General features: G+C 41.9%; 1 protein-coding gene across 1 annotated transcript; it reads right to left on the reverse strand.

The window, feature by feature from the left end:
- Nucleotides 1-20,188: 20,188 nt before the first annotated feature.
- Nucleotides 20,189-103,087, reverse strand: OSR1 (odd-skipped related transcription factor 1). The gene is made up of 5 exons (XM_055123560.1): nucleotides 103,063-103,087; nucleotides 40,794-40,878; nucleotides 37,339-40,133; nucleotides 21,352-22,047; nucleotides 20,189-20,613 (listed from the first exon to the last, which is right to left on the reverse strand). The coding sequence occupies exons 4-5, from the start codon at nucleotides 22,017-22,019 to the stop codon at nucleotides 20,478-20,480; spliced, it is 804 nt and encodes a 267-aa protein (XP_054979535.1). The 5' UTR covers nucleotides 22,020-22,047; nucleotides 37,339-40,133; nucleotides 40,794-40,878; nucleotides 103,063-103,087; the 3' UTR covers nucleotides 20,189-20,477.
- Nucleotides 103,088-144,179: the final 41,092 nt, after the last annotated feature.

Consider the following 144,179-nt stretch of genomic DNA (forward strand, 5'->3'; position numbering starts at 1 on the left):
GATGCATTAGATTTAATACAAAAATATCACTGAACACTCTTCATAATGAAGCCAGGGGATTCAACCATCATACTCTACTGACCTTATACAGTCAGTTATCTCAGTCAGCTAAATGGAGTGACTAGTTCAAAAGTCCCCTGCTACAGTCTAATAGCACTTACATAGTACAAGGGAAAATTTGAATAGCAGAAGTATTATCAGTAGTCCTCTGGTCTAAAGAGCTGAACATATCAGTTCTTAAGTGTGAACCTAAACCTCCAACATTAATCCACATAAAACTCAGAGAACAGTGGGGAAACTAAGGAGCCTAATTGCTGTATCAGACAGAGATAGAATCTCCAGCAAATGCTAAAGCCCATTAAAACTTTTAAGCCCAGTCAATGAGGACTTGATATCAACACTTACTACACTGGGCAATCAAAACTAAGCAATCATTATTCAATAAAATTAAGCAATCACTAGACGAGAAATTTGACCAACTCAAAGAATCACTGATTCAGAGGATGACAGATTCCATACAAAATGAATTGAAGGAACTAAAGAACACAAGAGCAAGGCGTAATAGCAGATTTATACAGATAGAGAACTATAAAGATGAACTTGAAATACAAGCCAGCATTGACAGGGACCTGGCAAAATAGAAGAGAAGAACTAAAACAGAAGAGAATACAAGGTACTTAATAGCAGCAAGAGGAACAATCTCTGAATTATAGGACAATAGAGAGAAGAAGATGGAAAGATTATAGCTGAAAACTACCTCACTTTCTGGAGGCAGGCTAATAAACAGATTCAAGAGGTTCAAAGAGTACCAAGAAAAATCAACCCAAGCAGAACAATGCCAAGACATGTAGCACTGTAGCACTGTCGTCGCATTGTTCATCAATTTGCTCGAGTGGGCACCAGTAACGTCTCCAATGTGAGACTTGTTACTATTTTAGTTTGCAATTTTTAATTTTTATTTTATTTTTATAAGGTATATCACAATATTTGATTACATTTAATATTAAAGCACCAATCCCACCGCCATTACACCTTCCCACCACCATATTTCAGATGTTACCATCCCGAACCCCAACCCCTGCCCCAAAGCAGAACCAGAAGGATTTATTTTGTATTTTTTATTATGAATAAACCTCTGAAGAGGATTCAAAAATGTTTCCTTGGAGGAAATTGTGTGATGAATGTTGTGTTATACTCAGGGGCCATTAAGATCTTCTATAAGAGATTACTAATAAGTTATTAAAGGTTGAGACCTGTGTGCTTAATATATATATCTATACATATATATGTATAGATATATATGTTTGTAAAATTATATTTCCCTCTAAGATTGGTTGTGTTGTAGCATTGTAGCACTGTTGTCCTGTTATTCATCGATTTGCTGGAGCAGGCACCAGTAACGTCTCCATTGTGAGACTTATTACTATTTTTGGCATATAGAATACGCCATGAGGAGCGTATTTGCCATGGAGTACCTGCCATGAGAGCGAGATACTCTCGGTAGCTTGCCGGGCTCTCAGAGAGGGACGGAGTAATCTAACCCCAGTCGGTCACATGCAAGGCAAACACCCTACCCGCTGTGCTATTCTATTGCTTGATAGCATTGTAATTTATTTTTCTTAATTTATTTTTTTATTAGTGAATTACCATGAGATATGGTTACAGACTTGCAAACTTCTGCACTCGCATTTCAGTCAAATAATGGTCAAGTATTTATCCCTCCACCAGTGCCCATTTTCCACCACCAATGGTCCCAGCATCCCTCCCACGATCCCCACCATGTACTCCCTCCCTTCACCCTGCCTCTGTGGCAGGGCGTTCCTTTTTGCTCGCTCTCTCTCCTTTTGGGTGTTGTGGATTGCAATAGAGGTATTAGGTGGCCATCATGTTTGGTCTATAGTCTGCTTTTAGAGTGCGTCTCCCATTCCAAGCGGATCCTCCTAGCACCATTTACTTGGTGATCCCTTCTCTAACTGAACTGTCTTTTACCCAGTATATGAGGCCAGCTGCTAAGCTGTGGAGTAATCCTCCCAGTACTTATCTTTAATAATATTGGGTGTTAGTCTCCCATTCTGTTACTTTATATTCCACAAATGAGTGTAATTTTTCTATGTAGGTCCCTCTCTTTCTGATTCATTTTGCTTAACATGATACTTTCCATGTTGATCCATCTATATTCAAATTTCATGACTTCATCTTTTCTAACAGCTGCATAGTATTCTACTGTGTAGATGTACCAAAGTTTCTTTAGCCAGTCATCTGTTCTCAGACACTTGGGTTTTTTCCAGATTGGTAGATGTACCAAAGTTTCTTTAGCCAGTCATCTGTTCTCAGGCACTTGGGTTTTTTCCAGATTCTGGCTTGTTTTTGGCATATTGAATACACCATGGCTAGCTTGCTGGGCTCTCCCAGAGGAGACGAAGGAATCAAACCCAGGTTGGCCACATGCGAGGCAAATTCCCTACCTGCTGTGCTATCACTTCAGTCCATGCTAAGACATGTAGTAATCAAACTGGCAAAATCCAAATACAGAGACAGACTTCTTAAAGCTTCTCAAGAGAAGGGAAACCTTAAAGATAAGGTAAGATAAGAATCACAACATCTCTCATATAAAAGTACAGGAAAGAAGAGTGGAATGACATATTCAAATTATTCACTGAAAAAACTTTCAACCTGGATCTCAGTGCCCTGAAAAGCTCTCATTTATATGGGAAGAAAGGATAAAAACGTTTTCAGACAAAGAAGAGCTGACAGCCTTTGCTATTACTAAACTGGCTCTAAACGAAATATTGAAAGACCACTTACATAAACCAAACAGCCAATTACAGAAGTAATAACTCCGCACAGTAAAATGGCAACACAGTCCTTTATATCATTAATTTCTCTGAATATCAATGGACTGAATTTTCCCATAAAAAGATCTGAATCAGAAAATAAAATCCATCCATTTGCTGCTTAAAGAGACACATCTGAGATGACAGAATAGACATAGACTCAGAGTGAAAGGATGGAAAACAGTCTAAATAGCAAATGATAAACAGAAAAAATCTGGGACAGCCATATTTTTATCAGATCAAACAGGAAATTAATTAGACATAAACATGGATATCACATATAATTTAAGGAAATTAATTAGACACAAAGATGGATATCATATATAATTAAGGAAAGAATAGATCAAGAAGTACTAACTATAATTATCCTATATGCACCAAATGTGATCAACAGTTATAAGGCTTTTGCACACAAGCCTGAAGAAACATATGGATAGAAACACAATAGTAGTGAGGAACTTCAACACTCCAGTGTCACCACTAGGCAGATCAACTAGACAAGATATCGGTAAAGGGATAAGAGTACTAAACTAAGAACTAGAAGAGCTGGGATTAGTGGGTATATACCAGGCTCAAATAGCTGAATACACATTCTTCTCTATTGCACATGGGACATTCTCCAAGATAGATCGCATATGAGACCACAGATAAACGTATATAAAATCACAAGTATAAAAATCACACCACATATCCATTTAGACCATAATGCCATAGGGATAGACATAAAAAGAAGATATGAAGAAACTCTACCATTTGGAGACTGAACAACAGGGTATTAAAAATAACAGCTGGATCAAAGAGGACAAAAAGAAATAGATAAAAATAATTCCATGAGACTAATGATAATAAAGGAACAAGTTATCAAAATTTATGGGACATAGTAAAAGCCACACTGGAGAGAAACTCATAGCAAAACAGGCCTACATTATAAAAGAAGAGAAAGATAAAATCAGTAACCTAAATGCACATTTCAATCATCTGAAGAATCAACAACAAATGAATGCAAAGACCAGAGGAAGGAAGGAAATAATAAAAATTTAGAGTAGAAATCAGTGATATAGAAACTAAGGAAGCAACATAGAAAATCAATGAAACCAGAAGCTTATTCTTAAAAATAAATAAGATAGACACATGTCTAGTTAGATTCATGAGGAAAAATAAAGTACCAAATAAATGGGATCAGAAATGAAAGGGCAGAAATTATAAGAGAATCCTCAGAAATCCAAGGCATCACAAGAGCTTACTATAAACAACACAGTTCAGTTAAATTGGAGAACCTAAAAGAATGGGCAGATTAGGGCTGGAGTGATATTACAGCAGGTAGGGTGTTTGCCTTGCATACGGCTGACCCGAGTTCGATTCCCAGCATCCCATGTGGTCCCCTGAGCATCGCCAAGAGTAATTCCTCAGTGCAAAGCCAGAAGTAACTCCTGTGCATTGCCAGGTGTAACCCAAAAAGAAAATTTAAAAAGGAAGGAAGGAAGGAAGGAAGGAAGGAAGGAAGGAAGGAAGGAAGGAAGGAAGGAAGGAAGGAAGGAAGGAAGGAAGGAAGGAAAGAAGGAAGGAAAAAAAGAAGGGAGGAAGGAAGGAAGGAAGGAAGGAAGGAAGGAAGGAAGGAAGGAAGGAAGGAAGGAAGGAAGGAAGGAAGGAAGGAAGGAAGGAAGGAAGGAAGGAAGGAAGGAAGGAAGGAAAAAGGAAGGAAGGGAGGAAGGAAGGAAGGGAGGAAGGAAGGGAGGAAGGAAGGGAGGAAGGAAGGAAGGGAGGAAAAAAGGAAGGAAGGGAGGAAAAAAGGAAGGAAGGGAGGAAGGGAGAGAGAGAGGGAGGAAGGAAGGAAGAAAGGAAGGAAGGAAGGAAGGAAGGAAGGAAGGAAGGAAGGAAGGAAGGAAGGAAGGAAGGAAGGAAGGAAGGAAGGAGGGAAGAAAGGAAAAAGAAAGAGAGAGACAAATTGTTAGAAACATGTGATCTCCCAAAACTGAAAGAAAAAAAATAGAAAGCCTGAACAGGCATATCACAAGAAAGGAAACTGAAACAGTAATCAAGAATCTCCCCCAAAACAAAACTCCTCATTCAGATGGGTGTACTGGTGATTTTTCTTTTTTTTTTTTTAAATTTGGGTCACACCCGGCGATGCACAGGGGTTATCCCTGGCTCATGCATTCAGGAATTACTCCTGGTGGTGGTCAGAGGACCATATGGGATGCTGGGAATAGAGCTCAGTTTGGTGTCATGCAAGGCAAATGAGCTAACCACTGTGCAATCACTCCAGCCACGATTTTTAATTCTTAACCTTATCCATAACATCAAAGAAACAGGAATCCTTCCTAATAGCACCTACATTCACTGATACGAAAAGCAAACTGAGAAATTACTTAAAAAAAAAAGAAAAATTCAGAACAATTTCTTTGATGAACACCAATGCGATAATCCTAAACAAAATGTTAGAAAACCAAATCCAACAGCATATTAAAAAAAAAGTCACACTATGACCAAGTGGGATTTATTTCAGTTACACAAGGATTGTTCAATATATTAAAATCAATTAACATAATACATCACATCAGTAAAAGAAAAGATAAAATTCATATGATCTTTTCAATAGATGCAGAGAAGGCTTTTGACAAGATTCAACATCCATTTAGGATTTAAAAAGTCCTCAACAAAATAGGAGTGGAAGGAACCTTCGTAAAGTCTCTGTAACAAGCCAATAGTACATATTATTCATTTTTTGGGGGGAGGTCACACCTGGTGATGCACAGAAGTCATTCCTGGGCTCTGCACTCAGGAATTACCCTTGGCAGTGCTCAGGGGACCATGGGATGTTGGGAATCAAACCTGGGTCAGCCGTATGCAAGGCAAACACCCTACCCGCTGTGCTATCATTTCAGCCCCAGACATATTATTATTAATAGTGAAAAATTGAAGAATTCCCACTGAGATCAGGCTCTATGCGAAGATGCCCACTATTTTATCTCATGTTCAACATTATATTAGAGTAGTTGCAATAGCAATCGTACAAGAAAAAGAAATCAAAGGGATCAAAATTGGAAAAGAAGAAGTCAAATTATCTCTATTTGCAGATGACATGATGTTACAAATAGAATACCCAAAAGACTTGACTAAAAACATGAAACAATAAACCAATACAGCAAAGTGGCCAGCTACATATTCAATACACAAAAATCAGTCATATTCTTATCACTGTCATCACTGTCCGGTTGCTCATCAATTTGCTCAGGCAGGTACCAGTAATATATTCATTGTGAGACTTGTTGTTACTGTTTTTGGCATATCAAATAGGCCACGGGGAGCTTGCCAGGCTCTGCCCTGAAGGCAAGATACTCTCGGTAGCTTGCTGGACTCTTTGTAAGGGGCAGAGGAATCGAACGCTCTTCCCGATGTGCTATCACTCCAGCCCAGTCATATTCTTATATTCAAATAATTAATCACAGGAGAGAGAGCAAATAATAATATTCTATTCTCTCTATTTCATGCAAAAGAGTCCAAGACTATCAAGTATCTAAGAATCAGCCTAACAACAAAAGAGGTGGGAGATCTATACCATGAAAATTTCAAAACACTTAAGAAATAGAATACCTTAGAAAATGAAAAAAATATTCCATGTTCTTGGTTTGGAAGAATTAATATTGTCAAAATCTGACTGAAACTACTATACAGATTCAATACATGGGCTGGAGAGATAGCACAGTGGGTAAGGCATTTGCCTTGCACGTGGCCAACCCGGGTTCAATTCACAGTATCCCATACAGTTCCCTGAGAACCCCAGGAATAATTCCTGAGTGAAGAGCCAGGAGTAACCCCTGTACATTGCTGGGTGTGACCCAAAAAGTAAAAAAAAAAAGATTCAATACAATTCCTATCCAAATTCAGACGACATTCTTCAAGGACTTTGAACAGTCCCTAATAAAGTTCATATGGAATCATAAAATAACCCAAATAGCCAAAATTATACTGAAAAATAAGTAACTGGGGAATGGGGAGTGGGGAACCTCAGAGGTTGTCTCAGTACTTAACTCTAAACTATGATCAAAACAGCATAGTATTAGAATTAGGCTAGACTAACCAGTGGGTTAGAATAGAATAGCCAAGAACAAACCCCCACATACATGGTAAGTTAATTTTTTAAAGATGCCGAAAGCATGAAATGGAGTAAAGACAGCCTCTTCAATAAATGGTGCTGGCAAAACTGGACAACCACATGCAAAAACTTAAAACCGTATCTCACACATTATGCAAAAGTCCATTCAAAGTGAATCAAAGACCTTGAGATCAGACTAGAATCTATAAAACATCAAGGAAAATATAAGCAGAACATTCCAAGGTCTGGGCCTCAAATCCAGATCTTGGATCTTGATATAGTGATACAATGCCACTGGCAAAGTGACAGAATCAAAAATGAGCAAATGATACTACATCAAATTAAAGAGTTTCTGCATGGCAAAAGAAGCACAAGCTACGACTATAAAAGAGCAAATTGAATGGGAGAAAATATTTGTGGTCAACACATCAGATAAAGGGTTGATATCCAGGATATATATAAAGTACTCACACAGCTAAGCAACAACAAAATCAAAAAATGGGGAGAGGAAATAAACAGGGACTTATCTGCGGAAGACAAACAGATGGTCAGTAGACATATGAAAATATGCTCATGATCACTTATTAGGGAAATATAAATGAAGACAACAAGGAGATATCATCTCACACCAGTAAGAATTGCACATTATCAAAAATAATGGGAACACTCTGTGTTGGAGAAGATGTGGTGTAAAAGGAACTCTCCTCAATTGTTCGTGAGAACATTGGTTAATCCCATGGAAAACAATATGGAGAATTCTCAGTAAACTTAAAATTGAGCTATCCTATGACCCAGCAATTCCAATTTTGGGTATCTACTGCCAGGACAGAAAAAAAATTCCTTCAAAAGGACATATGCACACCACTATTCACTGCAGCACTCAGTACAATAGCAAAGATTTGGAATCAATCTAGATGTCTAAAATCAGATCAGTGGATCATGAAGGTGTGGAATGGAATACTACAGAGCTGTAGGTAATGATGAAATCTGCTGCAACATGGATGGAGCTGTAAGATGTCATGTTAAATGAAATAAGCCAGAAGAAGGACAAACACGGGATGGTATCACTTATATGTGGTATTTAGCGTAACCAGATGAAGAAGTGCAATGGTTTAAAGAGAGGGTGCATAAATCATCCCTTGGCCTCAAACTATAGGGAGAAGAAGAAAAAAATAGAGTGAAGGGGAAACAGAGAAGAGATAGATGAGAAGCAGCAGAAGTAGGGATCAAGGGACTCAGCTACAATGGCTGGTGTTAAGGAATGACTGAGCTGAATATCCAAACCACAAAGGCAACAACACTGAAATCATGAGACCCAAACTTTAATAACCAGATTTAAAAGGTGCCTGTCAAGACGGCAGGCTGGGGAGGTGGGGGATGGAGGGTAGGAGAGGGAATGTGGGAAAATGGAGGGAAGTTGACCCTGGTGGTGAGATTGTGATAGAATATTGTATGTCAAAAAGCCAACTATGAATAACTTTTTAATTTACGGTGCTTTAATAAAATTTTGGCAAAAAATAATGTATAAAAATTTTTGAAAAATAATTTGAATTATCAAATTAGGAGCCATGTAATAAAATTGTCTTACTATACAGTGTCTTATATAAGGTGAGGATTTACTGAATGAAACTACAGCTATCTCCTCCTCATGTTCTTCATTCTAACTACCGCTCATAAAGGAAAGAGAGGTTCAGGAAAAAGTGACACTGGTAGATGTGTGCTGAAAGTAAACTATGGACCAAACATGATAGCCTCTTAGGACAGGTATTGCAAACTATAACACTCAGAAGGAGAGAGAGAGTGTAAGAGGGAATGTGCCTGCCAGAGAGGCAGGGCGCGGTGGCGGCGGGGAGAGATACTGGAAACGTTGGTGATGGAGTATGGCCATGATGGAGGAATGGGTATTTGAACATTGTACGACGGAAAGGTAATCGTGCAAGTTTGTAAGTCTGTAACTGTATCTCACAGTGTTTCATTAAAATAAATAATAAATAATTTTAAAAATTCTTTTTTTAAAGTGAGGCTGGACCTTAGGGGAATAAGTTAACAGAGTAGATGTTTGTTTCTCAAAAGAGATCATCTTATTGGTATCTCGGAAATCATCCTGTCAATAGGAACCGTTTCAAAAAAGGCAGCTTCTAGAAGCAAGCCTGTCAGTCAGAGGGAGACATGACCCCAGGGCAACGAGAGGCAAAGTCTGCAATGCCTCTGTCTTTCTGGCTACATATTTACACAGGGTTTTTCCAAACACCTCAAAGGACCTGATGCCAAACAAGCACCCATTGTGGAAAACAATGAAACCTACATTGTAAAGGGTACCTGGCTTCCTCAGAGGCTGCACTGCTGGCCTATGGCTAATGGGCTGTTCAGAGAGATTTATAGGACAAGGAAGTAAACTAATATGAGGGACACAGACAACACTATAAACACTGCTTCACTTTTTCTTCCCCTGCTTCAGAAGTTGACTTGCCAACCAATTGTGAAATGACAGTCACATCCACATCTTCAATCTTGTCAGACCTAGCTTTGGCTCATTCCCTAATTTAAGATTATTTTAAGATTTCAAACAAAAGATTTTTAAAAATCTACAAAAATTCTTTGCTAGCTTTTTGCCACACAGAAGAACTCTAAATCAACGCTGGCATGAAGGGAGACGTCTGGTCCACCAAGTATAGAGGTGGGAATCCTTGTCACCTACAGATGGTCTTTGAGAAATTTTCATCTTAATACCACATAGTTGAGGAGACCTACCTACTTCTAAAGGTAGTAGTTAGAGGCCGTCTAAAATATTCCCTCTAAAATTCTGACTGAATATGTGTTGTTTCTCTAGAAACCCCAATTTACAAACCTGTGTGCATTATTCCAATTTTTTTGGTTTTTTTAATTGTTTTTATTCTGAGCAGTTTGTTTGCTTGGATTATGCTTCTAGGAGAAGTCAAGGAATTCAACAGGCTTCAGTCTACTTTCTAAATATGAGATTAATTTTCTAATTGTATTTATTTCAAGGCACTATGTCTGCTAGTCAATTCTGTATGCCATGTGCAAGGTTTCTGTATGAATTTGCATGTATGACATATATATATATATATATATAACCACTGACACTAACCACTGACAAATCAGAGAAACTAGAAGAGGAAAATTAATTTTATTTTCACACAGAACCAAAGTCAATCCTGCTAATAAAGCACAAAAATTATATATCTATCTCATGCTTATTAGAAAATCCAGGTGCCCTTTACAATATAGGTTTCATTTTGTTTGTTATGGGCCTGCTGGCATCTGGAACAGATACATCTGGCACTGCTCAGTGCTTACTCCTGGTTCTGCACTCAGGGACCACTCCTGGCAGGCTAGGGGGACCATAGAGGTTGCCAGGGATCAAGATGACTTTGATCTTTGATAGTATAGTAGGCATGAGCAAGGCAGATGTTCTACCCACTGTACTATCTCTCTAGTCCCTATCTCATGCAGTTTTAAGATTTTCTTTATTTTAAGACATTTTTAGAAAAAAAGAAATTTTAAAAATCCACAAATTTGCAAATTTTTAATAGACTACATAAAAAAATCTTCAGCAACAAGATCTGTATTTATGACACAAATTTCAATTTTCTCTGAGAACATGTAGAAAATTAGGAAAAAAAAACATTTTAGGTAAGAAAATTGAGGTCCAGAGATGCAGTGGAATTTAACTTAGATAACTCATCAAAGTTCAGCAAGAAAACTTGCTTAAAATCAAAGATCTCCTGATCTTTTCTTCCTCCCATCCACATCATCTACTGCACTGTCCAGATTTACTCAAAAAATGCTGTATCGGGGCTGGAGTGATAGCATAGCGGGTAGGGCGTTTGCCTTGCACGCGGCCGACCCGGGTTCAAATCCCAGCATCCCATATGGTCCCCTGAGCACCGCCGGGGGTGATTCCTGAGTGCAGAGCCAGGAGTAACCCCTGTGCATCGCCAGGTGTGACCCAAAAACCAAAAAAAAAAAAAAAAAAAAAAAAAAATGCTGTATCACAACATCATTTATATGGGAAAGACAGCTACTGACTGTCTCAGTTATGTCCACATTTAACCTAAACTCTGGCATAAGTCAGATATCTTCAACAATCAAAAGTATTAACTGAGGATAAGTTTTTGCTTTGATAATTATGTCTTTCTAACCAAGACACCATTAAGAAATCTTTGAGGCACTATTTTTAAAACAAAACAAAGTACTATCCCTTTTAAAATAAACTTTGACAATGAAGGAAATTAACCTAACATTTTATAAAAATTTGGATAGATTCCTAAAATTTCATTGCCAAAAATTTAATGAGGCTTAAAATTCTATGGACAAATCTGGATTAAAAATTATGATCTGAAAACCAGACAAGCTCATAGCAGAATGGAATGAATCTATGTTCCCAGACACTACTTATACTAAGATTTTTTATTACCATAAACAAACTAATACAAAGTCTCAATATTACTGGGTCAAAACTCAAAAGGTTTCAGCTAATGTATAAGTATCAATTGTTCATTTCATTCACAGAACCCCTACCTACCATCAGTTGAATACAGTTAAAAGTTTTATGGTCTTCTAATAAAAGACCATTCCAGAGGATTTTATGTCAAAATATGAGGCAATAATCTTGTAATATGAAATTTAAAATGGAACAATATGTTAGGGTGGCAATCTAGATTCATCTTAGAAAAATAAGAGACCCATCCTCAGATGTGAACATTTTGTGAGGACATGTATTCATCTCTTAGTGTACAGTTCTATAAGGTTGACACAGGTTCATTTACACAACAAAATAGAGCTTCAAGATGTAAAGACTGAGAAGGGAACTTAGACTTTTATTTTTTTCCAGCTGTTAAAGAGTGATACTTCCTCCATCATCACCTCCCTGCCATCCCCCACACACATCTGCAACTGTATCTGAGAAGACAGAGTGGACAGCTAAACTTATTCAGTCATCCAGGAGGAATAAGGACTATCACCACCATCGTCCTTACAAGGCATGTGGGAACAGCAACAAAAAATAAAATCTTTCCTCTCCCAATATAGAAGGCCCCAAAGGAGGCTAGGACATGAGGGAGACAGGGGTGTCACCTCCAACAAATGATTAATATGGTATCCCTCTAGGACAAGAGTGTCAAGGGAGACCAAGCGGCAAGCTTGTACCTTTACCCCCTCAGCAGAGGGTATCTGTTGAAACAGACTTAAACACAATCAACTCTTACAATGGCAAAACTTTTAATCAAAAAATCTTATCAGAACTCTAATATCAGACCAAGAACCAGGAATGTTTTGTTTTTTGGGTTTTTTGGTTTTTTTATTTTTGCTTTTTGGGTCACACCCAGCAATGCTCAGGGGTTACTCCTGGCTTAGCACTCATGAATTATTCCTGGCAGTGCTTGGGGGACCATATGGGATGCCGGGGATTGAACCCAGGTTGGCCGCGTGCAAGGCACATGTCCTACCTACTGTGCTATTGCGCCGGCCTAAAACCAGGAAAGTCTTAACTTGAAAGAGAAAAAATCACCAACAGCTATCAGTTCCCTGATAGTACAAATATGGTTTTCTCAACCATATTTACTCCTTCAGTGAGTAATTAGAAGTCCTGAAAATAACCATAAAATAGAAAATCACAGCAGAAAATAAATAAAAGAATGTAATATGGAAATTTTGTATTTAAAAGGGTAATTTTTTTTAACTTAAAAAGTGAAATCTCAATGGTGGAATAGAGGGACAGAACCTGGAAGAGTGAAGATAGGAATTACCTGATCAAGCTCTTAACTTATAGTTAAGCATTAGGCACTTTGGCCAGGCCCATCTCGATGCCAGGGTAGCACACAACTCACAGCTTGCCCTGGGTTCGTCTCTTCCCTCGTCAGGACCCTGCTTTGGGGATGCTAGGAAGTAAGGGCTGCTGAGGCTTAGGTCAAGAGAACAGATGCCCTGGAGGAAAACATCATGTAGAGTCAAATGACTCCCAGGTTACAAAAGCATAACATTTGTTAAGTCTTCCTGTGTCCATACAAAAAGGACTTGCTCTGAATAAACTATGCAAAGGACTCAAGGAGAAGAGAAAAACATTATTTACAAGTCAACAGAACACTAAGAAAGAAACTACAAATAAACAAAGAGGAATAGGAGCACTGTAACGGGAGTAACCCAATAAACCTAAACTACCTGAGGCTATGTTATCCTACAATTACCCAAACTAAATACGAGAGAGAAAATACACTGAATCAAATTTTCTATTAAAATTTTGTAGTGCTAGGGCTGGAGTGATAGCACAGTTGGTAGGGCGTTTGCCTTGCACGCCGAGTTCGATTCCTCTGCCCCTCTTGGGGAGCCTGACAAGCTACTGAGAGTATCTCATCCGCATGGCAGAGCCTGGCAAACTACCTGTGGCGTATTTGATATGCCAAAAACAGGAACAACAAGTCTCACAATGGAGACCTTACTGGTGCCCGCTTGAGCAAATCGATGAGACAGTGATACCTAAAACCTTTTCTTTCCAATTAATTAAAAAAATCTGAGTAAACTCCACAAATGAAAAACCCAGAGAAATCCACAACAATAGTCATCATTTTGCTTGTCTGTTTGTTTGTCTTGGGACCATACTCATTGTGCTCATGGAGTACTCCTGCTTCTATGCTTAGGGGTTATTTTTGGCTGTGCTTGGGGGACCAAATGTGATACTGGGGTTTGAACCAGTCTGCCACGTGTGAGGTAAGAACCTTACTCCCATATTATCTTTCTGACCTCTCCAAGAATGATCTTAACCAAAATTCTAAAAATTAAAGAATCCAAGAAATGAAAATATCTTGAAAGCAGCAAGAGAGAAATACCTTATAACAGTTTTTAAGTGCTAAAAAGAAAGACCTGCCAACTCAAAATTATGTACCTCGTGAAACTATCATTCAGGAATCAAAGAGGGAAAAAAGTAATTCTGGGTTAAAGAAAATTACGGGAATGTTTACAGCATATACCTACCTTAAAATAATCACTAAACTATTCTCAAAACAGAAAGGGTAAAATAATAAATAAGAAAACCCAGTGGAAAAGAAAAAAGATTAAGAAAAAAAATGGCTAAGTGTGATAAATTTTCCCTCTCTTGGGTTGTCTAAATCTATCTGTACAGTTGTCTGGTCTAAGCAAAAGATGTTGACACCAATAGGTGTCTGTAGTGATAACGTGTTTCGGAATATTGATTATAGTTGTGACTACAGGACTCTGCCTTTGCTGTTGCATTCCCCAATCTACTTCATCCCCGACACACACACACACACACACACACACACACACACACACACACCACCAGCATAGAGTATATAGAGTATATACACATTAAACCAAATATCAATTTCTGATTATGATGCTGCATTATCATTATGGAAGATGTAACCATGGACAGAAACAGGGTGAAGGGTGCATGGCACGTCTCTGTCTTTGCAAATTTCAAGTCTGTAGTACTTTTTTACAAAATAAAATGTCAATAAGAACTGTTCTAGGTAAAAAATGCAACTGGAATGGGAAGTTTTACAATGAGTTTTAAAATTTCAAGCTTGTAAACTTGAATGTAGGTGGGCATTTGATATTAAATTATTAATTTTACTTGGATATTAGTTATGTGGCTCTACAGAATAATATTCTTATTTCTAATGGATGTGTGCTTCAGGGATGAAATATATGAAGACATAATAAAATCTGGAGCTAAATTGTGAATGGTTCAGGGAGGACATTGAGAGAAACAACAGTGTCAGTTGTGGACTCTGATGACCATATGAGAGCAGTGTTCTACTATCCTTTCAATTATGTTGTATAAAAATTTTCATCTTTGGGGCTAAGCAATAGCACAGCGGGTAGGGCGTTTGCCTTGCACGAGGCCAACACAGGTTCCATCCCCAGCATCCCATATGATCCCCGAGCACCGCCAGGAGTAATTCCTGAGTGCAATGCCAGTAGTAACCCCTGTGCATCGCAGGGTGTGACCCCCCCAAAAAAATTTTGTCTTAGAGGTCTGAGAGACAGTAAACAAGATGCTTGCCTTGTATGTGACAATTCTGAGTCCAGAACCCCAAATGCGCACCCTTAGCCCCCAGCCCTACCAGGACAGATCTAGGCTGAAAAACAAATTAAAAAAATTTGGTTTTATTTATTTATTTATTTATTTATTTATTTATTTGTTTGTTTGTTTGTTTGTTTTTGGTTTGGGGCCCACAACCAGTGGAGCTCGGGACTTATTCATGGCTCTGTGCTCGGGAGTAACACCTACAAGTTCTCAGGAGAAATTTCTTATGCATTCAAGAGCTATGTAGGGTCGTCTGGGGGTTCAAGTCGTGAAGAAAAGTTCAAGAAAACAGCTATGACTTGACCTTTACGACAGTTTAACGGGATCGGTGAGGAGAGCAGAAGAGTCTCTCTCCTGTACTTAGAAGAAACGCTGATTTGGGGCAGGAATCGGAAAAGCAGGGTACTGGGATGTCACAGGTGAGTCTTTCTGCCTTTTCCCACTAAAATGCAATGCACCTCCTAATTCTTCTTTGGCTGCTGCTTCGTGGGCTGACCTGCTACTTCTGTTGTCGCGTCCTTAGGGGGAAATTAACTCCTACAGTGGTTGGGACCTTCAGTTTAGCTCTACGTGAGACCAGAGTGCAGAACTGCGGGGCAGAGAGGGAGGTCAAGCCTGGGTTGCACCTAACCATGAAAAGGGTTCGAGACCGCGCAACCGACTCCAGGGAGCTCCAGATCACATGAACCCGGAGCTGCTCTCCTGCACGGGGCTCCTCTCTCTCTGTGTCTCTCTCCGGCTACATGCTGGTGGCTGGATGCGCCCGCGATGTCACGCAGCGTTTAGTGAAGCGTGGAGACGTGGCGAGCGACCGCCCCAGGACGCTGGCGCTTCCGTGCGCCGCCGCGCTCGGCTCCCCGCGGCGCCGATTTTCTGCGCCTGTGCGCTAATCCGGCGCGGGAGGAGGGCGGGACGGCGAGTGCGAGGGGCGGTGCTAAGACTGGGAGAGGAGAGGTGATTGGGTGGAACAATGAGAGAGGTGGGGCTAAGTGGGCGGAGTCATGTGGGGCGGGGCGGGGCGGGGCTAACTGGGCGAAGGCTGCGGCCGCTCCAGCTGGGAAAGTGGCCAGGGAGCGTGCACACCTTTCCCAGCCCTGAGATTCCAGGAGCCGGACGCTGCCGATCACGCTCCCTCTCTCAAAGCACCTGCCAGCATTTGGGATCTGCGGATTCTGGTGGTTCGAATGAGCCGATACTTGGCGCCAGGAATGGTCAGGATTTGCAGGACGGGGCCCGGCAATGTTGGAAGCCTTTGGTGTCACTGCTCCCGGCAGGGCCCATCAGCGTCACAGAACCGTGTAAATGAGATATCGCTGTGCCAGTCGCAGATCCCTTGCGCTGTGGCCAGACGCCTGTGTGACGTCAGCAGCGAAAGCGCGCTGCTGTCACAGAACTGATATCCTATTGCTCTGGGAAGGGGGGGGGCGGTTATGCAAACTTTAGAGAGAAATCTTCGGAGCAGATTCGCCCAGAGGGGCGGGGATAGAGGATATGATTCCACACATCCCACGGTGGTGGAGCTGAGATAATGTCAAAGGTTCTTAGACCACCCCACCGAGTTTCTCATCCTCTCCCACCCCGGAGGAGCCCTGGATTCCATGGCAAGGAAGTTCCCTGGGAAAGGGTGTTCTCAAGCGCCCCAAACTCTTAGCAAACATTTCTAAAGGAAGTGGAACTTGACCCTCTTCCTCCTAGGACTGAAGCCCCCAGACATTTTTTCCCCTCTGGTGGCTCCTGATCTTTTCCCAGAGCCTAGCAACTGTGTTCTCCATGCAGGATGTCTTGAGCCTTTGGTCCTTCCTAACAGGATCCAGCCAGTTAGCTGACCCCCTAACACACATGACCAGGGAGTCTAGCAATGAAGGGTCCCAGCTGAACCCTGGAAGGCAGCGCCACCCTTCTTTACCCCACAAAATTTGCCCGAGATGGAAGGTTAACTCCTGAGAGAAGCGTGGAAGGACAGCGGCAGCAAATGGGACTTTCAGGGTGAAGCAGGCAAAAGCTGCCCTAGCAGGATGGATACTCAAGGAAACCCTGCGAGTATTTGATTTTCATGGGGCCCACACTGCCCTGAGCACTGATGGGAAACTGCCTCAACTACATCTCTGAGGAATTGCCCCGCTTACAACAGTGGGGACTGGTAGTTGAAGATTTAACCATTCCTTTCATTTGCTGCTGCTGCCGCTGCTGCTGCTTCTGCACAATCTATGAGATGATTGTCACTAGTATAGACTGTCACTCTGTCACTACCACACAGCACTGAGAAGTGGTTTTGAGGTCCACCAACTTTAAGAGCAGTTAGTGGGTAGGCAAACTAAGGCAGGAGTATTATGATTGGCCTGAATACTGGAAGAGCAATGCCTGACCCCACTCCTTAATCCCACCCTGGAGAAGTGGGGTGAGGGTGGGGGGATGACTGCTGGAAATACTCTCTTGCTACTGTAAATCTCCTAGTAGCAAAGCCTAGGCATGGAGAAGAGGGGTGGAAGGCAAAGAATGGGGGGAGGTGAACTCTGACAGTCCCTGGGAAGAACGGAACCTCAGAACATGGAATAGTTGGAGTGCGTGCTCTCTCGCTCTCTCTCTCTCTCCCTCCCTCTCTCTCTCCCTCTCTCTTTCTCTCTCTCTCTCTCTGTCTGTCTCTCTGTCTCTCTCTGTTCTCTCTCTCTCCTGTTTTGTGTGTGTGTGTGAGTGTGTGTGTGTGTGCTCACACTGACTTAGAAGAATAACATTCCCCAACCTCATGAGGCCTGTAAAAGAACATGTGTGCTGCTCTGGGTGCAACACAAGTCATAATCAAGAGCTCGGGCCATACCAAGGCCCAAACTGCCATTTCCCCTCACTCATCCCAACCCCAATAAAGCAGCAGTTCTCAAGGGGGGGGGCGGATTGTGGTGTGCACAGAAGCCTGTGCTGCTCTCCAAAATACAAGCCACCAAAGAACCCCTCTCACCCAATCCTGCTGTGTGTGGGGGGGGGGAGGTGTACACACACACACACACACACACACACACACACACACACACACACACACACCTCGCAGGGAGAAAAAAGAATCACTAAGCCCTCCAGTGCAGCGAGAGGTCCGGCTTCTGAACTCTAGACTCCCATTCTCTCCCTGCGCACAGCTTTATGGACCGGAGTGGGAAGAGGAACTGAGTCCTTGTCCCGCTGGTGGAGGTCAGTGTCGCCTCAGCCTCGGCAGCGCCCTGCCCGTCGTTCGCAGCAGCAAGCACGGAGACCAGCCAAAGTATGAGGGCAAGACCAGACATCCCGGCGAGTGGCGTGTCCGGGCTGCGACGGAGAATTGCGCAGGGTTTGGGGCAGGACACCCGGAGGTAGCCGGGTGCCGGCCGCCTCCTCCGGGCCTGTCCAGCAGGGGGAGCGCGGTCCCAAACGCCACGGGCGGACCTCTGCACGGACCCAGCTCCAGCACCGCGACCCTCCATCCGGGTCCCAGGCCCAGGGAAGTTTAGCACCCACCGGGCCAGGAGACATTCCTAGGGATGGTTGGGGTGACGACGCAGTGACCGGCCCGAAAAGTTTTAACTCCTACAATCCCGACCGGCTTTCTTGGGCCGAGAAACCGTCATGAAGGGACCCCAGTTTCTGGGAATTTCACCCCCGTGGCCTCGGCGCGCCTGATAGACAAGCCCGGGGCGACCGGGCTCGGCTGGGGCAAGGCCGACCACAGCCTGCACCTCCGGATTATCATGGGGGTCTGGGATTGGGGGTAACCCGGCCCCGAGTCTCAGAGCGCCCTCCTCCTCCCCCCCACACCCCCCCCCCCCGCCTCCCTTCCCACCCCCACCTTCCACCCGGGCATCTAATAGTGGGAGAACTAGACGCTCCCGGGAAAGATTCAGCTGCTGGATTCAGATTTCTCCTCCCAAACTTCCCGCCCCCGCCCCCCCGCCCTCCCCCCCCTCCCCAAACAAGGATTTAAACCGGCTGGGAATTTTCGTGGGTGTGGAACCATGATCCCTGCAGGGGATAAGCTCTGGCCTGGAGAATTGTAGGGGTAGGTGGGGGCGGTCCTGATACAAGGAGGAGGAATTGCGTGGAAGACACATCGGAATCTTAACCAGTTAGTGGCGACCACACGTGCCACGCCAGACCCGGCAGTGCCCCAGTTCGGGGATTTGGGGCAAACTGAGGTTTCTGCAGTGGGGTGGAGGGGCCAGGAGTCCCGACACTGCCCTGGTCCCAGATAGGCGGTGAGGGCGGGCTCTTGTGCACCCCTAAGCAGGAGTCCGGTAGGAAGGACGTCGGCTGGGGAGGCGGGTGACTTTCTGTTCTTTTTGTGGACCCTAATCGACCCCAACACTGGGAGCTGTTGGAATTTCTCACGTCCGATGTTCTGGCCGGTTTCTGGTTTTTTGTTTGTTTTGTTTTCGTGAACTCAAAGTCCTTCAGTAAGGGGCGGGGGTAGGGAGAAGGGCGGTGGGGAGAGACTGAGATCCTAAGACCCAAGACGAAAAGCAAGAAAATTAATAAAGTGTAGGGCCCAAGGTAGATGAGAACCGGAAAGTTTCCTTTCCCACACCAACCCTATGCTCCCAACAGTTACGAGGTTCTGAGGGTAAGCTACGGGGGCTCTCAAAGGAGGAAGCCGCCCGATTTCTTGCTTGGGGGGAGGGAAATCACCCATCCTGCAAGGCCTGTAAAATAACCGTTTATTTAATACTTAAAAAAAAAAAACTCCAGTGATAAATGTCCGTTACCGATGGTCAGCATAAAGTGCCAATCGCAATACAACGCCCTGCTCCTAGCCGGCTGCTCGCGCGCGGTGACTGGGCAGCGGAGCGGGAGAGCTGGGGACCCGCCGCCTCCAGTCCCAGGGCGGCGGCCCGGGATGCTTCTTCGGATTCGGAGAGCCCGGGGCGGGCCGCGCGGCGGGCTGCGGGCAGGGGCGCTCCCCCGCCGGTTGAAGCAGATACACGGATTACACTTTTGCAGGCTCCCGGGGGGAGGGAAAGGAGGGGTAGGCGCGAAGGAGGGGGTCTCTTCCTCTTCCCTCGCTCTGGCAGTCTGTTACAAGCTTATATGGTAAATGGGGGTGGGGGTGGGGTGGGGGGATTTTAAAGAAAAACGTATAAAATAACAATAGAAAAAGTAATACTTCTGGGAGAGCGCCGCTGCAGCTCCGCGAAGCTTTCGTTGTTGGTGGTGTTTTTTTTTTTCCTTCCTTCCTTCCTTTCTTCTTTTTTTTTTTATAAATGCAGTTTCCCTTCCGCCACGTGAGTACCGCCTTTTGGCCAAGAGTTTAGCCGCGTCCTGGGGGAGCCATCCGGGCGGCCGGGGTCGTGGCCCGGGGCGTGGCTCTGGAGTTCTCCGCGTGCGCCGGGGACTCGGGGGACATGGTTTGGGGTAAGGTCCCAGGAGCCCCTCCCGCTGCCCGCCAAAGTCGCCTTGGCTTCTGGTCCCTCTGGAGGAGGGGGCGGCATGACCCAGCGTCCTCGCGACCCGGAGGCTGCTTTTAGCATTTGATCTTGGCGGTTTTGAGCTCCTTCACCTGTGAGTGTAGCGTCTTGTGGACAGCCAGAGTCCTGGACTGGCAAAATCCTTTCCCGCACTCTTGACATTTGAAAGGTTTCTCTTTGGAATGAATGTATCTGAGAGCAAAAACAGAGAATTAGTCCTTGCAAAGTGATGCAATGTTATAAACAATTGCCCCAGATCCCCTCCCACGGAAACGGAGGTCCTACAGAGAAAACAGCGGGGAGAGGTAAGGAAGGAGGAGCCCAGGAAAAGCTGAGTTTGTGGTTGAAAAGGAAGGTGAAAAAGATTTGGGGCATCCAAGTTCTCGACCCTAAATAGGTCCAGCCAGGCAACCCTCTCTGCCCTCTGGAGTTGAACAAGTACCACCTCTTTATCTTGTTGGGGTTAACACTGTAGGAGAGAGAAGGGGACTGACCCCTGCAGGCTGGTTGCTAGAGCTGTGCCTCTAACAGGGTAGACTCTAATGTATCGTTATTAAAATTAAAAGTAATTAAAACTAAGAAGCAAATGACTGGATCTCACTAGCGATATATTTCAATTGCCTTGTGTGGCATATGGCCATCTCCATCATTTGTAGGAACTTTTGACACACAGTGTAAGGAATTGCAGAGGGGAGAGGAGGCTGGGAGGGCTAGAATGCAGGGAGACCTGATCTGAGGTTCTGTCCAACCCCATTTTCTTTCCTAGGACCTATGTCTAAGACTAGTTCATTTCCTTTTTCTTTTACAGAATTCCCTACCAGAAGCTAGGGGAAGTTGGGGGGGAGGTCTCCTTAGAATCTCTTCATTATCGAGGAGGGAGAGGAGATGAGAGAAGCCAAGTGCTCTACTCGGCCACCCGCAGTGCCGCACCTGTGGTCCCGTAGGTGGTCTTGCCTCCGGAAGGCTTTGTGGCAGATGTCGCAGGTGTAGGGTCGTTCATCCGTGTGCGTCCGCTCGTGGATAAGTAGGTTGTAAGACTTAGTGAAGTGGCGACCACAGAACTTGCAGACGAACTCCTTCTTGGTCTTGGAGGGCAGGCGTCCTCTGGTGGGCTTCTTTTCTGGGGAGAGCTTGGTCACATCCAGGAGAGCACCCAGCCCAGCAGTGGGGGAGCCAGGACCATCCCCCCTGCCAAGCTTGGAGGGATCTTCTTGTGTGGCGGCCAAGGCCAGGTTGGCAAAATCAAAGCGTGGCTTGGTCTTGAGCACCGCGGGGCCGCTGCCTCCTGCGGTGATCTCGGGCTTGGGCTGGATAACGTGAGGGAACCAGGGAAAGGCTGGCAGCTGGAAGCGTGCATCCACCAAGCTGGACACGGCGCCTGGCACTTTGGAGAAAGAGGAGCGGGGCAAATGCATGGCGGGGTAGCCCAGCGTCCACTGGTGCAGGTGCACCGCGTGCAGCGCACTAAACCCATACAAGTTGGGCAGATGGTCCGAGGGCACCGCGGGCAGTCCGTTCACTGCCTGAAGGAAGGAGTAGTTGGTGAGCTGCAGGGATGGATGGATGGGCACCGGTGCTGGCAAGGTTTTGCTGCCCATGGTGGTCGTTGCAGTGGTTACTTTCTATCTGTGGTGAAATAAAGGGAGGGGAAAGAGAAAGAGAGAAGTTCAGGGTAGGTGAGCCTTCTTAGGAATTAGAATTCAATTACACCAAACTCTGCCCTCACAGAGAAAAGTGGCCTCTGGCTAAGACACAACATGATTTTCAGAAGGAAAAAGAAACCCTTTACATTTTCACCACCTTGAGTTCCTAGAATGTAAGGGACCCAGGAAGGTTGAAGCACCGAGAGACACTGACAAGGAGAAACTTATGTCCATGCAAACCAGAGTCCAACAGAGAATTGCTCTCCTGCAAAGATAACAGAAACTTGGAAGCACACATACACATTGATGTGCTGATAAACAAACACAGAAGTGCATACTGACAGATAAACACGAATTCACACATTCTGAAGCAAAGTCCACAAAGTGCAAAGATAAACTGGGATGGCCACCACAATGAAACACAGTTCCACCCGTGAGCACATACAGAGGATCCAATAGCACCTGGGGGACCAGAGACACAGCACCACATCGCCGGCTCCTGTGCCTTCAGGTCCTCTCGCTGACTTTCACTATGGCTTCTGGATGCCATGACATCTTTTTCCCCAACCTCTCAACTTTGACCTCATATTTGCTCTTCTGCCTCACCATTATTGAGCCCTGTTGACAAAAGCCATGCTCCGTGCCGCTGTCTGTAAACGGACTCCTCCGTACCATAGCTCCAGGAGATACCTTCAGCTCAAGGACAACACGGACAGCCAAGGGACAGCCAAGTGGACTACCACACATACTCCCTCACTCAACCACCTGCAGTCACATCCAGAGGACCTCGATGTTCTCCCTAGCCATGGGAGAGAGTGGCAGGGTCTTTCGGCTTTCAGGATGTTTGGGTGTGGCATGATCTTGGGGGCAGGTGGTATGCTCAGGACAGGGGAATTGTTGGATTTTACTGCTGGGTCTGTCTTCCCAACTGCAAGGTCCAAAGGAAGACATGCTGGAGGGTTCTGCGACGTAGCATCTGCTGGTCTCTTTAGCCAGGACCTCCAACAGATCTAAGCTCCACTGAGAGACCTCTTCTCTCTGCTTCTCCCAGACACCCCTAAATCAAGTCTGCTTAGGGGAGGAGTAAAGGGGAGAAAGGAAGCCAAAAGTATATGGGGGTGAGGGATAGAGGAAGCTGAAATATTGAACTCCCCCTTGTATCTGAACTGAGATCATTAAGGGGGTCATTGTGGGAACTTATTTGGGAAGTTTCTCTTTCAGATATCTTCTTTCTGCTACCCACATCTTCCATCCGTATTCCTTCTATCCTGTTCCTCAGTACTGTCCTGCAACCTGCAGTCAATTCCGTGCCTGGGATCTGCAAACTACCCACCTCTTGGCTTCCTCCTGAGAAGGGCTCACAGACACCTACCCAGGCCGCTGATGCCTAACTGATGCTCGGCCCAGGCAGGCTTTACCTACAAAAGACGCTTTTATTGAGAGGTAACTGACCCTCAACCCTCCTGGAGTCTGAGGATAATCTTGATCCAGAAATCCTTTTCCCCTAGAAGTGGCAGGAAAGTGTGGTGGGTTGCATTAAGAAGGTAGGTAGAAAACTCCCAGAGCTAACTTTTGGTTGCACTGCTTAAATTCACAAACAGAAAGCAAGTGGGACTGGCAAATCAATCCAGCCTCAGCACTTAGAAAACCTGCAAATCTGCAGTCATCTTGTCTCTACAAGGCGGTGAGGGGTGAAGGGGGGGGGGGACTGAGGACTTGTCCCTCACCTCTCATTCACTCCTCTTCTGTACCAGTCAAGAGAGTCACAAACCTAGACCATTCTAGAGTTTAGAGACACAGAAGCAAATCCTAACTTGGACCAGAGAAAGAGCTGAAACTGGCTTGGGTTAGGGAGGAAGGAGCTGAATAAGAGATTTGCGGACTTCAAAGGTCGGTGCTCACTTGGGTGAGGTGGATGCTCTTTGATTGCTGTCACCTCTTCTTCCCCTCCAGGAGCTGGAAATCAGATCCTTATCTCCCCCAGGCTCCCCAGGGCAGCCGGGCGCCACCAAGGCCTCCGCCTGCTGGTCGCAGGATTTGATCTGGCCTCTGCACTATCGAACAAGCTGCGTGACCTCCCCGGCTGCTGATGCCCGGTGGAGTGGTAGAGCCAGCTGGGATGGAGGCACCCTGCAACCTTGGAGACTAATCTGGACTTTCCTGCTGGGCCCCAAGAAGACCAAGGGCTGCATCTCAGGAGGGGGGCACTTAGCTATGGTCTCGGGATGCAAACTTTCCAGGCTATTTGCCTAATCTTGTTGCCCCAACCAATGCTCAAATTTAATTTTGCTCAACGGCGCTGTCAGTTTCTTATTTGCTGCCGCTGCTTGCCCAGGTTCTGGCCAAGGACCTACGCGGAGACGAAATTCGTTGGAAACGACACTAATACCGAGAATGATCCAAATGCACGATCCTGCATCAGACAATCAGCTAAGAAAAAAAAATTTAAAAATACGGTCTCACACTAGTTCCACAAGCCTAAGCGGAATAGAAGTTCCAGGTCCCAAAAACTCACTCCTCACCTCCCAACTCTTAGTGGGTTCACTTTAAATCTCGAAGTTTCCTACCCCTTGAGAAAACATCAGTCCTAGGGCCCGGGGTCCTACGCATTTGAAGTGCGGATCAGGGTGCGTTCTAGGCAGGACAAATGCAATTGTAGCCTCGAATTCCCAATCCCCCGCGCTGTACCCGCACCGGTTAATAAATCGGTGTAGAGACCCAATCCCGTATCTGCCGCCAGCCCTGTGCCGGGCATTAATGAAGTGTGCAGAGTCTATTAAAGTGGTTTATTCGGGGCTAATTGAGCGTGAGCGAGTTAACTGCTTGCATTAATGAAGACGGAGAGAACTCCACGAGCTGGCGCCTGGAGGAGGCCAGCAGCAGCAGCAGCCCCAGAAAATCCTCCTTGACATCTGAATCCCCAGCGCGAGTCGTGGCAAGGTCTGGACTCCCGGCGGGAAGATGGACCAGCGGCGGCTGCTTCGGCCGAACTGTCTCGGCGAAACGAGATCGAAAGAACCTTTCAGCGAGGCGGGTCAGCCCGCGGCTCTTCCCAGCCCCAGCGCCCGTGGCGATCTGCTCCCGGATCTTAATTCAAGCACAGAAACTTCCAAGAGCCTCTCAAGAGGACCTTCTCCCCGCTCCTCCCCTCCCGGTCCCCGCCAGCCCTGCCGTGAACCTGAGACACTCGCCCTAGGTCCTACTCCTGGTGGTTTCTGCTCCCAAGAGCCGGCGCGCACCTCTTAGCCCCGGTGAAATTTGCCACACTGAAGTCACAAAGACAGCTTGCTCGCCCCCACTCGCAGCGCTTACCTCGCCACTTCCCACGCTGCGGAAAAAAAGAACTGCGTGTGGATTTTTGTCCTTCTCATCAAATATATTCAGGGGCGCGCCGGGGGGCGGGTGGAATTACGCATCAGGCAGCCCCTCACCTCGTTCCCTCTCCCATCTGGCTCCCATCTTCTCTCCCCAAAGCTGGGGTTGTGGACAGTCCCCAGGAGCCTGCGGATCCTTCCCTCCCGATCCCTAAACCATAGTCTCTCGCTCGATCCCGCTCCCGCGCAGGAAACCGTGCGCGCATCCCCCCCGCATCGGATTCCCTAAGCCAGACAGTCGTGGTCTCGCGCTCCAGACCTTGACCACGGAGCAAGCACCTGGTTGCGAGCACCCGCAAGTCAGAGCGCAAGTGCTAGCGCGGGGTCAGGCCAACGGCCGCCGCTCGCTCCCGGCACCAGCCGGCCTCAGAGACCCGAGCGCCACTGGGCCACAACGACCAACGGGCAGCGCAGCGCGACCTGCACGGATGGGGCATGCACCTGTCCCCGGCGCGGCGAGAGCCGGGCATCCGCTCCTGCTTCCTCCTGCAGTCACTAAGGTAGGTCAGGCGAAGCCCAGGCGCGCGTCTCCAGAAAGTTAGCGCCCACTGAAGTTGCCTGGGATATATTTTTTTTTCCTGGAGACTTAGGCTGACTTCCGAAGTCCGTGGGCACCTCACCCGGGGTTGCGCGGAGCCCGGCTGCGCGGCGGGGAGTTAGACGCGGCCCGCCCCCCTCATCCCGCGGGGGTCGGAGACCCGGCCGCAGCAGCTCCGGCCTCTCCGGGCTGCATCTTCTCTCTCTTCCACAAAGATCCTGCAGTCTTCATGGGGCAAAAAGAGCTTCCTTCTGGGACCCAGAGAAGGAGGGAGGGAGAGGGAGAGAGAAAGAATGAAAGAGAGAGGGAAGAGAAGAGAGAGACCAAGAGAGAAGAGAGAGCGGAGAGAAAAGAGAGGGAGGGAGAGGAGAGAGAGAGAGAGAAGAGAGAGAGAGAGAGAGAGAGAGAGAGAGAGAGAGAGAGAGAGAGAGAGAGAGAGAGAGAGAGAGAGAGAGAAGAGGCGCCCGCCGGGCTGGAATCAGGAACCCCCCAGTTCACCCCACACTCCCCCTTCAACAGGCTGGGGCTCCCGGGGCTGCAGTTACCTGGGTCCTTGGCGGTTCTGGGGGTGCTGAGCTCCTCTGAGGGACTCGCTGCGGGGGACCCGGGAAACCAGAGGCGCTGGGTTACACAGGCACCCCCGGGAGCTTTCGGGTCCCGGCCCCTCTCCGGCGGCGCGGACTCGAGCGCCCGACGCGCGGGAGCGCTCAGCGGCCGGGGACGTCCAGGCGGCCGGGGGATGGAGAGCCTCGCTCGCCGCCGCTCCCTCGTCGGGGCTGGACCCGGAGCGCTGGAGAGCGTGCCGGGGAGAGGCCGAGCTCCGACTCACTCATCCCTGAGCCCCGAGCCGCCTACTTATTTTAATCCACCCTCCCTCCTCCCTCTCTCCCCTCCTCCCTAGCCTCGGGATTCCTCCCCTCCTTCCTTACCCCCCCCCCCACCCCGGCCCCCCCTTCCAGCCTTGCCCTGCGCCTGCGCACAGAAAGACAAAGTTTTGCTGACCCGGGCAGCCGACTTTGGCAGCTGCGCTAGCTGGCTTGGCTGCGACCTCCCAGGACCCGCGCCCCCTCCCCCAGACTTTCAGTCCGGCGCGACCCTTTCTGGTTGCGCCACCAGGGCACGCCTGGCGAGCTTGGGAAAACAGCCCCAAGCAGAGAGCAGGCTGAAGCGGCGCGTTTCCACTTCTGTCCCGGGGCATCCCGGGCTCAGCCTCCGCGGGCTGGGGTTCGCACCGGCTTGCCCTCCCCGCGCGGCGGCGAGGCTGGGACTGCAGGGCACTTCGGTCCTCGCTCTTCTCCCCGAGTTTCTTCTTCGCAGAGGAGGCGGACCCCGGCCATGAAGCGGCACCCTGTGCTCTGCGCCTGGGGCTCGTCTAGACCCCACCACAACCTTGGGGGCGGGCTGACATCAGAGGGGAGGGTGGGGACAAAATGTCAGTTATTTTTCGGGGAAACGGAGCTTTCTGGGATTCCATCTTAAAGCACAGCCGCGCCCTCGGATCACGGGCTAGTTCGCGCGGAAGACGGATGGAAGCTTGGACGGTGCCCAGGCACGGGGGGCGGGTCCCCGAGGTCATCCACTCCGGTACCCCTGACTTCCTGGTGCTGGTTCCTTAAGGTGGAGCCTGAGATCCAAGAGGGGGACCTGATTTTTGTTTTCCCTGCTTATGTCATTGGGACAGTCCCAATCCCTTCTTGACTACCCAGGTTATGGGAACTGACCTCTAGTTAACCCCTTTGTGCCACTTCTCCAGCCCGAGGGTTGGAAGGAAGGCTGGTTTCCCCAGATACACTCCACTACACCTGGGCTTTCCCAAAGTTGCTAGTGGGATTTCTCTGCGCCCAGCGGGGCGTGAGTCTTGGCCCTGTGGGTATTCAGCACATTGGTACTAAATCTCTAAGGATGACAAGCTCCTATTTCCACTTCAGGCAACAAGGCTGGACACTGTTTTGTTTTCTGCTTGGGTGACATCCCTGGCAGTGTTCAAGGGTCACTCCTGGCTCAATCCTTGGGGGTCACTCCCAGTGGTGCTCTGAGGACCATGTGGTGCCAGGAATAGAACTCAGAACATAAGTATGCAAAGCATGTACTCCAGCCCCTTTGGGCTATCTCCCCCCATCCAAATAACACTTCTTGGGGTACAGTTCCTTGGCACAGAAATTGCTAGTGAATATCTTCAAAGGTCTAGTGAGAGAAGAGATTAAGCATCTGATGGGCATTGTCAGAGAATACCAGGACTTAACCCCAGGCCTGAGAGCAGAATCTGCGCTCCAGCCTTTAGATCGCTTCTGGCAAAAAAAAAAAAAAGGAGAAAGATGGGGTGACTCTTTGCCCACAAGGGACTGTATTCACATCCTGTCGGAGTTAATGCTGGTGTACGGAACCCATATAAGTTTGCCTGGCCAGCGGGCATTCTAGCAGCTGCCAGGATGGGGGTTATTTGCGGGCTAAGGTATGGCCCCTTGGGAGAATGAACCTCTGAGATCACTCCCTCTTCTGAGACTCCAAAGGAAATAAGTTCCAAGAGCAGGAGAAGGCCTGAGGGAAGGTTCTGCAGGGGACCCCCAGTTTTCACTGGCTACACCTTGCATCAGGAAACTTGTGTCCCAGCCTCTTCTGGCTCTCCTAGGGGACCAAGTTAGGGCAACCTCCATTCCCAGCAGTGAAAGAATTCAGATGAGACCCCCATTCTAGGACATGTGGCTGTTCATATCACTGAGGAGAGTCCCCAGGAAATGGATACTCAGGAAGAAGGACGGTTTCTAGGGGTGTTCAGATCCCACCTTCTGCTCTGGCCTCCACAGGCTACAGCTGCTTTTCTAGGAGGGGGGAGGGGGAAAACTCTTTCCTCCTGGTGCTCTCTTCCTGCTAAAGCAGGACCCTTGGCCAAGATATCTCAACAACTTCCAGAAACTCAAAGTAGCAGGATCCTGAAAAGCTTTTGGAGAGTTTGGGGTCCTTAGAAAAGGACCTGGTCATTTATTTCCTCTTTTGCCAGGTTTTTTTTTCTGGGGGGGGGTGTCACATCCAGCGATGCTCAGGGGTTACTCCTGTCTCTGCACTCAGGAATTACTCCTGGCGTTGCTAGGTTTGCCATATGGGATGCTGGGGGCAGAACTCAGGTGGCCACGTGCAAGGCAAATGCTCAAATCTCCTGTATTATTGCTCTGGCCCCTCTTTTGCAGGTTATTTTATTTATTTATTTATGCCTGCATGTATGTATGTATGTATGTATGTATTATCTGATCCTAACTTAGATCAGACCCTGGTTCTCAGCAATGTGGGGCAAGAGGCAGAAACAAGGCTGAGTGGCCTCACATCTCAGGCCTGGGCGGGGGTCTCCATTGTACTTCGGTGCCCAAGTTGGATCAGGGCAAGGTTTGAGAGACACAGCCTGGACCCCACAGCATGTAGTTCAGACTTTGGCTTCCAGAGGGTCTTCTTTCACTGAGAATGCACAATTCGGGAAATGAAACTCAGGAGTTAGGAGTCACTGAAGCGCCCTTGATCCCATTCCAAACTTCCAGGAGCCGTGACCCCTAACTGTGGCCATGGCCCTCCATGGGAAGTCACTCAGTGTCTTGGTCCTTGGGCTGACAGGAGGAAGCCTGGCAGCTAAGATCTCTGCTTCTAAGCCAGAGAGCAACACCCTCTGGGCACCCCAACATATTAAAGAGAAATTGTTTAGTCGAAGCGTCTTTTTGGACTTTCACTTGGATGCCTTGAGACCCAGGGCACTTCAGAGCTACAGGGACACATTTTAGTGAAGCCAGGAGTCCGCTCTCTCTTCCCTTGGTCCTGGAGTCCAGAGAAGAGGAGAAAGCTTCTGCCTCCAGTCCCACCCCTTCGGCGGCGGCCGCGACGGGCCACTCGCCGCACTCTGTAGCAACAGCCTCTGGGGGTTTTGAGGCCGCGGCAGCCAGAGACCAGACCCAGGCAAATCCTGCAACCGCTCCCGCTCTTGCGTGCAGCCCCGGCAGGGAACCGCGCGCACTCCCCCTACCCCACCCCCACCAGGGGCCCAGAACCCAGAGGCATCCGGGAGGGTCCTGGGAGTAAATACCAAACTTCCCGGTCCTGGTTAAATCTGGTCGAAAATAGTAAGGGTATAGCAGTGAAAGATTCCCTCCTCCGCCCCAGTTCAGGGCCGGGGGACAACCGCCGCGTCACCGTCGCCTTGAGCCCAGGAGAATCCGGGCCGCTGGCGGGTCCTGGGAGCTCTAGCGGTGGCGAGAACCTCTGCTCTCCCTCTCCAACTCATCGTCTTTCCTAACTCCTGCTCCAGCGTGGAGGAAATATCCCGCAATGAAAATTAAGCAGCTTCCAGAAAATTAACGGGAAGTGGTTCATGTTCCTTTGGAGGGTGTTTTCGATAAAAATGAACCCCACCGCTCCCCCAATTTCCTACCTCTCTCTCTCTCTCTCTCTCTCTCTCTCTCTCAAAATCACATTTTCAAAAAAAAAAAGTAGTATTTACTTAACTCCTTAAGAGCGTTTGCTTCCAAGCAAACTTTCCCGCGCTTCTTTGCCAACCGTAGGGGCCATGCTCATCAGAAACACCCCAACACCCCCTCCCTCCCCTCTTTAACGCAGCACAGAGCTCTCAAAGAGCCCAAATAACGGAGAGATTTAGGTATCCCTCTGTATTCATTTAGATGATGGATTGTAATGGCTCAATAGTTCCTCTGGAACCATTACGATCAATCAGGTCAAAATCCAGCTCTGTGGGGAAGCTGTAAGCAAGGAACGTGGGTAACAGGGCACCAACACCACACCCGGGTTTGTGCAGAGCGCTCGCTAGTAACATGCTCGCAGCTCCAGGGTTTTCGGAGCAGCGACCCCGGGTGAGCACCGGAATCGGATCGGTTACAGTATCAGAACTGCAAGGCAAAGCGAACTTGCCCGCGGCGTTCCCGCGTGCTGAGTTCTCTCCGCGCACAAAAGCATCTTCTAACTGTGCGTCATCTTCGTTAAGTTTAGGAGCGCACGCATCCCCCTGCCCGCGCCGGGTTTATGCAAAGAACATGTAAGAAGCAGAAATATGGTTTGGAATGATTGTCTCGACTGGGCAGTAAAATCTCATCGGTAAAAATGGGATGATTAGATTTTGTGGAATCAAGATCATCCCTTTTGGAATGTGTGGCAAGGGCGTGGTGAGTTTGTACGTTGGGTACAAACAGGAGGGGTTCGGAAGTGTTCCCCCCACCCCCTTCCTTAACAGACCCACATCCTGAGAGGACCGGACTTTCTCCTAATCCAAAGGGGGCAGATAAATATGATTAGAAACGACGCTACAGCTGAGAACCGCGGGAAGTTTAAATTCTTTGAGCTGGAGGGTCGGGCTGGAAGCCCGCGGAGAGGCCCCTTACCAGGGCGCTGCGTGTTTGAAGGGCTGCATCGGCGGCAGGCGGCGCAGGGGGGGAAGAGTGTTCGCGGTAATTAAACATTTCCAGACACCGGAGGGTTATTATCTGCGAAGATTTCCGGCGCGGGGACGCGAGCGTCTGGCCGCGTTTGCTCGAGCCTCGCAGACACAAACCTAAAGAAAACGCGCCACCTGCTGGCGAGCCATTGACATCTCCACGCGCCCCCCGAAGGCGCCGTCTCAAAGCGGTCATCATCCCTAGGTGAGCACGTCTAGGAGCGTTCCTTTCTTCCTGACCTTTTGTTCTCGAAATCCTGAAATGTGCCCCAACTCATTTCAAGCCACGCACAATCTCGTCCTTACAAAGAGCAGACAAAACAGAGATTCCCTTGCGCCACATTTTTTTTTTCCAGTTCCAAAATAGATTTGCAACCAGAGTTCGGTTTTTCTTTTGAATAATAACACCAAGTGCTGGGCAACTGTCGGCTACTGTTCTTTTATGATCCTGGAAAAAGCCATGGGCTGGGATTCCTGTGAGACTCGAAGCCTCATTGCCGCTAGATGATGAGGTAAAGAGTCTCTGAAGACCATTTTCTCCCTCCCCATCTCCTTGCCTGCCTGGCTGGCCACTGCCCTGGGTAGGATGGAGCGCCAGCTTCCTGAAGAACCCAAGGAGTGGGAAGACGGGGAGTCTATTAGCATGCTTTCCCTGAAATGTAGGTGCTTCCTGCCCTGCCCTCTTGGGGTTAGATATCAGGGCATTGTGTGTCCTTCTTTCCCTTGAATTCCTGCAGAGTATTTTGCTGAGTCACCACTTTCCCTAGCCATCAGCAATGTCTCTTTTAACCATTAAAAGCAAGCACCTGGGCCATGAACAATAATACAGTGGCTAGGGCGCTTGCTTTGCACGCGGTCAACCTGGGTTCAATCCCCGGCATCCCATATGGTCCCCCAAGCACGCCAGGAGTAATTCCTGACTGCAAAGCCCTGAGCATCACTGGGTGTGACCGAAAAAAAAAGCAAAAAAAAAAAAAAAACCAACATACACTGCGACCAGATGAGCGGGCTGATGAGCACCTCGTCGTGTACTAACTTCTCTATGGCGTCATTCTCATCTCTCTTGGGCAGTGAGAAGGCATCAAGATTCACGGTCTCTAACTCAGCATTGTTGAGCATGCTCCCTCTGCTGTGTCAGGTCTCCCGAACTCATTCATTTTCAGGGGTGCAGTTTGGACACTTCTACTCAATCTCCCCGTGCTCACACTACCCAGCACCCAATGACCACTAGTCAGACCCTATTTGAGTCTTGGATGCTCACTTTTCCTGGCCATCAAAGCTTCAGGGTTCACAGAAGGGACAGGAAGGATGTATCCTGGGAATATTCCTGCCCACGTGTATCGGTCTGCTCTCGGCCTGAGAGCTTGTCCAGAGCAAAGCGTCAGTTAGATCATCCTCAGGCTTTCATTGGCTGATTTTGTTCCTCACCACTCCTGAGAGGTGCAGCGAGAGAACATGGGCAGAAAGAAATGAAGTTGGAATAAGGTCAAGGAGAGATGCCCAACTGCTGCCCCTTGCCTCCTATTAGTGACTGTTTCAGTAAGGGTAGGGTCCCTCAGAAGCTCAAGGAGTGAACCGAGAAGGGACTCAAGGGCTGGGGAGGTCTCGTGATCTGGAGCACTTGCTTTGCATGCAGGAGGCTCGGGTATGAGCCCTGCATGGTCCCCTGAGCACGGACACCAGCAGTGATTGAGCACAGCTGGGAGGAGTAGCCTCTGAGTACTGCTGGTGTGGTCCAAAGTGAACAATAAAGCATTGAGAGGGGGTGGGGGGAGAGAGAGGGAGGAGAGAGAGAGGAGAGAGAGAGAGAAGGAAGGAAGGAAGGAAGGAAGGAAGGAAGGAAGGAAGGAAGGAAGGAAGGAAGGAAGGAAGGAAGGAAGGAAGGAAGGAAGGAAGGAGGAATGAGGGAAGGAGAAGGAAAGGAGGGAAGGAAGAAGGGGAGAAATAGAGGAAATGGAAGGAAGGGAGAGACGGAAGCTTAAAGGGATGGAAGGGAAAGGACACAACTTAGACATTCCAAAAGAATTCTAAGTTTCCTACTCTTTCTTAGTAATGTGGAGCTGTGTAGTGCCTGCCTCACCTCAAGGTATGAGTGATGATATTGCCAGACTGGATGGGGACTGAGCCTTATCCTCATTAGTGTGAAGTGTTGAGTTGTCCAGGATCCCTGGAGGTGTGCAAGACCAGCCCCGCCAGGAAGTGAGGGTCCCTGGAAGTGTACCCCGCCCCCTGGCAGCTCTGCTAGGTGCACTAGCAGAGTGAAACCCACACTTTGGGGAGATGGCAGGCGGGGTGAGGACTTTCACTTGAGAATGCCCCCATCGTATTTGCCCTGGAGTGGCAGAATGGCAGAGTGAGCCGCGAGCAAGAGAACCTCTCCCAAGTGTCACTGGAAGATTCCCAGACTCTCTGACTTCTATAAGGTTAGATGGAAGGGAGGAAACATGAGGTTTGTGCCACACCCCAGTGTAGGGGAGCATACCAAGATCAGGAGCCCACAGTAACCCCTGCAGCCAATTACAGGGCCACGGGCCCTTCCCCCGGGTCACAGCTGGAAGTGGTATAGTCACTTCATGTAAGCTCACTCCCACCAGAATCCCTTCATTCCCAGGCAACGCCAGGTCAATCCGTCATTCACAGTGTCTCTAGTCGCACAGGAAAACCTGGGCTAGACAAGAACCAAGTGCCAATCATTTGCATATGATTGTTCACTTCAGGACAGATGATGGAGGGGCTTGGTGCCTTCTGTCACATATCCACGAGAAGGAATTAGAGAAAAATAATACAAAAATCAGCTGGTGTTATCCAATCCAGATCAGGAATCTCGGAACTATGACCTGGAGTACCCCAAACTCAGCTGGCTACTAACATTCCAGCCCGTTTCTCCAGAAGAGAGAACTGAGGTGGGACTCATACTGTATAAATTATCCGAGAAGATAGCTGACGGGAGTTTGCAAAAGACCCGGTGGCTGACGTGGTGGGGGTGGGGAAGCTGTTCTTACGGTGGTGGGGAAGCATCCTCTGACGCGCCACCCTCAGTGGGAGCTTGGAGAGTCAGCAGTCCAACACGGGGCAATAATACAGGATCTGCCAGCCAAGTCAAGGCTGGATGTGAGAGGAGACATCCCCCGCTCAGCTTGGGAATTGCCACTTAGATTGTTCCTGCAGGGTGACTACTGACAGCTCACATCACCCTTGCTTAAGATGCAGTTGCTTCTCGAGATGAAATCTTGCTTTAGTTATTTTCTTAAGGGGTCACCCCAAGCTCAGGGACCCCTGGGGCCTCTCAGCTCAGCTCTGCGCACCTCAGAGTTCAGTGATACCAAAGTGGTACTGCAGGGTGCCTTTGTGCTGGGGGCCACCATGGTGAAACCCAGCAGTTTGTGGGGGGCCATGCAGGCCCAGGAATTGAACTCAGGATCTAGGGCACGCAGACTAGAGCTCCGGTGCTTTGCATTATCTACCCAGCACCAAGTTTCACTTTTTGCTACAAAATGGATGTAACTGAAGGGCGTCATGCTGAGTGAAGGCAGTAAGAAAGTGAAAGGCATGTACCACGTGACCTCATGCATATGTATATTAAGAAAGAAAATAAGATCATAGACCATGGCCAATGAAGACTAATTCTTAGATTCTACTAAAGAATCGAAGTTACCAACTGAGGGTTGGGGATAGTGGAACAGTCCTGTGAACAGTGGTGGAAGAGCTCAAGCACCTGGGTAATGGGTATGTGTGATAAGATGTTTCCCTGAAACAGATGAAGAGTGGCACTCTTGTAAACCCGTGTTACCTCATAAATCAAAATAGAAAGAAAATAGTCTACCTTCCTTCCTTGTCCCCATCTTTCCCCCTTCCTTCCTTCCTTCCTTCCTTCCTTCCTTCCTTCCTTCCTTCCTTCCTTCCTTCCTTCCTTCCTTCCTTCCTTTTTCCTCTCTCTTATTTCTTTCCTTCCTTCTTTCTTTCTTTCTTTCTTTCTTTCTTTCTTTCTTTCTTTCTTTCTTTCTTTCTTTCTTTCTTTCTTTCTTTCTTTCTTTCTTTCTTTCTTTCTTTCTTTTCTTCCCAGATATAAGGTGTATAATTTTATATCTCTATATGTGTGCCTTTTGACTATTTTAAAATCTATATTTAAAAATGTTTTATTTTAGTCACTATGATTTACAATACTGTTAGTGGTAGGGTTTCACACATAAAACACTCCAATACCACACCCTTTCCTGGAGCATCAGTCCTGCAGAACATCCCTCCTTTCTCTCTCTCCTTCTCCCTCTCCCTCCCCCCCCCCTCTCTCTCTCACACACACACTGTCTCACAGTCCCATCCACCCCTCCTCCCTCCCCCCGCCCCTCCCTACATGGTAAGCTCAGTTCCTGTAGACCAGTTCTCAGCTTCTGATGCCTATGCCTTTCTTCATTTGCTATCAACCACTGTGCTGGACAGGAGCTGCCGCTCAGAGGACACAGCCCTATAGGGTATACCTCAAGGACTCTCCTGAGACTTGGCTGGGCCTCAGACTCATAGCCGAGTACTCTGCCTGGGCCCTCGCAGCAAACTGAAGAGGTCAGTGCTTTGATTCTTCCCAGTGAAGAAACATAGTATGAGAAATGGCTTAGACATCTCCCACCACTGTGCTACAGTCTCGTAGCTCAGGGAGCCTGGTCAGGACTTAGAAACCCAGGTATATTTGATGGCACAGACCAAGTCCGTATACTGAAGGCACCCCCAGGAATCCATGTGGGCCTGATGTGGCATCAGCCACTTCTAGGAACTGTTGAGAAGAGCCAAAGCTCGGTGCTGACTCAGGCCTGCTGATGGGGACACAGAGCAGCAGCAAGATCCTTGCCCTGGGTAAATGCATTGGAATGTTCCAGAACATATTTGTTGGTCACAACTCCACTCAAGGACCTTTGCCTAAACAGAGGGTTTAATCTCAGCTCCTGGAGAACAGAGAAAAGCCACTGGATGTACAATCAAATCAACTGCTAGAAAACTGAGCCCACACCATCCAGATCACACATCCTTCTCTTCCGGAAGGGAGCAACATGACGCTCGCCATAACCCCATGCCAGGCTGTTTCACTGGGGGCGCCCCAGAGGGGAGCAGGTGCCATAACCCCGCCCTACCCCGTGATCCACCCCGCCCCCAGCAGCCAAAACCCTCCAGAACTCAAATGCCGCCCTGCTCACTGCCACTCTCCACACGCTTGGGCCGAGCCTCACCCACGAGTGAATCTTTCCACATTTGATGGGATTGAAAGTAGGAGGCAACCAATCTTAGAGGGAAATATATTATTTCAGTTCTGCTTTGTGGCAGGGATTGGGGTTCGGGATAGAAACACCAGAAAAATGGTGGTGGGAAGGTGTAATGGTTGTGTTATTGGTATTTGAATATTAAATGTATTCAAATGTTGTGAACTACTTTATAAAATCTCCAAGCTGCTCAGATCTGGACTGAGAATAAAATCTCCTCCACCCAGATCCCCCCTTTTCTAGTAGCTAGGCAGTCACACCCACAAACTGCTCCCTGCACTGTGTAATCCCATCAACGGCCAACATCCAGAGACTATAAAACCAAGCTCCTGGAGGTGCACAGCCACATTTGTGGCCACATGACCTCTTATTTTCTAGTTCTCCCTCTCAGAGAACCTGGCAAGCTACCAAGAGTATCCTGCCCACACAGCAGAGTCTGGCAAGCTCCCTGTGGCGTATTCAATATGCCAACTATAGTAACAATGATGGGTCTCAATCCCCTGACCCTGAAGGAGCCTCTACTGCGGCACCATTGGGAAGGATGAGTAAGGAGAGGCTGCTAAAATCTCAGACCTAGGATAAATGGAGACGTTATTGGCACATGCTCGAGCAAATCAATGAACAATGGGATGACAGTGATACAGTGATACTTTATAAAATAATTAAAAGAAAAAACAAAGAAAATTGAGCCCACCAAACTATAGATCCATAATCTTCAAGTCTGCTGCTCTTCTGCTTTGGATCAAGTATGTAGTCTGGACAGGTCAGTGTCCTGCCTTTCACCTGTTCCTCTCTTCTCCAGACCTCATGGGTTACAAAGCTTGAGCAGAGAATACAGAGAGAAGGGCTTGGCCAGGCATAGTTTTCCATGAGCAAGGGTTGATTTCCTCTTGCTTACGTTGTTGGGCAGTGAGGGAGAAGGGGAGCTGAATGGGTTTTTTTTCTCTTTTGGGTCACATCCAGCAATGTTCATGGGTTACTCCTGGCTCCGCACTCAGGAATCACTCCTGGCGGTGTTTGGGGGACCATATGGGATGCTGGAATCGAATCTGGGTTTGCTGCGTGCAAGACAAACACCCTACCTGTGCAAGGCAAATAAATGCTCTACCTTCTGTGCTATCGCTCCAGCCCCAGCTGAATGGTATTTGAGGAAACTGGTACCCTATCTCTCGCTCCCTCTTCCTAGTTGAAGAGAATATAAGAAAATAAGAAAAGGTTCACAGGTTCTTGTCTGGTAAGACAAAACCTTATGCAGTTGCCTATATGCTATGGATGGTATTTGCACATTAATAATGCATCATTATGTGCAATCATGTGCAACTTTGGCACAGCTAACACTCTCAAATTCAAAAGGCACCCATAATTAGTGATAGAATGTTAAATTTATGCAGAGAGTGGATCTCACTCAAAGCACAGAGTTTGTAACTATGTGTTCTTATTTGATTATCTGAATCTCTGCCAAGCTCCCTGAAGTCTTTATATCATCTTCTCCCAACGCTGCCAGCAAAGTGGAGACCAGCCTCAGCAAATGAGCATCATCTATTCCACTTCACTTTTGGAAACAGAACCTGGAAGATGAGAAAATGGAGGCACCAATGCTCTGTGTCCATCTTGGCAAGGGCATCAGGCTTGGGAGCAGAGTGTGCCCAGCCACCTCCATCTCTAGGCTTCAGCTTTTTCTATACATCCCTTTGATGTACAGAATTCCTGACCCTGTTGAATTCCTTCCCTTCATCTAAATCTGGAGTTGTTGCAAGTATTGCCACAGTAAGTGAGATGCAGTGTTCTAAGAGCTGGAAGATCTTGTTTAACCAGGAAGATTAGCAGAGAAAGGACAGCATTGCCTCTTTTCCAGAAAGCACAGAAGGGAAACTCACGGGGGACCCCTAAGTCTATCATCTTTGAACTCTCCCTCTTGCAAAGAAACTTGAACATTGGAATATGATTTACCCAGGAACAGGTCTGTCGCTTAGCCCTATCTTTCCAGATCCCTGTTTCCTAAAACATTGGGTTTCTTGCTCTCCATGTTTTGTGAGTTACATCGCTTTTGTTTGGCAGAGGACAAAGTCTACATGTGGGCGATGATTTGGGGTAAGAGACCCTCCCCCAAACCTTCCAGGCATGCCCGGGCACACAGAGCCGCTGATGAGAGCGCCCTAGTTTGAGATGATTACTGCTCGGTGTAACAACGTTCTGAAAACATTAAATGTCATTACTTATTTCTGCATGTCCAAAATGTAGACTTCAACATTTTTCCTCTGTAGACAAGTGTCACTTTTACTGCAATCCTCAGGCCAGATGTTCCTGGTATAAGTGGTAACAGCTGCCACGCTGGCAAAAGCATGGCTCTAGCTAAGTCACTTTCCAGAGGAGCCCTGAAGCCCGTGCTCTGCACAAACACTGGCATGACAGGGGAAAGCCATACCTGGCCCTCCCTCCGTGCTTGGGAAACCACGATCAAGTCTGGCCCCGAGGGCAGGGGCGGGTGGCGGGGGAAGAGGGGTGGGCAGGTTGCCAAACCACGGCTAAGTCTCCCTCTTCCTCTAAGATGAGCTGAAGGTCCAGGGTTGGAAGAGCCCGCCCTGCCGCCTTCTCTTTGGGCGTCCTTTCAAAGCAGCGTTTGGAGTGCCATCCCCCATTATCCACGTCCTCATTTGTCTGGGGACCGAGCTGTTGCCCTGGCTCTCTGTCACCCTTGCCACAGCCTCCTATGATCTCACATTGACATTCTATTGTTTCTGAATTTTGCTCAAGTTGCAGCCGGCTGGTAGCATTTATCTTCTCCCTTCCCCTGGGCCATGGTGAATTCCTCAATAAGGTCCCATCTCCACACGTCAGCATTTCCAGAAAACACAGGCACAGTTTGCTTCCCTCTTCAGCTAAGATGGGAGACTTGCCGCAGCCAAAAAAATAACTCGTGCCTCTGCAGTTTCTGGCTTCCTGGCTGAAAAATCTATTATCCAAGAATTCATCCCGTGGAGCAAGACTGGAGTTTTTTAGAAGACACACAAATACACGAGCAGGCACCCAGGCACACACTCTCCATCCACCTAACACTATGTAGTCAGAAGTGACTTGCAGAAGGAAGATTCTTCCAAGAGGTGGCAAGCTCATGCAGAGTCGGGGCTCTTTCTGTGGGGAGTGAGGCCAGCCTTAGGCAGAAGTACATCACTTTGGTGTGGCTGAGGTCCATCTCCCTAGGAAGTCAGAGGGAGGAAGATGCCCTGGGTCTGAGCCTTTGAGAGGCCAGCGGTCAGCAGACATCTTCTGTCCAGGGTCTTGAGGAGAGATTGTAGGGTGGGGACATGGTTTCTCCCAGGATCATGGCTCTCAGTCCATGGAGAAGCCAGATCTCCTTTAGAAAAGATTAAGAAGGAACAGAAAGATCTTGAATAGGCTTCGGGATCACATGGAACTGGGCTCTGGTCCTGACCTTGGATCCTTTGAATTTCTTGGTCCTGATAAGCTGCTCAACTCCTGCACCTACATCTGTAAAATGAGAGAAATATCTGTTCTGTGGTATCATTGTGATGATGAAGAAGCAGATTTTTTTGCAAAGCTCCTAGCACTAAGTGGACAACGGCTGAAGGCTATTTCCTCTTCCTGTCGGGATCAGAGTTTGTTCTCCGAATTTATTGAGCTAAGTGATTTTTTAGAAGACTTGTTTTAAAATCAGCACAGCTTCCCCACCCGAGGCTACCGTGGAATCATGGGAGCTGCCTGCTATTGCGCCAACACTGCCCAGTTCCAAACCCACCTTTCTGGGCTCTACTTGGTGACTCAGGTTGTTCACTTATTCTCTCTCCTCTGTCCCACTGTTAGAAAGTGAACAGGGGCTACAGTGGAAAGGCTACAACGCAGATATATATATATATATATATATATATATATATATATATATATATATACTGAATGGAGGATACCCTTTACTCAGCATAAGCAGGTCCTAGATTCTGTCAACATCCCTGGAACCCACCTCCTCTGCCATCACTAGCTGGGCAGTTCCCCCCCCGCCCCCGCCTTAGAAGGCTGAATTATCCAAACTACAGGGTGGCAGACATGCACTAAAGCACTGGACTCAGCTCTGCATGGCCTGGTCTCCCAGCTCCTGGATTCTGATAACTCAGTCTTTGTTTCTTCATCCCTTACCTGTGTGCTTTACACACTCTTCATATTTCAGACTTCCTCACCCATGTAACACACTACTAAATGGAAAGATGAAAGTGGAAAGGTGCTGAAATAGAAAATGATGAGTGAGTGAGTGGCAAAATAAATGAAGTATGCACACTCAAAAAAAAAAGTGAAAAGTTGAGCACGATTTAGCTTGGTGGTTCAGAGAAATTTTCATATTATACTGAGTTTACTTGTGAATGGTTTCAATTCTTTCTAATGAGAAAATTATTTAACTCTTTTCTAATGAGAAAGAACTCATGTATCAGATAGCATATAAATTGATGCAAAATAATATAAATACACCTAAGACATTCTAAGTATGTTATAAATACAAGAAGTGAAAATTATCTGAGAGAAAGAAGTGGAGGGGGAGAGAGAAAAAGAGAGAACAAAAGAGAGAGAAGGAGATTGAATGAAAAAATGCTGACCCAAATAGACCCAGATTAGGACAGGGACCATGTGTTACATACAGGCTGTTCTGACTCTCCTGATTTCTCTGATTCCCTGGCATCATGTCTCGTTTTGCATCAGAACCAAAAACAGTTGTCTTGGTTCCCATGACAAATTGCAAAGACACTTAAGATACAGTGGCCCCTCTTGCTGGGCCAGGGAGGAATAGTGCTGATTTGCATGAACAGGATTTCCATCATTTCTCTCGGATCCTGAGTCATATTTGTAATCTCTACTGTGGAACAGGGTGTTCTTCATGATTGTGTTGACTTGAACACAGTTTAGAGTCAGATTACAAAAGAGCTGTCCACATCATGCATAGGGCCAAATGGCAATTTGATCTCAACACCAAATGGTCCCCTAGGAATATGTAGATGTGGCCTGTAAGGCTTCCACCATGGTAGCCCAGAAATCCCAGGCACCACAGGACTCAAGAAGCACTGAATCCTCAGGTCCTCACATCGAACGACTAGCTCAGTAAAGAGGGAATCACCTGGAGGGAACTCTGAGTCTCCTGAGCTCTACCTGAGAGCTTGCATCAAAGAAGATAATTTCTCACACCATCCCTTCTTATAATTCTACCAATTAACCCTGGAGTGATAATCTCCCCAGCTTAGTCTGATAGGAAAACAATATTCAATTTAGAATACTTTAGCTAAAAGACCAGTTTGTTTTTTCACCTTGAATATTCTTTTTCCAACACCTTAGTTTCCTTTCAATGCCCAACCTAAATATCAGTGGGATCAATAGTACCTCTATATTTTGATCAAAACAGTCCCATTTCTAAAATTAGGAATGCTCCTTTTTTCAATGGCCTTATCCATTCTCCTCTATCTGCTCACTATCACTATTACTGAACCATTTCCCTTTATACGGTCTTCTCCGTTCTATGCCATTCTAACTCTTGGCACTTACCACATATTACAGGGCTTCGAGTCTTTTATGATGGGGCCTTGTGCAACAACAACTTGAAATGCCTCTTTAACTTGTCAACTTGGTCACTTGGTAATTTCCATGGCAGAACTCATCTCTGAATCTCACATCACTTAATCTTATATTGACTCTTTTGACATAAAAATTCTGTTTAGTCACTTAAAACCCATCTTCTGTCTTTCCCCTTTCCAGCTAACCTGTGTACCATTTACTTTCCTGTACTCTAACTCATGTTTCTTCCTCTACTTGCTGTTCTTCTCTCACAATCACTCATCCCTGCAGACTCCTACTACAGAAGCTTCCTCTGATAGCCCAGGCCTCACCAAGTACCCTTCCTCTATACTGTATTGTACCCTGTTTCACCCACATCATGGTTCTGAAATCTCCTCTCATATGTCTGTCTTTTCTGATGATCTTATCCACAAGCAGCAAGGACAAATGATGTGTCTTGTATAGAGTGCTCCTGTACTCTAAGGATGTAACTCAATGCCTGTCTACATAGGAGACACTTGATAAATGCATGTAGACCTAAATTTAATACACTTTTGGTGAATGATTGAATGACACTGAAGCAGCAAATCCATGAGCTGCCATTTTCTCCCCTGGACACATATTTATCTCCTTCTTTCCTTGCCAAAACCCCAACGATTGCTTCACTATGCTGTATAATCTTCCTGTCAGGTCTCTGACATACAAAACACATGTAATCATTCCATTATGAGGGCTGGCACTAAGTTTAAGCTGAGTGTGCAGATTTATTAGATCTTGTACCAGGAAACCTACGAGGCAGAGTGTTTAGGGGGATTCCAAAAGGGATGTAAAATGTCCACAAGCCCTTATACTTCAAGGCAATTCTATTCTTCTGTGGGGGCCCCAACTCTCTTTGCAGATTGGGTTTCTCTATCTTCTTTTGAGATACACCAGCAAGGCTACTGCTCTGGATTGACAGAGATAGGGAAGGTAGGGTCGACTGCCGCGAGCACCATTGTGTTCTCCCACCTTTATCCTCCATCACAGCCCTACTTAATACTTTGACTGCACTATTGATGCACTATTGACTCACCATTGCTGTGGAAAAGAAGGAGGCACACATTTTTGATATCCAATTGCTTCAAAGTTCATTTTGCACAACTGGCTAATTTACTCTGTGGCTGTGGCTGTGTGTTCCTCTTCTTGGAAAGCAAAGGTAAGACTGGGTGCAGTTGACATGATACACTTGCCAGAGGTTTTCCTAAATCTTAAAAATTAATAGTGTTGCCAAAAGTAAGTAATAAACCATCCATCACTATCTCCAGTATCTGTGGGGACATGTTCCAAGACATCAATGGAAACCTAAGTGTAAACACTGGTTAACTATATCTAAACTGTGTATATATATTTTTGGGGCCACATCAGCAGTGCTCATGTCGTTCTCTGACTCTGCACTCAGGAACTGCTCCTGGCAAGCACTAAGAACCAAATGGGATGTCAGGGATAGAACTTGGTTGGCTTCATTCAAGGCAAGCTGCTTACCTGCTGTACTATTGCTCTGGCCTCTAGACTGTGTGAATGTCTTGTACAAACACACATATGATAAAGTTTGATTTGCAAAAAAAATGATTTGCATCACTGCTAATCTCACAGTATGAGATTAGCAGTGATGAATATATAATAGAACAATTATAGTAATATATCATAAAGATCAGGGCACAGAAGGAAACTTGGAAATATTGGCAGAGGGAAGTTGATACTAGTGGTGGAATTAATTATCTGCCTAAAACTCAACTATCAATAACATTTAAAATTACAATTATTTAGTACAATAAAAATTGGAAAGTAAAAAAAAAGACATTTTGGTGACTTTTTTTTCATTTTAAGCAAAATATTCATGTTTGTATCTAATGTTGCTTGATGACTGAGTGCTTTTTCTTAAAGAAGGCCTCCCAAATTAGAGACAAGGAGCTTCTAAGCTACCCTGGTGCATCAAGAGAGTTGTCAGTGGAACTCATTTTGGTGACAGATTCACCAGAAATTATTATACTTGGCTGAGTGTGCAGACCAGTGCAGAAGCCATGTGTCTTGTGACCGCAGGCCCCTGGCTGGAAACCACTGGCTTCCTGACCCAGGAGCTGATCCTTGAGGGTTGGAAGAGTCTCAGGAATGGTGCTGTCTACCAAAATGGGTTGTGGCCAAAGGTCTGAGCCTGATGCTAAGCTGAAGTACTGTGGAGTGCTTGTACCGGCAGGACACTTCACCTTAGTGAAGTTTTGGCACAACTGGCCTCAATTAAAATGGGGGAAGAGAGGGGAGACCCAGGATAAAAATGGGTATGGTATAGGACCTCTCACAAGCAGAAGAGCAGTGCTTGTCAAAGGCAGGCAGAATATGCCGAAGAACATTTCAGACCACTCCCAAGTAAAAAAGAAGTGAAGTTTGACTAATACTTGGCAAGGCTGTAGACAACACCTCCAACCTGTGGTACCTGTGGCAAGAAGGGTCCTGTTCTGGAGTTATCTAATATGCAGACCAAGCACCAGGAAAAAATGGGGGAGCCGTAAGAGAGAAGCAGAAGAAGCTATCAAGTGTCTGTTCATACTAGGAATGGTGGACTGTGCAAAGAATGAGTTTTATTCTGTTTACTTTTTTAGTAAATGCATAAAATGTACTCTGGACATTGATAGACTAGAATAAGACTTTTGTGTTAGTCAGTGTTCACCAGAGAATAAGAACAAATGAACTCTCACTCTCTCTCTCTCTCTCTCTCTCAAAGTAATTGACTCCTCAGATTACAGAGGCTAAGAAGGTCTGTGATCTGAAAATTTCAAGATATTGGTCCAGGCAAGCTGATGAGTGTTTAATCTGAGTACCAAGTCCTGGGAACCAGGAGCCTGGAAGGAACAAGTCCCAGCAGAAAAACTGACAAGCTGACAGACGGAAGATCCAAGAAGAAATGACATTTCAGCTTAAGTCCAATGGCAGGAAGTTATGAATGTTCCAGCTCAAATGAGCAGGGTTCCCCCCGCTCAGCATTTCTGATCCATTCAGATCTTTTTCACCTGATTGGATGATTATTGTACTAGGGAGGGTAATTTGCTTTATTTGGCCAATGGACACAAATTCTAGTCTTTCCTGGAAAATCCTCAAGACACACTCCACATCATATTTGAACAAATATCTGGACACCAAATTTAAGCATAAAACTAAGCATCCCTGGTTTGTCTAGTCTTTCTGATATCGAGCACTGTGACTGGCGTGAACTGATATCACATTGTCACTTTTATTTGCAGTTTTCTGATAACAAGTGATAATGAACATTTGAAAAAATATACGTCTACCGACCATTCATATGTTCTCTCAGGAATGTATCTTTTCATCTCTTCTCCCGATTTTTTAAATGTGTTTGTTGACAGACATGTGGTGTCAACACATCTCTGAAAAGGACCCTTCATTCTTCATCTATAGGAATGCTCTCTGGATTAACTTTTATGTGAAACAGTATAGAGATTGCTCCAAGAAGTCAATTCCACTTGGTAATCTACCACCCCCACAAAAAGCCCAAAAATTAATTAAAAAGATATAATCATGGGAGGGACCCTGGGACCATCAGTGGAGGAGAATGGGCACTGGTGGAGAGATGGGTATTTGAGTATTGTATAACTGTGACACAGGCATGAACCTCTGTAACTGCACCCTCACAGTGACTCATTAATTAAAAAAATAAATAAATAAAATTTAAAAAAGTAAAAAGTAAAAAGCAATGCAAATAAAGTAAGTTGAAAACTAAAAAAAAAGATATAATCACATCAACCATCATTCCAATGCTTCTAAAATGCCCACTATAGGGGGCTGGAGCGATAGCACAGCGGGTAGGGAGTTTGCCTTGCATGCGGCCGACCCGGGTTCTAATCCCAGCATCCCATATGGTCCCCTGAGCACCGCCAGGGGTAATTCCTGAGTGAAGAGCCAGGAGTAACTCCTGTGCATTGCCGGGTGTGACCCCCAAAAAAAACCAAAAATAAATAAATAAATAAAATGCCCACTATAGGAAATTACTCAAATTTTTTTCTTTTTCAAAAAATATTTTATTGAATCTCTGAGCTACAGTTACAAAGCTTTCATGTTTGAGTTTCAGTCATACAATGATCGAACACCCATGCCTCCACTAGTGCACATTTTCTATCACCAGTGTCCCCAGTATCCCTCGTCCACCCTTGTCCCACCCCGCACCCTTGCCTCTATGACAGACAATTTCCCTCTTACTCTCTTTCTACTTATGGTCCTAATGGTTTGCAATACAGATAATGGAGGCCATGGTGCTTTGTCCTTTATCTACTTTCAGCACACATCTCCCATCCTGAGCGGTCCTTCCAACCATCGTTGACTTAGTGATCCCTTCTCTGTCCCAGCTGCCTTCTCCCCCAGCTCATGAGGCAGGCTTCCAACCATGACGCAATATTCCTGGCTCTTGTTTCTACTGTCTTTGGGTGTTAGTCTCATAAGATATATATATATATATATATATATATATATATGTACATATTTTGGCTTTTTGGGTCACACCCAGTGATTCACAGGGGTTACTCCTAGCTTTGCACTCAGGAATTACTTTTGGCGGTGCTCAGGGGACCATATGGGATGCTGGAAATCAAACCCAGGTCAGCCGCATGCAAGGCAAATGCCCTACCCACTGTGTTATCGCTCCAGCCCCTCATATTATATTTTATATTCCACAAATGAGTGCAGTCATTCTATGTCTGTCCCTCTCTTTCTGAATCATTTCACTTGGTATGATACTCTCCACGTCAATCCACTTATAAGCAAATTTCATGATTTCATCTTTCCTAACAGCTGAATAGTACTCCATTGTGTAGATGTACCAAAGTTTCTTTAACCAGTCCTCTGTTCTTGGGCACTTGGATTGTTTCCAGATTCTGGCTATTATGAACAGTGTCGCAATGAAAATACATATGTAGAGGTCATTTCTATTGTGCTTTTATGCACTCTCGGAATATATTCCTAGAAGTTACCCAAATTTTCATTGATAAAGGAATTACTAAAGAAATTGTGGTGTATATACACACATGGAATACTATTCAGCCATAAGAAAAGACTATTACTGAAGGGCATTATGCTAAGCAGAGTTAGTCATAGAGAGGACAAAAACAAAATGATCTCATGCATCTGTGCTAGACAGAGAATGAAGATGAGGAAATAATACTGCATAATAACAAATGCTTGGTTTTTACTTATAAAACATATTGCTAATCATTAGGTGAGATAATAAAGAGGTGGGCTAAAGGTAACACAAAAAAGGGAGTAGTAGAGGATCTTGTGCAATTTGGTGGTGGTGAAGAACAGTAACTTTGTACTTCAAAACCATAAGTTGACACTATTGCAACCACATGATCTAAACTATAGTGATGATGATGATGTGATGATAATAATAATAATAATAATAATAATAAATTCTTAACATTATAGCCACTTATTGCTTTTGTCATATCTTCTAGAAAGTAACAATAGAGAAAGAAAATGAGAAAAGTTGCAAAAATGGTCCTTTTGGTAATGAAGAAACAGTTTATTCTGCCCTTTTCTTTTTGCACAAATATCAGCTACCAAGGGGCTGGAGCGATAGCACAGCAGGTAGGGCATTTGCCTTGCACACGGCCGACCCAGGTTCGATTCCTCCATCTTCTCGGAGAGCTCGTCAAGCTACCGAGAGTATTCTGCCTACACGGCAGAGCCTGGCAAGCTACCTATGACATATTCGATATGCCAAAAATAGTAACAACAGGTCTCACAATGGAGTCATTACTGGTGCCCGCTTGAACAAATCCGTGAACAATGGCACGACAGTGCAACAGTGCTATCAATTACCAAAGATGGAAATTGGGCATAAATAGGGATTACTTCCAGGATATTTTGTATCCAAGATATAAGATTGGCTATACTCTCTAAGATAAAATGGTCTCTCCTTCTAGAATAGCCTAGAACTCAGTCTGCAGAGGATGTATAAAATATAAAAGGAATCTAAAACAGCTAGATCCCCCCTTTTTTTTTAGTTCTGGGTCACACCTGGCAGTGGTCAAATGCTCAGGGCTTGTTCCGAAATCTGTGCTCAGAGAAGCAGGAGTTGGGTATCAGTGAACTGTCTTCAAGGCCACATGTGATCACTTACACTTTTAATAGCACTCAAAAAAATTATGTAGCAGTTCTTCCAAATGGAATAAATCTCTCCCCTCTCTCTCTTTCTTTCTTTCTCTGTCTCTCTTTATCTGTCTCTGTCTCTGTCTCTGTCTCTGTCTCTGTCTCTCTCTCTGGTATTTGGGCCACTCCTGGTGGTGCTCAGAGTTTACTCCTGGCTTACTCCTCAGTTTAGGGATCAGTTCTGGCAGACTAGGAGGACTATTTGAGGTGTTGAGGATTGAAGCCAGGCCAACTGTTTGCAAGGCAAGCACTCTACGCACTATACTATCACTCCAGCCCCACAACTGCTGACATTACTAAAGTTGGGGCACTAGAGGTTTACTAAGCAGGTATTAGCATTCTGATTTGGGTCATCCCTGCCCAAATGCTGAGTAAGCCCCAGAGAATCACAGGACTTCAGTTAGCTTTGCTATATGATTTACTGCACTTTCTAATAGACATATTCTTTTTCTTCTAAAATAGCCTTGAACTCATTTACAGAGGGTTTATAAAATACAAAAAGATCCTAAAACATAATTTATTCAAGGAAAGAATTAAACAAACCCATAAGTCCATCACAAATGTAATAATTTTGTATTTTCCTTTTTTTAAAAAAATTGGTTTTGGAGCCACATTTGGCTGCACTCAGGTATAACTTCCGGTGGGCTCAAGAGACCATTTGGGGTGCGGTGCCCAAATCCAGGTAGACCACAGGCAAGGCAAGTGCCCCTACATGCTCTGTTATCTATCCAGCTCTGTAAATCATTCTGAACTTAAAGTAAGGCCTGGTATTCACACAGAATAGTGTTGTCTAGGCCTGGATCCCAGCACCAGGAACAGAAACACAAAGAATCTGTCCTAGAGAAATATTATCAAACTACTGTGAATACACATTCTTGGTTCTGCCTAAAATGTCACTTTTTCCAAGAATTTGAGTACTGTCTTGTGATCTCTCCACTGGGTAATTTGCCCAGTGTAAGTTTCTGTCATGCAACAGGTGGAGAGGCGGGTGACTGACGCCCAGCCTAGGGAACAGGCACTTAGGGACATTACTCATGAAAAACCACAAGAGGTAGAAACCTCTAGCTTGTTTTTTAACCCCCTTTCTTTTAATAACGATATTTATATTTCTAATATGTGAAACGGTTAACTCTGTAGGAGAGTCAGAGACGGTACCTAATCCCAGCTTGAGGCAATTACTTTAACATGAATTTAAAATAAAATTAAAGTTAACAGTTTAAACTGATGTTTGAGGGTTTTAAAAAGATTTAGTTTCCTTTGGAACCACTGTGTTATTTGATCCAGTACAATCTTTTTGAGCTCCATGCATAACATCTTTACCCAAGTACCATTACTACTAGATTAGGTCCATAGGTTGAGTTACAAATGTCTAAAAATCTTAAAATTATTAAGCTCAGATTATAGCGTTCAAAGACGATGGTGTTATTTTAGTCTCCTGCCATATCCTCCATTTACTATAAACTTGTTATATTGGCATTCAAATAGAATGTCATAAAGCAAGTATGTAAGGAGGTGTTTGGGGTTTGTTTCAGGCTGCTGTGAGCCAAGTTTGCATGGCAACCAAGATGTATAACAGAAACACTCAAATGATCTTTATAAAAAAAAAGGCTGAGCAGAACTCAAGAGCAAGACAACTTCTGAGTTGAGTCAGGCCTGCAGAGCTAGTAAGCAGTCACAGAGCATCTCGATAGAGACAGCTTGTCACAGGACATTGCCTCAGTGATGTTCCAAGTCCCCTTTGCTACAGCTGCTCAGCGCTAACATATCAGAGGCCAAGCCCTGAGAGATGTAACTTCATGGAATTTGCAGATGTTATAGTTGGAAGGACTCTCTGCCACCATCTTAACCAAATCCCTTGTTTTATAGGTGAGAAAATGGGAAAACAAAGACAGAGCTATGATTTGTCTACATTCTCCAAGGTCTGCTTATATACTCAGTGGAAAGCACATGGATACACTCTTACCACGTTCTATAGTATAGTGAATTCTCTTGTTTTCCCACAGGGACACCAATCACAACTGTTCTGAATTAGAATTTAAAGAAGCAAGTGTGGGTGCAAAGGCCTAGGTTTGGATGTTGTCAAAACATGGCTTGTAGGAAAAGGCTTCCTGGACTTAGGCTGGAGACAGAGCTGCAGGGGCTCTAGTGTATGCCTGGGATGCAGGGGCCCCGGGTTCAGTTCACCTCCCAAGCACTGAAGCCTATAGTACTTGTCCTCCAAAGCACTGTCACTCCCAAGCACTGGTGGCCTTTATCATGACTGGGGAGGGCCCCCTAAACAAATAAAAACAAACAAACAAAAAACTCATTCTGTAGCAGTGTATAATACCAGGAGGTTGGCTCCATGGCTTGGAAGCTGGCCTCACACACTGGGGGAAAGGCAGCCCAGATAGAGAAGGGAACACCAAGTAAAATGTGGTTGGGGACCCCGCGCGAGAAGAGAGAAGCGTCCTGAAAGTAGACTAGAGACTGAACACGATGGCCGCTCAATACTTTTATCGCAAACCACAACACCCAAAAGGAGAGAGAACAAAATGGAATGCCCTGCCACAGAGGCAGGGTGGGGTGAGGGGTGGGGACGGGAGTGGAGGGTGGGAGGGATACTGGGTTCATTGGTGGTGGAGAATGTACACTGGTGGAGGGGTGGGTTGTCAAACATTGTATGAGGGAAACACAAGGACGAAGATGGGTAAATGTGTAACTGTACCCTCACGGTGTCTCACTTATTAAAACATAAATTAAAAAAAAACTCATTCTGGGATTCTCAGATCTACCTGCTCAGATCTTTCTCTAGAAAGCTCATCTTAGGAAGTCAGGTTAGTGTTGACCTGCTGAGAAGAGTTTTGAGCTGAATTAGCAAAGCTGCTGCAAAGAAGAGAGGAGAAGAGAGACAAAATTTGATGTTTCTGTGCTCTCTGGAGCTTAGAGGCAGGTGAAAGACAGAGAGTGTCTCTGAAACATCACTGCCTCAAAGCAGGGTGAAGAAGTAATACAAACACTGGGATCTTATCCTACAAGAGGATGCAACCCTTGTGAATAGCATAGAACTGTATCTACTTCTCAATATTCTGACAGCTCCAAGGCTACACCTGGCACCACTAAGGGATGAACTAGTAATAACCTCTGCTAAAAATCACCCACATTCACCAGGACCTCTGGGCCCATACAATGGAGTATGAAGAGAAACATATTCTCTTGGAGAACATCTTGGAGATGGCTATTTGGCAGTATTAGTAAATGATGCTTCATTATATAAGAATCTACTAGGTAGCCTACTAAAAAGTAATCCATATATAAGGGCCCGATACAGTACAGGAGGGGATGTGTTTGCCTTGCACATGGATGACCCCAGTTTTATTTCCCAGCATTGCATATCCTGGAGCACAGCCAGCAGTTATTCCTGAGTGCAGAGACAGGAGTAAGTCCTGAACACAGCTGGGTGTGTCCCCACCCACAAAGGAACAAACAAAATAAAAGGAAACCCATACTTATATCCGTTCAGCTTAAAAGACATAGTTTATCATAACCTTCCTGCTGTTTTTAAAACTTTCACTTAAAACTGAGCACTCCCATTATCCTCCCCATAGTTTCCAGAAGCCTAGAAATGGTGAGATTCTTTTAATTTCCAAATTTTATGTACTTTCCCCTGCGTACAGAAATAAGCTTCTACTCCATATTTTTTTCCAGGTTTACTTGACCTCATACGTCATTAGAGTTAAATGAGAATCTCTGTTTCCCAGTTGTATGCATTTACAGGAAACAGTTCCCTCAGAGTAATACTCTGGGCCACTGCACGTTCCTTACTCATCCCTTCTCATCCATGAGAACTCAGTTATCTGATTGGTGAGTTTGGGAGAAGTAGTCCTTATCTCTCAATTTTGAGTGCTAGTTTTTCTGCAGGATACATACTCTAGTATCAACTCTAATCAACTCTAGTATCCAGCCTATGCCAGGGGTCTGCCCTTTGCAAAGAAGATGGATGACTGTGCCAACAAACTATGTAAGATTGTATCATTTAGGGAAAACCTATGGGAGAGCACTTAGGTAACTGATGTAAATCATTCTTTCAATAAGCTCCGTGAGTGATACATGTGCTATTTTATCTGTGATGAATACATGTCTTTTTGTTGATTCTGAGTTTGGAACCTAACTTCAATTCCTTTCATATTTGAAATACACAGTTCTAGCACAATTCTTATGGACGACTTTATGCTGATAAAGAAAATGCTCCAAAATCATTCTTTTAGTCTAGATAAGGATTTCAGGAGCTTGGGGGAGAAAGAAAATTCAGAGTGGCATTTGAAGTGACTAAGAACTCTGTATCTCTAAGGAAGGAGGTGCTGGGAGCAGTGCTGGGTGATCCTGAGAATAGAGAGAACCATTATCTCCTATCGACTCATCTTTTTGGATGAATTTGGCAAAGGAGCAAGATTTAGAGGGCAATTGTTGGTGAGTCTAGACAGTTGGATCTGAGCTAAAATTTGGAGGTTTCATATCTGACCAGAGTGGTGCAATAAAATTAACCTATTCAGTGTCTTATTACCAAATCCAGCATAAATTTGGCAGAGAATCAGCAGACTGGAGCACATTGACTGAGGAAAACTAGCATAAGTCTATATGGGTGTGCATGGGTGGTAAGAGTGCCTTGGGAGATGCCAATGTGAACGACAGACCCATCTGGACAGTAGTACCTCATATTCCTTGTGTCTTGTCCTGTGAGAGCCCCCCAAACTTTAGTGAAGTCCAGGGGAAAGAAAGAGGGACAGTGAAAAACTTGAACTGTTTCTATCCCCCAAGCAAATGGGTTTCATCAAAGAAGTGAATAGTTAGTAAAATAATTTAAGAAAGTTGTGTTTTTGGCTTAGCTGACTTGATGAACTTATATTCGTCTCATCTGGAATTTCTGAAAATTCAAATGTGGTCTCCCCCACAGATTGATCTAGATCCGAGACTAGAAGAAAAATCAAGTAATCTCCAATTGTAGCTATGCTTTGATGGGAAAACTGACAAGTAGAGTTCTTAGAAGCCTTGGTCAGTTCGGTAAGAGTGCTGGGCTGTGATGAGATTCTGAAAACATCTACAAAGCAATTTTCCTGGATGGATTCAATGCTATTCACAGCAGAGGATAGTTGGAAGACAGCTTTATTGAATTGTAAATGAGACTATTCTAAGACCCTGAATCGCTAAGCTAAAGCTTTTCCTGGAAAGAGAAGGATGACTTGGGCTACATAGTCCACAGGACATGTTTAAACCACAGATCTATTTAACCCCTTCATTACTTACATATGTTGATGCTACCAATGATGAACTACTGATGAACATCATAATAGCACTGTAGCACTGCCTTCCCGTTGTTCATCAATTTGCTCGAGTGGGCACCAGTAATGTCTCCATTGTGAGACTTGTTACTATTTTTGGCATATCCAATACGCCACAGGGAGCTTGCCAGGCTCTGCTGTGTGGGTAGGCTACTCTCGGTAGCTTGCCGGGTTCTCTGAGAGGGATGGAGAAATCGAACCTGGGTTGGCCGCGTGCAAGGCAAAAGCCCTACCTGCTATGCTAGAACATCATAATACTGCTATGATTGCAGGAATACAGATTATCTCTGAGATCCTGATTTCATTTTTTATTTTCAGATGTGGAAAGGATGCATCATCTGCAGATCTTTTTTTTAAATTGAGGAATCTTTAAAACATTTCTCATGGTTGCTGCGCAAATTAGACATTTTTTTTTAATTGAATCACTGTGAGATAGACTTTTGAGTGTTAAAAGTGAGTAAGGGATATACACGACAACCTTTTAGTACCAATAGACATTCTTATCAAAATGATAAGAGTTCCCCTTTTCTCTACATCCTCACTAACACTTATCTTTTGGATAATAAGCATTATAATGAATTGGGAGGTGGAGAGGAAGGTGCTGTTACATTTATACATTAACTGAGAAAACAACAAAATTTTTGAATTGTATTAAGGTCTTCCAATTTAGGAATAAGTTATGATTTTCAATTTTGGATGGGTACCAAATGGTGTTCTGGAAGACTAGAGGTTGCTACTGAGGGTGACACCAGACCGAAGAGTTCAATAAATGCTCAGGCCCTGTGTTGCCAAGGACCACGAAGGGCATAGCTGGAGATCCTTGAGGGTTAGTCATGCAAAGCATGTAATGCCAAATCCTATGCTGTCACCTCCCTCTCTCCACATTTTAATTTTTAAATCTATCCTTTGTATCTTTATGGATTATATATAATCTCTTAGCTGTTTTGAGAAATTCTGGTCAGGCTAATGCAAAGAAATTAGGGGATTTTACTCAGTGATGTTTCTATTTTTGCATATAATTTATTTAAGTGATATTTCTTCATATAACTTAAAATTTACAAATTTTTAAATGTATTTTTCTATTTGGAAAATTTGGCAAATTACCATATATTTGGAATACTTTTTCTGTATATCTATTCTTTCAGGCTTTCCACACAAACCTATCCTCTACAGAGTCTGCTTAACTTTTTATCCAAAGACTATTATTTGGTTTTGGGGCCATACACAGCAGGGATCAGTGATCAGGGCTTATTCCTAGCTCTGAACTCCAGGGTCACTCCTAGCCAGGATGCAGAGACTATGTGGATTAAACTGGGTAAGCTACATGCAAGGCAAGCACCTTACCTACCATACTAGCTTTCAGACCCCATTTTCTTTTTACCCAATTCTTAGACCTCTAACTGTTATCTGTTGACATCTTAGACTGTTCCATCCAACAAATTCTAAATAAGAGCAGAGGTGAAGGCATATTTGTTTTGTTCCCAACTAAGGTAGGAACGTAATGTTTTCACATTCATAAAGGTATTGGTTTTTGCTTGTGAAATGCATCAATGTGTACATATGTGTTTATATCTGCATCTATTACATCTATTTATATCAAATTAGGTATTTAACACAAATGTCCATTCAGTTGAGCATTTTAGCCCATCCATTCTTTCTTTAGACATGTTGACTGATGTCCAGAACAAGCTCAATCCTTGGGGACCTCTAACCACATTGAAATTTTGCTTCTACCATGTGAACCTTAAGTCTGACAAGTTTCAGGTGTATTTGTTCCCAATATAAGTCACTCTTTTTTTTTTTTTTGCTTTTTGGGTCACACCTGGCGATGCACAGGGGTTACTCCTGGCTCTGCACTCAGGAATTACCCCTGGCCATGCTCAGGGGACCATATGGGATGCTGGGATTTGAACCCGGGTCGGCCGCGTGCAAGGCAAACATCCTACCCGCTGTGCTATCTCTCCAGCCCCTATAAAAGTCACTCTTGCTCTTGCCATTCTATTATTAATTTTATAAGTTAATAAAACACTGCCCTACATATAAAATATTTTTGAATTATATAAATTATCTATATAGACACATTCTATCTACATAGACAAACAATTCCTTTACCATAGAGAAATAATTAAAAACATTGTCATATAGTTGGGATGGCTTAAAACTGAGTTACCGGCATGTAGGGAAGATTTAAAATAATATTAATGAATAGGAGGGAGGAAATAGATTATTATATGAAAGGAACAAGAAAAGGACCGTTGCAGATGAACCTCAAGTTGACTGAAATCTCTGAAGTAACAAATCTAGACAATAAAATAATATATATTGGTGCTGGAGAGAGTGCAGTGGCAAGCACAGTAGTGGGGTGCTTGCCTTGTGCACAGCTGACCTAGGTTCCATCCTTAACACCACATATGGTCCTCCGAGCCCTGCTAGGAGTGATTCTTGATCACAGAGACAGAAGTAAGTTTTGAGCTCTGCTGGGTATGGCCCCCAAAGAAAAACAAAGAACAACAACAACTATGTGTGTGTGTATATGTATGTGTGTGTGTGTCCTAAGAGAAGACAAAAACTCAAGAATTAAGGAAATGTGACTTTATTGATCAAAAGTCGTATTTGTAAATAAAACTTTATATGGAGCAATTGCTACCATAACCATACATGTCAAGAAAGAACAAAAACATGTTCAAAACTGAACATAGTGGATAGAAATAAGATATGTATCTATAGATGTAATGTCAAGAATAAAAATAGAATAAAAATAAAAAATAGAATAAGCTTATGAAAGATTTTTTAAAATTTTTTATTAGAGAATCACTGTGATGTACAGTTACAAACTTATAAACTTTTGTGTTTGCATTTCACTCATACAGTGATTGTTTCCCCATCCCTCCACCAGTGCCCATTCTCCTCCACCAATGATCCCAGTATCCCTCTCACCACCCCCACCCCATCCCCCACCACCCCACCCTGCCTCTGCGGCAGGGCATTCCCCTTTGTTCTCTCTCCTTTGGGGTGTTGTAGTTTGCAATAGAGGTATTGAGTGGCCTGCATGTTCGGTCTATAGTCTACTTTCAGTTCGCATCTTTAACATTTCTAAAAAATTTCTTTAAAATCTTTTTAAAAATCTCTTCGTAGGTTATTTTCTTGTTTTTCTAATCTAAAAACAAATTCATTTTTGCATCATTATTCACAGCCACCATTGTCTTGGCCTCTATCATTGTTACTCAACGTTTTGCCAACCATGGCTCCTTTCCAACTTGTGTCCTTGGGTCCCCTCTGTTGTCCTACAAATTGACCCCCTAATCTTATGCTATTGCTTTCATTTGCATAATTCTTATCTGTGGGTTTATTGGAAGCCACATAGATTTGAGCTAAGAAGAACTGTTCTAGAATACCTTACGTTACTCCATCTCCCTCTATACTTTCCATTCTTGCCATTGGTATTTTTGTCAATTCAACACCTTACCTTACTGTTTTAATGATCAAGATTTTATAGCATGTTTAGATTTCTGGAAAACTAGTATCTTCAAATAACTTCTTTTCTAGAGTTTTCCTAGTTATATTTGCATGTTTATTTTTCGATGGTACTGGAGCAATAGCACATGGGTAGGGCGTTTGCCTTGCATGCAGCCAACCCAGGTTCAATTCCTCTGCCCCTCTCGGAGAGCCTGGCAAGCTACCGAGAGTATCCTGCCCGCACAGCAGAGCCTGGCAAGCTATCTGTGGCGTATTAGATATGCCAAAAACAGTAACAACAAGTCTCACAATGTTGACGTTACTGGTGCCCAACTCAAGCAAATCCATGAGCAGCAGGATGACAGTCACAGTGATTTTTCTATGAGAATTTCAATAAAAGTTTTTCCAATTATAGAGAAAAATAATAAGAGCACATCAATTTTATAAATTAATTACAAAAAAACTGACATCCTGATGGTGTTAGATGTCCTAAGTAAAACAAGCACTTTGTTTCCATTTATTCAAATCTACTTTTGTGTGTCAAGTGAAGTATTAATAACACTTTTTTCATAGAGCATTTGAACATTAATTGTTATGCTGATCCCTAAATATGTCATATTTTGTGACTATTATAATTTGATTTTCTATTTCATTTTGTCTACTAGCTGGTTATTATTTGCAAATTTGAAGCCTGTTGATGGCTTCTATTAACAAGGAAGTGTGCTAAGATCTACCTTTCTCCTTTCTCTTTATATCAAGGGTTAATAATGAACATTTCTAAGTCCATGTGAAAAGAGGACTTGACTGAGCTAGAGACCCAAGTCAGAACCTTTCTGTTTGCATTGGGCTTACCCAGACAATGAGACAATGAAGTCAGCAGTGTCATAGCCTGCTTAATAACTTACAATCCAGCGGAAGTCATATACTGTAATGGTAAGATATGATCTCTTTAGGTTATATGCTATCTGACCTGCTTCTCATGGAATGTACAATCCAATAATATGTCCTCTATCCATTGCTGTTAAAAGATCATTAGAATAAATTTAACCTGAAGTTTTTCCAAAATAACTCATATTTTAATTGAGTGAATTCTCCTGTACTAGCTTTCTATTTATGGTGTAACTACCCCAATATGAATCAAAAGATTCACTTTTTCAAAAAATTTTTGGGTCACACCCAGCAGTGCACAGGGGTTACTCCTGGCTCATGCACTCAGGAATTACTCCTGGCAGTGCTTGGGAGACCATATGGGATGCTGGGAATCAAACCTGGGTTGGCCGCATGCAAGGCAAAGGCTCTACCCACTGTGCTATCGCTCCAGCCCCAAAAGATTCACATTTTTTTATAAAATTAAGAGAAATTAAGTAGCTTAAAATGTGAACTATTTAATTCAATACTTGGTACAAAGATTAAATACCCTTATAGAATAACAGAGTGGGAGACTAACATCCAAGAACTGTAGAAATAAGTACCAGGAGGTTGACTCCATGGCTTCGAGGCTGGCCTCACGTTCCGGGGAAAGGTCAACTCAGAGAAGCTATCACCAACTACATTGTAGTCGAAGGCCATGTGGGGGAAGGGAGTTGCGGGCTGAATGAGGGCTAGAGACTGAGCACAGTGGCCACTCAACACCTTTATTGCAAACCACAACAGCTAATTAGAGAGAGAAAACAGAAGGGAATGCCTTGCCACAGTGGCAGGGTGGGGTGGGGGGGAGATGGGATTGGGGAGGGTGGGAGGGACACTGGGTTTACGGGTGGTGGAGAATGGGCACTGGTGAAGGGATGGGTTCCCAAACTTTGTATGAGGGAAGTATAAGCACAAAAGTGTATAAATCTGTAACTGTACCCTCACGGTGATTCTCTAATTAAAAATAAATAAATTAAAATAAAAAAAATTAAATACCCTTTATCTGTGGTCTATTGGCCCATTAATTCAATACATAAAAGAACTTTTTATATTATTTTTTATTTTTATAAATATACTTTAGTCACTATGATTGACAATACTATGAATAGTAAAATTCCATCCATAAGATGTTCCAACACCACCCCTTTCACTAATGTCTGCTCTCACAGGATCCCTTCGGCAATCCCTTCCCCTACTTCCTGCCTTGGTAATTTCAGTCCTGTAGATCTGTTCTCAGGTTCTATTGCCTTGGTCTTTTGTTATTTCTACAGTGTGTTTCTTTATATCCCACAGTTGATAGAGATCTTTCTGTCTCTGTCCCTCTCTTTTGTCTGACTTCGCTTAGAATAATATCCTCCAGTTCCACCTCTGCAGTGTTACATTATATGATTTTCATCTTTGCATAATGTTAGCCAATAGATAATATAAATTAGTTTCTCTACCAGGTTGAGTAGATTGGTATGAGTCTACTCAACCCAAAATGACTTCTTAGTAGTGTTGAGTAAACATCTTATTTAACTGGTTCAGCATTCTTACATTTGAAATGAATAACAGAAACTTTGTGGAAACAAGCTGGTCGCTGCCTTTACCAGTCCTAAAAGGGCACACTCCCCAGGAAGGCATTTATCAACACAGGAACACACATAACTGCCTTCACTCTGCTCCACCCTCAGCCATCCTCTGCTTGGCTTCATGCTGGATTCCACTTGGCAGTTTTGGAGGTGTGTTATTTTTCTACCTTGGAGGTGGACTGTTTTTCTAACAATTTAGTTTTGAACGTTTATTTTATGATGGATGATCGTAAATGGCCTAAAATTAGCATTTCATCACTGCTCCGTAAAACAAAAAATGGCGGTCATATGCAAAAGAAAATGCATGTGCGTTTTAAAGCAAACTAGTTTCTAATTATATTTGGGTGTCATAAATTATTTCAGCGAAGGGATAGAGACAGTGGTGAGTTCTGTTCTCTAACACAATACGGAAGGCGAAGGCTGCTGGGTACTGACTTACTGATATCGCTCTACCTGGTATTTTAAAGATTTACCGTGTACTTCTTTAACTATACGAGGAACTATTTAATCATATCCAATCATATTCTAGTCCCTTATAGTCTCTTTTCACCTCTCAATAACTATCCTCCTGGGGCAGTATGCTATCAAAGAAATATTCTTTTCATGGTGTGGTCCGAGCTTTTGTTACTCCGTTTTGAAAATTGAGCTTGGCAAGTCTGTCTGCCAATGTACTTGTTCCTCCGTCTGCAATTATAATTAAATCCACACAGTGAGATTAAATCATAGAACCTCATATAATACGTTGGTTGTCATAGTTTTCTGCTACTTTAAGCATATTTAGTTTACAAGCTACTGTATTTCTAGTGACTACTTTTGAAGTTTTTTTTCTTTAATTTTTCTAGTGACTTTGGCAAAAAATTTTATTGGTATCTACTACATTGTCTTCCTTTCATTTTGATCTACTTGAAGTGGATTCATGTATAAAAATGCAAGCACAAGAGGTAAATTACAGTTGATTACCTTCATAGTATTTAATACTTTATTGATTCAATATTTTTATCCAATAATAGACTGAAGGTATTGTCAAAGCCTAATATCTTCTTGAGTGAAAAAAAAACAAAGTTGTATGTTAGTCAACTCTTAGTAGATTCATAATTTAAAATATTTAAACTCTAGAACACAGATTATATATTAGTAGATCTTCTATATCTATATGCCATGAAGTTGAATTATTCTGAGACATTTATCTGATCATCATTTTTATCTTGATCACCATTTGCTTAGGATATTCTATTTGGTTAGGACTTAGTTCTTTCAGGTTTTAGTGATAGACAAAGGTCCCAACATATTTGGCTTACTGCCCCCTTTTCAGAATGAAAAAAAAAATCACTTGGTCTTCATCTGGAAATAGATTTTCTTTAAGAAAACAAACAAAAAGTACCATCCAATTGCTCCCCTCTGGGAAATGCAGTAGTAGAGTAAAACTTAAATTTTCCATGGTACCAGCATCCATAATTTGCTTATTTCCTACAAAAAGATCCTGATGATTTTCCCATTGTGTGTGGTACTCCTATAGCAAAGATTCTAGCTTAGTATGATGAACTCAATTAGGCAGAAGTCCCTGTTGCTATAGTAGCAAAAGGAATTCTAGTCTGCCTCACTCACAATCCTGAGACACTCAACCCTCACTTTATGTTATATCTCCCTTTATGTTTCCCAGAAGCTCTTATGTTTAGAATTCTGTTCTCTGGGTGTCCCCCATTTCTTCAGTTCTCTCCTCTCCATTGTGGAATTGTCAAGTCAGGACTTTTTCCTCAGTGGAACTGGCACAGGAACTGCGAGCTCAGTGTTACTATCTGTTCCTTTTCCTTCTCCAGTTTATTTTTGCATGCCATCAGTCAGCAAGCTGGACAGTGGCATTTATTTTGATGTCTCCAGAAGCCCAATAAAACTCAGGGAACATCCTGTGTAGGTTGCAATCTCAGACCCTGTTTTAATTGAAGATTTATCAACTCTGGAGGGAATCTTTTAAGTATTAGGGGTTTCAAAATAACCTCAGAGCCACCAAAAAATTCAATACAGGCCTTTAGAATCTTTATTTTTGTTTTTTTTCTATATTATGCATATCCACTTTTAGGCAGGAAGATCAAATATATCCCCTTAATAGAATTAAAAATATTTACTTATAGAACCAGAAGGGGAGGTTGGAGGGAGGGAAAGAGAGAGAAAGAAGAGAGAGAAGGAAAGAGAGAGAAGAGACAGAGACAGACAGAGAGCACAGGAGTTAAGAAGCATGACTTGCAGGCAGCCAAGTCTGGTTTAAGCCTTAACATTGCACCTGTTTCTCTGAGCACTGCCATAAGTGATCCCTGAGCACAGAGCCAGGAGTAATCACAAACCACTGTGTGACCCAAACCACTCCTATTCCAAATGGATTCACCTCTTGAAGTGACTCAATAAAAGGAAATAAAGTATTTATGTTAAGGTAGCACTGTAGCACTGTTATCCTATTGTTCATCGATTTGCTCGAGTGGACACCAGTGACGTCTCCATTGTGAGACTTTTTGTTACTGTTTTTGGCATATCAAATACACCATGGCTCTGCCGTGTGGGTGGGATACTCTTGGTAGTTTGCTGGGCTCTCTGAGAGAGGAGGAGGAACCAAACCCAGGTCGGCCGCATGCAAGGCCAATGCCCTACCCACTGTACTATCGCTCCAGTCCTATGTTAAGGTATTAATTTCAAAGTACAACAAACAAAATGAAGGTTATATTTATATTTGATTTTTATTATTAATGAGAAGTATCAGTTACTTGATATGCTACTTATAAAAAATAGACCAGGATAAAACCATACAAAATGCATAATATTGAAATATGGAAACCATAATTCAAATGTAATAGCAAATATAATTAGGAAAATACTTTAGAAGGAAAAGAAAGTCATAGGGCTAGAGAGACTGTATAGTGGGTAGAGCACTTGCCTTGCATATAGCCGACTGGATTTTATTCCCATGTACCCATGAGGTCCCCTGAGCCAACCAGAAGTGATCCCTGAATACAGAACCAGGAGCAAATACTGAGAACTTCCAGGTGTGACCCTAAAGCAAGCAAAAAGGTTGTTCATTATATTGAAAACTCGCAACAAAATTCTGTTCTTTGTATGATATACAATTAAAATCCTACAGATTTTGCAATGAATGAGTGGTATAAATTTAAAGATCAGCTATGACTGTGCATGAAAATGACATCAGTTCAGTAAACCAGGAAGTAAATAGAATCACACACAAACATCTGCCTCTTCATATAAAGAGAAAAGTAAATGGTTTTCTCTGGGATTGAGAAAAGTCTACCCAAAATTCATCTAGAAACAGGACAAAAGACATGGTATAAACATGTAGGCTGTGTGTTTCCCCCTTCCTGCGTAGAAGAAAAGAAACTGAAGAGGACCCTGATGACTAAGGTGCCCTGATGTGTGTTGATAGGCAGGAGTGACGCACATTCACTACAAACTATCATCCTAATCTAAGCACTTCTTCAGGATGACATCTGTGACATGAAGCAGAGACCTGCCAGTAACTTTCCAGCGTTTCAGACTCCAGAATTCTGTCATAGAAAGAGATATCTGGTGATCCGTGTATATTTACCATGCAAAGACACATAGGCTTGTCCAAGAAGTCTCTGAGAGCTGGGTATGCCCATTAGAAAACTTCCCTAAGTTGCCAATAATCAGTACTTTAAAGATTTCACAGAAAAGACTATAAGTTCGCTAACTTCTGTAACACACTGTCAAAAAATGGGGTGATTGTTTTTTCACTAAGTGATAAATCACCCCCCAAATGATAAAACTTTACTGTTTAAAAATTCATTTTAGTCTGACAAAACAATTAACATTCTTTCTGAAGTTGAGATCAGCATGTGAAAATGTTGTCTGATTCTGTAAACCCAGATGACAGATTGAATATACTACGCATACCTTACACAATACTAAAAGTGAGAGAGGGCACATCACATGGAGTTGTTCAGGGTTTGTTTAGAATTGCCTGCCAGCTTCTATTGTAGTTGTAGGTGGAGATTCTGTTACAAAGGAATTTAAAGGACGGTATGCTGACATGGCTATCTTCTTCAATATGTTTAATTGAAGACCCTTTCTTATAGGTCTAGACATATAACTGTGTCTCCATTATCTACTAAGCCCAGTTTTGCCTTAGAACATCTAGGACATTGATGGGGCCTCTTTGAATCAATAAAAGTGTCTAAAAATAAGAATGGGGAAAAGGAAACCATTTTCACCAGTTAACAAAAATACTTTATCCAACTGCCAACCTCTCACTTAGCATTAAGCACTTGTACCACAAAGGCTTTGCCCATTGTTTCCTTTTCCGGCATTTTCACCAGAGTTTTTTTTTGTCTTTTACCAGCTCTGCCTGCCTGTACAGGTCCCATGATAAGCTATCATGAAACATTGGGGGTTTGGGCACAAAGTGAACAAGTTCCACATGATCATGAGTTTAGTGATCTTCGTAATTTTCAAACATGTTGAACTTAAACAGCATTTGTGGCAGCTAAGGAAACCTCGTACCTGTGCAACTGTAATATCTGAGCAATTCCATAATGAAATTCACATGGAATCTCCCAACCCAGCCAGATTTGTGTCAGCGTTCTTAACATGTTCCAGTTGCATGAAATGCTAATTAAAGGCACTCATTGTTAACTGATATAAATAGTCCCCACTTAGCCCATTATAGGTATGGGCTGTAAAACAAACAATTACGTGACAGATGATACATAGGAACATAGAGAAATTCTGTAATGACATTTCTGTAACACTGTAACCTCTTCAACCACCATATGTTCCATATTAGAAGCTAAAAGGGGTGCTGATTGCGAAGGTGACGCACCCTCCAGCTTGTGACTGTTCTTCTAAGAACAGAAAGCACCTCTGAAAGATTGGCATTACCAATGGAGTTGAAGCAATGAAATCATTAATGGGAGCTGGGTTTGAACCATTCCATGTGTTTGGAATTCTGCACCATGGTGCCAAGCAATGGCATCAAGCTACCTATAGGATTCATGGACCGGAGAACAAGACAATCAAAGGAAGACATTTTCTACGTAGGGTATGTCTCTCTTCCAAAGTCCCCGGTTTGTCCCTGTGCACCCAAATCTCAAAGAGAGAACCTAAGCGTATGTTATTTTCTTCCAAGAGGTAAATCAGCCGCCAAAATAATCATTCCAATCATGGATGGGTTGTGATAAGTACAAAACTCTTGGGAATCAAATAAATATACAAATTAGTTAAATTTATGAAGTTGCAAGCTATCTCCTATTTTCTTTTGTCTATCTTATTCTCATAACATAAACTACAGGTAGTATTCAGAAACACTGAATAAATCAAGACAGCTGAGCCTATCAAATAAGAAAGAGACTTTGAGGAACACATTATGTATGAATACATCCTTGTTTTTGAGATTACACTCACTTACAATTATAAATTGTATGTTCACAAATGAGAAATTACATATACATAGAAAAATTTTTATTAAATATGAAAAATCACATTTTAGGCTTACTAAATCTAGTAATTATGAATTTCCATTCTTTGCCTCTATTTATCAGTGCTATGTTAAAGACTTAATTGAAGTTACCTTGTTGGATGCTCAAAAGCCTATAAGATGAATATTATAATTGCTATTATTTCTATTTGCAAATAAAGTAACAAAGGTTTAGAAAGAGTAAACTGCCCAAATATTTGATTAGCTACTACATAAAGGCACAGTGATGAGTGTTGGGAAGGTTTTTTTCCTTCTATAAGTCAGTCTATTAAACAGACATGAAATCATAATAAGACAATAAAATTTAAATTTAAATACTATGGAGGGAAAGTTCTGAGTTCTCTGAGAATGGATGAAAGGGGAAGTGTATCTCAAGTCAGGAAAATGAAGAATTTGTCTAAAGAAGTAATATTTAATTTAAGTACTTAAGTCTGAGTTGGAACCAATCAGGCAGAGTAGTGGTAATGGAGTTTTATAGAGCAGAGAAACTATGTGAGGTGCCAAGAGGAGGAAAGGAGATAAGTATTGAGGGAAAAAGAGGAGGCAGAGGACTTGGAAAACTACTAGAAGAGAGCAGAGCAAGAGGAGGAGTTAGAGGAAAAGGTAGGAGGGACAAAGCACTTGAGCTCTGCAGAGGTGACCAAGTTTTGAGAACTTTCTCTTAAAAGTCATTGGAATCCATTGCTGTCGTTAAGCAGAAGGATTGCAAATAACATTTATACCTAAAAAAAAAAAGAATGCCCTACTCTACTGGGAAACAGGCAAATCTAGAATGTGGAAATAATACTATACAGCAGGCTTATTTTCTCTACACATTTCAGTCACCAAGAGATTATGGGACAGGAAGGTTGGTATTATTCTAGGCTTTTAAAAATGCTTGGGCACTATCATTCAAATGCAAGTCTGATCCTTTATGTATTTCCCCCCAGCTATAAATGACATTTTAGGGACAAAGTAGTAGTAGACATACTATTTTAGAAAAGTTACTAAATTAGTTAGAAAATTTTAATTTTCTTAGATAATTTTCTGCATGGTTATGTGAATACGCCCTTGTTTTTGAGGTTACAAAGGAGGTAATTATGGAACATGTCCTTGTATTTTGGAGAGGTGTGCTAAAATATTGATTAAAATTACATAATTGAATTTTTTTCTTTTTGAGCTACCCCCTGGTGGTTCTCAGGGATTGTTCCTGGCTCTGCACTCAAGGATCATTCCTGATGGAGTCAAGGAAACCATATGCAGTGCCAGGGTTCAAACACAGAGACATTTGTGTGCAAGGCAGGTGACCTACCCATTGAGCTATTGCTTTGGCATGAAAAATTATGTACTTGTAATTTATCTCAACAAATTTGAAGTTACACCACACACATATACCTGAATATTATGTATAAGATATGTAATAAGCATATAAATATGCTTTTAATTCAATTTTATTGTTCTGTATTACTTTTACAGTTTTAATAAGAAGTTTTAAAAAATCAACAAGCTCTGAACAAATATTATTCTGTGCTTGGGTGGGTAGAGTAAACAAAGGGAGATCTGTTAGTAGTCTACAGCATAAACATGAACAGATGATGAGTAAATTTTTGAGTAAATCAAATTGATTAGTTTTGTAGGAAAAAGAAAGTGTCAAGGAAACTCCAAATTTCTATTGGTTGGATCGCATTGAAAAAAAGAGCAGAGGAGTAAATTTGCATGATAAATATTTCAAATTCAATTTGGAGCACTGTCTATTAATTATCTGGAGACATCAAAGTGGTGATGCTAAGATGATCTGTAGACATGTACACATACACACACTTCATTCTTTTGAACTATGTTTTTGCTTGTCCTATGTTTTGAAGTCCCAAATATAATAGAGAAGTTTAGATTCAGCAACAATGGAGCTTTGACAGCAGAAATAAAAAGAATAAATTTTAGAAGTAGGATATTGCTTCCTACTTCTTAGCGACTATTAATAAGTTTTTAATGTATTAGCTAGTATGTACAGAAAAAAAAACGTACATGGGAAAACATGCTTTTATTTGATTGGAGTCACATTTCCATTACCTACTAGGAAATTAGTATGCATGGAAGATACAAAATTAACGCTATGAGATGGTACATAGTGAGGAAAATTGTCAAGAGAGTTCAAACTGGAGATGGCAATTTTAAGAATAGAACTTCAGAGCCACTGATTTAGGGTTTAGACTAGGAAACTACTGTATAGTTTGAATTATCTTTGGTTGTTCAACACAGCATATCCTACAATGTTCAAGTGAGTTAAGTGATTTCTCTTTCTTTTAAAAGAATCAATAATTAGGCAATGTAAGGAATACTGTTATCAGGGTCCTGGGCTCCTATCTGATGGCAAAAGATCCCTCCTTCATGCCTTAATAAATAACCAAAAACAGTGTCAAAACACAAATATTATCTAGTATATAGAATTTATGAAATTTCTATACATTTTAAATCCAATATAGCTTCAAGAGATTTTTTTTGGTTATTGATCTATTTTGCTTTGTTTTGAAAATGCAGGACTGTGCTCTTTTCAAAAGACTCAAGGACATAATTTCTTTTCCTTTTCCAGATTCCGGAGCCCACAGCATTTTATTGGTTCATGGTTCTTTTCCTTATCATTTATCACTGTGACCTCCATGTCTGCTCCCCTTTCCCATATTTAAGAATACTTCTGATTAAACAAAGTCCTGGCAGCCAAAAATTTCCACACTCCACAATCACTGTCAGGTGTAGGATAACACTAGGTTTGCCCTTTCAGCCTTGCTGCAGGGAACTTAGTTTACCTTAAAGCAATGTCCTTTCTGTATGGACACAGAAAGATAGTTAATATTATGCTTTGTAACTTGGGAGTTGATTGACTCCAATAATATTTACTCTTGGACATCTCAGCTCAGTTGCCCTCAGTTCCTGGAACCCCCAAAACAGGGTCCCTATGAGGGACAAAATGGACCCAGGGCAAGCTGTGAGCTACCCTGGCATCAAAATGGGCCAGGCCAAAGCGCCACAATACTCAACTATAAGTTGAGAGCATGGTTGTAGACAAATGTCATGATCCAAAGGTAACAATGAGACTAGGAACCTGCTGGGGTTAGGAAGACTAACCTGGCCTGAGGACTGTGGTCTGGAATATAGAGTGAGATGTCCTCAGGAAGAACCAAACTTTAAGTTTGATATATCTCTTACTGTGCTCATACAGAATGACATTGCTATAAATATTTGCAGTATATTTACTACAACTATTTAAGTGGATTACTAGCTGAGGAAGGAAGAAAGTGACACACCCTTGTTTGGATCCCACCCTTAAGCAGATCTCCTAGTAATCTGGAGTAATCTCCTTAGATGAGATTTTGTTACTCTTCTGGAGGAGTGGTCTTACGCCTCTTTGTTCATTTGTTAATGTTCAACCCACGTTTGAGTTACTGCCCTATGTGATTTCTATATAAACTAAGATTGTAGGAGAAAGAGTAAAAGACACAGAAGCGAGGGAGGAGACACAAGAGGGAAGACACAGAAGCAGGGGAGAAGACACATTGGAAGAAGACACAGGAGAGAAGACACAGGAGAGAAGACACAGAAGCGGAGGAAAGACACCGAAGCAGGGAGAAGACACAAAAGCAGAGCACAGAGAGAAAGAGAATCATCGGAGACATAAACGGGAAAGAAAGAGCACAACGTGAGTGAGAATCAGAGTCAGCGTCAGAGTCAGAAGTGGAAGTGAGTGAGAATCCAGAGACTGTAGCAGAAGGGCTCTGGAGAGAGAGAGATTGGAGAAAAAAGAGAGAAGTCAGAAAAGACCAGAGGGGAGACAACAGAGACAGAGATAGAGAGATAGAAGAGAGCACAGTGACACACACAGAAGCAGAGCACAAAAAAGGAGCCATCTCGATCCGGCCCATACACAGGGGTTCGAAAGCACCGAACACGAGCATCAAGAGAGAGAGAGAGAGAGCACTGCCTCAAGAGCCTGAAAACAACACACATCATATCACCCCCTCGCTCGCACGTGCGTGTGTTTGTATTTTTTGCAATCATGTTCACTATGAGTCTCCACTGTTCATCCAGAAATTGATCTGTTGAAATACTCAGGTATGTGGGTTTTGTGACTGAAATCTCCAGGCTCTCACAGAGTTGGTGATGGGCTCCCTCCTCCCATCTCCCTGTTCTTTTGGGAGTCTGGCAGTCATGGACTTCCTCAGGCACCAAATAAGATCATCAAATGGCCATACTCCACAGACTCATAAGTAAATCTTGAAAGAGATAAACAAGTTGCAGAGATATTTCTGGACCTCATACCACGTTGAGTCACTCCGGTTACCCAAATCCCCATCCAGTTAAGTATTTAACTCTGGCTCTATCACCCTACTCAAAACTTTTGAATTCCTGGAGCACGTGGCTGTGAACTCTATATCATTGATAAACCAAGAATAGTGTTTCACATTGGATGGGATGTAGAGTAGAAAGAAACCAGCCTTGATTAAGAAAATATCAAGAACACACAAGGTTTAACCTGTAACAAGGAGTTAATAATCTCTTCTGCAAGGGCTTAATGGCTCCATGATGAGATATAATATTCACACATTTTCTTCTAAGAAATATTTCTTATTATTTTAGCTAATTATAACAAGCATGTAAAACAAATTATCCAGGAAATATTTTTTGATTATTTTAGCTAATTATAACAAGCATATAAAACAAATTATTTAAACCTACTATAGGGGCAGGCTTGAAGGGTGGTTGGGAAAATTGGAAATAATAGTGGTGTAAAAGTGCAATGGTGGTGGGATTATTGCTGGAATATTGAATGTAATAAATCATGAACAATTTTTTTTTAAATCCTTCTGATTACATTGGACTGATAATCTAGGATTACTTTTAGATACTGCTAGCTGCTAAATTCATTCTTCCATGTAAGGTAATATATACATAAGTTCTGGTAATATATACATAAGTACATTGTTGGGAAGGCATCTTTTTCTTTTTTGCCTACTTCATGTAGTTTTCCCACTTTCATCTATAATTTCCATTCTCAAAGGCACTTAAACTGTAAGATAGCGACTAACATTTTTGTTTTATCACCATCATCATCATCATCATCATCCCATTGATTGCCAAATTTCTCGAGTGGTCTCAGTAACATCTCCATTCGTCCAAGTCCTGAGAGTTTAGAAGCCTCTCTCTACTCGTCCTTCCAATGATGCCATACTGGCGGCTCTTTCAGGGTCAGGGGAATGAGACTCAGTTAGTTACTGGTGTTGGCATATTAATACACCATGGGGACCTTGCCAGGCTCTCCCATGTGGGCAGGAAACTCCCAATAGTTTGCCAGTTTCTCCCAGAGGGAGAAGTAGGCTATAAGATATTGCGCGGCCACTTTGCGCTTCCGGGAGCTTGCTTTTAAGTCTCTGGATGCTGGCCATGGACAGGATTACACGGCGCTGGGGGTAGTCCCTGGGTGTGACCGCCTAGCTACTGGAAAACGGGGAATCTGGGCGGAGTAGGCCCAGTTCCGATCCGATCCGAGAAGCCTTTGAGGTCTCAGCTCCAGGTCCCACACACCTGGGTTCCTCTGCCGGTTCCTTCATGCATGAGGCTTGTCCAAATGTGTGGAGAGGGGCCTTGAGCATGGCTGTGGCTGGGCTCCAGAAGTCTTCAGCCGCATTTTTGTTTAGGATGTGAAAACTAGCAGCAGATCATTGTGTACATTATTAAAAAAACAACAGAAAAAACAAAACCTAACTTTTTGTGAAACAAACAAAAAGTTAGGGCAGCAACGGAATGGGGGTGGTAGTGGCGCTGCTCTCAGCCAAGAAGTGACCTGAGTGGCTGCACGTGTACGGCCTCTCCGTTGCTGGATGACCATGATCCTGGAGGCCAGCTAAACTACTTTTGGTACCAGAAACTTCTTGCAGAAATTTTTTTAGACTGTTAACTAAGCCATGGTCCCATGCCGCCCAAGGAGGGGAAAGGTTTTTCTCTCTTGGCTTTTTCTTTCTGGGGGGGAGGGGGGGAGGCGTGGCGACCGCCATATTATAAGGACCACTAAAGAGAGGTTGCAATGATGCAATTTCTGGCAGAAATTTCCGTAGACTTAGTTACTAAAATACTAAAATACAGAAATCGAGATCGCGCAGCTGCGACCTCATATCTCTCCATTCTCAGCAATGGAAAACAAATTATCAAATGGTTCCTTTTCAGTAGGTCTGATTTTGAAGCAGAAACTCCCAACAATAACAGTAAGGTTTTTGTGGAAATATTGAATGTAATCAAAGTAAAGAGAAAGTAAAGTGAAAATTATCAGCTACACAGGCGGTGGTGTGAGAGTGGGAGGGGAGGTATACTGGCGTTCTTGGTGGTGGAATATGTGCACTGGTGAAGGGATGGGTGTTCTATCATTGTATAGCTGAGACTTAAGCCTGAATGCTTTGTAACTTTTCACATGGTGATTCAATAAAAAAAAGTTGGGTATATTACAAACATAGTATTCTTAAATTATACAAAAGTGTCATGAATGCAGAGGTGTACAAAAATTCAATTCTCTTGAGATTTTCCTAGGTGGAGACTGGGATGTTTTCTTCCTTGGTTGATTTGAGTGATTCTGAGCTCAGGGTAAAGAATATGCTTGAGAGGGGGAAAAATCAGCTAGATTAAAAAGGCAGCCAAAGTTTCTCATGTCTGTATAAGCTTGAAGAATGAATTAGAATTTGGAGGAGTTTTAGAGTACATAAATATATATATACATATATATATTTCTTTTTGGGTCACGCCCAGCAATGCTCAGGGGTTACTCCTGGCTCTGCTCTCAGGAATTACTCCTGGTAGTGCTGAGAGGACCATATGGGATGCTGGAAATCAAACCCGGGTCAGCCGCATGCAAGGCAAATGCCCTACCTGCTCTACTATCGTTCCAGCCCTATAGTACATCTTTGCCTCATGAAACTTTTGCTAAGATCTAGGATAGTGTAGACTGGAATAAAAAACACAGTATTTTTCTTGATGTTTAGGAGCCAAAAATTCTGGGAAACACCTGAAATAACTCTGACTTGTCTAAAAGTCAAGACATTTGAAATGAAATAAATGAATCAATTCTAATTCAAACTCAACCCAGTAGGATACAGATCTATTGCTAATTGAATGAAGATCAGTTTTTTACTCTATCTGCCTAACAATATTTGAGCTCTGTGACAAAATGGCATTAACTCTGTCTATAGTTCTTTCACCTCCATGTCTGTGCGAAGAATGCCGAGAGTGAGAAAGCCACAAACAGACGCCTGTCTTCGGAAACTCTCGAGCTCATTTGTCAACGTGGTTTGGCTCGAGCCTCAGGCAACTACAAGCTAGCATTCGAGCTCACAAAGCTGTGCAGAGATGCGATAAAGGAAGACCTCAAAGAGAGAAGAGCAGCAGTGTTGGCCAGTGCAGCAGAAGCCAGGAAAAGTATTCACAACGCTCGCCTGTCCTTCACCAACTACAAGACCAAGATGACTGCCCTCCGACGTCCCGATGGATCTATCACATCCCCCAGAAAGGCAATGGAGAAAATTATTCATGACTTCTACTCGAATCTCTTTGACATGTGGCCATGTCCACCTGCCCACATACCAAATTCCGCAGGATGAATATGTCATTCCCAGCGTTCTCCCTTCTGAAGTCCAAGATGCGAACAGCACCTGGTCTGGACAAGGTCAGACCCGAACACCTGAAGAATCTGCTGCCAGTACTCATCAATATACTGGCCCAACTCTTCACACACTACCTGTCTGAATGCAAGGTTCTGTCCCAGTGGAAAACCAGTAGGACCGTTCTGTTGTACAAGAAGGGAGACATCCACGACATTGGCAACTATCACCCAATCTGCCTGTTGTCTGTCGTCTACAAGTTGTTCACCAGTGTCATCCTGAGCAGAATAGGAAGAACACTAGATGAAGGACAACCATGCGAGCAAGCCGGGTTCCAAAGAGGATTCAGCATGATAGACCATATCCACACAGTGACCAAACTCATTGAAGTTTCTCAAGAGTTCAAGATGTCGCTCTGTCTAACGTTCATTGACTTAAAGAAGGCCTTCGATTCTGTTGAGACTGAGGCAGTCATCAAAGCCCTGGACAAACAGGGCATTCAAACTCAGTATATCATAATCCTCCATGAGCTGTATTGTGGATTCAGCACCAGGATCTCACCATTCTACAAGGAAGTGATCATTGATGTAAAGAGAGGGGTGCGGCAAGGTGATACCATTTCACCGAAACTCTTCAGTGCTGCCCTTGAGAACATCATGCTACAACTGGAATGGGAAGGAATGGGAGTGAAGATAGAAGGTTGGCAATTACACCACCTCTGCTTCGCTGATGACATTGTTCTCATAACGCCAAACATTAGCCAAGTGGCACAAATGCTGGCCAACTTCGACTGCGAATGTGGAAAGGTCGAATTGCAGCTGAATCTCAACAAGACAATGTTCATGAAAAGCGAACTGGTCCCTGAAGCTCCATTTGTTCTCAGTGGAACGAACATCTCTGAATACAGCAACTATGTGTACCTGGGTTGAGAAATCAAAATGAGGAATGACTTGGTGCCAGAACTGCGCAGGAGGAAGAGAGCAGCATGGAATGCATTCAAGAGCATCAAAAAGGTGGTTAAGAGAACAAAGAACCTCCGACTCCGGGCACATCTTTTTGATTCCACCGTTCTTTCTGCACTAACATATGCCTCAGAGACCTGGGCCCTATGCAAGCAGGATGAGAATGCTATTAGGGTATCCCAAAGAGGAATCGAAAGAGCTATGCTGGGAATATCATGTCTCACTCAAGTGAGAGAAGGAATCCGGAGTTCTGACCTCTGTCGATGGTCAAAAATCAGGGATACTGTCTCATTTGCCAAGGCATCAAAAATCAGATAGGCCGGTCATGTAATGCGATTCAGAGATGACCATTGGACTAGAGCTGTTACCGACCGGATTCCACGGGATGTCAGAAGACTCGTGGCCGCCCACCAACTAGATGGTCAGATTTCTTCATCAAATCTCTGAATGAATGATTTGAGGCTCTTTCTGTTCCTGGAGCAAGCAGGTATCATTGGGCTACACTAGATCGCGACAGGGACAAATGGAGATGTTACTGGCGCCCGCTCAAGCAAATTGAAGATCAACGGGACTACAAGTGATAGAAGTGATAGTTCTTTCACACACGTCAAGAATATAATTAAAATGTAGAAAGAAAGAGATAGGAAGGTTAAATATATGATGGGTAAAAATATTTCTTATCATAAAAAAGTGCTGGAGTGATAGCACTTTGGGTAGGGCATTTGCCTTGTCCATGACGACCCAGGTTCAATTCCTCTGCCCCTCTCGGAGAGCCCAGCAAGAGCCCAGCAAGATGGCAGAGCCTGGCATGCTACCTGGTGGCATATTCAATATGCCAGAAACAGTAACAACAAGTCTCACAATGGAGATGCTGGTGCCCACTTGAGTAAATCGCTGAAAAACGGGATGACAGTACTACAGTGCTATCATTAAAAAAAAAAAAACCACAGACAGCAGAAGCAGAACCAAAACAAACATGAAGTGCAAAATAAGTCCTATAAGAAAAGACTTACAGAAGTAAAAAAAAAAAAATCATTGGTTATTTTACAAAATGAACCAAAACGTACGCTGTATGTTTGAACACTTAAGATTTGATATTATCAATTTCATCAGACTTAATTGAGGAGAAGGTAGAATTAATAAACTCAAATGAGGGGCTGGAGCGATAGCACAGCGGGTAGAGCATTTGCCTTGCATGCGGCCGGCCTGGGTTCGATTCCCAGCATCCCATATGGTCCCCCAAACAAGGCCAGGAGTGATTCCTGAGTACAGAGCCAGGAGTAACCGCTGACTATTGCCAGGGTGTGACCCAAAAAGCAAAAACAAATAAATAAATAAATAAATAAACTCAAACGATGGGCAACAGAAGTTATCAAAAGTAAAGCAAAGATTTAAAAATGAGTTTAATAAAATAATGAGAGATAGTGTTGCTTAGAACACAGCCAAAATTTCAAGCATAAAGCATTTTACTATAATGTCCGAAAATGACGATAGAGGGAACAGAACAAAAATGATAATAGATAATTTGGGGGGAATGGGGGCCATATGGGGTGGCAGGGATCAAATTGGGCCCCTGAGAAGCTACAGGAGAATCTAAAGATCATGAATATCATGATAAGAATATGAAAGGACCTTTAAGAGACCAAGACTTTTCTTGTGACAAGAAGCAGATTAGCTCCTAAGTGTGCAGAGGACTCCAGGTCAAGAGAATTTGCATACATTTCCCCAAGGCCATGTCTGCTTTCCCACTCTAGAAACCCTTGTCCTCTCTCTCTCTCTCTCTCTCTCTCTCTCTCTCTCTCTCTCTCTCTCTCTCTCTCTCTCTCTCTCTCTCTCCCCCTCTCTCTTCTCTCTCCCTTCACATCTCTCTAAATATCTTTCAATAAACTATTTTGCTTCAATAACATTTTTTATATTGTTGATGCATCTATTAAAAATAAAACCTTTCACAATTAAATATCTAAGACCTTTCCTTAAGACATTAGTAAAAGACGAGCAGGTTAAACCCCTATTGGTACTCTTTTCCTCTTTGCTTTTTGGAGCACCTTAACAGTTCTCAGGATTTACCCTTGGCTCTCCACTCAGTGATCCCTCCAGGTGGGGCTTGGGGGAATAGATGGGGTGCCAGGGATTGAACGGGGTCAGCCACTTGTAAGTGTCTTGTCTGCTGTATGATCTCTCTGGCCCTGCCCCATGGAACACTTTAGAATGAAATTATAGAAGAAATCAATAAAATAGAAACTATTATGGAAAAAATTGATGAAAAAAGTCATTGAGCCTTTGGAAGAAATTGATAAAACTGGAGAAATCTCTAGCAAGACATTTTAAAAAGATAAAATCTAAATTTTACAGGAATGGAATTGAAAGAGATGTCACTACATGCCACGAATTGTTAAAAAAAGATCAAAGTTACAAAATATCCTCAAAGCCCCAAACTACAGCCTCTTTCCTAGAGAACAGGATAGAAGTAGGAAGGGTAGGTGTATGCCTCTTTTTCCTGGGAATTTTTCAGTTGACCCACATTCTTCAGGGACCAGAGTGTTGTCCAATAGTGCTTGTTCTCTGCTGGTTCTGAATTAGATGAAAAGGATGCTTGGGTCTGACTAGCCTGTGAGTAGTATGTAAATCATTTATCACACCTATCATACTCTCATCAAAATCATCCTTCCACTTGAGTCTTTGTACAGGTGATGTTTTGCTTCTATAGCTATTTTGCCGATTCTTTATTTTGTTTCCTTGAGGTTTTTATTTTTTTTCCCACTTCAGTTTGAATGCATATAGGGATGAAGAGTATCGATTTGGTCTCTTTTTAGAGAAGTCAACGCCTATAATACGCCAGAGGATAGACTTAGGTACCATTCAATCTGAGCCTTTCATTATACATACGGGTAACCAGCCCTCAGCTGAGCTTCCAGTTCACACATTGAGATAATAACAAGACTGGAGTTAGAATCAAACTCACGCAACTTAATGTCACATCTAGTACTTTATCTAATTCCTATTGCTGGTCTTTGGCATTTATAAGAGGAGAAGAAAGCAAAGAAAATGAAAGGGAAGAGGAAGTAGGGGATGGGGCAGGAAGAAGAGATACACAGAGGTCAGCTTTCTTAAAATTCAAATTTGGCAGTTAGTTTCAAAAACATGTATGTATTGCCCAAGGTGCTATATTTTGAGCCTTTAAACTAAGAATCACCTTTCTGTGGTAACTTATTGGAATTTTAGCAAGTGCTTATATTTCTTAACCCTCAACCATTCTTTAACTTTAGATTATAGATTCTGTTTTCAAACTTAAACAGAAAATAAATAAATGTACTCTTTGATTTTTTTAAATTTTATTGAATTGCTGTGAGATAGTTACAAGCTTTCATGTTTGGGTTACAATCACACAATGATGAAATACCCATCCCTCCATCAGTGCACATTCCCCACCACAAATATCCCCAGTATACCCCCCCTTTCCCACCCTCCCTCTGCCTCCATGGCAGACAATATTCCCCATGCTCTCTCTACTTTTGGGAATTATGGCTTGCAACACAGACACTGAGAGGACATCATGTTTGGTCCATTGTCAACTTTCAGCACGCATCTCCCATCCCAACTGGTTCCTCCAGCCATCATTACCTTAGTGATCCCTTCTCTTTTCCATCTGCCTTCTCCCCTCCACTCATGACGCAGGCTTCCAGCTATGGGGCAATCCCCTTGGCCCTTGTATCTACTGTCCTTGGATGTTAGCCTCATGTGATGTCATTCTATACTCCACAAATGAGTGCAGTCCTTCTATGTCTATTCCTCTCTTTTTGATTCATTTCATTTAGCATGATACTCTCCATATCTATCCATTTACAAGCAAATTTCATGACTTCATCTCTTCTAACAGCTGCATAGTATTCCATTGTGTAGATGTACCAAAGTTTCTTTAACCAGTCATCTGTTCTAGGGCACTTGAGTTTTTCCAGATTTTGGCTATTGTGAACAGTGCTGCAGTGAACATATAGGTACGGATGTCATTTCTACTGTGTTTTTTTGCATCCTCGGGATATATTCTCAGAAGTGATATTGCTAGGTCATATGGAAGCTCAATTTTTAGTTTCTGAAGGGCTGTCCATAAATGTACACTTTGTATTAATTCTATTTAAAAATTAATCAGCACATGTTTAAGGAAGCAAATGAGTTGGATGGAATAGTTTGTATAAAGGAAAAATTACTGAGAATGAGAATAGAATTTTTTCACAAATCCTGCTGAAAAAGACAGAGACTGTCATCTCTAAGCATCCTATTGAAGCAACATAAATGAGTTTGGGTTTGATACTTCATAAAAGTATTTTGGCTTTACTTCTTAAAAGCATAACTGACATTTATAAATTCAATGTAATGAGCTGAATTTCGAAACGTTGAGTAATCTGGTTTTGTATAAGCATATTCATGATTTAAAGAAAGTCTCTCAGATTCATTTGAGGAAAAGTTTCTGGTATTTTGTTGAAGACTGTTATTAATATAAGACTGTTACAGATATAAGAAATCACTATATAATTTTTGATGATGATAGCAATACACAATTGGTTTTTGTGGAGTCACATCACCATAAACTTACCAAGTTGACATAAATTTAATTATATATACTTAGAGGAAAAAGTTATGAAGTGCCTCCTTCCCCTCCCCCATGAATGCATAGTCTAAGGGGAGTCCATGAAGGAAGTTGTAAGTTCTTCTTGTGCTCAAAGTTGCATGCCACTCAAAATATAAGCATTATGTTTAAAATCTAACATACAAAGAACCAAGAAAATGGAATCTATTCTCAAGAGAAAAGAAAATAAATTGAGCCCTATTCTGAGATAAACCAGATGTTGAAATGAACAAACAATGATTTTAAAGTTGTTATTATAACTATGTTCAGTGAAGTCAAAGAGTATGCTTTCTATGAATAAAAATCTGAGCAGAGAAATAAGAAATCATAGAAAATAAATAGATACAAAAGAGGGAATTTTGTACCTAAAAATATAATCTTATAATTTAAAGAAACAGCTTGATGGATTGAATGGGTGAAATGAATTATAAATAAGAGTGTAATAAATTTGAAGACAGGACAATAGAAAGTATCCAAGGTGGGGAACAGAAAGAAAGAAAATTACAAAAGAACAGGAAGGCCCAAGGGATCTTTTAGAGAATATCAAACAGTGCAACATACAAACTTGATGAAAGACAAAAATTTGCAGAAACAAGCTGTTAAATGAATAGCAAGAATCATAAACTCAAAAGTCTGTGTTACAGCCTATCAATGTCAAATTGTCCGAACTGTTAAAAATATTGATTTTAATATACCTTCAGGATAAGACAAACTAACCAAAAATAAAATTGGTGAGAATATATAAAATATTAAATACGAGAATTTAAAGTTAGTATAATAGATATACTATGCATATCATATGTATAATATTCACATCTATTAATAAAAAATAGACATTTTATGTATACTCCATCACAAATTTTGGCTACACATTTACCTAAAAACACTCAGAATACTTGTAAAGACTTCATACCATGTGGGATTACACCTCTTATGATTATTCTGCATAAACTGAAATTAATATTTAAGAGATTTTAACTTATATAATTAAAATAAAAAACACTAAGCAACTCTTTGTCTTGAAATAAAACAAAGTGAAAAGCACAATATCAAAACTTGTATGTTTCTGTAAAGTTGTTAAGAGAAATTTATATATTTAAAACATTTATTAAAAAATAAAAATAATAAAGGTCTAGAGCAAGAGAACAGTGGCAAGTATGCTAGTATCTTGCATGGTTTACCTGGGTTGATTCTGACTCCCCATATGGTCCCTTGAGCCCAATCAGGAATTGTCCCTAAGGATAGAGCCAGGAATGAGCCCTAAGCACCACCAGTCATGGCCTCAAACCCCAAAATAAATAAATAACAAGACAAATAATAGAAAATAAATTCAGTATAATACAAAGCATCAAAAGAGATAAAAGTACAAATATATTAGGAAAAAAATAACATTTCTAATGATTCATAGAAGATCTAAATCTTAGATAACTCAGGAATAATTGTGTTATTAATTTGGTTTTTTTATTTTTTTGCTTTTTGGGTCACACCCAGCATTTCTCAGGGGTTACTCCTGGCTCATGCACTCAGGAATTACTCCTGGCGGTGCTCAGGAGACCATATGGGATGCTGGGAATCGAACCCAGGTTGGCCGCGTGCAAGGAAAACGCCCTACTTGCTGTGCTATTGCTCCAGCCCTATGTTATTAATTTGAAAGTTGAAAGAAATAAAAAGTTTTCTAGAATATATGAGTAAAAGTAATGTATTACAAAATTCTCTCTCTCTCATATGTGGTATTTAAGATACACATCAAGGTGCAACAAATGACTAAAGACAATGAATTTGGAGAGATGGTCCCCAGAATTGAGTTGTGAGGTGAGGGGTCTCATTGACTGTGAGATCTTGGTGTGGAGGGAAATATATACTTTGGTAGTGAGTGCAGTGTTAAAAGAACAAAAATATTAACCAGTAGCCAGAAATATCTCTTCTATAGGAACATCAAACTGAGATTGGTATATAGGAGATACCATCAAATATTTTAGAAAAGCATATCACTGTATCACTGTCATCGATTTGCTTGAGCGGGCACCAGTAACGTCTCCATTGTGAGACTTGTTACTGTTTTTGGCATATCGAATACACCATGGCTAGCTTGCCAGACTTTGCCATGCAGGCAGGATACTCCCGGTAGCTTCAACAGCACAGAGGAATCGAACCCAGGTCAGCTGCATGCAAGGCAAACGCCCTGCCCTCTGTGCTCATTATATTATCCAAATTGATGTAGAACATAGAAAAAGTTATTTTCCTGAAATCTTTATGAATTTAGCATAACATGACACAAAACTCTGATGAGAACAGTATAAGATAAAATTAGAGACCAATTTTATTGATAAATATGCATGGGTTAATATTTACTCATAAATATTAATGTTTATGAATGAAGCAGTTCTGAATTACTATGACAAATTCAGTTACACAAATATGTGAAAATTAATTCATTATTTTTGTTTTTTGCTTTTTGGGACACACCTAGTGATGCACAGGGGGTACTCCTGGCTCTGCACTCAGGAATTACTCCTGGCAGCGCTCAGGGGACCATATGGGATGCTGGGATTTGAACCCGGGTAGGCCGCGTGCAAGGCAAATGCCCTACCCACTGTGCTATCGCTCCAGCCCCCTAATTCATTATTTTTAAGTGGTGTTTATCCTGGGACACAGGGGAAGATTAGTATATAAAATCTACCAATATAAATGATCCAATTTCTACCAATTAAATGATTAAAATGAAAAATTGCCTGATCACCTACTAAATACAGAGAATAGTTTGCTAAAGTTAATATTAATTAATGCCAAACTGAAACAAAATTTCAAATGACATCAGATTTATCCTGTCACCTTTGAGTTTGGGACAAACTCAAAGGTTCTAAAAACTTCAAACAAAGCAATAGGTTAAAGTATCTCCAGGGGCTGGAGCGATAGCACAGCGGGTAGGGCGTTTGCCTTGCACGCGGCCGACCCGGGTTCTAATCCCAGCATCCCATATGGTCCCCTGAGCACCGCCAGGGGTAATTCCTGAGTGAAGAGCAAGGAGTAACCCCTGTGCATCGCCGGGTGTGACCCAAAAACCAAAAAAAATAAAAAAATAAAAAAAATAAAGTATCTCCATAAATTGAGACAGGTTGCATAAACGGTCATGCAGGAGGGATGTAGAAAGGACATTCAATTTCTGATTTTGTCTGCACTGACACCATCCATCTCAATACTTCATTGAGGAGATTGAAAAGTTGGAATTGAGTGCAAGCTCATAGATGTACACTGGGAGGGAAAAGAAGGGGCTCCTCTATGTCAAAACACACAAGGGCCTTTGAATGAGTTACTTTCAATTGCAGCATGTGTCCCGGTCCTGGAGAGTTAATTGATAACTATCTTGGATGACCGCTAGAGAATTCTGCAAGTAAGGGATTTTATTTGGAGGGAATCTTGGGGTTTTATAGGTAGTTATTTCTAGAATGAGCCTCCCAGTTTGGTGGAAGCAGGGATGAGGGTATTTCATAGTCTCATAGAATGGAACCAAGTGCAGACCATCTTAAAGATCCTTAACCAGAAACACTGATGGAAGAAGAATTGAAAACTCCTCCACTGAGTGGTGTCTGTCTAGAAGAAGCCAGTGGACTAAGGAAGATATATGAAGAGGATGAAGAAATAAACTAAATGCCTTAAGTCCGCCAAGGATGCCAGTCAACAGAGACATTAAAGCACCTCAAGAAAGGAATGACAGTTCATTATTAAGTCCAACATATTCAGAATCTGTCAGCAACAGTCAAGGATGATTATTGCCCAGAGTTCCATCTTCATCCTTTCGTGCTAGACCACTATGTCAACCTTTTGACCTTGATTACGTCCTGTACCATCCCCTGCTGTTAGTCCCTTAATCTCATGCCAGAGCTTCCTCATTTCAATGATTTTCCACCTATGCTTCTCTTTGAAATACCCATGGGGTCCTCAGGAGAGTTTTATGGTGAATCATTGAGAAACACTGACTTAGACCAATCCTGGAAAGTTTCATCATCCCAGGTTGAAAAAATTCATTCAGTAGAGCTAAGCTAATTGAGGACAATGATCCAAGCTATATAGGAATTTAGGTAGAATGTCACAATAACATTGACATTTACAGTTTTCTAATCCCAACCCCTACCACAGTCCTAAAAGGAAATTTACCTATAGAATAAAATAACAATATATGTTATGGCCATTCCATGTTTGCATGTCATTAAATTTACAACTTCTCTACAACTGGAAATAACTGAACTGCTAAAACGGAGTTTATGCAGGTTTTATCATAGCAAGGAGATATTCAATCATTCAATATTCTAAATGAAATCTTCATAATTAGATAAATTAATATTTTACAAATGTATTTTGAACATCTCAAAAATCATCACGAAGCTTTAGAGGCTGCATATATAGCACAGTGGGTAGGGTGCTTGCTCAATACCTGGCATCCCATATAGTCCCCTGTGTACCACCAGGAGTGATTCTTGGGAGAAGATCCAGGAGTAACCTCTGAGCATCACTAGGTGTGCCCTGCCCCCCCAAAACACTTTTATTACTTTACCTAATAGTAAATTGCACCATATTGATAAATTTGTGATATATAAGCATCTTTTCATTTCTAGAATAAACTCAACTTACTGGTGGTACTGTTTTTTAAAAAAACAATACACTGTTGTACTAAATTAGCTAATGTATTTGGTATTTATGAGTTTGTAAAGGAGTTGCACTTATATTATTTATCTATAACTCTCTCTTTTATGTTTTAGTGAATTCCAGGCTTCAAAATATATTAATAAGGTTCAACTTCATTTTTATACTTTGAGACAGTTTAGATAGGATATGCAGATATCAAATTTTGGAGTCTGTAGGATTGAACAGACAAATCTCTAGGCCTCTGATCATTTTCCTTTGGGTGATATAGTTTGTTAACAACTTTTAATGTGGAATAATGTGCTACTACTCCTATTTAGGTTCCAGTTCCATTTAGGTTTTCTACTTCATCTTAAACTAGTTTAGATAACTCAATTTAGAAAAATTTCAAGATATTTTTCAAAGAGTTACAAAATTAAAAAAAATCAAAATACCCAATTCTGTGTGTCAGATTCAAGTAGGGTAATCAAGCAAGGACATATTAGGTCATTGGTACAGATTTTGGAATTTGACAACCGAGCGAGCTTGTAATAAAAAACTCTTCATAATATTTAATCAGAAAAACTTTCATTAAATAAACTGAGAGTATCACATGCTACAATCTAAGTGCATGTTCTCTACTTTGCTTAGGAGTAATCAGTAAAATACCATATCCCAACCTTCCTCTCGAAGGGGTCAATTTATGGTTATGTTTTTATATAAAATTTAATTATTACATATAACTATACACATAATATTTTTACAAATAAATAACACAATGGACAAACTACTCAACAACTGAGTAGTATGTACTATTGCACATGCTACTATCAAATGTAGATACTACATGTTACATGTAGAACATGTACTGTGAAACAGTATGATATATTTTTATCATCTCTTATTCCTCTCTTGGACCATTATTAACCATCTTAACTACTCTGTTCTTTTTCAATTTCAATTTAATTTATTTCACCTTTTATAGTGAATCGCCATGAGACATACAGTTATAAAGTTACTCATGATTGGGTTCCAGTCATACAATGTTCTAACACCCAATCCTTCACCAGTTTCACTCAGTTCTGTGACTAACTCTGAGGCATTCAACTCCATTCAGGAAGCTTCAGTTAATTTACATCTCTACATATCTGTAACCACACTCCTTTTACCCACCACAATTCTAGACAACCATCAGCATAAAAATTGCATGCACTTTCAGCTTCAATTTCTAGATCCCCCAAAAGAACTCTGACTCTTTTGTAAAGACTCACACTAAAGTGGATGTTGTGTTCAAGTTGTTCCAGAGCTCTGAAATGGTGTGTAGATACACAATTGAATCAATGTACGAAAAGATGCTCAGAACCCAAGAATTGAGGTTTTTGGAAGGTTAAAATTATGGGGCCAAGACATAAATGCAGTCTCATTTTACTTACTTTAAAACATTATTCTGTTGGGGCTATGCCTAGTGGTTCTCAGAGCTTACTCCTGTCTTTGTGCTCAGGATGACTACTTGCAGTGCTCAGGAAACATATGCAGCACTGGAGACCGAACCTTGGTTGTCCGAGCCCAAGGCAAGTGTCTTAACTCCTGTATTACCTCTCCAGTCTCTAAATGTAGTCCTTTAATATGTATAATATATAAATGTACTATATTATATATAAAATATCTATTTATGCAAGGAATTCCAGATTCTTGAATGTAGGGAACTTTGAATGGGAGAGAGAGAAAGAGAGTGAGCAAGAGAGAAAACATGATAAAGAGAAGGTACATAGGCAAGTGGGAAATCATACACATGGAAATATTTTTGCCTCTAAATTGAAAAATGTTTTGCAAATTTTTATAGCTTTTAACTTGAAGAATAGAGCAAAGAGAAAGATTCTTTTGAAGGCCATGGGAAAGAGTCCAAACAGAACTGTTAGGGAACATCAGTGACGAGATGAAAGTTCCAGGGCCATCTGTATGTCACTGTGCCCTCTGGCAGTCCTGAGAGGGGCTGGAGGAAGGTGGCATCCTGTGGCAGCTTATTTTATGGTGGATCTAAAAATTGGAGAGAGGACTCTGGGGACTACATTTCACCACACGGCCTTTGGTGCTCTGTAGTCTGTTGGCTGGTGGCCACCAGAAGGTTGAAAGGCCAGAGAACAACTGTGACTGCTCCATCTCGTGCTTGGTGTTTTGGGGGTATTACAGTAATTTTATTTTTGGAAACAATCTCAGAAGTGGAAAAGGCTTTGCCTGTGGCGCCCTCATTTCTTCCATGAGTACAAAGAGAAATAAGATAGAAAGTTGGTCACTGGTGATTTAGGTGGATACAGCCAAGATGGGATACAATCAAATATAAACTCTGAGAGGTTAGTGTGTAAAGGTGACAAGGAGAGTGCCCCATGCCTGAAGGAAATCAGCCCAGTCTCCATGTGAAGAAAGGTGTTGACTAGCTTAAAGTGCTCAACTGACTGTCCACTCTCCATTGTTCGTGTGTGAGAAATGAGGTACTAGAGTTCAGGACAAATATTGCCAGAGATGTATATGAGATTATATGGAATTATATATCTGACTTCATTTTGGCATGAGATTTCAATGGACAGCCCATGGTCATACTCCAGATCTTTGCAGAAAAGTAAAGCATAAAAGCAAAATAGAATATGGATCTGGTGGTCAAAACAGAACTTTATATTGGAAATTTTCTACTTATTTTAAGAACTGTAAGTAGGACTAACAGCAACAAAGAATTCTGAGATATTACCTGGATTGGGAAAAAAAAAGCAAGGTCCAGTATGTGGACTCAGGATGCTGCCTGAGTTTACCAAGAAAATAAACTTGAAAGTAAAGTTAATGATAGAGATGACAGAGTTTACCAAGAAAGTAAACTTAATGATAGAGATGACAATGAAGCCAGGCCCTCTTAATCTTGATTAAGCATTCCTCTAGATTCTAATACCCTAAACTCTGATAGTTCATTAGTCCAAACTCTAATAGTTTAATTGTAATTGCCCACAAGCATGATAAAATTTATTGTGTACCTGCTCTGTGCTAAGCATTGCTGTGGATACATGAGCGTATAGAGGGGGTATAAGGAATTGCCAATGGGAAATGGTATATGGTAACTCTGTAATATTTTATAGTTTATAAAACTCTGGAGAAAGCATTGAATAGATACTAGCTCATTAAATTTTGATCATCAAAGAAATCTGAGAAGAGTTCTGCTTAATGTTTAAGTAAGTTAGAAAATCAAGTGTTAAAAGTAGTTGAGTTAAGTGACTTCCTTAAAGGGACATAGGAAATAAAGCCTGGATGTAATGCAGATGCTCAGTCTGAAAAAACAAATTAGTATGGCTTAAAAGCTAAAACCCAATAGTGAACAGCATATTACAACACTACATCTTATTTATTTATTTATTTATTTTGCTTTTTGGGTCACACCCGGTGATGCACAGAGGTTGCTCCTGGCTCAAGCACTCAGGAATTACTCCTGGCGGTGCTTGGGAGACCATATGGGATGCTGGGAGTTGAACCTGGTTCAGCCACATGCAGGCAAATGCCCTACCTGCTGTGCTATCGCTCCAGCCCTTCCAGCCCTACATTTTAATTATTAGTTTAATCTTTCCTTTTATATTTAATGAATTTAATCCAAGATGCTTCTAAGTGGAATTGCCTAACAGTGATTCTGTGTAGAAAGAATATGAAATTTGGGACAGATCTCATAGATGGCAAAAACCATTAGATGTATCTGAAATTACCATTTCACCATTCTTTAATTTTACTATCTGGATTCTAGAACAAAGGAGAAGGAGTAGAATTCTTTCCTGAGAGTTACAATTATTAAGAACCATCATTCATAAAACAAAATATGCTGAGGAATTGGGTTATCAACACCGTATCTCCACTCTGGCTGGCTGGAATTTAAAATTATCCCAAAACTGTGTGTGAGCTCTGGGAAATTTTCAACCCACAACTCTATTCTCCAATAGTTATTTGCTTACCATCATCTTACTCTGTTTATGCAGCTTAGTTTTTAGGAAAATATTCAAGAGATCCCCTGTGCAGATTTCTGCAACTCTTTCCATCTGTGGTTTCTTCCAGTATCCTGCCCATCAAATTCTAACTGAATCAACTTCTAGCACCCCAATCTCTTTCTAAATTCAGGAAAATCACTACGTTCTGCTTGAGTTTTCTCACCAATGCTTCAGGACAGAAAAAGTTTCCAGGGAGAAAGCCAGAGTTCATTGGTTTCATGTCATTTCCTTCCCTCTTTTTTTTTTCAGGAACACAAAATTGTTCAGAAATGAGTTACTTCATATATTTTATTTAGATTCTCAGTTGTTTATAGTAGAAGGGAAAGTTCACTACCACTTAAGCTTCCATTATGACTGGAATGTAGTTTTTTTTTTTTTTGGAATGTAGTTTTGAAGTGAGACAAATCTACAAATCTACTATGAATGTGCAGATGACACAATGTGACACATTACAATCAACCATGAATGTTAAAAATTTGGTCATAATTGTTTTAAAAATAGAAATATCTAAAATCAAAATTCAAGACTCATTGAGCTGAGACAAAGTAGAAAAAAATAAAACTTTATCATTCTAATAGCTGGTAGGAGGGGGGGAAGTGAGGTTACCTTTAAGAAGAGATTGAAGAAAGGGGGTCAGGTACATCAACAGTAGGAGTGATTTATTTCTGACAATAAAGAGATGATTGAAGAATTTGGAAAACTATTAAAAATAAATAGTGAATGCTTAAAATGTTTAAAACTCAAAGGAGGAAATAATATCACGGGGAAATTAATATGGTGTGGCTATAAGAAAAACAAAATTGGGCAAATTACAGTATCATGGGTAGAACTGATGGAATCATGCTTATTAAAGCCAGTCAGGGGCAGACACAGAGTAGCCTATTATATATACGATATCAAGAAACAGAGTAAAGGAGTAACAGTCAAAGGCAACAAAACTATGAGAACTGATCTACAGAAGTGAGCCATCTGAGGTTGAGGGGAGCAGTGGAATGAAGGGGAGGGGACCCTGAAACAGTGTTGGAGGGACATGGATCCTGGTGGGGGGGTTGGTTTTTGTATATTATATGCACAAAACCCTATCATTAACAGTATTAAAATCACTATGTCTCAGATAAAAATATTTTTAAAAGTAGGCATCAAAAGCCATTGGAAAATTAAAATGGAAATGATAGTATTTAAAAAAGAATATTAGTATATTCAGAAGAAAGAATAACTCTTTGGAAGATAAAATCAGAAAATCTTATAGTGTAAGAAAGAGGAATAAGCTGTAGAATAATCCTCCTGGTACTTATCTTTACTGTTCTTGGGTGTTAGTCTCCCGTTCTGTTACTTTATATTCCACAAATGAGTGCAGTATTTCTCTGTCTATCTCTCTCTTTCTGACTCATTTCACTTAACATAATACTTTCCATGTTGATCCACCTATATGCAAATTTCATGACTTCATCTTTTTTAACAGCTGCGTAGTATTCCATTGTGTGGATGTACCAAAGTTTCTTTAACCAGTCATCTGTTCTCGGGCACTTGAGTTTTTTTTTTTCCAGATTCTGGCTATTGTAAACGGTGCTGCAATGAACACATAAGTGCAGATGAAGGCTGAAAGTAGATTATAGACCGAACATGATGGCTACTTAATACCTCTACTGCAAACCATAACACCTAAAAGGAGAGAGAGAGGAAAAAGGAATGCCCTGCCACAGAGGTGGGGTGGGGTGAGGGAGATGGGGTGGGGGTGGTGGGAGGGATGCTGGGACCATTGGTGGTGGAAAATGGACACTGGTGAAGGGATTGGCACTCGACTATTGTATGACTGAAATGTGAGCATAAAAGTTTGTAAGTCTGTAACTGTACCTCACGGTGATTCATTGATAAAAAAGATTTTTAAAATAAAGAGGAATTAAGAAAAGAACAATTTTAAGCTAAAATATTGCTATCCAAATACTTAAGACTTCTTTGTCTTAAAAACAAAGAAAATTCTACCAAAAAAGACACCTTTTAGATTTGGGGGAAGTGTGATATTTGTGTTTGGTTCTATTGTCTTTGAGCTCACCCAACATGGCATTCATTGAACTTTTGAGTCTCTGTTGAGTCATTACACCAGTTTTGGAAATATGTTTTATTTCTTTGCTTTAAACTATTGTTCCCGCTTCCTTATTTCTTGTATCTTCTCAGTCCAATTAAGTCATGTTACGATTTCAGAGTAGGTTTCATGTATCTGTTATAATATTATCTGTTTTTTTACTTCAATGATCATTTTATACTTTAGTTTTAACTTAAATATTGATTATTAACTTGTATTCTAGTTCCATAACTAGATTTTGTGCTGTTCCAAATTTCTCTTGAATTTATATACTACAGTCTTCTTTTCAGATACAATATATTTTAGTTCTGGAGAATCCGTTTGTTTAGGTATTTAAATAATTTAATAGAATTCTTAATCCTTTCATCTATTGTAGGATAACATTGGTTTGTCCTTTCTGCCTTGCCACAGGGAGGTTAGGTTTATTGGTTTACTCTATCACAGTGTTCCCATGCCTCTGTGTTTATTTGTGAACTTTTTCTTTGTGCTCTGTGTCCCCAACCAGTGAATCACCTTTACCTCCTAATCAGACTCTGTTAACTTGTAAATATTGCTTTTATTGCTACCCCCATTGCAGGGAGTTGGTGAGAGACTAGAGAGAGACCAGGCTGTGAGATGGAGCACAGAGAGATGAGCAGGAGAGGGAGGAGGAGACGGAAATGAGGGGCAGTGTGAGACTAGAATGAGGGGCTTAGTGAGATTGGAACAGGCACGTGGGGAGAATAGAATAAACAGCAACTGATCACCAACCAGCTTGGCCCTCATTTCCTCCTTCGTCCACTCATGGCATTGGCTGTCCCGGGTGGGGGAGTGGCCTGAGACCATCATCATCATCATCATCATCCCCGTTGATCATTGAATTTCTCAAGTGGTCTCAGTAACGTCTCCATTCGTCCTAGCTCTGAGATTTTAGAAGCTTCTCTCTACTCGTCCTTCCCAAGGATGCTGCATTGGAGGCTCTTTCAGGGTCAGGGGAATGAGACCCAGCTTATTACTGGTTTTGGCATATGAATACACCATGGGAGCCATGCGAGGCTCTCCCATGTGGGCAGGAAACTCCTGGTAGTTTTCCAGGTTCTCCCGGAGGGAGACGTAGGGTATAAGATATCTCGACTCTCTTGCAGGCCCGAGACCACCGAACACAAAAGGCAAGAGAGAGCTGGGAGTTCCCTAGTCGCCTGGAGATTACACAGCTGGCATCCCTGGGGTGGGCATGAACCACCAACATGAAAAGCTATATTTACAACTTAGCAGAGTCTGATTAGGAGATAAAGATGATTTACCAGTTGGGGAAATAGAGCACAAAGAAAGAGTTTACAAATAAATACAGAGTCATGGGACCACTGTGATGGGAGCAACCCAATAAACCTAAGGTCCCTGTGGCAAGGCAGAAAGGACAAACCAATGTTATCTTACAATGTATTTTGTTCATCTCTATTTATTTAACACAGTAACCATTGTTATCTTGATATCCTTGCCTGTTAACTCTAGTATCTCAATTGTATTTTTCTCTTTATTCTTCATATGCTCTTGGTTCTCTGAATCCTAATAATCACAATTATGTTGTCTATGTAAATATATTTATTATTTGCTGCTATATAACTTTAGTACATATTATTTTTGCAACAATATATTCAGTTAAGTATATAGTTATATCTATATTTGAGAATTTCTTTTACTTTTTAAAGAGTATCTCTTAAAATTATTTAACAAAATAATTTTATTAAATAAAATAATTTTATTAATTATTATAGTTTCTATCATATGCTTACGATAATGTTCATCTTTATGGTTTTAATGCACACAGTTATCTCGCCTCAGCACCACAAAACTTTCCAAGACACCCCACCTCTTTCTACAATATCTATACTTTGTATATTGTTTGAAAGAGGATTTCTCTTTTTTTTCTGTGACAAAGAGTAGATAATTAACTCTGAAACGGAATTGGGTTTTGATACTGAATTTTTGTTAGGGTTCGTACAAATATGAATTGTCCCTCATCATAACCAAAGCTTTCTAGAACTTTTAATTGAGAATTTATGGCCATCATCTCTGAAGGTCAAAAGGTTAATTTGCAGTTTCTTTGCCTCATATGTGTTTCAAAATTTTATGAACATATTGAAAGATGATAAGCTGTGGGCTGAAGCCTCTGTTCTTCCAGTTTGACTGTAGAACTACATATCACCAAACATAGTTGTTTTTCTGTTCTTGGTAGCAGCCTCCTGCCAGACATCAAGCCAGGGCTAAAGCCTCTCTGTTAACAGAATTAATAGAGGATTCCCAAGGGAAAGATATGCTTGGATACTCTTTCCAGAGTGTTCATTCTTGGTAGGTTTGTTTTCTGGCTAATTCTCCTTAGCATTTCTTTCTTTTTAAGAAGTTAAGACTGCAGTTAATTTTTCCCTAGTATGCAAAACCTTATAACTTTTTACTTTTTGTTTGTTTAGCTCTCCATATGGTCTTAAATTCACCAAGTATGTTATGAGGGGGAAATGACCATATATCTAAGGCCACTCAAGACACTAATTCTATTCACTTTTACCCCATGAGACCACTAAAAGCTTTGCAGCCTGGATTTCTGATCCTTAGTCTACCTAGCAACATGGAAGAATTGATGCATCTTCCATAGAAACAAAGCAACTCCCTCTAGGTCTTCACAACCTGAAAATACCATTATTTTAGCCTTCATCACTTTCAGGGTTTTTCAGTATTATTAAAATACACATGCTGTCTTCTGGTCAAAGAGTTGATAATCAGATGATATACCATCCACGAACTATATCAGTTTGCGCATAGATTTTTATCAAGTACCAATAAAAGGATATGATAGAGTTACATATTTAGTGATTAATTTTAGATTGGTTGTTAGTCAATCCACATTTATTATTTTATAAGGGCTGGACTGACAGCGGGTAGGGCATTTGTCTTGCACGAGGCCAACCAGGATTTGATTCCTCTGTCTGTCTCGGAGAGCCTGGCAAGCTACTGAGAGTATACCACCCACACGGCAAAGCCTGGCAAGCTACCTGTGGCATATTCGATATGCCAAAAACAGTAACAACAAGTCTCACAATGGAGATATTACTGGTGCCTGCTCGAGCAAATCGATGAACAACTGGACGACAGTGCTATAGTGCTATAGATTTCTCAAAGTAAGATAAATAAGATAGGATAACCTAAAGATAAAAAATTCAACAAAAAAGGAAAAAGATAAATGTTATTTAAAAGATTAATAAACAACCTTATTTACTTAACGTGACAAAGAAACTTTATGTAGGCAGATGTGTATAAAACTAAGATCCACTTTTTTCAAGGAAATAAGTGTAATTTTTTCCTTTAATTTTAATAAGTAGTGATGCAAGTATTAAGGAAAATCTTGTGGTACTTCTATGTCACTAGTCTATTGTATGGTGTAGTTGGAAATTCTGATTCTAGTGACCCACCACCTTCTTGCTTGCCACAAGAGCATCTCTTCTGTGTACCCTAATCTGTTACTTATAGTCAGTGCCATGGACAATGAAAGTATATTATTCTGATAAAATAGGGAGTCCTCTTCTAAAAACACCTTTCTCTTTCTTGGATTGGCAGGAAAACTTGTTTGACTTAGCAATTATCTCCAGCCTCAGCTAACTAACATAGGACACTATAAATATTTTATAGCTGCATCATCCAGTAGACTTTGAAGGATAAGAAAAATGAAAAAGTGAGGCACACAAATTGAAAAGTCATAAATGTAAAACTTTTATATTTTTAGAAAATATAAAAGTAGAACTTATTCTAAAAGTCTTTACTAACCTCTAGTCATGTATCCAACTCTATGTAGTCAGTTAGATATATGACAGATGTGACTATATCCTACTTAATTTTCATCCTTTTCCTCCTCCTAATGTATAGAACTCCATGTTCTGTTTGAGAAGGTGGGGAGAAATCTGTACGGATAGAATTCTCAGGTTTATTTAGACTCATTTGCAGCAGAGGGTGACCAGGTGGCACAATTGTAGTTAAGTTTAAGAGGCAATTTATTAGATATTTGGAAAGCTGGATTTTGTGATTAAAGATGCTGATATAAATATTTTTGTTTCATCTTTCTCCTTCTTCTATATAAAATGCAGTCCTGATGCCTCGAGGAAACACATACATATTGGAAAAAAATACCCTCAGGTTGAAAAAGTGAGGTATCTTCTTTTAAAAAAAATTTTATTGGAGAATCACTGTGATGTACAGTTACAAACTTACAAACTTTTGTGTTTGCATTTCACTCATGTAGCAATCGTTTACCCATCCCTCCACCAGTGCCCATTCACCTCCACCAATGATCCCAGTATCCCTCTCACCACCCCCACCCCATCCCCCACCACCCCACCCTGTCTCTGTAGCAGGGCATTCCCTTTTGTTCTCTCTCCTTTTGGGTGTTATAGTTTGCAATAGAGGTATTGAGTGGCCTTCATGTTCGATCTATAGTCTACTTTCAGTTCACATCTTCCAACTGGAATGGGTCCTACCAACATCCTATACTTGGTGTTCCCTTCTCTATCTGAGCTGAGGTATCTTCTTGAGCATCTACATTTCCCCAAATGGCCAACCTCTGGGATTTTCATTAAATGGAAAAATTAACCCACTGAAGCTTACAGGCATCCAAATGCAATCCTAAATGATGGAGAATGGGACTTTTAAAGGTTCTTATACAGTTTTAATCTAGTAGTGTCTGAAAATCCAGAAATTATTTCAAAATGAATGTTGGAGGCTCTGGAAAGATTGTACAGGAATTGCCTTGCATATGGTCAACTCTTAATTGATTCTTGACACATATGTTCCCTGAATGTCAATAGCTACAGGTATAGAGGCCTCCAATCACCACAGGATTCAGTTCTGGAGGTTCCCAAACATTGTCAGAACTGACTGGATAATCTTCAGCACCAATGGGCCCAGCCATGAATGTGAACAGAAAAGGGCTTCATAAAGAAAATGGCACTTACTATTGGGAGGGTCATCAGGAACACTGAGGAATCTTTTCAAAATTCATTCATGTCACTTTATCACTTTAAATAATTATTTAAGATTGTCTTTGTTGCCTATGTCTCAAAGTCCTTCTCACCATATCATGACAACTTTTCCAATGTTCCTCCCTTTCAAAATTCTTGGACTTGCTCTTCAGGCCCAGATTCTTCCGTGAACAAGTATCTCACTTGCTCTTCTCTAAGTGTCATTGTTTGCTTTTTTTTTTTTTAATTTTATTGAATCACTATGTGGAGGGTTACATAGTTCTCAGGATTATGTCAGTTATACAATAATCAAACACCCTTCCCTTCACCAGTGCCCATCTTCCATCACCAACCCCCCCAGTATACCTGCCGCCCCTCCCACCTCCCCAGTCCCCACCCTTGTAAGTGATAAGTTTCACTTCGTTTACGCCTTATCTCGATTACATTCCATGTTTCAACACACAACTCACTACCGTTGTTGGGGTTTCCCCCCAAAAAGAAAAAGACAGTCCTATTGCCAAGGAGGCATTTGATAGTTCTCCACTGCTAAGAATATAGAGATATTAAGTCCCGCTGTTTGTTACATAACTTTTCTTTTTCCCCCTTGCCCCGCGCCACCGAGTTCACGCCTGTTTAGTAATCGCCACGCTGCCTGACAAGGGAAAAAAAACCGAAAACCAAAAAGGATGGTTATTTCCCGTCATCAGCAGGCGTGGGGCTCTGGCTTAGTTGATAGACTAGTAGAGTGTCTGCAAGCAGTTTCTGGAACCGAAGGTCTTGTGCTGGTATCGGCTCCGGCTCAAGATTCCACCAGCGTCCCACTGTTCCATGTACATAATTTTTCCCCTTATAACCCATTCCCACGCCACCAGGTCTGTTTGTTTAATGGACATCACACTATAGTTGACTCCACGCCGCGTTTCTTCCCGAGAAAGAAGAAATTTTCTTCTCAGCCGGCGTGGGGATATAGCTTAGTTCAGTCTAGAGATATGGCTACCACTTTGATTGCCTTCAATATTTCATCAAAAGACTTACTATTCTTGTTAGGATCTCCCACAAAAGTCTGACCCATTAAAATGGAACCATTACATATTGCTGATGCTAAGATGACATTAGGTCGCGTGGCCGCGGTAGCGGCCGCGCGGTTTTGGGTTTCTGTATAAAATCCAGGGAAAGTACAACCAGAAATAATATCACTACAAACTTTTACCCTTTTATGGTGCTCATAAGATGGAGAAACCTAGAGAGAGGCTCGGCGTCTCCATTTTGCGCTCAGCAAGCCGCGGCCCCTGCGCTGTGCTCGGGAGGAAGGAGTTGAGAGAGAGAGGTTAAAAGAATTGGGGGATGCCCGGTTCCCACTGTTTTAGCCCACCGTGGGGTCTCTGATCGCGTGCCGGAATTAGTTCAGTGGGCTGCTTGGAATCCAAGGGCGCTTCCTTGGGCTCTTCCATCATGCTCTCTCCGCGGCAGGGTCCAAAGGGCTGTTTGCTTTTTTTTTTTTAATCCCACTTTGGAGAAACCAGATTTCTGTCTTGAATACATACTTTCTCTTTTTCTCTCTCCTTGCATCTTTCTAAGTTTGACTCAATAAAAATTATCTTGCTTCATTAAAACAAAAGCAACACCCAAAATGTGTCCTTAAAACTTACCCAAGTTTGTTTTGAGCTGGTCTTGTTATTTCTGCTTACCTCCTCACACCTTTCAAATTTATCATCTTCTTCTCTGCAAGTTCCTATTTTTTCCTTTACAAAATATATCAACCAAACTCCTTTGGTTTCTTTTGCTTCTCTTTCCTACCCATAATCCTTTCAATCTATGCAATAACCCCAGGAATAGAACTGTCAAAGACAAAAACCATCATAAACTGGAAAAGAAAGATGAAATCCATTAATATTACCTTTTATTATGTTTCAATTCCCGTAGATGGGCATTAAACAAGACATACTATAGAATTATACATTCACCTGCCCGTATTAGCACAGTGTGGGAGAATTTTGGTAAAACAAGTGTCAACACCCACTGTGGCCCAACTCTTTGAACATCTCTAAATTTTAACATGTGCCATTCAGTTCCCCAAACAGAAGCCCAATCAAAATATTTCATGACATTTAGAGAAATTCAGAGAACCACTTTTGTCAGTAACATAAAGCATCATATGTTCCATAGGATCCTCACCTCCCTGCAAAACTGGAGATGATGCCTTTTCCTCTCGCCAAGTTTGTCCACTCCAGCCCCCTCCACATCCCAAGGAACAATGTCTGCTTTAGTAACGTGCCCCTGCTTCTAAAGCTACATCTCACATTTTATTTTTGGTTCCTGATGCCCTTTTTATTGTCATCTGTCTTTCATCAGACTCCCATGGAGAATTCCAGCTACCAGTACTAACAACATTATACACAGCACCACCATTGATGCCAACATGAAATGGAAATACATATTTTTTTTGTTAGGGTGTATAAACTTCCTGGTTTAATGAAGCAGAGCTCCACTGAAAGTTTATCTAACTCCATTTATAATAAGAAAATGCCTCGGTGCATGTGTTTGCACTGTAAAGAAAGGCTAAAATTAACACTTTTAAGACCACCTCCAACACACGAGTAAACTTGTTATAGGGAAGAAAGAAAATCAAGGTAAAAGTTGATTAAAACACCAAACCAAATTAAATTTGATCTAATAGTGTTTACTTGTTTTAACATCTGGAAAAGTTTGGGCATACACTGCAAACATTTTTAACCTAATTTTAAAATAAATTATGCTTAGTTTCCACAGATGTATTTAAGTGGAGCCCTTTTAAAGAAATAATTCTTAAGATTTGAAGGGTTTTTTTTTGTTGTTGTTTGTTTGTTTTTCATTTAGTAGGCAAGAATGTGGATCATGAGGTGACAATGGAAAGGATATCTAACTATTTCTTTTAATAAATATGCAAAAGAATAACTTAGTGCTTAAAAAGTTACAATGGTAAAAGAGCCTATACCCTCTGCCAGGTGAAAAATAGATGTGTAAGCTCTCCTAAATAGGGGTTGGCAGAAGGGTTTTTACCAGCAGAAAGGAAGAAGGAGGAGTTGTTTGAGCTTGCCCACTTGCTCCAGGAAACGTACTGAACTCCAGGAAAGCTAGCAGCTCCTGACGGTTGGAGGCTTGAGCTGACACTCCTATGTAACTTAAAGGAAATGCTTCATCTCCCATTGTCCACATCAGCTCTATCCTTCACTTCAGTCCAACACGTGCTGGCTACAAGGGTGGGGCAGCCAAGGTACTAATGCCATATTTCCTAAGTCCACAGTATTCAGTGTTAAGTTTATATTGTTCCATACCAAGGACTACTCACTTTTTCTAGGTACCCCTGGCTTGGAAAGGAGGGATAGGTTAGTTATGAGGAAGAAAAGTTTGATGAAGAAATTCACAAACCCTTCAAGGCCCCTGTCCAACCTCTGTAAGCCCTAAAATGCTGTTCTTATCTTACTAGAACTCTAACCATAGATCTCAAGGTCTAGTCAGCAATCATTGTAACTGTTTTTACAGGAACCTGATACTCCACATCCTACTTCTCGCCACTCCTTTTCCTTAATGTTGCAATAACATGGAGTTTTTCAACCTTGTCTTTTCTGAATTCAGGTTGTAATCTGTGGCTTCCTGATGGATCATCTCTCAGACTTATTTTTAACCTTCTCAATCATGTTCTAACACAGCAGGTGATGTGTCCTGCTGGGGTATTGAGGAAAGACAGGGCTGATTAATCTTTTGTCCTTAACGCTTTTTCAGCACCCATTTAATGTCTAGGAAGAGTCGTTACTTGATACAAACAGTAGATAAAAAATGCAAGTTGTAAATCAGAGAAAGACATCTCTCTCTTGTCCCTGTATTTTTCTCTCCCTGTGTACTTAACCTTCTGGATACAACTAAGAGTTTGTCCGCCAATTTCAGGCAGAGGCTGTGAACTTTGTGTGTTTGGTATGGGTCGTGGTCAGCAAAGTTGGTTTTCTTATTAGAAAAGTCTGTTTTGTACTGTGATAAAACCTCACAGTTGTGATTAAAAACAAAACAAAAGTTCTTTGCAGAAACATATAACCTCCCTCTAAATTCCCATCTCCTGGCATCACTCCATCCACATACTCGTAACTGAGAACAGCCTGTGGTTGAAAATCATGTACACATTTATTCTTTATTCCTTTGCTCAAGGGTAGCCTAGGTCAGGGAGCCACTTGTGAGCTTGTGAATATGTTTAAGATACTAACAAGCAGAGCCATTTATCTTCTCTTAGCTTTTTAAATCAACTGTAGCACAGATCTGTACCACTTAAAAAATCTGATCAATTCTTCTAAGTTTTCAAAATTTCTCCTTTCTAGTTCTTCTAACTAGAACAAACTGGCACCATCAGTATCAACTGACAATTTGGGAAGGCAAATTCTCAAAATCTTACTCTAAATTAATGGAATCAGGTACTCTGGGGGCAAGGGACCAATAGTTTAACAAGTCCCCTGGGTAATTCTAATTGGCTCCCATTTGGGAATCAGAGAGCTAGTGTGACTAGCACTGCTTTGCAGGAACTGCATACACAGACTGTCACTGTCACTGTCATCCCGTTGCTCATTGATTTGTTTGAGCGGGCACCAGTAACGTTTCTCATTGAGAGACTTACTGTTACTGTTTTTGGCATATCCAATACGCATGGGTAGCTTGCCAGGCTCTGCTGTGCGGGCTCCATATTCTCGGTAGCTTGTCGGGCTCTCCGAGAGGGGCGGAGGAATCCAACACAGATCAGCCGCGTGAAAGGCGAATGCCCAACCGCTGTGCTGTTGTTCCAGCCCTGCATACACAGACATCTCCAAGAACTCACTTTTCCCGTAACCGTTAGACTTGCAGACAGGTAAGAGATCAACTTGTGATTGGGGTAGAAGTGTGTAGAATTATGGGGCTGTAAGCCTAGAAATCACTGAAAGCATTTCTCTCTTGGGGGCTGGTGGGCGAAGTCTGGCTAGATTCACAGGTCTGACCAAGGGATGCACTCACGGCCCTTGCAATTTGATAAGAAGTGATTTCACATCATAATCAGCAATTTGCGTGTGGATGAACAGGAGCATCTGCTACTAACATTTTCAAAGCTACATTTTTTTTCCCTCAGGTACATTCCAGAGGGGAGCCAACCACTTCCACATGTGGGGGATGATCCCTTAACTATCGATCTTACCTGCCTCGTGTGTCATCACACATTTCTTTAGAAGTTAAAGTTCACTTCAAAGTCAAGGCAAAGCCCAAACCTTTTCCAGGTGTCACAATGAGTTGTTTGAGTTTGGCAAAAACTAGGAGTAGATAGAGGAGCACCAACCCAGCTCACCTGCTGGGGCTCTTCTCATTGCTGAGATAACTCCTCTCTCTTCATTTACATGAATGTATATTTGAATTCTCCTCCAGAAACCTTACAAACATACCAGTGTCTGGCTCCACTCCCAGGAGCTCAGATCTTATTATTACATGAGCCCTATGCTTGAGTAATTTGAAGATAGCATTCCATCTATTATGCAGCTCAATTCTAGAATCTGTGCCATAAATGAGTATTTGAAAAGTACTAGGTGTGAGTCTTGAGTATTTCATATGTGCATATCTAAGTAAGATACTTAGAGATTCAAAGAGCATAAGCTAAGTGGATGCCTCTTTAGGAGGTGGGAAATGATGGGAGCAAATGGAGATCAAATATGGGTTTCTAACTCAATGTTCCATCTGATGAGCCTAAGTTCTATTTTAGAACTATTCTCAATTTTCTATCAGCAACAAAAGCAGGGTAGATTACATTCTGAGTGTAAAAAATGAACAGATCATTTTGGGGCAGAGAAAACTAAAATTAAACAAAAGCATAGAGGGAAAAAAGTTCAGGAATTTTGAAAATATCAGTATAAATTGGATAGTTGGCATGAAACTTCAAGAATTTTTGAGAAACCAATAAATACTGTACAGTTACTATATATACTGAAAGAGGTTAGTGTGGTAGGCTGGGCCAGATTTTAAAGAATTTTGAATGCCATGTTAGCAAACTAGATCTTATTTTCAATGTACAGTGACATGATATGTGTGTTCAAAATATAAATGTCACTTAGAAAATAACTTCTGGTTCTACCAATAAACATGTGGTGAATTATATATAGCCAATTAAAAGCACTGAGGACTTAATTAATTTTGTTGTGGACTCCTGGGCTAAGCATGATGGGAAAATAACTATATAGCAGGCAATAATTATAATAAGTAAATTGCTGAATCTGACACTTTCTTATAATTATTATACAAAATATAACTGTGTGGATTAAATTGCAAATTTCTGTTGTTGGTGCTGCTGCTGCCAATTCTTGTGTGTGCTTTTAAAAAGGATTTGACATATGGTATGAGTAGCTAAGTATAACCATGAAGAACAGTATCTCAGACCTGGCTATATAAAATGTTCCCTAATACAATTGGACTTGGAAATAGGGCTTATGTTCTATGGACCACTCTGAATAAAGGCTGTGTTACAAGGTGGTGCCCTATTCAGGCTGTTTCTACATTTCAGGCACCTTCCAGTGATGACCAATTGAATGCATGGTCTTGTGCATAAGCACGCCCTGTATAGGCATATTTGACTTTTCCTTTATTCCAGAAATTAAGGTACAGTCACTCTTCCTTTAATGTTGCTATAAACAATAGCTCCATTTCTTTCAAAATGCTTCTTGAGGATTCAATTATTTCTCTCTCTCCTGGTGGTGAAGGGGAAATCTGGTACTGACTCGGTGATCTGTGAAAGTATCATGCAGACCAGTCTCGGAACTACAGGTTTCTTGCGGTGTAATCCTGAATAAGTCATTTGCCTTAACCATCACCTGTTAGGTAGAAAACTTTAATGGTAACAATTGGAAGAGAATTATAGATAGTGAAATGACTGCTAAAAGTACCAGTCAATAGTACTAATAGAGAATATGCTAACACATTAAGACTAACAGATTATTTTGCTGGATGCTGAGTATGGAGAGTCAAAGGAGACATGATATCTACTATCAGTGGCAAGTCAGTAGGAAATTTGCCTTCTCCAACCTTCTCCATGTAGAAAAACTTTCACCAATAGGCTTCTCTCTGCTGAATTCTGAGCTAATGCAGGGGTGATCCTATTATTAAATTAAGATTGTATTCATTTACAATTTTATTTGAATTTTCTATGTGAAATGTGCTATAGAGATACATGTAACTGCAAACAATAGACTCAACGTCATCTCCAAAATTAACATGGATTGAGACAAAGTAGTTGATGACAGGCATTATGCCTACCATCATAAGCAGTGACTTAGAAATCCAGGAGTAACTAAAAATCAAGCACTCAAAATGGGTCTGGAAGATAGTACAGGGGATAAGGTGCTTGTCTTTGACACAAGACAGTAGTTTAAACCGCAACACCACATAGGAGTCCCAAGTATTGCCAAGACTGATCCCTGAGGACAGAGCCATTTGTCAGCCCTGGACTCATGTGGATTTGGCCCTCAAAGCAAGAAGCAAACAAACAAACAAACAAAACCATTAAAAACATTTAAAAACATTTTTATACTGTGTTGCTGTTAGAAAAGATGAAGTCATGACTTTTGCATATAAGTGGATCAACATGGAAAGTATCATGCTAAGTGAAATGAGTCAGAAAGAGAGAGACAGACATAGAAAGATTGCACTCATCTGTGGAATATAAAACAAAATAGCAGAATAGGAGACTAGCACCCTAGAATAGTAGAGATAAGTACCAGGAGGTTGGCTCCAAGGCTTGGAAGCTGGCCCCACACACTGGAGGAAGGGGCAGCTCACATAGAGAAGGGAACACCAGGTAAAGTGTGGTTTGAGGACACACGTGGGATGGGAGATGCGCGCTGAAAATAGAATATAGACCAAACACGATGGCCACCCAGTGCCTCTGTTGCAAACCACAACACCCAAAAGGAGAGAGAGAACAAAAAGGGAATGCCCTGCCACAGGGGTGGGGGGCATGGGGTTGGAGGGATACTGGGAACATGGGGGGAGGGGACTGGGCACTGGTGAAGGGATATAAACAAAATGCAAACATGAAAGTTCATAAGTTTGTCACTGTAACTCATGGTGATTCACTAATAAAAAATTAATTAATTAATTAAAAAAATTAAAAATTTAAAAATTATATAGATATATTTGAGAACTCAGATTTAAATACAAGAAAAAAAACATTTTTATTGGACCAGAGAGGTACTACAGCAGGTGGGGCACTTGCCTTGCTTGTGGTTGACCTGGTTTTGATCCCTGCGCTCAGTATGCTCGAACTGGACCCCTGAGCTCTGCCAGAAGTGGTCTCTGAGCACAGAGCAGGAATAAACCCTAAACATGGCTGGTTGTTGCTCGAAAAGCAAACAAAACCATATTTTCTTCACAAGCATACTCCACCTCACAAATATTCTACGGTTGCTTTCAACAAGAAAAGAATATCAATTTTCTTCTTCTTTCATCATTTATATAAGCATTGTATTATATTCCTCCTATGTATGCAAAATTGTTGAACTATTATTAATATCTCTTATTATAATAGAAATCTTGTCATCTATGTGGTAAAATCTGAGATGTTGGCCTGTGTGAGTCCTAATATTTCAGTGCTAAGTTTTGGGAAGGGCTGGCAAGAAACGCAGGTAACTAATCTATCACATGTAAGCTGACTATAGGACTTTGATTTTCAACAAAGGAAGCCACTTGTTAAGGCTATCGTGTGAGAAACTTTTAGATAGCAAAACTTTTAAGGCAAATGCTGCTAAATCACCAATAACAATCAAAATAGCCCATCTTTTCTCATACTTCCCAGGGAACCAAGCAATTGCCTTTCTTCCAGACTGACACAAAATAGATTTCCTCTCAGGAAAGACTTCAAATTTGAGGACTCCTGGACCAGATGAAGAGAAGGGGACGAACAAACAGAAAATGTCAGATTTGTCAATAAAACATCTCCATGTGAAACAGTGAAACCCATTCTCTGTTCAGCACCCAGAATACTGGAAGTCAAACTTACATTTCATCCCAGGGAGTTGGAGAATTCCTCTTGGGAGAAAACGATCAAACTCAAGAGAAGAGAAATCTACATAGCCTGCCAACACAAAGAAACGGCCGAATTCTTATTTCTTAATTACTTTATTTTATTTATCTATTTATTTATTTTTTATTTTTTAATGTAATTTAATTTATTTTTTGCTTTTTGGATCACACCCAGTGATGGACAGGCTCTGTGCATCACGCTCCTGGCTCTGCACTCAGGAATTACTCCTGGTGGTGCTCCGGAAACCATATGGGATGCTAGGAATTGAACCCAGGTCAACCATGTGCAAGGCAAATGCTCTACCTGCTGTGCTATCACTCTAGCCCCCAAAACTGCCAAATTCTTGCTAAATAATCTCTAGATCAAATCCATGGATTAATAAGCACTGGTCCTTTTTGCTACTAGCCTCAGAGTTTCCATATGTATGTCCAGGTTCAAATAAACTTTTTATGGTCTGAACTTCAAAAGTTGCACATTATGGTGCTCCCTCTGGGGACACTATATTGAAAATGGTATAATGGAGATTCTTATGCACAAGAATGACATACTGAAAATTCATGAGGAATTCCATATTTGAAAATGTCTGTGCCATTGATGAGATACAAACACGCACACACACACACAAGAGGAGGGAGGAAAGTATCTCAGAGGAATAAGAACTATTTATAGTTCTTTTTATATTTATATAAAATATATATAGTTGAGAAGTGAATCAGCAAACATTTCTTGAAACAATAAAGTTTTCTCATATATCTGATAAGATTACATTCATACAAAAAGAAATAAGTACATTAAAAGAGAATGGGAACAAGAAAAAGTCAAAATATGATAACAATGAAATTTAGTATTTAAGAGCTGGAGAGATGGCTCAAGGGGCTGGAGCAACAGTACAGTAAGAAGGATATATGTCTTGCATGGGTTGACCCACGTGTGATTCCCAGCATCCGCTAAGCCTGCCAGGAGTGATCCCTGAGTGCAGAGCCAGGAGTCAGCCCTGAGCCCTGCCAAACGCAACCCCATAATGACAATCAAAAATTTCCTGACACAGCCAAGTTCCCTAAGCCAAGTTCCCAAATGGGATTCCCCCAATACTAACCCTCCAAAAAGTGGCATTTAAAAATTTGGGCACATTGGTAGTGCGGGGAGGTAACTGTGAACACCAAGATCATTTATGTCAGCACCATTAAAAAAAGTAAACCTTAAAGATAATGCACGTAGCACTGCCTTCCCGTTGTTGCTCTAGTGGGCACCAGAAACGTCTCCATTTTGAGACTAGTTACTGTTTTTGGCATATCGAATATGCCACGGGTAGCTTGCCAGGCTCTGCTCTGCGGTCGGGATACTCTCGGTAGCTTGCCAGGCTCTCTGAGAGGGATGGAGGAATTGAACCTGGGTTGGCCACGTGCAAGGCAAATGTACTCCTGCTGTGCTATTGCTCTAGTCCCTTTAATAATAGATAAGTATATAATAGACAAGATTGGATATAGTCTGGGTTGTATCGCTGTAGGCAAAGCTACAGATAATATCAATTAATAACAAACTTGTGGTATACTGGAGTACAGACTGAGAACACCAGATAATCAGGGACAAATAGGGGGACCAAAAGTGACAGAGGGGCACAGGTTGGAAGTCGTGGGTACTGTGGTAGTGCAGAGGTGAAGGATTGTGTGCTAAGTAAGACCATAAACTCTAAACACGTTGCCTTAACTCTAATAGATGAAAAATTTTTAATAGAATATGGTATGTAATTAAACTTAGGAACACTGGAGAATATCACTGAAAAGATGGATGAAGAGAAAAAACAGTAAGTTAGAAAATTAAAAGATAAATCCACAGAGACTGACAACTGATAAGATAACCCAAAGAAATTATCAGAGAAAGAAGCAGTAAAAAAAATTAAGAGCATATTCTTGAGTTAAGGGACTTTCTAACAGAAATAGGGATATTGCAATCCATCAAAGTATACCATCATGAAATATGGGATAAAAAGTAATCCCTAAAAGCTTCTGGAAAGAAAAAAAATAGCTTCATACAAAGAATGAAGAATAAGACACAGACTTTTCTAAAAGTAACATTGGGAGTTAGTTGATAGTGCAGAAATGCCTTAAAATTCTAGCAGAGAATTGGATTCAATCTATAAATCTGAATCCAAAGTAAATCAAATATGAGTAGAACAGAGATAGTTTCAGTTATACGAAATCTTACAAATTATTTCTTGTGTCTTTTTTCTTTTGAAGTTTCTAGAAGATACAATTTCCCCCTATCTGAGGGCTGAAACTAAGTAAGAAAAAGATATGAGGTCCAGGAAAGCAGAGATCCAACTTAGGGCAGATGAAGGAAATTCCCAGGATGATGATCAAGACAAATCCTAGGATACCAGGGATGCATCAGCTTCAGAGCATAAACAATCTTGACTGGCAGAGAAGGACAGACAGATGGCTCTAGGAGGAATAGTTCTACGGGAAAAAATAAAGCCTGAAATATCTGTCTATATTGAGAATTGATTCATGGCTTTGTTATAAGAGCTAGGGAAGAGCTAGCATTTGTTTATACAGGTAACACTATGAAACAAAAGAAGGAATGATTGCAAATAGTTACAAGGTAAGATAATGAAAGACAGAAGATTGCCAGGCTTATCTTTGAATGGCATTTACTTAAGAATATAATACTTATTTATGAAATGTATAAAGAAAATATTAGATGAAACAATTACAAGTGGCTATGTTGGGGGAATATAAATATGGGGGCAAATAAATAAGGAACTACTGCTTTGTGGGACTGATGCCTAATCTAACGTTTGCTTTGTAGAGAACACTGGCATTCATGCTCACAAACCCATCCTGTGATTCTGATTTCAATGCTTACCCTTGCTGATTGAATGACCTTGGACAAGAAGGATATTTAACCTCTGTGTGCCTCCATTTTCCCCTCCAAATCGGATTAGTAATAGTGTATGCCTAAAACAGTTAAATTAAATCAATTAAATTGTTTAAGGCAAGCACTTCATATATTACATTTAACTACTATTATTATTACTAACACTGGTGGTGGGATGTGCTGGAATATGGTATGTCTAAAATTCAACTATGAATAGCTATGTAAATAATGATGCCTTAATAAAAGTTAAAAATATTTATGCCATGAAATTAGAGAATTTAGAAGAAACAGTTAAATTGTTAAATCCTTGTAACCTTCTAAAACCAAACCAAGAGAAAACAGAGCACTTAAACAGACTAATTATTATCAAGGAATTCTAAGTGGCACTGGAGCGATAGCACAGCAGGTAGGGCATTTGCCTTGCACTCGGCCAACCTGGGTTCAATTCCTCCATCCCTCTTGGAGAGCCCGGCAAGCTACCGAGAGTATCCTGCCCGCACAGCAGAGCCTGGCAGGCTACCTGTGGCATATTCTATATGCCAAGAACAGTAACAAGTCTCACAATGGAGACGTTACTGGTGCCCACTCCAGCAAATTGATAAACAACAGGATGACAGTGCTATAGTGCTACATTATTGCCAAAGTAACAAATATGTTATATATTTAAATTTAAAAAAATTCATGCAAATTGGCTAGCATTATTGCTGAAAATGCCACTCTTTATAGAAAGCGACAGTCAGGGTTCCTAAGCTCCACCAGGTATAATCCTGGTGACCCCTGGGGTAGTCCATCATTATTGGTAGCCCCCATTACTGCTGGGCTAGAGAAACATTACATGACTGGACCAAACTTCAAACAGTTTGTTCTGGTTGGCTGGGAATCACTGGGAGTGGCCCACTGGCCCCAAGCATCATTTAGAAGACACCCTTTCCGAAAAAGAAACTAAAAGAAAACAACCAAACAAAAGAAAAAAACCTATAAAAAAAAGAAGTAAAAAGTATTATTGAGAGGGTGTGGACTTCAGAGCTCTCCCCCACATCCTCTGAGTGTCTAAGCGTGATCTCCACCATCATCTGAGTCCTCCGTTGGCTGGAAACCTTAACCCAGTCAGAAACGCATCAAGCCCTGCTCTTGGGTGTGGGCTTTTCCAGCAACAAGTCCTAAATCATCTTAGATCATTGTGGTCATCCTGAAAAAACTTGCTGTCCTGCCAGGGTCTCAGACAGAGCTCTTAGTGTTTAAAGGTGAACGAAGGATGCCGGCAGACACATTCTAGGAACCCTGTCTCTGCCAACGCTTCATGGGCCAAAGAGGACCCTCCCTCCCACCCCCTTTCTCTGGCCATGCCTTCATTGACCATCACCTGACAAAAACCTTACACCCCAGAAAAAAATGGAAGACAGCTGTTTCTCTACCACTTCTTTTTTGTGGGTGTCAGCACCCACACAAGAGGGACAAACACAGTGACCTAGCCTCTGGTCATGACGAGGTGTCTTGCCCTGCCATTGAACACCCCAGGTGCCCAAACAGAAATGCTGGCATAATGGGAAAGCAGTGGATGAGTTGACTCCTGGCTTTAAAACCTACTCATGCTGCTGCCATCATGCTGAAGAGTTGCAGTTCCCAGGCCTTAAACAATGGGACTGGCCTCAAGGATCAACAGCCTTATCTCACCGGGAAAACCAGGCCTAAAGAAGTGGGGGGACTTGCAGAGGCAAACACAAAGCATTAGAACCGAGATGAGGCTAAGCTTTGGACCTCGTTCTTCCCGTGGTGTTTGATCATTGCCAGATGTCTAAATGCTCACCTACCAATCATCTCCTCCTCCCGGTGAACACCCAGAACGCCAGCCAGAAAGCCACAGAGATAGCATCATTCCTCCACAATGTGATCACTCCCTCCCCAGACTGCAGCACTAGATTTTTTGATTTGATTTACAAAATTCCCAACCAAAATAACAAGTGAGAAGATGAAAAAGCTCCAAATCGGCTTCAGCAATGCTTCCCATGCACATACACGGTCGGTGATCGGCATGCTCAAGAAAGCAAGGTATTATTAGACTTACCACACGGTGTAGACCAGCGCAGCTGATGCCTCAAGGGAAGGAGCTGCTTCTGAAGAAGTAATCGAGATGGAGCGCCAACTGCTTCCCTCTCCGGCCCCTCCCCTGCCCACACCCACCCAAAGGCCAGTCTCTCTCAAGCTGTTTGGCAACTCTGCTCAAGACAGCTTAAGGTCCAGGAGAGGATTGGAACAGCTAACACTCTGGCAATCACTTTCCCTTTCCTTGAGCCAGACTTCAGTGGGCGTGCAATGTGGCATTTTGCTTCTGATATCAACCAGTTCCCCAGTAAGTAATTCAGCAAGAGGAAAAAAATATGTCCCAAGTCCCAAGACCAGCCCACTAGTAAGTGACCCCCAGGGCCCCTACCTCCCCAGCACGCAGTGTCCCTTAGTGATCACTACCTGTGGGACAACACGAGAGGGTCTGTCCCTGCATTACTTACCCCACTCAATCAGGAAACCAGATGGAACCTAGATGCTGCTGAGAGCCACATGGAGATCTACCAAGGCACGCTGTCAAGTCATTCTACTTTCAAGCTACTCACAGGAGTTGTTAGAAATTAACATTATTTAGGGACCAGAGAGATAGTGCAGTGGGGAAGTCCCTTGCTTTGTAAGCAGCCAACCTGGGTTTAATCTCCAGATGGTCTCCTGAGTAACTGCCAGGAGTAATCCCTAAATATAGAGGCAGAATAACTCCCAAGAACAGTTCAATGTGACCTAAAACCATAAATGAGAGAGAGAGAGGAAGAGTTTGAGATAGAGAGAGAGATTTTTCTAGATCGCTCTCAGGAAAGATCATGAGCATACTTCCTCTGTGATCTTTCTCTCTCTATTTAGTGACTACCATGTGTTTGGAATCTCTGTGTTAGTAAGGGAGGAAAGATACTACAGTTTTTTTTTTTTTTTTGCTTTTTGGGTCACACCCAGCAATGCACAGGGGTTACTCCTGGCTCTGCACTCAGGAATTACCTCTGGCGGTGCTCGGAGGACCATATGGGATGCTGGGAATCAAACCCAGGTTGGCTGCGTGCAAGGCAAATGCCCTACCTGCTGTGCTATTGCTCCAGCCCCTCTATTTTGATCTTTGTGAGGTACAAATATGGTATGTGAATCACCAGATCAATAAAATATCTGTATGAATGGGAGACTAACACCCAAGAATAGTAGAGATAAATACCAGGAGGTATTCTCCATGGCTTGGAAGCTGGCCTCACATGCTGGGGTAAAAGGCAGCTCAGACAGAGAAGGGAACACCAAGTAAAGGGTGTTTGGAGGATTTGCTCAGGATGGGAGATGTATGCCAAAAGTAAACTATAGATCAAAAACGATGGCCACTCAATACCTCTATTGCAAACCACAACACCCAAAAGGAGAGAGAGAACAAAAGGGAATGCCCTGCCACAGAGACGAGGGGGTGGGGGGGATTGAGGTGGGTGGGAAGGATACTGAGATCATTGGTAGTGGAAAATGGGCACTAATTGGAGGAATGGGTACTCTGTATGGGTAACACTGTATGACTGAAACATAAGCACGAAAGTTTGTAAGTCTGTAACTGTACCTTACTCTGATTCACTAATAAAGTTTTTAAAAATAATAATAAAATAAAATACCTGTATTCCCCGCAGTTAAAGAGTGTGGGTACTCAAAGGATGTTTAGTGACTTAAAATAATTTCTTGGCATGTGTGATGCTAATAGTTTGAATCTTGGTGCCACCGCCCATCTATCCATATATATCCAGGCTATCATTATACTCCTCTGCTTATGGGTCCCTGTAAGAAGGACCCGGGTGATAGCTCAGTGGCTTAAAAAGCACCTAGGGTAAGTGTGAGGCAATCTTTGACAGCCTGACGTCTGGAATCCCCAGGGAAGGGAAAGTCAAAATAGTATTTGTACTTTGTCCTCAGACACATCACCATCTGAAGCTGATGAAGTAAACCTGGGGGTTTGTCTTCAAGTTCCTTATTCCCTCTGACCCAGGTGTTAGTCTGCTGCCAAACCCTCCCTCTGGTTCAGGGTGCTGCTGTCCCCCTCTACTTTATTTCTTCCTCCACACTGTTAAACATGCCCAGTAGGCTTCTTCTCCAAGAGACAAGTGCAGGTGGGAATGGTCTCACTTCACCTTCCTCTTCCAAGTGTTTGAGACCCAGAGGACCGGAAGGTGCCATCTGCACATGTACAGGAAGGCTCACCTGCCCTGTAGGCTGGGCTGCTACACCTGTAACTTGAGACCCTCCACAGTCCTGAGAATACTGCCCCCATTATTGATCAATCAAGGTAGGTCCCCAAAAGAGGTGGTGGCGAAGGCTTAAATGAGTTATGCAGGTAGAGATTAACATAGAGTTACTTCTCTTATTGCAGTTCTGCCTCTTGGAATCTAGAAGGTTCCCTTTGCAATCAGGGGGATGAGCTGACATGCAAATCCAAGCCCAGAGAGTTGAGCCTGAGTTTTCCCTAAAATGATCAATTATCGTTTTCCTGGAAGCAGCCAGGATGGGACATGATCTCCAAGTGTTGGTATCGACTGATTCTGCATTCTGTTTTTGCAAAGGGGTCATCAGCACACCCATTAAACACTGTGGCAAGTTTGTGAATTGCTACACTATAAAAAGGCAGGACCGGTTTGAATTACCAGGCTCTGATTCCTCAGTGGAGTTCTGGTCACACTCACTACACAAACCATCTGGAGCCTCACTCTGGCACTTTGTTATTTACTCGTGGTCCCAGGTGGAATTAGAACCCATAATTCACTGTGGGCTGCCCCTCTTCTCCGTGGACAGTATCATATCTCATCTCAGCAGTCACTCCCTGGCCATCCATCAGCCATTCCAATTTGGGAAACACTTGCCAAAGTGGATGTTTTTCTTTGGGGATTATCATTATAAATTAACGTTTTAAATTTGAGGACCAGTCTGCCATGTTGCAGAGCGCTTTGCCCTTTTCTTATTAATCTCATATCTCGCACTTTAATCAGTCTTTGCTTCCTTTGTAAGGAATGCTAGCAACCACCAGACCCTGTGCTCAACTCCCTTGAGGCCCTTTGGAACTCATCACCAAACAAAAAAAATGATGGAAAACTCTCACCGACTCAATTTACTCAATAACACGACCACTGTTCATCAATTATTATCATGTTACTGAATATCTTTGTGCCTCAGTTTATCAGAGGAAGAGGCATGATAAGCTTAGTCATAAGACATGTTGTAGGCAGTGCTGAGTTGTAACAAAAGAAGGGTTATCACGAATCACGAAAGTCAAAAGAGAAGGGGCTGGAGTAATAGCACAGCAGGTAGAGCGTTTGCCTTGCACGCGGCCAACCCGGGTTCAATTCTCATCATCCCATATGGTCACCCGAACACCACCAGGCATAATTCCTGAGTGCATGAGCCAGGAGTAACCCCTGTGCATCGCTGCGTGTGACCCTAAAAGAAATAAAAAGTCAAAAGAGAAGGAGACATAAGGTGTCTGAGGTTTGGAGAATTAGAAGTCCGCCTGGAATTTAGGGAACAGGTAAGAAGCAAATAGAGAACTGAAGGGGCACCAGGGCTGATGAGGAAAACACTTAAGTGGCACATTAAGATGTTCAGAGTGACAAGATGTCATGGAAAGCTTCAAAAGGGGAGAAGTGTATAGAAGTTGTATTGTCATAAGTAAGGAAGTGGAGCTGATGATGCAGAGATAAGTGGAGAGAATCCGGGATGGAGACGGTTGCAGTAGGGCAGGTGAGAATGGATATAAGCCGGAACCAAGCAAAACAGAGAAGCAGTGAAGAAAGTGAAGAGATCTTCTGAAACTGCTTGGGGCAAGCGGGGAGTAGCTCTCATGCGGGTGGCTTTCACAACTGTCTAAACATCAGGACCATGCACAAAGTAAGGAATAGAGGGAATGAGAAAAGGAATTAAAAGACAGAGGAAAGGCAAGACTGTGTAAGGAGCAGGGATAACAAGAGCAGATCGGGTGCTGGAGAGATAATAAAGTAGGTAAGGTGACGGCCTTGCATATGGCCTACCGGGCATATGGCCTTCCATTCCTGGTATAGCATATGGTCCCCCAAACCCCAGTGGGAGTGATCCCTGAGTTTGGAGCCAGGAGAAAGCCCAGAGCACAGCTGGGTGTGGCTCAATAACAAATTAAAAAGTATATGAGCAGCAGGAGGGTCAGCCATGAGAACCTGGGTCAAAACTAAGTAAAGGACTTAGGTTGAAGAAAACAGTGGCCCATTATTTCACTACACCACTGAGAATCTGTAGCAATGTAGCACTGGTGTCCCATTGTTCATCAATTTTCTCTAGCGGACACCAGTAATGTCTCCATTGTGAGAATGGTTACTATTTTTGGAATATCAAATATGCCATAGGTAGCTTGCCAGGCTCTGCCATGTGGGCGGGATACTCTCGGTAGCTTGCCGGGCTCTCCAAGAGAAATGGAGGAATCGAACCCGGGTTGGCCGCATGCAAGGCAAACACCCTACCCGCTGTGCTATCAATCCTGTAAAGCATGAACCAGAAAGAAGTGAGCTAGGAGTAAATTGAAAGAGATTATAGTAAATGTGGATGGTGAGTATGGTACTTCAGGATACTTATATACGAAAGGATAGAGAGAGGGGGAGAAAGAAATAATTTGGTCCATGAATGGTTGTGTAATTTTAAAATTTGTTTGTTTGTTTTTGAGCCACACATGCTCAGGATGTACTCCTGACTCCGCACTCAGGAATCACACCTTCTGGGCTTGGGGTACCATATGTGGTGCTGGGATTCAAACCCTGGTTGGCTGCATGCAAGGCAAGTGCATTACTTGCTGCACTGTTGCTCTCATCCCGTTGTTTTATTTTTATTAACTTTTTATTTGGGAATAATTTAGTTTTACAGAGATGTTGGAAGAAAGAACACTTCATCTCCCCATACCATTAACATAATACAAGTTACATTTATGTTAAAAGTGATAAATTCACTTCAGTATGCGACTATTCACTACCTTTCAGAATTTATTTAGACTTCATCAGTCCATCTGCGGCATATTTCTTTTAAATCACAAGATCCAATCTAGGGCTTCACATTGCTTTTCATTATATCTGATGTGTTTGCTTTTGCTTTTCATGACTTTGACAGTGTGAATGTCTGGTTAGCCAGCTCGTTTAGTGTGTGTCTCCCAATCTTAATATTCCTTGTGGTTAAACTGAGATTATAGGGTTTTTGGAAAATAATACCCTAGAGGTACCCTTCTCATCACCATGTATAAGGATTGTCCATGAAAATTCTAGTGAGGGTAACATTCAAGCTTCATCAAGGTTGTTTCTTCTCTTTCCTCCTTCCACCCTTTTCTTTGGAAATGAAATGAGTCTTTAGACCACCTCACTGTGAGTGCAGGAATGGAAAGTTGGGCTGTGCCATAGTTCCACCTCGTGTTTTTTTTTCGATGGTAGAATTATTTCTCAAATATTCTGATATCTATTACTGCTTTCTTTACATGAAAGCTAGTCTACATTATACAACAGAACACTTTACCAATTTTTTTTAAGTCATTATAGTTTCACATGTTATTCAAAGTTTAGGCAAAACAAGGCTGGATCTATAGCACAGCAGGTAGGACCTTTGCCTTGCATGCAGCTGACCTGGGTTCGATTTCTTTGTCCCTCTCAGAGAGCCCAGCAAGCTACCAAGAGTATCCTGCCCGCACGGCAGGGCTTGGCAAGTGAGCTGTGGCATATTTGACATGCGAAAAACAGTAACAAGTCTCTCAATGGAGATGTTACTGGTGCCCACTTGAGCAAATCGATGAACAATGGGGGGACAGTGCTACAGTGCTACAGACAAAACCCAGTTTAATGCCTGATTTGGGACTCATGCTATATTTTACTCTTCCTTGACCCCATTTGGTTACCAAGCTCTATAATTTTTATCTAGTACATCATTTTTGGACTGGAGTGATAGCACAATGGGTACGGAGTTTGCCTTGCATGCGGCTGACCCGGGTTCAATTTCTTTGTCCCTCTCGGAGAGCCCGGCAAGCTACTGAGAGTATCCTGCTCGCAGGACAGAGCCTGGCAAGCTACCCGTGGCGTATTCAACATGCCAAAAATAGTAACAACAAGTCTCACAATGGAGATGTTACTGGTGCCTGCTCGAGTAAATTGATGAACAACGGAGCACCAGTGCTACAGTGCTACATAATTTTTAAGTTAATATCTCGACAAAAACTTTGCTGGGTCAATTGTCTCCCAGATTCCTTGCCCAATTCCTTCTGTCCTCATCCCTGACTCTAAATAACTACTATAAAGGAACAAAGAAAACAAAATATTCTTAATGCCTTTGCAACACTCTAGTGTGTGAAGCGGGAAGAAAGAACAGGGGTACAGTAGGGTAGATAGATGGGCCTCAACTGCTTCCTAACCTTGAAGCCAGAGGCCTCTACTATTGCCTGAAAGCTTAGAGATCATCTTTTAAAATGACTCACAGAAAGTTCTTTTCCCCTGACTATGTTTTCAATACAGGTGGGAAGTCCAACCTCAGAAAAGGAGACGTAGATTTGGGCTTGGGTTTGGTTCTATCACTGGATCCTTGGACACCAAGGGCCATTTGTTCTCATTGTTCTAGCTCGCATTGTTCATGTTCAGTGCTGGTGAGATGAAATTAGGCTGGCCATAACTATTGCATTTTGATTCACCAGCTGCTGTATTAAGTAAATACCATTTGATTTTGCTGCTGGGGATTTTCTGTTCTAGTCACAGAATAGTTTGATTGGCTTTGGGAATGTTATGTGGGAAGCCATATCTCAGAAGAGTCACATGGAAAAGGAATTAGAGCTGCATGGGTCAAATTCCAGCTTGGCAAGTTGTGTGAGATAAATGTGGGGAAGACCAGTGGAAAGAAGGAGCTCCTCTCCTCCCGAGAGACACTACATGTGTCTTCTCAGGGGGCAGGAGGCTTGGCAGCCCTTGATTGCCTTCAACTCCATCGAGTGGGTTAGCTTGCTGCTGAGCCCACATGACAGATGGCTCTTTGAGTCCCCAGAGTATTCTCTAGTCATCACTGGGTTGTCAAACTGCAAACAAAAGCCATTCATTGCCCTCACTTCCTCTTGTGAATTCTTCCTAGCTTTGTATCCACCAAAGCACAGAGATGCCATAATAACTCCCTGCCTATTCATGGAAACCATATTTTTCTGAAACAAACAACAATCGCAAAAAACTAGTAGAGAATATTTTGGCTATTTCTGACTGCAGAGAAATTCTAGGAAATGTAGTTTTGTTATTAAGATATTATGACTTTCATATCACTTTAATAGTTTAAAACATCTTTTCAAGAAAATAAAAACAAACAGAATTGCAGTTGTAACCATCTTGGAAATTTTGAAGTGGGGCTCCTTATACATTCTTTGCTCTTATTCCATCCTCTTGAAAGGATGTCCCCTGAAGGGCACACTTTAGGGCACTAGATACTATTAAGATGAGTGCTAGAAAGAGGACTGAGTGAAATATCTGGTCAAAGTTATTGGCAGTCATAAGAGATTATCTTGATGACTGGGGAATAGTGTCCTTAGCCCACAGTGTTAGATTTGCTGATAATTAAAACCCAACCACCATGAATAAATTAATGAAGAGCAAACCATGATCCAAAAAAAAACCTCCCAAGAGTTTTTTAGACTTAGTCATTGTTGTTTTCAATCACCGACAGAAGGGTTTAAAAGAAGGATTGATAGCAGGCGACGAATTATGGAAGGTGGTCAACATCATGAGACTAGGGAACTGACGGAAAACCCTAGTTTACTGCCTGCTGCCATTTCTTTTCCAAGAAATGACCAGATGATTTCTCCCTAATCTGCATGTACAAAAACTTCTGACTTCCAGGAATGAGAAAAAAAAGAGAAAAATAATAGGTCTTATATCCAATATCATGGTTATCTCATTCATTCTCACCCCTGACTTAAGGGAGCAATTTGGAACATTCACTTTTATTCAAAAATGCTGACCAGGAATGCTGGGATCTAAGGGGTTTTTCCTTTTTGTTGTTGTTGTTGTTGTTGTTTTTGCTTTTTGGGTCACACCTGACAATGCACAGGGGTTACTCCTGGCTCATGCACTGAGGGATTACTCATGGGGGACCCTATGGGATGCTGGGTATCAAACCAGGTCGGCTACATGCAAGGCAAATGCCCTACCCACGGTGCTATTGCTCCAGCCCCTGAGATTTGAGTTTTAAACTTGAAATTTTCCACCATGAAATTGAGTGCCGAAAGTAGGTAAAGGATATACGATAACCTTACAGAACCTGTATTGCAAACCATAATGCCATGAAGGACAGAGAGAGAAAGAGAGAGAGGAGAGAGAGAGAAAGAGAAAGAGAAAGGGAGAGAGAAGTATAGAGAGAGAAAGGGAGGAAGGGAGAGAGAGAAAGAGAGAGAAAGGGGCAGAGAGAGAAATGGAGGAAGGGAGAGAGAGAAAGAGAGAGAAGGAGACAGAGAGAAATGGAGAGAAAGGGAAGGAGGGAATGAGGGAGGGATAGAGAGACAGAGAGAGATAAGGAAAGTGCCTGCTGTAGATGCAGACTGGGGGTTGAGGGAAATTGAAGGAACTTGTGGATATTGGTGGTGGGAAATGTGCACTGTGAAGGGAAAAGTGTGGGATAATTGTATGACTGAAATGCAATCATGAACAACTTTGTAACTGTTTATCTCATGGTGATTTGTAGCACTGTAGCACTGTCATCCAGGTGTTCATCGATTTGCTCGAGAGGGGACCAGTAACGTCTCCATTGTGAGACTTGTTACTGTTTTTGGCATATTGAATATGCCACGGGTAGCTTGCCGTGTAACCAAGAGTATCCTGTGTGCGCAGGATACTCTCGGTAGCTTGGGAGGCTCTCCGAGAGGGACAGAGGAATCGAACTAGGTTTGGCTGCATGCAAGGCAAATACCCTACCCACTGGGGTGATTTAATAAAAATAAATTTTAAAAAGAAATTTGAAGGCAAATTGCATAATCTCTAACATCTCACCAGGTCTGGAGTATCTATAGTTACTTTGAAATAAGCAGATATTTCTCCAAAATGAAAGAAAGCAGAGAAGACACAAGGTAGCTTGAACCTCTGGCTAAGGGAAAATAAGACAGACACAGAGAACAGGTGGAACTCAGTAGTGATCATTCATCTTCTCTGAATAGTTTCAGGAAAAATCTCTCTCTTCTGTCCCTTACACTTCTGATAGAATAGCTCTCCATCTGCATTGCTGTAGATCCTTCTATTGACTTTCATTGAATAGAAATATAAAAGTTATTATTTTATTTGAACCACCCTATCATAAAATAGGTAGAAATTGGCATGAATTTTCATCTACATTTTTCAGGGACAGGTTTTGAGATTCAGTGACTTATGGGGTCTCCATTTAAAACTTCACAGAATCTGTTGATGCCAAAATTTCTGTCTCAATCAGTACATTGGAGTTTTATGATTTCTCAAGTTTTTATACAGTTATTTGACCTTTCTTATCCATTGGCCAAAATTCTGCTCCCTAAGAGCATATCAAAACAAAACTTTAGAGGGGTTATTCATTAATAAAATCAGACAGACAGCAATTTCCCAATGTGGTTCTCACCCCAGTTGAGGTTCCACCAATCCTCTTGCAAGATTCTGCGTGTTCTTGAACAGAATGACTGGGAGTCGCTCTGTCAGTATTAAAAAGTGTTTGAAAGCCACTGTAGGGCAGATTCTAATTCACAGTGTGAATTCCAATCTGAACCCAAGCTCCAGATTCTCTATGTGACAAGTCAATAAATCTACATGTCAGTCTCCTGATACAAGAGGAAGGACAGAGAAGACCACCGGTCTTCAAGACATATTATCATATGTTACATTGGGATGACTCCAGGGGGCCTTAAATTCAGAAAAACACAAGAGCAGTCATTTTTGTTCTTAAGGCTCTCGTATTGAGAGATGTCTCATTACCACGTGTGCACAGTAGCTAGTATTTTACATAGACCAACTGGCCTGTTTTCATTCCTTTTAAATACCCAAAGGCATCCTACCTACACGAGTTGCTGAACGCCTGCAAACCATGGTCATAAAGACTGTTTGCACAATACACAAGTGCTAAAGAGCACCTGAAACCACTTTGCTTCTATTTATTTTGCCCCCTAATACGCACACTGGTATATTAGTGTTTCTTTTGAATCCCCCCTGGGTTTGGATATTATACACCCAAGTTTTACTTCAAATTGAGTTTTCACAGCTGGATTATAAACCATTGGAAATGTTGACCCAGCACCAACTCTATCATTCCAGACAGGTGTTGCTTTAATTAGCCTCGTCGTAAAACAAAAATTAAAAATTAAGGGAAAACATTTTAATGTACCGAAAGTGCTCCTGAAGGTCTTAAAGGGAGCAAGCAAATTGGTGAGGACTTTAAAGCCTTATCTCCTTTTCACAGAGGTTCTCTTAAAAATTCAACCTCACTTTTGAAGCTGCAGTAACACCCCAGTGTTTAAAGGGGAGAAAAAAGTGGATTTCCTAGCTATGCTGGCCAGAGATTTTTAAAAGAAGGGGGAGAGGCTTTCGAATCCACTTGGTTAGGTCTTAAAGATTTTTATTCAGGCAGGAAGAAGACAAAAACTTAGTCTTGTCACTTTCAAGCCTGGAGAGGATTGGGACTATTTTCTGCAAATAAAAAAGGTGTTTTCTCTGATTTCAATCAATGCAGAATGCTTATTATACTTAATAGTACTTACCAACAGCATAAAAGGAGGAAGGGTCGCCAAAACTATCTTCCACACATGAAACCATTTAAAAACCAACTGAAAAATTGGATAGGGACTGGAAAAATCATAGAGCGTGTAGGGCATGCACAATACTGACCTGGATTCAATACCCAACCCTCCATTTGGTCACCCCACACACCAGGAGTTGATCCCTGAGCACAAAGCCATGAGTAAGCACTTAGCACTGCCAGGTGTGGACAGAAAACAAAAACAAAAACTTGGATAGAAATTAGTTCAGATGTGCTGACATTTCAGCCAGTGAGTCAGTGAGAATTTCCTTTGGCTCAGGGAGTTTAGGATGACCTCCCAGGGAAAGAAGAGTCAGAGGCTAGTGTCAGAGGTCAAATGTGAAGAGAGAAACAACGGAAAGGCTAATACGGAGGAAGCAGTGTCAGTGCTTCTAGAACCCTAGTGTTCCAGCTGTAAGCATCCTAGTCACAGGGGTGCTGCTAAAATGGGCCCCCAGAGATTCTAGTTTAGTGGGGATAGGATGAGTCCAAGATTTTGCCTTTCTAACTGGTTCTCAGCTGATGAAGTTGCTGTTGGTCCATGGACTTTGAGAATTACTGATCTGCGGACAGGCTGGTGTACTAACATAGATGCTTACTTTTTTGTTATAGAGGATACTACAGAGAAGAATAGAAAATTCATTTATTTAAAAATATACTTTTTGTAGTACTGTGAAGTACATTTTCTGCTAAAATATTATTTTTCCATTACTGACTGGAGTGATAGCACAAAAGGTAGGGCGTTTGCCTTGCATGAGGCTGACCTGGGTTTGATTCCTCCATTCCTCTCAGAGAGCTCCGCAAGCTACTGAGAGTATCCTGCCTGCATGGCAGAGCTACACATGGCGTATTCGATACGCCAAAAAGAGTAAGAAGTCTCACAATGGAAATAATACTGGTGCCCGCTCGAGAATCAATGAACAACAGGATGACAGTGCTACAGTGCTACTGATTTTTAGCTTATCCTTATTTATAATCACATTTTGAGTCTTCTTTATAAAAAAAATGAATAATTCTCCTGTGTGTATTGTGTGATATGATCCCTGCTAACTAATTTATTCCTCTTGAAAAGATAAATGTAATGAGAACTTTGAAAACAATACTAAGGATGAGAGTCACTTTGTACTTCACGTTAACTGAGGGCTTTTGTGCCTCTGTCTGGTTCATGGTTGGCAATAGTGGCATGTTTAAGGAGAGGAAGATAGACCTTTTTTCTTTTAAGAGCTTTATCTCCTCCTCAGAGATCAAATCTTCTTTCCTTCTTCTTTCCAGAGAAATACCAACTTCCCAAGCCTTTCCTAGGTTGAGGCTTAAGTGTTCACAACATTTCATAAAAAAATGTTTTTTTTGATGTGCAAGAAGAAAAAAAATAATAGTGACGATCTTCAAGTTACACATTACTTATAAACTACATAGGGAAGAAGAAAAAGCTGAGAATTTGTTAAGATGGGCTTCTTGGAAACGATGACATCCACAGAGCGCAGTTTTGGTGGTATTTTCTCCAAAGTCACCAACCACTATGGCCGTCCAGTAGGTGCTGTCTAGAAGTCCTACTGTTCTTACCTTCATTTTCTCAGCATGCCTTAGCTTTCTGTCCTCTGGTGTGTGTGTGTGTGTGTGTGTGTGTGTGTGTGTGTGTGTGTGTGTGTGTACTTTGCATGAATCACCTTTAGAATGATTCTCCTCTCCTGGGCTAAGTTGTTGCCCTAGGGCCCCAAAGAGCTGATGATTTGCAGCCGTAGGCAGCCGTGCTATAAGATAGAAATCCAATGTCAGAATCTAATGCAAGAGGCAGGTTCAAAAACTTTAATTTTTCTTGGGCATTCGTTTTTTTTCCAGATTTTGGCTATTGTAAACTGTGCTGCGATAAACATACAGGTGCAGATGTCATTTTGACTATACTTTTTTGCTTCTCCAGGATATATTCCCAGGAGTGGTATTGCTGGGTCAAATGGAAGCTCAATTTCTAATTTTTTTGAGAATCGACCATATTGCTTTCCAAAAGGGCTGGGCCAGTCGACATTCCCACCAGCAGTGTAGGAGGGTTCCTTTCTCCCCACATCCATGCCAACCCCGGTTGTTTTTGTTCTTTTGGAAGTGAGCCAGTCTCTGTGGCGTGAGGTGGTACCTCATTGTTTTTTTGATCTGCATCTCCCTGATGATTAGTGATGAAGAATTTTTTTTTCATGTGCCTTTTAGCCATTTGTATTTCTTCCTTGAGAAAGTTTCTGTTCATTTCTTTGCCCCATTTTTTGATGGGGTTGGATGTTTTCTTTTTGTAGAGGTCAACCAGTGCTTTATATACCCTTGATATCAATCCTTTAGCGGATGGGTATTGGGTGAATATCCTTTCCCATTCTGTAGATTGCCTTTGAATTCTGGTCACTGTGTCTTTTGCAGTGCAGAAGCTTTTTAGTTTAATATAGATGACTGGCTAAAAAATCTTTGGTACATCTACACAATGAAATACTATGCAGCTGTTAGAAAGCATGAAGTCATGAAATTTGCATATAAGTGGATCAACATGGAAAGTATCATGTTGAGTGAAATTAGTCAGAAAGAAAGAGACAGACACAGAAAGATTGCACTCATATGTGGAATATAAAGTAGCAGAGAGGTACGAGCTAGCAATGATGCAACCTCTGGCAGAAAGCCCTCTGGACTTAGTAACTAAAATACTAAAATACAGAAATCTAAAACCTCACGGCCACTACTGTGGCCACACGACCTCATATCTCCTCATTCTCAGCAATGGAAAACAAATTATCAAATGCTTCTTTTCCAGCAGGTCCAACTCAGGGGGGGAAACTCCAAACAATAATAGTGAGTTTTTTTGTTTGTATGTAATCAAAGTAAAGAGAAAGTAAAGTGGAATTTACCAACTACACAGGCGGGGTGGGGGGCTGGGGAGGTTCACTGTGGTTCTTGGTCGGGGAATATATGCACTGGTGAAGGGATGGGTGTTGGAGCATTATGTAACTGAGACTTGAGCCTGAAAGCTTTGTAACTTTCAACATAGTGATTCAATAAAAAAAATAAATTAAAAAAAAACTTTAAGTTTTCTCTTAGGTACATCAAGAAATTATCACAAAAATTTGAAAAATAATAAAATTTTAAATTTTGCTCACTATTTCTAAACCATTCACTTTTTAATATGTCATGAGCAATCATTTACTAAGGTTGTTTACACTCTTTTATTCCCATACAGAGCCCTTGACATCCTGTGTCTGTTTTACACTTGGATCATGCATCAATTCAGATTAGCCACATTTCCGGTACTCACCAGCCGCAGGTGACTAGTGGCTACTCTATTGAATAGTGCACCAGTAGATAATGACTTTGAACTACATGGTTTAGTTTTAGTTACAACCTTAGTAGTCAGGATAAAAGGGACACATGAGGAATTTTCATTATTGGGTGTATAATCTCCAGGCAGCTAGGGGAGCTCTGGCGGCTCTCCCCCTCGCCTCCCGCGTTCAGTGGACTCTAGCTGCTCGCCCACCTGAGGGGGCTCATGCCATGGGCGGATGAGGGAGGAAACGAGGGCCAAGCTGGTTGATGGTTAGTGGCCGTTTATTCCATTCTCCCACGGCCCTCTTCCAGTGTCTCTGAGCTCCCCATTCTAGCCTCACACTGCCCCTCATTCCCGTCTCTCTTTCTGTCTCTCCCGCTCATCTCTCCACGCTCCATCTCGCAGCCGCATCTCTTGTCTCTCCACGTGACTGCTCCTGCATTCTTCCCCCACATTCTTCTCTCTCTCTCCCCCTTGCTAGTCTCTCTGTGCTCCATCTTGCTGACCTGGTCTCTCGCATCCTTCTCCAGCTCTCTGTATAGGGGGTAGTCACCATACCCCACCCTGCAGCAAAATCAACATAAGAAAGCCCTTCCTTTGCTCAAGGGCAAAATAGGACTAAAGGTGCTTTTCTCCTTTCCTTAGTCCAATAACTTAATTAACATCTTAATTCTACTTCTTAATAGTAGTTATTTTGTATGGACACAGTAAGAGATACATTGAGCTTGTAGGGTGGCTCTCCTGGGGACATTTCACTACAGACTCAGATTGTAGTGCTCAGGCCAGATTAATCATTCCTAACCCTAGCAGGGTCCGAATCTAGTTATTGCTTTTTGAATCATGAGAGCATTTGCTCATGACCATGTTCTTAACTTATAGTTAAGCATTACGGCACTTTGGCCAGGCCCACTTCAACACCAGGGTAGCACATAGTTCACAGCTTACTTTGGGTCTATCCAGTCCCTCGCTGGGACCCTGCTTTGGGGGTGCTAGGAAGTAATGGCAACTGAGGCTTAGGTCAAGAGAACAGATGCCCCGGAGGTAATATTATCTGGAGTCAATTAACTTCCCTGCTACAAAAGCATAGCATTAACTGTCTTCTTGTGCCCATACACAAAGGACATTGCTCTGAATTAACTATGCAAAGGACTTAAGGAGAAGAGAAAAACAATATTTATGTCAACAGAACACAAAGAAAGAAGTTACAAGTAAACACAGAGGAATGGGAGCACTGTGATAGGGTAACCCAATAAAACTAAGCTCCCTGTAGCAAGGCAGAAAGGACAAATGAATGTTATCCTACAATTGAGTAATATAATTCTTTTCTGGGTAATAGGATTACCCAGTACTATTTAATTCACAAATATACTGAGGGTCAGAGTTCCCAGGGTCAAAGTTCCTGGTCTAGTTTAAAAATGATCTTAGTATTTTTAGTGATAATAGGTGACCCCTACCACCATTAAAAATAAAGAGGCTCCTAGCTCAGCCTTACGTTTCTCTCATTCTGGTCTTAACCTTTGTGCCTAATTTTATCTTTTACGTTTCAGTGATCTTGTAGATAGGTTAGTAGTCTGTGGGTTATTCCAGAGATACTCAGAGATACTTGCAGCCAAATTTTCATACAATATTTGTTCAGGATAATATTCACTCATTTATTATTTATAAGTGAATTTAATAATAATAAATAATAACTATTATTATTATTATTCATAATAATTAACATACACACTGATGTTGATTGCATCATTTAGTACAATAGCCAAGATATGTAAAAAACCCAAAATTCCAACAACAGATAAATGGATCAAGAAGTTGTGGTATATACATACAATGGAATATTATGCAGTAGTAACAAAGGATAAAATTATGCAATTTTCCACTATATGGATGAAGTTAAAGGGTATCATGCTGAGTAAAGTCAGTCAGAAGGAAAGAGTTAGACACAAAATCTTTTATCTCATACGTTGGGTATAAATATACATACACAGTAAAGGAACAGTGCAAGTCCAAAAACAACAGAACTGGAGATCTGACCCACAAAATTGAGTCTGGGGTAGGAGATAGGAGTAGATGGAAGGAACTGTGGGGGCACTGCTGGGGGAAGCAAGCACTCTGGTGATAGGTATGGTGCAGGCATAAAATTAGCATCAACAGTATATTGTAAGTCATAGCATCTCAATTAAAAACAAAACCAATTTGATGGCTTAGGAATGTGGTAGTGTTAGTTCACTTGTCTAGAAGGTATGAGGCTGCCATTTTAATCCATAGCATCATCTCCAAGCCACCAAGCACACTACTGAATGCTATGGTCCCTAGTGATCACAGCAAGTGCACAGTTCCAAACACATCAACTAAATGTACAACCTCCTGCATACACTGCAACTAAGTTTTTGGGGAGTGCTAACCCCTAGAGTGTAATCCCTAGTAAATACCACTATGAAGTGTGTGACTGATCCTTGCACATGACATCAATAATGAAGAGAAGAAAAGGGAACAAAAGTAAATGGCCTGGGTTAGGGTGTTCATTAGCTGCAATGAGAAGTACTCTTTTCTGCAATGCCGACCTCTCAAATTAGATTAAATTCTTGAGAACAAGAACCACATCCTGTGCCTCTGGTGCAATCAATATCTGAATCAGGAAATGGTAAAGATGGATTTTAAATAATGTTGACTGATTGTGAACACATGCATCAGTAGCGACTACACATATCAAGTAGCACTGTAGCACTGTCGTCCCGTTGTTCATCGACTTGCTCAAGTGGGCACCAGTAATGTCTCCATGGTGAGACTTGTTACTGTTTTTGGCATATCGAATCCACCACAGGTAGCTTGCTAGGCTCTGCCATGCAGCTGGGACACTCTCAATAGCTTGCTGGGCCCTCTGAGAGGATCAGGGGAATCGAACCCGGGTCGGCCTCATACAAGGCAAACGTCCTACCTGCTATGCTATTGCTCCAATCAAGTGTCCAAAATTATTTCCACTAATGTGTAAGGTGTGTCTCTATTTACTTCAGACCTAAAATCTGAAGTTTGATGGTAAAATGTTCTAATACATCTATTTCATACAGGTTTCAGAGGTGGAAAATCACTCAAGATATTTATAATTTATTGAGAAAAACCTTTCGATGTCTTTCATAGTGGTTGTGAATCAGCATCTGTCTCCAGGGAAGTCTGTTAAGTTTTGATTTTTCTTATATGAAGACAGGATTAAGTGCAAGCGCCTTTGATCTACCTATCGTACTTACTATAATCTTTCTATAACAAACATTTTGTATCCTTGAAATGAATTTCTTTTAACTCTAGAATACTTCTTGCCTTAAAGAATTTTAGTGCAACTGCATTAGTTTTCTTTTGAGTCAGTGTGCATTAGAGGCTGCGGGCTAGCCTGCTCTCTGAAACACATCAAGTCCTGATTCCTGATGCTTTCAGGTTCCCAAGGTGTGAACACTCATATCATGGCCAACTTCTGTTTCATAGATTTATTATAGGCAAGGCCTCCCCTGAGCTACTGGGACAATGTGGTGCTTCTCATGCCCAGCAATACTAAGTCACATTAGCCCGTTGACCTATCTCCTGGGTCTCTTGAACAACTCCCAAATTTTAACAACATGTTTGTATAATTTATAAATTTGCATGATTTATAAATTTTCATAATTTCTAAATCTTTGGCATATCCTTGTGAGCAGATTGAAGTATACCATTGGTTCTTCTGGTACATCTTTTGTGAGCTTTTTCTTTCAATCATTTTTTATTTTATATTTAAGGTATGTTTCCTTCATGGGTCATACTATTGCACCTTTTACAAAACATAGTCTAGTCTAACAGTTGATTTGATCTCAGGGCATCACACATTGTGAATAAGTCTGTTCCTGAGCCTGTCCCCAGCCCAAGTTTGCGAGGTCTTTTAGCACATTTAAGCCATGTGCATTTAACATAGCGATAGCACAGTGGTTGGGCTTTGACCTTTCATGTGGCCAACCCGTGTTCAATTCCTCCGCCCCTCTCAGAGAGCCCGGCAAGCTACCGAGAGTATGGAGCCCACACGGCAGAGCCTGGAAAGCTACCCGTGCATATTGGATATGCCAAAAACAGTAACAATAAGTCTCTCAATGAGAGACGTTACTGGTGCCCGCTCGAACAAATCAATGAGCAACGGGATGACAGTGACAGTGACAGGAAAGCCATTAAGATATCTGGGTTGACAACAGCCATGTTAATATTTGCCTTTCACTCATTGTATTCCATTTCCTCTCTTTTTTTTTGCTCTTCTGTGGCTTAATCATGTATTTGTTATTATTGCACCTTCCACTTCTGTTAGCTCACTAGGTAAACATTTATTTACTTATGGAGCGTGGTTATCTTGTAGACAGCTACTATTATAGCACTGTAGCATTGTCGTAGCACTGTCATCCTATTGTTCATCAATTTGCTCGAGTGGGCACCAGTAACATCTCCATTGTAAGATTTGTTACTGTTTTTGGCATATCGAATATGTCACGGGTAGCTTGCCAGGCTCTGCCGTGTGGGCGGGATACTCTCGGTAGCTTGCCAGGCTCTCCGAGAGGGATGGAGGAATCAAACCTGGGTCGGCAGCATGCAAGGCAAACGCCCTACCTACTGTGCTGTCACTCTAGTCCATCCATTATGTATATATTTTTTTAATATAGCACTTGTTAAAAATACATTAATTCCCCCTTTCCTTTTGCTTTTGTTGTTGCTATGAACACTGGTGGTTGAACCCACGTGGTTGTGCCACTTGCACTGGCACACTAAATTATTGTTTCCACTGAAGGCCTTTCATTTATAATTATGGTGTCTGCATACACTTGTTGGCTTAATGCCAGAGATGACACTTTGTTTCAGTGCTGTGCCACACAAGAAGCTGTGCCCCAGGATCTCCCTAGGCATGTGGGGAGGGGCCAAGTATCAAATTTGAGGTTACATGTCTGCAAGGCCAATATCCTACCTTTAAGACACATCCCCAGGCGCTAAAGTATAATTTACTAGCAGCATATATGAATTTACATTTTTATTATTCACCTAACATTGAAATAGCTTTGAAAAGTCAAGTTTGAAAATTCAAGGTTAATAGATCCTCTATCTTGGATTCCTGTAGCTCTCGGTGATTCACTGGGGTCACTCACAAGACTAGTATAATAAACTCACAGCCTTGACTGATTCAAGCAAAGTGAAAATAATAGGGGAAAGACACATTTTTGGAAGGAACCAGGTGTGCATTTCCCAGACTCCTTGAGTCCTAAGACATGCTTAATTCCCATTTCATTTGATAATTCCAGCAACACATTGTGGCAATACTTGTAGAATATTTGTCTACCAGAGAAGTTTGTTAGGGACTCAGAGCTAAGGGTAATATTTGGGCACTGGTCAGAGAGACACCCTTTGACCAGTATGTATATTCTAGACTTCTAGAAAGAAAGCAGGTGTTCAATATAAATTGTATTGCTTGCACAATCACCACAATCAATTTAGACATGGTGAGCCACTTTTCTGAGTTCAGGGAATTGTGGGAACTTTTCTGAAATTCAAGTTCCCAGATGTGCAGTCAACCTTGAAAGCTGACCTTTTAAATGAGAACAGTCTTGAGCCTGCAGTGTTAGATCTTTTCAACCAAAACACCTCTAGTTTTATATATTATTGTTACCATATCGTTAATCTGTACATATCTCTTATTAATTTATTTGCTTTTTGTCTCTCTGTTCATTTGTTTAGTTGAAGGAAAACTTATGACTGATCACACTAAGGTGCAGATATTGATAGCTTATAGACAGAAAACGTGGAATGATTGCCAGATTGGGAGCTGAAAACAAAGCTGACAAGAAGGCATTATATAATTGTTATGAAAACATTGTAGCATCACAGGAGACAAAGTACAAATAAAAATTTCATGTATATACCAACCAAGTATATTCATCTACAAGGCTACTCTATTTTCTGTTGGCTTTCTCCTGTGTTTTATGTTTCACTGTATCACTGTAGCACTGTCATCCCATTGCTCATTGACTTTTTTTTAAATTAGTTTATTTTTTAATTAGCGAATCACCGTGAGGGTACAGTTACAGATTTATACATTTTTGTGCTCGTGTTTCCCTCATACAATGTTCGAGAACCCATCCCTTCACCAGTGCCCATTCTCCACCACCAATAAACCCAGCATCCCTCCCACCCCCCAATCCCATCTCCTCCCACCCAACCCTGCCTCTGTGGCAGGGTATTCCCTTTTGTTCTCTCTCTCCAATTGGGTGTTGTGGTTTGCAATAGGGGTATTGAGTGGCCATCGTGTTAAGTCTCTAGTCTACTTTCAGCATGCATCACCCTTCCCCCGCGTGGCCTCCAACCACATTTTACTTGGTGTTCCCTTCTCTGTCTGAGCTGCCTTTTCCCCAGAATGTGGCATTGCTCATTGACTGCTCCAGTGGGCACCAGTAACGTCTACATTGTGAGACTTATTGTTACTGTTTTTGTCATATCAACTATGCCACAGGTAGCTTGCCAGGCTCTGTTGTGTGGGCGAGATACTCTCGTTAGTTTGCCAGGCTCTCTAAGAGGGACAGAAGAATCGAACCCAGGTAGGCCTCATGCAAGGCAAATGCCCTACCCACTGTGCTATGCAAATGTACAATTTTATAGTCTTTGTATATGGTGTATTTGCACTATGTTGTAGTCATAGCTACATCTATGCATCCTTTAAGTCCCACAGGCATTATTATAACTTTTTGGGGGTGGAGGGGTTTGGATCACACCTGGCTGTGCTCAGGGCTTATTCCTTGCTCTGTGTTCAGGGATCAGTCCTGGTGGTGCTCTGGGTACCACATAGAGTGCTTGGTATCGAAGTTAGCTTGGCTGTGAGGAAGGCAAGCACCTTTCCTCTACTATCTCTCTGGCCCCTCTTACTGTTTTCTGCAGTCAATGTTAAGTTAGGGTTATCCTTCTTGATATTGGTCCTTCTTAATATTACTCCTTTTCTTTAGTATTAATAAGATCTCCCAACTTTGTCAGGAACATTCTTATTTCTGGAACATTCTTATTTCTGAATGATATTTTTGCTGGTTATGGAATTCTAAGTTGGCATTTATTTTCTTTCATTACTTTACAAATTTTCTATTGTCACCCTTGTCTTAATATCTGTGGATAAATTGATTGTTTTCTTTAAGTTATTCTTTCGTAAACAGCCTCTCATTTTTTTCCTCTGGTTAATTTTTTCAGGGTGGGGTTTGGCTTTGGGACCACACCTAAAGGTGCTAAGAGCTTACTCCTGACTCTGTGCTCAGGGATTCTCCTGTTAGTTCTCAGTGGACCCTCCACAATGGAATGGGTTGAATTCAGTCCATGTGCAAGACAAACACCCTACCACCGTACAATTTCTCAAGCCCTCTCTGGTTAATTTTATGAATTTTTTCTTTATTTGTGGTGTGAGGTAGTTTACCATGATATGGGTATGCACAGGATTTTTAATATTTCTTGAAATAATTTTCATCTATTGCTCTTAAAGATACCCTATATCTCATTCTCTCTGATATTGTATTTATATTATACTTGTTACTCACTGTGGACTAATTATTTGGCCCAGGAAAAATATACTTCCAGCAATTATTTGACTCAGAATGTCAATAATGAAAAGATTTAGAAGTCTTCTTTCAGAATTTTTACCATATTTGTGTCTCCTATATTCTTTTTAGTAATTTTCATCTTTTTATTCATCATATACTTCATTCTAAATACTTTTACTGACCAATATTTTTTGAAGGAGAATTGGACCACATCATGTGGTACTGGCAAATCAAACCAGGATTGACAGCATGCAAGGCAGGTGCCCTGACCTCTGAAATATCTCTAGTTCTTACTGACCAATCTTCAAGCTTATTGAGCTCCTCTTCAGCCTATTATAATCACCTGTTAATTTATTAATATCTAATCTTAGAATTTTTGGTTCCATAATTTGAATTTAATTATTTTATAGATATTTCAATTCAATAATCAAATTATCCATACCGACACATATTTTCTTGCATGTATGGATCACAATAATTTTTAAATCTACATACAGTCATATCTGAGTCACCTCTACAGTCCTCTCAAATGCTTACTTGTGTCTAATATTCTCATCATGCCTAATCATCTTTTATTGAATGCCAAACATTTATTAAATAATTTCAATGCTTGAGTTGTCGTTTAGATAAACATTTAATCTTTCTCATGTGGTTCTGAAGATCTGAAATAAACAGAACTGATTTGAGACTGGACAGAACTATCGGGGGTTGGATCAATCTCAGCTCAACCTTTCTTTGCAGAATAGAAGTCTCCAGGGGTCCAAACAAGAGCCTGAGGATTCTGCCAGGGTCCAGTGCTCTAAACTAATGAGCCCCAAGTTCTAAAATATATTTTTTTAACTTTTTGGCATCATGTACCTCCTCAAACTCTGCTCTGCTTTTATCTGTTTTATTTAGCCCCTTAGCCTATTGTTCTACATGATTTAATTGGCTAATGCCTGGAGATAATAAAAACGACAACAACAAATAACAATAAAGAAACATCAGAAATTACAGGCTCACTACACCTTCCCTTCTATAGATCTTGGTCCTCACATTTTCTCTGTTTTAAAATCCAGAACTCTGAAATTTTCCCCCCTAGCCCTTCATATATCTACAATTATGCTTCTCTTCCCTTAGAAATACTTTTCTGTGGGTTTCCCAACTTCTTACCCCACATCAAACATTGTCAAACGCCTGAGCAGAAAAATTAGTCTGCTTGTCTCAGGCACCTCCATTCTCTCCAGGATCATGCTCTCAAGTCCTTGTTGGATCAATAACTCCCTCATGTTTCTGGACACCTTTAAAAATCAAGCTTCTAGTTATTTTTGGCAAGAGTTTGAGTCTGCCCCAACTACTGCATCATAGCCAGAAGCAGAAGGCTATATTTAGAAATTCAGTTAGACATAGGCAAATACTTATGTATTTTCTGTGACTAGTGCTGGATCCTTGATGGGGTCATAGGAGGCAAGAATAGCCTCCAACTACTTTAAGAATCAGGTGATATTTCCAGAAACCTTAAATCATTAAAGAGGAAGGCACGGTCAGGAGCTAGAGAATGGGTATAGGAGGAGGGTTTAGATGGTAAAATGATTTTTCATGATTTCCTGTGACACTTTCTATCTGTAACTCCTGCCAATACTCTAACACTCAGAACTTGAACAGAGCCATGCATTTTCTTCCCACGGTTCTCATTTTGGATCACACATAACTCAGAGATAAAAAGTTGTATTTTGAAGTGGAAGAACTAAAAATATAAGTATTACATGTTTACAGGATGTTTACAGTTTGATTATGGTCAAAACATATAGTGTTCTTGGATTTCCTTTAAATTATTTGAGAGCATCTCTGCTCATTAAAACAGAAAACAGAAGTTGGGGGAATAGGAAGACGATTTTAAAGGCTCAGTAGAGTGTAAGGTCCTCATACTACGATATTTTTCACAGCCTTACACTCATATCACCTCAGCCCTTTGTAGGTGCGTTATAAGAGATGGAATTCTATGTTGTCCTATGCAGTCACTTAAAGAGCCTTTAGCTTACTTCCTGTCTAGCACTAGTGTTCATATTAAACAGATGTAAATGTCACAGGTGTGAAATCTTATTCTGTTAAACAATCAGGGAGATTAGTAGACTCACTTTGCAGCCCCAGTGTAGGTTAGTTTCCCAAAGATAGAGTCATTAACTGGGGGATGCCCTGTTGATGGGGATGGGGGGGTCCACACTGCATCTACAGCAGCTCTCAGGGTCCGAATTTAGGAAAACAACAGGCACGGTAGTAGTTCCATGGTGGCAAAGATCTTTGTCTCTATCCAATCATCTCTTGAGTGCATCTATTTTAACTGGCTCTTTTTCAGGAGAGTTAAGTCAAGAGATCAGATACCCCAATATTTGATCTTAGACCTCGATTTTAAAGTCTTTTTGTGCCCAAATGTGCCCCAATAATAAATGGGGGATATAGTAAATTAATGAAGCATCTCAAACCTGGGTCCAGGACTCCCTTTAAACAATTAAAATACAGGGCAACAGGAGTAACTTCTGGCTTCTTGTGAAGAGGATCTATGATGTGATTCAAACTCAATAGGCTTGAATTTCCTCATTTCTCAGCTTTCTGCCACTTCACACTTTGCTATAGAGATACAGATCATTTCATTTATGCCGTGTCCAGTTTTTCTCATTTTAACATGTTCCTTGTCAAAACGAGCCAGAATCCTTTCACTAACAAAGCTGAACGTAACTATTTCACATAAAAATACATGTCAACATTCTTCCGATGGCCAATTCTTACCGTGATTCTGTAGCTCACATAGAACTCTTCTGTTGGATATTCTGTCTGAACAATGAAATTTACAAGAGGCCTAAGACTGGCACTTTGTGGAGTATAAAATAACATAACATGAGACTGATACCCAAGGACAGTAGACAGAAGGGTTAGGAAGTTTGCTCCATAGTTGGAAGTCTGGAATCCTGCCTCATGGTGGGGGGAGGGTGTGTGTGGGGGAAGACAGCTGGAATAGAGAAGGGATAACTAAGAAAATGAAGGTTGGAAAGAGCGGTTGGGATGGGAGATGTGTGCTAAAAGTAGATAAAGAACCAAACATGGTAATATCTCAGTATCTGTATTGCAAACCATATGCCCAAAAGTAGAGAGAGAGAGTATGAGGGAAATCTACCATGGAGGCGGGGGGTAGGGGTGGGAAAGGGTGAGGCATACTGGGGAGATTGGTGGTGGGGAATGTGCACTGGTGGAGGGATGAGTATTTGACCATTGTGTGATTGCAACTCAAACATGAAAACTTGTAACTGTATCTCATGGTAATTCAAAAAAATAAAATTTAAACAAAGAAAGAGAAAAAATATGACAAAGCACTGAAAAAAATAAAAGAAGGTATAAGATAAAAAAGAAAAGACTGGAACTCAAGAAAAATGGGAAAAAGAGTGACAACTTTATTTCCTGAAGCCTGAGAAAATGGCTAAGGGAATGAAAATGTACAACATAGGGGGGAACCCATCCTCAAACGTTGTCTTTAACTGTTTCATCGTTGGACATCACAGGAATGCCAATGCCCATAGAATGGCAGCTCAAGTCAAAATCCCCTTTTTCACTATCTCAAAACTTTCCCACATGCTCTGAAGTTTAACTCTCTCATAACTCTTTGTGTTTTAACAATCCTGCCTTCTTTCCACAATTCTTCCTCTCTGCTTTTCATCCCTCTCTGCCTTTCTAGAAGGCAAGTCAACTCAACTCTTCTTTGGTTTATCTCCATTTTATCACTAGTTATTTTGGTTGGCACCACATGCTCAGGGATAGAACCCCCATAGAATTAAATCTCCAGAAGTCTATACTTGCTGGCAGTGAGTAGCAAGGTCTGGGGTGAGGGTGGGGTGGGTGTTGAAGAAGACCCTTTAACAGATACCTATCAATGAGGCCAGAGAGATAGTTCAGGAGTTACAGCACTTGCCTTGCTTGCAGCCAATCCTGGTTTAATCCTCGGTATAAATTCTGAGCACTGACAGGAGTGATCTCTGAGCACAGAGTTGGGCATAAGTCTTGAGCACTACCAGGTGTGTCCCCCAAACCTAAATAAAAAAATAAATAATCAAGATACCTGTTACAGTTTTGCCATGAAAACACCATGTAAAAAGGCCCAGCTACAGCTACACATTACATTCATTTGCCATTGATTCTTCAATCCTAGAAAGAAAATTAAACTAAGTCATAAAGAAATAAGCAAGGGGGGGGGGGAAACGGTTCCCGCTGTGATGTGTTCTCATTTAATTCTAGCTTCCATGCACAGCCATGGAAGCTGTGTTTGCACAGATATATTTGAAGTATTAACGTGTGAACATTTGGGCAGCACAGAATTCTTTTTTATAATAACCACGAACTTTAAGTTGCATTTTATCAAATTCAAAGTGCTTTCACACAATCTCCCTCACCTGATGCCTGCATCTACCAGTGCGGTGGGAACGGGTTTAATGGCCTTCTCTGTTTTACACAGTGCTTGCTGAATGCCTAAGGAGAAAATCATGGGCACTCTGATTTCAGTTACAAAGTGAACCACTCTTGAATTTTTCCTAACTTTATGTCTTTTGTTTCCACATGCATGTGCACACACACGCATACACAGACACACACAGAAGCTAGTTGAAACAAGGCCAAATGTGACATATGTGCAGTGCTTTAGACACAGAAAACACACACACACACACACACACACACACACGCATGTATTAAATCAACAAAAGCCACATTGCCCTCCTCCGTTTCTGTTTCCAGAAAAAGCCCTGACCTCCTAACAGAATAAACACTACTTCTGGGCCTGAGCTGTAGAGCAGCCTCATGCCTCCATGTGCTTTGTTTATGAAAGCACTTGTCATTTACATCACTATTATTTTCATTTTCCTGATCATCTGAACTTCAGCGGAAGAGGCTAATGATATTTCCCCAGCCCCGCCTCACCACCCCTGCGCTGGGAATGGAAGCAGCGCGATTGATTGACTTGACACGGCAACCCCTTCTGGAACATTAATGCAGTCGCTACTATAAGCAGCTGGCGTTGCCATTTGCATCTCACCCTGACTTACTTCTTTTTTCCCTTCAAAAAAAAAATTTTTTTAAAGCACCCACAACACCCTGGGGGAATTTTCCGGGACAAGCTGCAGGTGCTATGGATATTTTCATTTAATAATCATTCTTGCAATTCAGCACATTTGTAATCCATGTGGTAAACTCTAACTTACATTTCTCCCAGTGGACACTGGCCAGATGCAGAAACCAAAGAGCTTGGTGCCGGGACTGCCTCTTCTCTCTTTTATAGTTCGTGCATTTGGATGTGTTTAGCATGATCAGGGAGTGAGGGTAAGGAATGTGCTGTGTTTAAAAGTCCCCTTTGTTGACATTAAGCAATCATAAATATACTCAGAAATTATACTCCTTGCATTAGTGCAGAGTGCTTTAATTGGATGGCCTTCTCATGTGATAGCATGAAGAACATATGCATCACTTTGGCAATCCCACTGGGTTGGGAAGCCGAGAGTCTTAGAGAGAACAACACATTCCTACCATCTATGGATTGTCTCAGAGATGTCACCACGTCTTCCCACCAGGATTGTGTTCCCCACATACTATAAGATGGTAACTTCCCAATCTGTCCAATTTCTATTTGGAATTCTCCTGGACTGTGTAAGTGTCAAGGCCAGTTTCCTTTCCATGGGAAGAGCTTTGAAAGGAAAACTACATGCCCAACTCCCTCATAAATGCAATCCAGAGCATCATAGTTTAGGTGTCTGTGTTGGGAAAGGAAAAGGTGGAGGGCAGGTAGGAATTTGGCCAAAAGTAGGAAATGGGACCTATTTTCAAGAATGATGTTTTTTTTTATTTTTACCACATAAACAAAATGTTTAAGCCTGCACACACAGCCGTGTCTCAAACGGTGGATTTTTTTTTTTTTGCCTTAGACATTCTGCGGCTCCATAAGATTCTAAATGCCAAGGTGGCAAAGTACCTTGAACAAACAAAGCTCACCACTTGGAGGCCTGGGAGAGAGCACTAATCCTAGAACACATGGGAGTAGTTCAAGAGATTCTGACAAAAACGCTATGTTCCAATCTTGAATGGTAGCCCTCCGGGAGTAAATGCAGTGGGAAGCTATTATGTCTAGACTAGAGGGATCCGTTAAGCCTTGTAGCCATGGGATAGGGGTCATCTTTTAGGAACTAGGAAGGAAATGTAGTGTCACTGTGAAGCCAGAGCCTAGTGTGGAGGATGGGTGAGGATTAAACAAGAGGAGGAATCCAAATCTTTGCAGTCTCTCTGTCTCTAATTCCATGTTACTGTCTCCCGTTGGCCAGAATCAATGAGTAGGTCAAGGAAAGTATCACAGGAAGGTGCAGCCTGGAGCAGTGAGACACTGGGAATGTGGTAGAGGTGAAGGAACAGCCGACAGAGACAAGTCAGAATCAATAATAAAACTTACCCAAATTTTTCATTTTATTCTTGAGGGCTGGAGCAATAGCACAGTAGGTAGGGTGTTTGTCTTGCACTCGGCTGACCCAGGTTCGATTCCTCCATCCATCTCGAAGAACTTGGCAAGTTACTGAGAGTATCCCACCTGCATGGCAGAGCCTGGCAAGCTACCCATGGTGTATTTGGTAATCCAAAAATAGTAACAAGTCTCACAATGGAGACGTTGCTGGTGCCTGCTCAAGCAAATCCATGAAGAACGGGACGACAATGCAACAATGCATAAATATATATATATATATGAGATTGCTTATATATAAAAAAATCTCATTTATTTCATATAATAGCTCTACAATATAACTACAATCCCATCATATAGAAAGGGAAACTTAGAGAAAGTAGATTGACTTAATCTCGTATAGTAATACAATAGTGCTTTCTAATAACAGAATTGATAGGATGGTTCATATTAGGTGATGGGCAGAAAGCATGGCCCTAAACAAAATCCTAGAAATTATTTCATTGGAAACTTTCATTTTAGTTTGAAATTTTAGTTTGAATATTTTAACCACAACTAGTAAAACACAGTAACCAAATCAAATATTTCCTAACTCTCATACATGAAAGAGTTGAGATATTGAGAACTGGTGAACCACAAACATATAAAAACGAAAAACAAATCTCTAGTCCTTAAATCTAGATAATAAGAGTTCAGATAATGAGAATATAATAAGGGACATCTAGCAACTTGAAACAATACATTAAGGAGAAAAACAGACCTCTAGAAATAGTCTCTGACACACTAAAAAAAAAAACATATTCATGAAAATCTCTAGGACAGTATTTTCCCTGAATTCATGCCTTCATTACCTTGGCCTGGAAAGCTGCACATGGTATTAGTTGTAGATTTTGATGACAGCTTTGGGAAATTTACTTATTTCTTGGACAGTAGAGGGAAAAATATTGCAAGTTTTAAAATCATAACAGAAAATCATATGTCTGCAAAAAGACTGTGTGAGAATATTCATAACTGCCTTATTCATAAATGTGACAAATCAAAAGCAAACCAAATGTTCATCAATAGGCGAACAGAAAAACAAATAGTTCTGTGTTCATGGAAAGGAGTCATACTTGGTAATAAAAATGAATGAACCACTAGCAATGCAACTATATGAATAGATCTCAGAAGCATGGTAAGCTTAAAGTTTTTAGACACAAGGAAAGCATACTTTTCTACTCCATTTACATAAAGTCCAGTCTTAGACAAAGTTAATCTATGCTGATGGAAACCAGGAAGTGGTTGTCTGCAAGGAGGAGGGATGTATTAATTGGAAGGGGATATGGGGTGATTCTGTATGACGAAATTATTGGACATTTTATTTGAGGTAGTGGTGAACTGATTGTCTGCAATTGTAAAATTTATCATAAAAGGGACTGGAGAGATAGGGGTTTAGTACATGCAAGTCATGTACACAGATAGCCCAGGTTCAATCCCAGGCACCCTATAATCTTCCAAGCAGTAAGCAGAGCCAGAAGTATCCCTGGATGGCTTCTGGGTATGCCTCTCAAACACCTAAAAAAAAAAAAAGAGATCCAAGCAGAAAACTTTAGCTTTGTGCTTTTTACTGACTACTCATTATTCCAAATGATCAAGAGACAGAAATATAGGAAATTCACCTACTTTTGCCTCTGAGGGGAACTCCCATTATTAATTTCTGGAGAAATATACTGGTAAGCTACTCTAGATTCTACCAAAAGGTATGGAATCTCTGAAGCAGAATGGAAGTCATAAAGACAATTTAATTACTCTGCATATTAAAGCAGATAAATTTGAGGATAGATGCAAACAGAAAAGGAAAGAGGAGGAGCTTAAATGAAGATGGATGAGGGTATGATGAGGAACTGTCAACCAGAAAGAAGCTTTTGAGACAAAAGTCTACTAAGTACATCAAGAGTGTCTCAACCATACTGCCCCAAAGGAAAAAAAAAGCATAAGAGAATGAGAGAGAGAGACAGACAGACAGAGACAGAGAGAGTTAGAGAGAGAAAGAAAGAGAGAGAGACAGAGTGACAGAGAGAGACAGACAGACTGGGAGAGAGAGAGAAAGAGAGAGAGAGAGGGAGAGAGAGGGAGAGAAAGAGAGAGAGAGAGAGAGAGAGAGAGAGAGAGAGAGAGAGAGAGAGAAGAAAAGTCCTGCCATAAAGGCAGGCTGAGGGGTTGGTGGCAGGAGGGAAACTGGGTACTTTGGTGGTGGAAAATGTACACTGGCGAAGGAACAGGTGTTGAAAAAATGTGTGAGTGAAAGCTAAACTTATCTCATGGTGATTCAACTGAAAAAAAGAAAAAAGTATGTCTCAAAATTATAGTAAGAGAATAGTAGAACCGGAGAGACAGTTTAGTAGGTAGGGTGCTAGCCTTGCACATGGCTGATCCAGGATTAATCCCAGGCATCGGATATGGCTCCCCAAACCTCAAGAGTAATTCTTGAGGGCAGAGCCAGGAGTGAACGCTGAGCACCATTGGGTGTCCTCCCGGGCCCCCGAAGAGAATGGCGACGGGGCAGTGCAGACGGCAAGCAGAATAGGGACAATCCTGGGCTCTGAGTGTGCAGAGCCCGAGAAACTTGGAAGAGAAAATTCAACATTCCTGCTCATCCCTGTTTAGGATCTTATAAAAGTGAAAAACAGCATGATTTTAACTAATTACCACAATTTTCAACAGGGTTTTTTTTTTTCAGTTTGAGCCTGGTCTTAAGTGATATAATTTTCATGCTTGTATAATCATATCATTGATTCTAAGACACATTTTTTAAAATTTTCGTTTGATCTACCCTGGAATTTAAAGCTTCTTATATTGAGTAGTGTATTATAGTTCATCAATATTACTTTTATTGGAATATCAAATCATATTGTATGTTCCAATCAATGATGTCTTGGATTTGATGGAATTTGGTGTTCTTGGGGGCAAGTTAATTAATTCGGAATTTAGTCCCTTGAGCACAGAAGTCCTGGACATATGACTAGTGGGAAGTTTCTAGGCTAGAGCTCAGACCTCTCTTTTATCCTGTCAGGCAGTTTGTAGCTCTGGCCCAGGACGGGGTTCAGTGAGTCAGAGTGAGGGTGAAAGCAATTATGTATGGTTCACTACTATGGTACTAGAGAGAGAGAGAGAATCTTAGCAGGAAGGTGGGTTTGGGAATCAAAGATCCATTCCGAAACACAAAATAAAGCCACTCTGAAAGGCAAAGCAAGCAGCTCCCTGGTGGGGGAGGGAGAGAGAGAGGAAAGAGCAGGAACACAGAGGTCCCCAAGCCCTCCTCCAGAAAGCAAGCCGAGAGGGAAGGTCTACCGTCTACCCTCTCCAGGAATATTCCTTGTTAATCTCTCCCCTTCATCTCTCTCAACTCGGTTACAGATGTTAAAATGGAGGAAGATTGGAGCCATCGCCTCTTTTGAATCTTTTCCATCTCAAATTTAGCTAACACAGTTGATCAAATGGAGCTAAACCCTCAAATTATCATCTCCTCTTGGTTTCTTCTGGAATGCTGGTGGTGATGAATCAGAATAGGGCTCCTTAAAGTTTTCCACTATGACCCCTTTTTCCTGAGAGATTTATTTTTTTGTGCCTTTTGGGTCACACCTGGTGATGTACAGGGGTCACTCCTGGCTCTGCATTCAGGAATCACTCCTGGTGGTGCTCAGGGGTGCTGAGCATACCAGCATACCATATGGGATGCTGGGAATCGTACCCGGGTCGGCCACATGGAAGGCAAATACCCTACCTGCTGGGCTATCGCTCCAGCTCCTCCTGAGAGACTCTTATGTGGCCTTGGACATATATGAATATAAAATTGGTAACAAAACATGTACATGTAAAACATTGGTACAAACATGTACTAATAAGAAATCATAAGGAATTTATTTTAGGACAAATTTTGAAGATTTCTTATGACCTACACATTTATTTTTGGAAGCCTTAATGAGGTTGTGGCATAGTCTCAGAAGCTAGAGGCTAGAAGACCTTTATACCAGAAGCAGCCTCCATTAAATTCTATGCAACTGTTATGGGTGTGGATGGCGCCCCATTGGCCTCAGAGCTTTCTGTGCCCTTAGACGGTCTGCTGACTAGGGTAGGGGACATTGTGCTGAATTAATTTGCAAAGCTGCCTAAACAAAGTGCCATAGACAAAGGTACTTACTCACAGCTCTGCAGGCTCATGTTCAGTTATCAAGGGTCTGCCAGGTGTGGATTCTCCCAAAGTCTCTCTTATTTATTGGTTTGAAGGTGGTCCTTGCTGGGTCCTTATATGGTCTTTGCTCTCACTCAGCATCCTTGGTTCATCACTGTGAGTTTACTTTTCTGCTTCTTATAAGGACACCACATGAATGTGCCTTTTGGGATATTTTTCTTTTGGTTAGACGTGGACTGGGAAGAATGGAGAGATAGGGAAAATAATTAAGGGTTGCCTGTAATTTCTCAAGATAAGACAATTGAAACACAAACCTTAGTATTAGCATCCGCAGAGGAGGAGAGAATAGCAAGTGTGGGCTTCTAATTGCAATCACTCTTATCATTTATTTTAGCTCTTGTTATGTCTCTCTCTATTTTTTTTTTTGCTTTTTGGGTCACACCCAGTGATGCTCAGGGGTTACTCCTGGATTTGCACTCAGGAATTGCTCCTGGCAGTGCTTGGGGGACCATATGGGATGCCGGGGATCGAACCCAGGTCGGCCGCGTGCAAGGCAAACGCCCTACCCGCTGTGCTATCGCTCCAGCCCCTTGTTATGTCTCTTTGACTTCACTTTCATAGAAGACATTCTTGGTAAACTCCTTAGTATTCTTTTCTTTTTTTTTTTTTTGCTTTTTGGGTCACACCCAGTGATGCTCAGGGGTTACTCCTGGCTCTACACTCAGAAATTGCTCAAGGGACCATATGGGATGCTGGGAATCAAACTCAGGTTGGCCTTGTGCAAGGCAAATGCTGTGCTATCACTCCAGCCCCCTCCTTAGTGTTCTGGATCCAAATTCTTATGAGGATACCAAGTGAATGTGCCTTTTGTGATTTTTTTCTTTTGGGTAAACATCAATTAAACATCAATGTATTTATTCATGTAATACATTGAGGAACAGGTACTCTTTTCTTCATTTGATGTTTCTTTCAAAAGTTTCTACTAAGTTGTAACTATCTCATGGTGATTCAATATATTTTTCTAAAAAATAGGTTATTTTTTAAAAACGAATCCAATTTACACAGAGGAACTAGAAATGCTATTTCTCCCTGGTGAAAGGATTCATATGAAAGAATGGAAATAGGCCAAACATTTCAGGCTTAAATCAAATAAGTGGAAAGTGTTCAAAGGTAAGTGACCCAGTAAGAAGTCACCTGCTTCTTTTTGGTCCTCTAGAAAGGCTCATGGGCGAGATAGAGAGGTCTGGAGGATGAGGGGCCAATAAGTCTCTGAGGTTCTCAGGCTACATGGTGAGGAAAGGGCAGAGAAAGATTATCAAAAAGGAGCCTGATTTAAAGATAAAGCCTACCATAAAATCTCAGAGACAATCAAAAGTTTCAGAGACTTAAATTGGAGATCAAATCAATAGACAATATTTTCAATTTTTATTAGATGCTCATTCTTATCTACTATGCTGAAGAAACACAACACTCCAACAGTCTCTACCATTTCTTCATTTTGGCAAAGAATCCGTTGCACACAGATTTAAGGCCTTTTAAGTATCCTTTAGTCCAGATGATCCGACAGGCTGAATGGACGTTTTTCTTAAATTAAAGGCAGCAAACACTTTCCCATATATTTGATACATGGTATTTTAGCCATAAGGCAGGAATTTGGGTCAAGAATATTAAAGAGTTTACCGAGAATGTCTTCCATGAAAGTGAAATCAAAGAGACATAATAAGAGCTAAAATAAATGACAAGAGTAATTGCAATTAGAAGCTCATACTTACTTTTTCCTCTCCTCCTCTGTGGATGCTAATACTAAGGTTTGTGTTTTAATTGTCTTATCCTGATAAATTATAGGCAACCCCTAATTTTTTCCCTTTCTCTCCATTCTTCCCAATCCATTCTTACACACCATTCTTACATGACTTTTCTTGAAACATCACTCTGACCTGTTACTCTAGTCCCCAAGAGCTTCTCCTAATACCACAGTAACTTAATAGATAAAACATATCATATTGCCATTTGGGAGTTGGCATCAACAAATCTTCCCAATTTCATTAGTATGCCCCATGAAAAAAATCAACATGCTCCATTTTGAATCCTGCAATTTTGTCCAGAGTTCCCGGATCCAGTTTCAGTGAGAGTCTCAAAAGAAGCTTTCAAAATATGCTGTCTAGGAGCCAGAGAAATAGTAGAGTGGTTAGGGCACTGGCCACCTGGGTTCAATTCTTTTCTTTTTTTTTTCTTTTTGGGTTATACCCGGTGATGCACAGGGGTTACTCCTAGCTCGTGCACTCAGGAATTACTTCTGGTGGTGCTCAGGGGACCATATGCGATGCTGGGATTCAAACCCAGGGAGACCACATGCAAGGCAAATGCCTTCCCTGCTGCACTATCACTCCAGCTCCTGGGTTTAATTCTTGATACCACATATGCTTTCCTGAGCACTGTCTGGAGTGATCACTGAGCACAGGATAGGAGGAAGCCCTGAGCACTGCCATGTGTGACCCCAAATGAATAAATAAAAGTAATAAGATAAAAAGAAAATATAAAATGTCAATGTCTAGACCTACCCCTAAAAGGCTGCATCTCTAAAGCAAGTGAAGGGTCTAGAAATTTCCTCTTTCTGAAGGACCCTGTTGATCCTGATAGATGTTTAACTGAATGCTTCTAATGGAGTATTTGTTCACTTGAACACATCCAGTGTTTCAAAACCAACTCTACCATGAAGCTGCCTTTCTCTAACTCCTCATCCCTTTACTTCCAACATTCAATTTTCTTACTACCCCTCTGAACTCTCCTTGTCCTCTCTCTTTAATATGGTCCATTTCACTTTTTACCTTACATCTCAGTTGCGTTTAAATAGACTCACCTCCTAATTAGACCACAGCCTTGTGTAGCAGTGTACCCAGCTAATAAATTTGAGTTTGTCCTCTCAAGTCAAAACAGAAAATGACTTAGTGAGAATCTCTGGAATCAATAGACTTTATCAGTTGACTCAGTAACCCTAAATCTGTTCAGGAAGAGAAAGGCTGATAAAGCTTTTTCATTTCAGTGAATATTTGAATCCAGTGTTTAGGATAAGTCGAAGCTGGAAACAATATTCCTTCAAATGAAAAAAAGGCCATACCAGATGAGCAACTTCAGAATCTCTTTCACACCTTCTATAAGCTACACAGGCATTTCTGTTATTCATTTGGAAGAAATAGATAAATTTTCCTTACAGAAAATTTTTGTCCTCAACTGATGAAGATAATGACTATGAAATTTGTAGGGTAACTTGTAATTTATCTCAGAGATAAACAAACAGTAACAAAGAATAGACTTAGATGGTCACCGAATCGTTGGGGTTAATATCCTGTTTCTGAATTTCTGAGATTAATTACTCCACAGAGCTTAAGATTTAAGGAAAAAACAGAATGGACTGAGGAGGGATCCTTCAGAGAGGGAAGCCTCAGATTTCTCGCACCTGTGGTTTTTCATTGCTCCTATGGAGAGCTTAGGTTGGTGAACACTGGGAGCTTGAAGCACTCCCAGAGGGGGTTTCGTTGGAGCAGTAGGGTTATTAAATAGCTAAAATGTCATGGGTAATAGATCTAGGTTACAAAGACAATACAAAGAAAGCTTTCCAAAATAATGTCCCCACCTGTAACTGAATGCCACAACGATGAACATAATACTAAACAGCAGGCAATATGGAAAACAAAAAAACATTGCTGAACTCTGGAATGCATTATATGTAGTTTTTATTAATTCCCATTCCGTTTTTTTAATTTTAGAAAATTTTTCACTATCTAGAAACATATTAGTCTTATGATGAGTTTATGAATGATCCTCTATGTAATCCCAACATCCTACTTCAAAGATGGACTCAAAGCAAAAGCAAAGCAAAATGATTTAATATTCTAGAAAATA

The sequence above is a fragment of the Sorex araneus genome, chromosome X (assembly GCF_027595985.1).
Source record: "Sorex araneus isolate mSorAra2 chromosome X, mSorAra2.pri, whole genome shotgun sequence".
Taxonomy (NCBI): Eukaryota; Metazoa; Chordata; class Mammalia; order Eulipotyphla; family Soricidae; genus Sorex; species Sorex araneus.

Excerpts from the sequence above, each read along its gene's own strand:
- OSR1 (XM_055123560.1), bottom strand. The coding sequence starts at position 22,019 with ATGGGCAGCAAAACCTTGCCAGCACCGGTGCCCATCCATCCATCCCTG. Across the intron at positions 20,614-21,351 it reads GACCACCTACGGGACCACAG|ATACATTCATTCCAAAGAGA; the intron begins GTGCGGCACTGC and ends TTTTGCTCTCAG.